Genomic DNA, 101,701 nt, shown 5'->3' with positions numbered 1-101,701 from the left:
AGAACACAGCCCAGGATCCAAAACACTAAGAGAAGCCAACTAGAAACCTTTCATGGATGCTACAAGAGGGGAAATGAAGGTGGAAGGAGATGTTCTCCTTCCTTGGAAGATGATTCTATGCAGCAGTGTTTGTCTAGAAGAGTGAACTTCAATTCCCAGAATTTCCAGAAGAAATTTAAGTCCATGCAGCTGGCAAGACAAAGAAACAGTGCTATAGGGCAGGGGCCACAGCATGCCAGCAAACGGTCCTCACAAACAAGCAAAGCCCCATCCGTGGGATGCAGGCAGCACACAAAACCACACACAAAACCACGGAAAAACCTTTCTCCACAGAACCGGTCCTTGGTGCCCAAAAGGTTGGGGACCTCTGCTATAGGGCAAATAATCCAGATCCAAATAGGAAAGCTTATTTCTAAAATGTAAAGACTGAACTCCAGATTTCTCCATCAACCCCCAAAATCTGACTGTGGGAGTTATATTCCATCAGGACCACATAAAGGGCCCCAGGCTGGGTAAGTCAAGATATCTCCCATCTTTCCCATTGACTTGACTTGTCAGAAGGTCACCAAAGGGGATCGCAAGATCCCAGGATGCTCTGTCCGTCATAAATATGAGTCAATTGCCAGGTGTCTGAATTTTGATGGCACGACCACGGGGCTACTGCAACGGTCGTTAAGTGTGAAAGATGGCGATAAGTCGCTTTTTTTCAGCGCCCTTGTAACTTTGCATGGTCACTAAATCCAACTGTTGTAAGTCGAGGACTACCTGTACTGGGAGAGGTTCCCTCCACCCATCACTTATACCAGAAATAGTGTGAGGAGAAGCCGGGAAGAAAGGCATTTTTTTGCTCTTCGACCTGTTCTGAAGAGAAAAAAAAACACAAAACAAAAAATTCTGAAAGGGAAAGAGAAAGAAAAAAAAGGGAGGAAGAAAATGCAGGACGGGAGCCGGGCAGAGCCAGAAGATAGAAATTAGATACCGGGGAGGGTGAAGCACATTAGCAGACACAAGAAAAGATCCGCGCTGCTTCGGGACAGCGCTGCTCGTTGCGAAACCCTTAAGAAAACACCAAAAAAAACAAGGGGCGACCGCGATTCTCCCGCTGGCCTATAAGGGGGAGATTCCCCCCCCCCGCGCCCGTCGCCCCTCCGGTCTCCCCGCCGCCCTCACCTGCGCAGCCGGCCGCCGCTTAGCCAGCAGCCAAGCCTCCGGGACGCCAAATTCAAGCCGCTGCGACGCAGAGGGCCGGCCCCCGCGTGCCCCCCATTGGCTGCAATCCCGCGAGGCCTGCCACGATTGGCTCGGTGACAAAGGCGGGGGCGGGCCTTAGGGTGGAGAAGGCACGTGGAGGAGAGGATTCCGAAGCGGGAGACTGGATGTTTTCCTGCCCGCTTCAGTTACTTGGACGCGGGAGGCGGGAAGGGCCAAGGGAGCTAAAGGGATCCCCGAGCCGCATTTCATAGTACTTTACTCTTTACCTCAACCCCTAAAAAGACCTTGGCAGCTCTTCACGTTCAGGGAATATCCTCCAAGCTTTACCTGCAGTAGGATCTGGGTTTTTTTTTCCCCCCTAGACCAGTCTGGACCAATCTTGATCCAGGTTGGTAAAGTCTTCTCGGAGATTCTTGTAGTTTAGGTCAGTAATTGAGAAACACCTGTCATTAGGCTATTCACCAGCTATTTGGTGCCATCAAAATATCTGCCCCATGACTAATCTGTTAGCCAGACATATCTCTCTCTCTCTCTCTCTCTCTCTCTCTCTCTCTCTCTCTCTCCCTCTCCCTCTCCCTCTCCCTCTCCCTCTCCCTCCCCCCCTCTCTCTCTCTCTCTCTCTGTGTGTGTGTGTGTACATATTCATTACCAAGTCAGATATTTCAGAGCTTGATGATAGTCCTTTTGGTTGATTATGGGGAAATGGATTTAGCTGTGACATTCTCAACCAATTCAGGAAAGACAGTGACTTAAATGGCTCATATATAAGACATTGTCTTTTGAGCATTTTCTCCAAAATTTGGCTAAGGGGTTAAATTTTAGCAATCTTGCTTTCTAAGCTTCATACTGATTTTTTTTAAAAAATATTTTCTATAAATGTTTTGCATCATATCTGATGAAATGGTAGATTACTCATTCTGTAAACCAAATAAAAAATGAAATGAGCACTTCCTTGTAAGAGACATGGAGCAGAACAGTACCGGAACTTGGAGAAAGGAAAGTCAACAGAAGGAAAAAGTTAGTGCGTATAAAACAATTCCTGACCAAAAAAATCCACCACCCTGCTCTGTAAATAAGCATTAAGGAGTGGTTTTATAGATAACAAAAAAAGCTTCTTTCAACATATAAGAAACAAGAAAAAAGTTAAGGAAATGATTGGTCCATTAGTGGGGGAAAGTGGCAAGAATGTGACAAGCAACAGGGAGAAAGCAGAACTATTTAACTCGTTTTTTGCATCTGTCTACACAAAGGGAAAAAAACAGTCCAACCTACCAAAACCAGTGCCATAAAAAACAGAATAGAAACGCAAGTTAAGATAGGCAAGAAAATGGTAAGTGAGCACCTGTCCAGCCTAAACAAGTTCAAATCACCAGGACCAGATGGATTACACCCCAAGGTTCTCAAGGAACTGGCAGACGTGATCTCAGAACCACTGAACTATATTTTTCAGAGATCCTGGAGCACTGGGGAACTACCAGAGGACTGGAAGAGAGCTGATGTAGTTCCCATCTTCAAAAAAGGGAAAAAAACAGATCCAGGAAACTACAGACCTATCAGCCTGACCTCAATACCTGGGAAGATTCTGGAAATCACGTGATCTTGATTCTATCCCTCTGTTTATACAACTGAGGATTGTATTAGCTTTTTTGGTTGCTGCTACACACTGCTGGCTCGTAATCAAGTGATTGTCCACTAGGACTCCAAGGTCCCTCTCACAGTTACTGTTTTTGAGCCAGATCTTCCCCAATCTGTACTTGTATCTTTGGTTTTTCCTGCCCTTTTCCTGCTTTTCTCCACATTGAAACTCATTTTGTTGGAGGGCCCATTGGTCAAGTTTATCAAGATCTTTTTGGATCTTGAGTTTGTCTTCTGGGGTGTTGGTTATTCCTGTCAGTTTGGTATCTTCTGCAAATTTGATGAGTTCCCCTTCAGTTCCCTCATCTAAGTAATTTATGAAGGTATTGAAGAGTACTGGGCCTAAGATGGAACGTTTGGTACTCCATTGCTTGTGCATGTGTGCCACTGAGGACTACTTGTTGAGTATGGTTTGCCAGCCAGCTACAGATCCATCTGGTGGTGATGTTGTCTATTCCGCCTTTTTCTAGCTTACCTAGGAGTAGGTTGTGATCTACTTTATTGAATGCCTTACTGAAATCAAAGTATACTACATTTACAGCATTCCGCTGGTCTACTGGGTAAGTCACTTTATTGAAGAATAAAATAAGATTAGTTTGGCATGATCTGTTTTTAACAAACCCATACTGGCTACTAGTTATAAATTTGATTGCTTCTAGTTGTTCGCAGATCTGTTTTTGAGTATCTTTTCTAGGATCTTCACAGGTATTGATATTAAACTGATTGGTCTGTAGTTTCCTGGGTCTGTTTTTTCCCCTTTCTTGAAGATGGAACCACATCAGCCCTTTTCCAATCCTCAGGTACTTCCCCGATGCTCCAGGATTTAAGAAAGATGTGGTGTAATGGTTCTGAGATAACATCTGCCAGCTCCTTCAGATCTCTGGGATGTAATATGTTGGGTCCTAGTGATTTTTACTTGTCAAAGTCGGATAGATGTTTTCTTACCATTTTCTTGCTTATTTTAATTTTTGTTTTTAGTTTGTTTTTACAGTGGATTTTTGGTATGTTGGGCTATAGTTTTTGTGTGTGTGAAGACTGATGCAAAATATGAGTTAAGCAGTTCTACTTTCTCCCTGTTGCCTGTTATTTCTTTGCCATCTTCTCTCTTTAGTGGACCTACAGTTTCCTTGACTTTTTTCTTGTTGTTAATGTGTTGGAAGAAACTTTTTTTATTATCCTTGATTTCTGTTGTCTTTGTTCGTTCTGAGCCTTTGCTTTCCTGACTTCATCTTTGCATGTTCTGGATGTCTGCTGATCATTGGCCTTAGTTATGTGCCCCTCTTTCCATTTTTTGTATTTGTCCTTTTTGTCTTTCAGTTTGTCAGAGAGATCCTTGTGCAGCCATGCTGGTTTCTTCTTGAATTTCTTGTTTTTCTTTTTCAGTGGTACTGTGCTGGTATGGGCTTTTATGTTTGCATTTTTCAGAGTTTCCCATGCTTCTTAGGTTGTTTTCCCCTTTAGGATTTTCATCCATGGGATCTTTCCTAGGTTCTCTCTTAGTTTGTTAAAGTCAACTCTTTTGAAGTTTAAGACACTGGTTGGATTGCTTTCTATTGCTATTGTTTGCATTATATTAAATTCCAGTATGACGTGGTCACTTTCGCCCAAGGTACCGGCAATTTCAATCCCCTCTGGCACTTCTTCGCTATTAGTAAAGATTAAGTCCAGTATAGCTTTACATCTAGTTCTCACCTCCACCTTTTGGGTGACAAAGTTGTTGGCTAGGTTGGTTAGGAATCTGTTTGATCTCCCGCTCACTGCAGAGTTTGTCTCCCAGTTGATATCTGGATAAAGTCTCCCATTACTACTGTGGTACAGTATGCTTCCTACATACATTTGTTAACTGGCTGGCAAAGAGTTCATCTCTTTCTTCTGATCGGTTGGGTGGCCTGTAATATACACCTATGGCAATGTCACTTTTTTCTTTTATATTGTCCCATATACATTCTGGAGAGATTTTATATTTGATCTTGTGCATTTCTGTAGATATGTAGTGTTCTCTTACATACAGTGCAACTCCCCCTCCTCTTTTTGTAGACCTGTTTCTTTTGAACAATTTGTATTCATCCATCAGTCCATTCCATTCATGGGTTTCGTCCCACCAGGTTCCTGTAATGCCAACTATGTCATACCTCCCCCACGTGTACTATTGCTTCTAGCTCGCCCTGTTTTTTCCTCAACCTTTGAGCATTTGTATATAAGCATTTGAGACCTTTATGGCTGTCCATGGGTATGTTTCCTGCATCTCCTGATTGTTGTTTGAGTTTTTCTTTTTTTCTCATCACTGCCTACCTCATTGTTTGATTTGTTTTCTTGGGATTTGTGATTGGTTTTGGGTTCTAGAGATTCTAGAAATTGGTCACCTTTCCCCTTCGATTTTAGTTTAAAGCCCTCCTGATGAATTGGGCCAGTCTTTTTCCGAGTACATTTTCCCCTGTTTTTGTGAGGTGCAGCCCATCCCTTGCCAAGAGTCCTTTGCCTTGGTCTCCTCAATCCCAGTCTAACCTTTAATGCAGCTGTCCATACTCCATCTCCTTTATTTCCAAGGAAAGAAGCATCACACTCCCCTCCCCTCTCCTCTTCCATTACCCATTACCCAGCAGTGGAACGTTCCTTCCCACCCTCACTCCATCTTCAAGTGGAAGCCATCCACAAGGAAGGCTACTGTAGCCTGGCCAATTCCTGCCCGGCAATAGGGCAGCACAAGCAAGGAATGCCTCTTGCACATCCTGCCCTGTATCTTCTTTCTCTTCACAACATGAGAAGGGCAGGAAGAAGATAAAGAAGTTTCCTCCACGAGGAAGTTTGAAAGAGCAGCAAAGCCCACTCGGGCCCTGCAGAATGGGTTGATGAATCAAAACGTTGCCTCTCTTGCACTTCCCCAAGGAAGGAGAAAGAGCCCATGCTCCTTCACTGGTCCAAAGAGGAATCTCAGATGCTCCCTTGGTCAGGCAGCCATAGCTGAATCCAAAAGAGAAGAGGGTGGAGGAAGATGATCTACCTACCTCTAAATTGGGGTTTCGACTCAAGGCTACTAAACAAAGTGACAAAGATACCCCATTTGTAACCTGCAGCCCCAGATACTAAATCCAGCACCAGCTTTCCAAGGAGCTTCTGGGTATTCCCCAACAGCACATCAGTGGCTAGAGTAAGTGACTTTTCCCGCCATGCTTTCTTCTCCGTTTTGCATAGTAAGGAGCGGACGGCCCAGATCTGCTCCACGTCGTCAGCTCTCGCTCACAAGCTGGCTTAGTTCCAAAAGAGACAACATGGCACATATTGCAGCTTTGAGAGATCCAGCTGGTAGGCTAACTGAAGGTGCTCTGAGATACCTGTACAAGGTGTGTCAGTTATAGTTCTAGTCCTTTCATTTGATAGGTGCTTATAATCAAGCGCAGTATTAGTAAATAAACACTGCTTTACGATATAAACTAGCATCAGCAAGAAAACCAAACAATAACCAATGTAAAACATTTCCTACCAGTCCAAGGGTCAAGAGCCAGTTCTTCCCTGGCCACCACATCAGTATGGTGGGTATTGGCATTAAAATGGAAGTGTTCCCTTCTTTTCCTGAGGAATAAGTTCCAGAATGGCATTCTGCTGGAGGAGAGGGGTAAGGGCCTAGAAGTAGATTCCCAAAGCCAGCCTTGCCTCTCCCCCTTCCTTAGGAGAGACACTGTTTGATGAAATGGTGTTTTAAATATCACGTTCCTGATCAGCATTACGTCAGGCCCCTCCCACTTTCTGCTTTGTGAGGTAGGTATGATGTTTCCAGTTGTAACAAATGAAGGCCCACCACATTATCTCTGGATTAGCAAGTCACATACAAGGACACAGCTATACCAAATTTTAGCTTCAGAATGGGAAAATGGCCATTCAACATATTTAGAATAACATGCCAGCTTCCCAATGACTGTTTGAACAATGTATATATTCAATCTTTGCCTTAAATGTAGCTAATGAAATGAATGAGTTGTGTTATGCCTGCCTTTGAACTATAAATTCTGTAACCCTTTTAACCCTATTATCTGTCCTGCAGATCCTGATGTATCCCTTTTCTCTTTATTGGTTAGCCTCCTTTATTCATTGGGCATGGAATCATTATTTCACAATAATGTAGGTGGTTTTTTTTTACTATATACTATATACTAAAATCATAAGAGCCAAGTTAAAACCTGTTCATCTAATTCTGTGTCCCATTTCCAAAAGTGGACAGTCAGATGCCTCTTGGGGGAGGGAGGGAGGGGGGTAGGGAGGGAGGGAGGGAAGGAAGGAAGGAAGGAAGGTCTCAAAGTGTGGAAACATTATTCCTCTTACTTTCCCTGTCCAAATAACAAGTGGATATTATGATCCCATATATGCTGGAGAAGACTCTTGCGACTCCCTTGGACTGCAAGGCGATCAAACCGGTCAGTCCTAGAGGAGATCAACCCTGACTGCTCTTTAGAAGGCCAGATCCTGAAGCTAAAACTCAAATACTTTGGCCACCTAATGAGAAGGAAGGACTCACTGGAGAGGAGCCTCATGCTGGGAAAGGTTGAGGGCAAGAGAAGAAGGGGACGACAGAGAATGAGGTGGCTGGATGGAGTCACTGAAGCAGGCCTGGAGGAACGTTGTCCATAGGGTCGCAATGGGTTGGACACGACTTCACAGCTAACAACAAAATATCTGGAGGGCAGTAAGCTGGAGAAGGATGTTACATCAGTATCTATTGCACCCTAATTCCCACTTGTAAGCAAATAAATGCATGTAAGTAGGCCAATGCATGTGTGTGTGTGTCTCCAACGTGAACACATGTGTGTTTCTCACCAACTTCTCTATTTCCTTATCTCTTTTGTCAGCAAACTCTGCTGATTTAAGCCTTTTTCATGAGGACAAAAGTATCCATTTCGGTTACTGGTGGAAAACTCACTGCCAAAGCATCAACAATTGAATAATAGTTTATAAAGCCAGCAGGTTACAGTGAATCCCTGGTCTCTTGCAGATGCACCGAGAGGAAGAGCCAGAAAATTATATAAGTCTTATATGTAGCTGATCAAAAACTATTTAAATATGAACTAGCACAAAACCTCAAATACAAAAGGAATTGCTTTATAATTGATTCAGAAATAAGAGAACCAGAAAGGAACTCAGGCACAAAACTCTTCATGATGTAAAATAATTAAAGGCACATTCCTGAAAAGGAAACAGATCAATACCTTTGATATGTGAGTTAATTTCTGACAGTTTGACCTCCCGCCTAGAAGAAAAAAGGACACATAGGAACTTACATTCTTGAGGCCTGTCTCCTTACAAGGCAGGAATTCTCTGATCCGGTAGTCCTTAGTAGGGACCGATTTACATAATAATAAAAAATAGCATTTTTAAAGCACCTTAAAAGCACATTTTTAAAGCACATGAGAGATACAGCAAAGGGCATTAAAGAAACATATACAATAGAGAGTATTATAAGCAAACAAAACTTGACCCTGTACTGATTCATCTTGAGTTCCAACCGCCGTCCTTCATACAACTTTACACTTTGGCTATAAAATATTTGTAATATGTTTGGCACATAACCTTGAAAATCCTACCCCGTTTCAAAGAGGGTAAACCAGAATTACTTGAACGAGTCTGGCTGCTCCCTGAATGTTTTTATATATTTGTAAATGTTTAAACCACTTATTTGTCAAATGTCATCCTGTTCCTTCTGCCTTGCCCAACAAGATTCTTATTGACTTATTCTAACTCATTTAAAAAAAGGAAAAAAATGAATAAAGTGAAAGTTATCTTAGAAGTAGAAGCAGAAAAGTGCTATTTAATTAATAATAGTAGTAAGTCTGCTCTGCAAATCCTTTTGAAATAGGAAAGTCTTGATTTCTAGCCATTTAATTTGATAGCAATTTGTACGAAATTTGGTCTAGCCCTATCATTGGCCAAGGACAGGATGGGATCAAGCATACTGTTGAGTATGAATACGGTACGGATTAACATCCTAAGTCCCATAATTCTAAAATAGCAGTGAAAGGTGTGGTCCCATTGCAGATGTCAAAACAAGCCTCAACTGTCAAGCCGGATAACTCCAGCCAATTTAATGAAGGGAGAATTACTAGCCTCATATCTTTGGCAACCAAAATGCTGTAAGCTATGTTGAGTTGATTTATGTGGCAAAGGTTGAAGGAAAAAGAACAACTAATAGCAAGATGGGTGGATTCAGTTACAGTAATGATGATTGCACTGAAGATCTGAAAGACCAAATGAGGAATAAATCATCAAGGAGAAAATTTATGTGGCCGCTAAGAGCTGACACCAGTTTGATGGCACATATTAATCAATGTGTCTCGTTGCTATGAATTCATAGGCTGCAGTGGAGAAATACAAAGCGCCTCATACTGCACCAAGAACCTTTGCAAAAATACTAACTGGGCTTCCAATATGTCCAAGGTTCTGCTAGTTTCAAGGCAAGAGGAAAAGAGGAGCCCATGTTATTCTTCATTCTGTTCTGGATTATAGTGTACAGTTTACTAACTACAAAAGTAAATTCTCGCCCTTCATATATAAAACAACAACTTGATGATAAGCGATGTCATTCTGGCCCTGGTCAAACAAGGTCTTGAATGATTCACATCCACTACTATTGGGTCTCAAAATTAGCTACCGTATTTCCTTCCTTTTTATGAAAGGACTCATAATTTAGACCGGCTATGGATTATACCTTTTTGAGGGGTGGGGACATTACTGAAAAATAAGTAGCATTGGCTCTAGCCTTTCCCAAACTATCCATACAACATATCACCTTGAACAACCCTGTTCTGAAGTTAGGGAGAGACTATATGGAAATTTCCATTCGGTTTAGAAGCGGGGGATCCTTTCCAGGGCAGGAAAAGGAGATTACCATAAGGCTTTGTAATCTCCTTGAATACCTCTTGCAGAACTACTTGTGAAATCACTGTGAGATTATAAATTGCTTAAAATAACTGTGTCGGATAAGCCAATTACGCTATCGGCTCATAGGACCGTCCTCTTTTCCCTCCTTTCAGTGTATTTTTTTGGTAAGATATTTGTGCTTCGAAACTGTATCGCATGAAACACCATTTCAGCCTCCCATTTTGTAACCTTCATTCTCAAATATTCTTGTCCACTAGTCACCCGGGAAGAGCTATACCTGAGATGCCTTAGTTCGTTCAAAGGATGTTTGTGAAACACCTCCTTAGGAGGGTCAGTTTCTGACATTCTGCGGCCCGGTGCCGGTCCATGGACCGGGGGTTGGGGATTTATTTTATTTATTTATTTAATAATATTTCTATACCGCCCTTCTCCCGAAGGACTCAGGGCGGTGAACAGGGCAAGAATAAAAATACAGAGTTACAAAAATTAAAAAAGGATTAAATACATGCCCACTAAAAACAGTCAATACAATATTAAAACCCCAATAAAACAACAGTAAAAAAACCCTACCAATCCCCCATCAGGCCAGGCCGGCTTGTTCGAATAAGAATGTTTTTAGATCGCGGCGAAAGGAGCGAAGATCGGGCGCCATCCGGAGCTCAACCGGTAACTGATTCCATAGCTCCAGGGCGCCCACAGAGAAGGATCTCCCCCTGGGGGCCACCAATCGACATTCTCTGATCGGTGGCACCCTGAGGAGGCCCTCTCTGTGGGGACGCACAGGGCGAATGGAGGTTGATGCCGGCAGCAGGTGTTCCCTAAGGTACTCCGGACCCCTGCCATGTAGGGCTTTAAACACCATTACTAGTACCTTGAATCTCACCCGGAAGACAACTGGTAACCAATGCAGCTCACGGAGCAGAGGTGTAACATGGGAGTATCGGGAGACTCCCAACACAACTCTCGCGGCTGCATTCTGTACCAGTTGGAGCCTCCGGGTGGTCCTCAAGGGCAGCCCCATGTAGAGAGCGTTGCAGTAGGGGATACCTAATGTAGATGTTAAAACAGTAGGGATGGAAGTATTGACTTCTGTGGCATCTTGTAAATCTGGGGCTTTGGGCTCAACTCTCCCCTTTTAGTAAAACCGACCACAGAGAAATGACTACTACAACACTCATGTTCTCTACTCCCAATCCTCCCCCACCCCCAAGCATACTATAACATAACTGATAGGGTGGAACATAAATGTGATTAATGTGTCTTAGTGCTACTTCTTAAGCGCCTTGAAGGAAACCCAAATGAAGTCTCCAGATGCCCTCCGAAGCTGTAACTTGACAAACGTCTCAACAATCTTTATTACTAGCAATAGGCTAGAGGAGAATTCTCCAGGACTATTCAGTTCACCTTGAAGATGGAACACATCACCATCTTTAAGGTAGGCAGAAGCTCCCCTCTCAGAGGGAATCATGATCACCAAGTCTGGAACAAAGTGGAGTTTGGGCAGAAATGCTGCACAGGCAATACTGCACACCAGTTAAAAAAAAAGAAGCAAGCCAACTGTTCTTTAGAACCTACGAGCTCCCTGTGGTGCAATACCTTTCAAGCTGTTAAGGCTTGCCAGATGAAAACTGCTGCCCACAGCCCACCCCAGGGTGGAGCTGGTGCCAGAGCTGAAACCCAGGCGGGCATCTTTCAGGGAGAGGAACCCATCCTCAGTTACAAATATCAAGTTGCAGGCCTCATCTACAATGGTTGGCATCTAGTGGCAATATCCAGAGCTCAAAACTATTGATGATCCAGAGATCTAATATTGAGTGTTGAGAGGAGGAAACAGTATTGAATACTGTCATTACGTTCTCCATAAGTAACCTGCCCTTAGCTTCCCATCACATCGCTCTCTCCCACCTCCATCTCAATATCTTTCCCTTGTAGGCCCACCCTCCCAATCTTACATTCCACTCTTTCCACCATCCCCTGGCCTAGAGCAAAACCACAGCATTCTCCATGCTACTTCTACTTTTGCCTATTCATTGATGCCTGGCTATCGTGAGTTATGTAATCGCATTATTTTACATCTTCAAACAATCCCACTTCCCTCCATTATCCCCGAACCATTGGAGCGAGATGCTGACGCAATTCCAGTTCTACCTTGCAATGCCCATCCCCTAGTCCAGTAGGCTTATTTCCAGATCTAGCAATTATTCAGACAGTCCAACAGGTAATCTCATCTGCTGACAAATGTACGCCCATAAATCTTCTGGAATGGTTTTATTTGGCAGAGACATAAGTGCAGGCAGATTTATGTCTGGATAGCCACAGGGTTTAAGCCAATTATAGGTCTATTTTTTGCTTGACCTCATTTCTGTTGCCCGGGCTCCTCACTGACATATCTCAGGTCATTGTTCCCTATTGGAGTGCTGCTGCCCCCATAGGAACACCAACACTCATAGCTACAGCTACTTATAATTTCTGGAGTTAGGAAAATTTAAAAACCAAACGTGGCTGCCCCCTATGTCTTTCCTCTATCTTGGTTTATCACTTTCCACTTGTTTTGATCTGTTCCCTGGGCAGACGGACACACTTGCAAAACAGAGCATGAGGCGACAGTCAAGCAGCCATTTTTATTTCTACAAATGTCTAGGGCCGGCCCGTGGGCCAGATCCGTCATGCGGAACCAGCGCCCACCCCATTGCCGGCAATGGCAAAACTGTCCTGATACGTTGCGCGATGTCACGAGTTTGACATGTCTGGTCTAAGGGGTTGGTAAGGTTTGATGACTTTCTTGAAAAATCAGTGGAAAGCTAGTTTTCCACTTATTATCTTAAAAATAACTCTGAAAAAAACCCCGTTAGGTGGCACAAAGAACTTGGGTGGCATTGAGGGAAATACCTTGGAAGCTCCTGGATGCTTTTGGAGACCGTGTAATGGAATAGACTGCCTGTTCTGCTGAACTTAGACAAGACCGTTCCTTTGCCTCAATCACCGGTGTCACAATTAATGGTTCTTTTTGCTTATTGAATAGCAAAAGAATCCGTTCCTTTCCTATCAAGAACTTCTACAAAAATAACCTTCACTGAAATTCCACAATACAGCATTTATTGTACCAGCCCACCCCAAAAAAATCAGAATGATCACCAAGCCAGTGTACAGCATACACTTGTATCCATGTGATGCTTGGTTTTATAAGAGGTAAAGAGAAGCCACCCCATTTATTTTAACAGAGAGATGAGTTGATGCTCCGCTCGGAGCACTTCTGTAGCCAAGACTATCCATTTAGAGTCACGTAAGCAAACACCAAACTCTAATTGGGTTCATCTGGATTTATTGATAGAAAAATGAACTGTGTTTTGTCCCGGTTGTGTCGAGGAAGGCAACAGTATTTCTTCAGCCTTGCTGTTTCCCTTGAGCCACAATTTCTCACCTCCAGTCACCCGTGCAACAGCCCAGGCTATTCAACAACATTGGAAATAAATCACAAATTTCAGCTGGCTTCACTTCTTGAGACTTCACAGAAGGAACAGCCAGTCCCGTAACCTCCAGGAATCTTTGTTACAAAGGAAGCATTTTTAATGCAGTTCACATACTCCTATGTGTCTAAGGCCCTTTAGTATGTGAAACAATGTGGCTAGGAAGAGCAGCCTACAATAGCTTTTCTCCCAACCCTCCACCACATTCCTTTGCTGATTGAGTGCACACCGGATGTGTCCTAACTTTCTGCTCCAGAATGAAGAGAGTCAAGGGACAGCCTGTACAACTGAAGCAGATGTGCTCACAATTCGAACATTCAGACCTAAAGAAAAATAAAACTGTTGGGAGGAGGTCAACACAGCACAAGGAAAGACTGTCCTCTCCTCTGACGTTTCAAGGCACGCAGGTGAGACATAGAAACATGAGATCCCTTTCAATTTACGAGGGCTTTAGAAACCGAAGGGCACCAGTTTTAGCTCTCCAACTTGGTTCACCCTTGAGGTGAATCAGTGGGATTTTTTTTTTGTATGGGGCTCTCCTCTCTTTCATTCTCTTTTGTGCGTGTCTTGAATCATTTTGAAGCCAAGATTTGGGCACCGATGCTGAGGCCAATAGTTTGAAAAAGGAGGAAGCCTGGAACCTGAAGAAATGCCACTGCCTCCATCTGAGGCAGCCTACATTAAAGTGCGGGAGGAAACGTCGCAGTGGTTGCCCTAGAAGCAATAGCGCTAAAGGAGACAATTCATAGCTCTGAGTGGTGCTCGCCTTGGGCTTGCCAACGTCTTATGCACATTCAACTGAGATTCTAGCAACAAAACACATTGGTCCTCCTGATGCCCACGGGGGGGAAAACGGTGCCTGCCAAATCCTGCAAAGGAACTTCCACGAATGCCAGCGTTCTGAAGATTGGCAAAAGTTCAGAAGTCTAAGTCATCTGATTCGGTCCCACCAGTGCTGGAGAGCTCCTCCTGGTTTCGCCCCCACACAAAACGGTAGTTGTCTTCCAGTTGGCGTTGCCGCCGTTGCTCTTTATGTGCTTCCTCTGTGCCCTGGATCTAAGAAACAAATACCAAAGCAATCAAACAGACAGACAGACAGACCGACCCACCATATAAGGCAAAAGGGAAGCCAACTTTTGGGCAAAGCTCTTTGCTGCTCTAAGAGGAGAAACCTAAAGGCGCGGGGCTCTTTCCCTTTCTTCCTCACAGGGGCTGAGAGATGCTGCCAGTATTTCACTGGGATTAATTTACAGCAACATACTGAAATGCACGGGAACACTCCAAATTCCATTTTAAAATCTGATCTGGTTTTTCACCGTTGCCTCCTTCAAGAGTGTTCCAGAATTCACCAACTGGTCCTCTCTGCCAACACGCAAGAAGTGGAATGCAACATTGCACAAAAAGAATCCTCCTCAAATGGTGAGATCTCTCCCTCTCTTGCTTGCTCTCCCACCCTTGCCCCTCAAACGTGGAGGACTTTCTTGAGAAAACTCCTGGCCAGAGTTGTGCTTCACTGCCCCGATGCACACAAAATGCTGCTCTCCCAAATGAAATCGCTAGAGCCAGCCTCCTAGCTTTTTATGCTCTAAGCAACTCCCCCCGCCCGCATTATATCAGCGCTGATGTAAGTCCTTACCAAAATATTGAAGAAGATGTCTTTGAGGTTCTTGGTGTCTTCTTCTGAGAGCCAATGGGTGTCATCGTCATCTCCAAAACCACCAGTTGTCACAATCTTGATTTCAATTTTACCTGCCAATCATAGGGAATCGAACATTAAAGACAGCCCCAGGAGCCTTGCAATAATTGTCTTTAGTGGATTGCCATTCAAATGTATTAAAACTACCATTCTTAGAGTTTCCCTTTTGCTATTAGGAAAAACAGGGCAGCTCCCAAATAAGAGAAGCAATATCATGGCAAAAGGCAAAACCACTGGAAGACTAACCTGGCTCCAGCCTCAGGCCCAAACCCAATGTCATCTTAAATTTGTGACTGTCATTGATCTGTAACTCTTCCCTGCTTCTCTCACTATAATCTCTCAGCGGAGGAACCACTGCCAACAAGCTGAGTGGAGGCAAGCACACTGAAATCTTATTGGCTAGAAACAAGAAATGAGTTGGCACATCCTGGATGCTTATGTTTACTCTGACCTTAGAGCACCATGCACCTATGGGGAAAAAAAAACACTTCAGGGAAAGTGAGATTGGGTTAGCCAGGTCTTCAAGACCCATATAATAAAGAGTTTGGAGTGGGGGGGGGGGAAGGATAGTTGTGATCACAGGAAGGCTAATCCAAAATCATTAAGCGTGTTATTCAAAGAACAAAATCCTGCCATTTGCTCAGTCTATATTCTTGGTTAGCTCAATAAAACAACCAAACTTTTTAAAGCTACAGTCTCGGGTGATAAACTGGTAGGAAGCGTCAATGCTTAGAATAATAATAATAATAAAAAAGCACTTAAAGTAACAAAAAAACAAAAAACAAAAAAAAGCATGCACCCTAGGCAAACGGATTCTTGGAAAACTGTGACAAACCTGTTATTTTTCCACAGAGAAATAATTTGATTTATTAATGAGCAGATTCCACAAAGCAAACAGCTGTTGTGAGACTAGATTGTGACAAGTATTTTCAGGGGACGAAAAGCAATTGCTTCCTGATCCAGAAACCTACTTTATTGGCAACCTGAGGCTCCTGAGTTCCTTCTCTGTGGTTCCTGGAAACCAGCTAAATCTGCTAAATCTCAGTGCTTAATTTCTCACTATTTTAACCCTGAATTACCCACATGCATGGCATAGGCCCTTCCCCATTTTACATCCTTGTCCTTCTGCTGCAGCCCTCCATCTCACCCTGGAAGTACATTTCCAGCACCAAAAGGTTACCCATCTCAGTCTATACCAGGGCTTCCCAAATTTGTGAGGTGTCCCCTCTCTCTTGGAGAGGTGCAGACAGAGTCCAGAGCAGATGTAAATAACCTTTTAGTTGTATATTGTTCCAATAAATCCACCCTTCCCACCTCTTATTGTTCATTTATGTTCATTTGGAAGTTTAGGGGAGGTATGTACATTAAAATTATAATAAAGGTAGGTGTGATGGCAAAATGTTTAGGAATCTTTGGTATACATCATGCAAAATGTACAGTCCATATTATATGATTTAGTTTACTAAAGTATAAATATATAAGACTGGGGATATATGTAAGCTCTCTACACTTCCTACTCCCTCCCTGTTTTCAATTATTTTTGACAAAACCTGCCTCTATCCAGCATTATGAAATCCTGCCACTGGAAGAAGGGATGATCATTATCCTTCAAAGATCTTTTTGTTTCCTTTATGAAATTAAGCTTGCGCTTGCGTGTATGTGATGTGTCATTCATATATATATAATATATATATAATAAATATATAATAAATATTGCTAAAGCACATTGATTTGTGCTTAGAGTGTAAGCCGCCCTGAGTCTTCGGAGAAGGGCGGGATATAAATGGGATTAAAATAAAATATTATATATATATATATATATATATATATATATATATATATATATATATATATATATATATATATATATATATATATATATATATATGGATCCTTGGTTTTTCGGGTTTTTCCCCGTGTAGAACTAGTTAGTTCTACGCGGGGAAAAACCCGAAAAACCAAGGATCCACATACAGACACCCGCGAAAACCTCAGAAAACATATATATATATATATATATATATATATATATATATATATATATATATATATATATATCTTGACCCAAATACGCCAAGACCCACATACCTGTACCCGTGAAAATCTACGAAAACAAATACACACATACACATATATGTATTGTGTGTATATATACATACATATACTGTATACACACATGTACACGTTTGTGTGTTTATGTATATACGTTGTTTGATAAATAGTTCACTGAAATTACTCTTTGATAACTTTATATTTTAGAAAAAAGATGAATATTATGTTTTGACTTTAGAAAATTATTTTCAGTATACATCTGTTTAAGACAAAATGCTTAAATGGGCAAATTTATTTATTTATTTTTTTAAAAAAAAAAAACAATACCCAAAAGGTCACAGATGGCAAATTCTTGGAGCTTTGGGTATGATGGTTTATTTTATCTTCTCCTTTCTATTAAGACTTAAGAGAGGTTTATCTGCACCTCAAAGAGCTAATCAAACAAAACTCTCCACCATTAATGATATAGCTTTGGAAAATACTACCTGGTCATTAACGATATTCTAAAAAGAGTAAACTAAGGTACATGTGGCTCTTTCTGCCTACGGGATTTATGTCTTTCGGATTCATTTTAAAGTTTCATTTAAAGGGTGATATTCTTACAGTATTCATTTCATTATTTCCTCCCTGGTAATTAGCAGGACTCAATATACCTCGCATGTTCTTTTTTTCTCTTTAAAGAAAAACTGAACAGAAATGATAAACTGCATATCTTGGGTGTTCATAGGTACTGAGTGTGTACAGATAATATCATCTGTGTCCTTTTAATATTTTTCGTGAGATGCTCTCACTAGCAGTTCTGTTCTACAGTCAACTTCCAAGCAGACGCCTTTTCTAGCACTGGTACCTACCATCAGGGGATCTGAAAAGCAAGGATAGAACTTGGGATTGTTTGTACATGGGAAGAAAGATAATACGAGGAGCTAAAAATGCTTGTTCTACCAGTCAATAAAAGTCTCTCCCAATTAGCCTCATTACAGGGGGAAAAAAAACCATGGGCATTTTTGGCCTGAAAAATCTTCCTAGAAAATCAGTCAATCAATCAACACAATGAAGCAACCAGCTTAGCATTCAGATGTCCATGAAATTGCGCAGCTTGCAATTCTGGACCCCTGGCAGCCTCGTGCCCTTGACCACTCTGTCCTAGAAAAGCCCCTGACAAATCAGATAACCTCCGCCCGCAGCCTAAACGGCGGACTTCTATTATTTACCCTCCACCCCATCCCAGGGAGCATTGACTGCATTACCTTCTGCCTTCAGGCCTTCCTTCTCCAAGATGTCCTTAACCACACTCTCTATGTGGCGCAGCTGTGGGTTGTCCCTGCTCATCTCTTGGACTCGCAGCTCCTTCTGCTGAGTACCACCTGGCTTTACTTTAGTGACCCTGACATTCACGCGCCCATCTGGGTCGCCATCTGAGGTAAAAAAAGGGGAACAGAGGCGTGTCAGTCTGCCAGCATTTCTGACAGGGAAGTAAAAGTGCAAAACTGCCAGGTGCCCACTAAGCAAGGCTGGGTACAGTCTGCCCTTAAAATAATTACATTCTAGCCACCCGGTAGCTTCAGTAGACTCTGGGCAGCTTACCAAATACAAATGCAATGAACAGACGGAAGCTCCCACGTGCCAATTTAGATACACCTTAATAAAGTGTTATTATTATTGCTTACATAATGCGTTTGAGCAGAAGACTGAGGCCTTCAAAGCATTTCAACACTTTTGCAAAAGCAGAAGGTTTCTAGACAGCAGAGGAAAAGGAAGGCAAGAAGTGCCAGGAGGCTGGCCAGCTGACCCAAGACAATACCACTTCTGACCACTAAAACTGAACGCAATTCCCTAGTAATATATTATTATTGAGAGCTCATAAACCTGCCCAAGAATACGAAAATCTGCTCTGGCTCTTAAACACTAGAAAAGACTGCAGACTCTACCAGATAAGACTGCACTGAGCTGATAGTTCAGAAGTCACACAGATCTTAATAACGGAGTTGAAAAGCCAGGGAATCTGGACAAAATGCCAATTCAATAGCATTGCTGAACTGCAAAACCCAGCTTAAGAACCAAAAAGTACGTTCTTGCCCTCAAGGTCTGTAGATGTCTACATTATAGAATATTAAAAAGAAAAAGAAAAAAAGAAAAGAAAATAGGAACATTGAGCTGGGTGACCCAAACTTCACTGAGCTGCCTTGTCCCTGATTAGAAGGAACAAAATGTTGGAGAAAGAAAGGCAAAATAGCAGCATTTATGCATAGCCAAGCCAAAATCAAGTTGAAGAGCAGTTTTGAAAAAAAAGACAAATGTAGAGAACATTTAGCACAAACAAAGGTCAAAATAATTTTAAAGCAAGGAATTATTCCTCTTGGAATGGAAAAGAAGCAAGCCATTAACAGTGTTTTAAAGAAAGCAATTTCTGAGGGAGTTGATACTTCATTGGGAATTGCATGCTCTCATCCAAGAGCCTTGGTGGAGCAGTGGGCTAATGCCTCCTTAAGTAACACCAGCTGCCTGCAATTAGTGCAGGTTCGCGTCCCACCAGGCTCAAGGTTGACTCAGCCTTCCATCCTTCCGAGGTAGGTAAAATGAGGACCCAGATTGTTGGGGGCAATTAAGCTGACTTTGTAATAATGCCACTTGGGGTGTGTGTGAAAGCCCTAATAAGCAGGCATATACATAGAATGAAGGCTACTGCTAAGCTTGTAAGCCGCCCTGAGTCTTCGGAGAAGGGCGGGATATAAATGGAAATAAAAAATAAATAAATATAAATCTTGGTTCCCACAACTATCATGCTCTCCCTTACTCAAATCTAGACTAGTGTTTAAGAAATAATAAACCCATCTTAATACAAACAAAATGGGCAACATCAAACATATTGATATAGAGTAGACATACATCTTCTCCTGTGCTAGATGAAACAACTAGATCTTAATTGCTCTCCTGAAATTCAGAGGAGCAGATCCTCCATGGGAAGGGTCTATGACAATCTACTACAGAGAGGACATGGAGGGAATGGACCTGTATTCAATATGACTGGACAGGCAGATGAATTTGTGGAAAAATATTCCCTCAGAGAATTGGGTCTGGAGCCACTTAAAGATAATAAGCGGATCATCTCCGGAAGCCAAGTGGTAACCAATACAACTCCTGAAACATTAGGGTATCAGGATACACTCATCACTGTGCAAGCCACTGCATTTTGTACCTGGTGTGGTTTCTGAACGCTTTCTGAAGGCAGCCCCATTTAAAAAGCATTACAATAATCCACACAGGAGATGACTACGGAATGGCTGATTTTGAGCAAATCTTCCAAATGGTCACAACTGGCACAAATATTGTGACTGTGGAAGCCCGCCTAGCTTTAGCTAAGAACCACCTCTGAATGAGGGCATACTATTTATATATAATATAAATATTTATAATGTAAATATATACACGGCATATATAATTAATACCCCAAGAAGGACAAGATTTGACTTTGACAAGAAATTGTAGATCAATATTGTTATTCAGTGTTTCAAGAAACCAAAGAAAGAGGAAGATTGGGCTTAGCTGACTTGAAATTATATTTGGCAGCCTGCTGTTTAGTCAGGATGAAAGAATGGATGTGCAAACAAACAGGAGGCCTTTAGAGTTACTAGGTCATGATTTAACATTTGGGTGGCATGGATATTTATGGTATGGCAAAGCTAAGGTTAATGTAGATTTAAAAAAAAACATTTTGTTAGACATGCCATATTGGGAATATGGAACAGATATAAACTTAAGCTGTGTCCCCAAATACCTTTGTGGCTGACACAACAGGAAACATTTTATAGAAGAGAAATGATTATTAAACATAAATTGTCCTACTTGATATATTAGAATATTGTCTAAGAAAATGCAGAATACAAATAAGAACTAGTGGTAGAAGGTTATTCATGCCAATGATTTTGGTATGTACAATTATTAGGAAGATTAAAAGTAGATAAAAGAACTGTTGGTTTTGAACAACGTAAGGCTGAATTTGAAATGGAAGGGTATAAAATGATACTCATGTTATTGCTAAAATGTATAAAGTTTAACTGAATATGAAACAGAAGAACAAGTAAAATAATTATGGTAAAATGAGCTAAACACTTTGGTTATAATAGACTCAGGAATCAGTGGGAAAATATCTAGTTGAAAGGACAGAAATTTATACTGTGTTATAGTCTTAAAATAAATTTTATAAAATGATATATCATTGATACATAACACTGGAAAAGCAGGATAGAAAATATACACTGTATATAGTCTTTTCAAACTTAGGGTGGAAATGTAATCAACAAAAAGGTACATTTTAGCAAGCCTGGTGGATGTGTAACAAGTCTGAAAATTTTGTAACATACAATAGTACAAGATTTTAAAGACTTGTTTACAGTTGAAACCAGAATTTCCTTTTGGAATTAGTAGATAAGCAGCTGGAAAAAAATATGGGGCTTTGTTTTTATATATGATGACTGCAGCAAGTCTATTATATGCACAAAGATGGAAAGATTTGACTTCATCCGGTGGAGGAATGGATAGTGAAGATGTTGGAACTTGCGGAGATGGCCAAACTGACTGCTTTAATTAGAGATCACACTGTCTAAATTTACTGATGACTGAAAACCCCTTATTGGCTTTTTGCAGGAAACAGAAAAAATGATGTTATAATAATATATGGATTAGAATAAAAGTAATAGACTGCAGAGAGAATGTACAAAATGTTGCAAGCACAATAAAAGGTTATTTTATATTTGCAACTGCTGTAAAAGAAAATCAGAAGTCATTTCTTTATAATTTTGATTTTGCACCTTTGCTTTGCGCTTTACTTCTTTAATTTTTCCTTTTTTCATCCTTAATAATTAATTCTTGCTAAGTTTTTATTCCGTGTTAAAAATTTTTTTTAATAAAAATTGTTTTAGAAGTGTGAAATGTGAATATTATTCCACTGAGAGTCAAAGATGGTATTTCCCTGGAATCTCTGACCTATAAACAAAAGCCTTCATCTTGAAGAGATGCCTCTGAATCTGTTCTTCTCCATCTCACCCTGATGGCCTCCAAACCCTGGGATAGAAACGCTATTGTATTACTTGCCTGGCCCAAGCCGAGATGTACAGCTGATATATTCAACACATTGATGATTTTAGACCTGTGCAAATGTATAGCTACCTTCAGCAATTTCGTTAGGTGCTACAAAGAAGTGAAGGGAGCCCAGAAGCACTTCACAATATAGAGGTCTCTGAGCAGATCTATCTCCCCACCGCCAGCTGGAATTATCCGCCAGGAAGGAGAACTACTGCAAAGCAGTGCCACCCAGCTCCAATCCAGCAGAGGCGGTCGAGCAGGATACCCTTGCCAATCAAATGAAACTATTAGGAGGATTTTTTGGGACACAGTGGCTCAGTGGGTTAGGACGCTGAGCTTGTCGATCAGAAGGTCGGCAGTTTGGCAGGTCGAATCCCAAGTGCCGCGTAACAGAGTGAGCGCCTGTTACTCGTCCCAGCTTCTGCCAACCTAGCAGTTCGAAAGCACGTAAAAATGCAAGTAGAAAAATAGGGACCACTACAGTGGGAAGGTAACAGCGTTTCGTGCGCCTTTGGCACCCATACCACGTTGTCGTCGTTCTTTCAGCGTGGACGGCTTTGACACCGGCCACACGACCACGGAGACGTCCTCGGACAAGCACTGGCTCTTCGGCTTTGAAACAGAGATGAGCACCGCCCCCTAGAGTTGGAAACGACTAGCACGCATACTAGCACGCATGTGGCGGGGGAACCTTTACCTGGATCTTTGATCAGCTCCAAGGAAGCCATCCCTTGGTGCAGTTTAGGGCAGATACTGCCCCCTGCTGGTGGATTCAAAAACATCCAAATTATAAACACTCAAGATAACATTGATTTTGTTGCTTCTGGATCATACCAGGAGTTGGCTTTGGTGGGTCTTCTTTAGCATTATTGCTTTCCACGACTGCCTCCTCCTGTTTTTCCTCCTCCTCCTCCTCCTCCTCTTCCTGCTGCTGCTTTTGAACCTTTTCTTCTTCTTGTGGGGCTTGGCCGGGATCCAGCTTGTCAATGAGTTTATTGAGGGTAGAAGCCAAAGACTTGGAGGCTTGTTTTCGGTCAAACTCACCTTTCAGGCTTTTTCTTCCCAGTTCGTCCTCAACCTGTTGGTAAGCAATAGAGGATTACCAGATCAGAGTTCTTCAGAAGTATCAGAACTGAATCTGATGCAGATAAGTCCTCGACTTACGACCGTAATGGAGCCCAAAATTTATGTTACTAAGCGAGACAGTTGCTAAGCGAGTTTCGCCCCATTAGCAAAGACCTTTCTTGCCACAGTTAAGTGAATCGCTGCACTTGTTAAATCAACCCAGTCGGTAAGTGGATCTGGCTTCCCCATTAACTTTGCTCGTCAGAAGGTTGCAAAAGGTGATCACCCAGCCCCAGGACACTGCAACGGTCATAAATATGAATCAATTGCCCAGCATCCACATTTTGATCATATGACCATGGGGTTGCCGTAACAGTTATTAAGTGTGAAAAATGATCAGAAATCACTTTTTTTTCCAATGACGTTGCAACTTCAAACGGTCACTAAATGAACAGTTGCAAGTCGAGGACTACCTGTGCCTGTTTGTTTTCTTCAACAGGTTTTTGGCAGTTCAACACAAAACACGGGATTCATGAAGCAATTTAAAGGACCTTTTTAGAGACTGTGATGATACACATCCCCTTTTTAAAATGCATCGCAAGAGACTTCCGGTGGCTCCGCGGCGCCGGAGACAGCCTTCCCGGGCTGCCCGCGGCTCAGCTGTGTGATTTTTTGCCCGAAACAGCGCCGATCAGCTGTTCGGGCGAATTTGAAGCCCCCTCCTCGGGAGAAGAGGAGGGGGTGAGCCCCCAGGTAGGGGTCGAGTTCTCCGGGGCCGCCTGAGCTTGGAGCTTGGGCGGCTGAAGGATTGAACTCCCCCGTAGCCTGGGCTGCTCCCAGCTGGCTAGCGTCTCTGCTCCGGACTTCATGGAGCAGAGCCAGGCATCTGCGACCATCCCTGCTTGAAGGAGAGACTATGAAAGGAAAAGAGCAGGCAGAGCAGTACAAGAGGGAAAGATGAAGAGATGAAGAGGATTATTTTATTTTACTCTCGAGCTTGATGGACTTTGCTTAAAACTTAAAGTGAAAGTGCGTCACAATTGTAAGTAAAAGATGGCGGCTAAACCTCCCCCTAGAACTTTTCGGAGTGCTGGAAATTCTCCGGTGCAACAACAATCATTACTGCAGGCGTTGCATTCTCCCGATGTATTGACATCGAAGGACCTTGAAAAACATACCCAGTTAATTTTGGAGTCAATGGGTGTTAAATTTGTACAGATGGAGGAGAAATTGGAGAAATTGGAGCAGAGAATGGAAGAAAGGATGGAACAGAAATTCAGAGAGATGAAGGTAGACATTTTGTCCTCAGTGCATAAAGTAGCTAAATGTGTGGAGGTGCTGGATGACAAAGTGGAAGATTTGACTCAAAAGAATGCTATATTAGAAGCAAAAGTATTGGAAATTGAAGATTTAAAAGACAAAATGGATAGCGAACTGAGTCTGGCTCAATTTTACCAGATGCAGTTTGCTGTTAGAATTAGAGGCCTAAAAGAGAATATTAAGGAAGATTTAAAGCAGCTGGTTTCTGAGGCTTTTGAGGTAGTATTGAACCATCCAGCATCTGAAATAAAACAAGGCATGGACAAAGTGTTTCGTGTGAACTCGTGGATTGCTAAACAGAGAAAGTTGCCTAGAGATGTGGTGGTTTATTTTGTAAAAAGGGAAATTAGAGATGAAGTTATACAAGCTGCCTATGATACTAAAGTTGTGATTGCTGGTCAAGAAGTTTTGGTTCTAAAAGAAATTCCTCCAAAGATTTTAAAGAGAAGGAAGGACTTTATATTTCTTGTGCAAGAGCTCAAGCAAAGAGATATAAGGTTCAGATGGGAGATCCCAGCTGGGTTGAGCTTCATGTATGAAGGTAAAAGGTACTGTTTGGGTACTGTGAAGCAAGCACATGATTTTTACAACAATGTCTTAAAAGCAACCCCATCAACACTTTTGGAAGCTGCAGAGGGATCTGGAGAAGGAGAACATCAAGAGGATGAAGATGGACAGATAGACGAGAATGGTACAGGAGGAGATCAAGCTGCAACTCTTTTGGATGATCCTAGAGAACAGAGGGTGACGCGTGCTGCCTTAAAACGCTCAAAAAAGATAAAAAATAAGACCAGTAGAAATCTATGGAACTTCCACAACATACTTACAGTCAAGTGGTAGTTGTGTTTTTAAGAGTTTTGGGATGATATGTATGGTAACAGAATCTTCAATTTGGAATTAATGGACAATTTACTACAGAGGAAGAGGTAGAAAGTTTTGTGGGTTAATGTGGGTTAATTTGTGTAAGAACTATCTATTATAGCCTATTTTGGCTAGAGAGGTTAATAGGGATAGGTGCTTGTGATGTGTAAATGAGAATTTGTTTAGGAAATAGTGAATTGTGGAAGAACATAGATGGGAATGACGCTAGTTTTCTTTTATTTTAGTTCTTTATACATATTTAGTATTATTAAGGATTGGTTTACTCTATATAAGCTAGAGAGTGATGGATTTTAGAGTTTATAATTGTTAGTATATGATTGTTTATGATTGCTTTTTAGATATATACCTTGTATTTTGCTCTGGGAAGTCGGGGGGGAGGGGGGGAGGAGGGGAAGTAGGGGGGGGAGGCAGGGGAGGGAGGAGGGAGAGGGGGGGGGGAGATAGGGGGGAGGTAGGGAGGGGAGGAGGGAGGGGGCAGGGGGGTTTTTTAAAGGAAAACTGTATTTTAAAACTTTTCAATAAAAAAAAATTAAAAAAAATGCATCGCAAGAGTGTGGGAGAAGGAAGAAAAAATGTGGAATGTGATTATATACCTTTACCCAGCATCTATTTAGAGGTAAGGAGGGAAAGATACAATAAGTACAATGCTTGCTACCCTTCCTGCTGTAAACTCATCAAGACCTTAATATATTGAAGAGAGAACAGATGCAGTGAGGCTTTATGTGTGCAGTTCTCATCATAATATTTTAAATCCCTCAGAGTCAGGGTTGAAAACCATGCCATAAGCCAACCTCAACTGAGAAGGCTCTGAACTCCCCCACCCCACCCCCCGAATTAGAGGAAAACAAGGAAGCAAACAGAAAGATACAGAAAGAATGGGACCTACTCTTCTCCTTCAGGCAATGTATAGGATACGTAGGGCTCTGGAAAGCTTGCTACTATGTGAAGGGTGCATTTTACTGGACAATCTTGAATTCACTCAATATTTTATAGAATCTTTTTTTGCCTTTCCTCTGCCATCTTTTCCTTGAAGCCCTGTCTCCTGCCCAATCTAGGACTTCCTTTTTATGTGGTACGGAAGGAAATGGGAATGCAAGGATTGGGAATACTTAGTAATGGTCCCATCACTCTTTTGGGAGGGATGAAATCAGAAGGCTGGAATGAAAAATGGAGCCAGTCCAAGAGATCCTGACCTCATCCATGATGTTGTCAAACTCCTTCTCCATTTCGGTTTTCACTTCTTCCTTCAGCTTGGCCATTTCAGACTTAGGTAGCAGAATGTCTTCCAATTCCTTCTCAAATTTCCCTAGTAGATCTTCTTCGTCTTCTTCATTCTCCTGAGCTTCATCTTCAGGGTGTCCCGCTTCTGGGTCTGCCTTAATTTCGGGTGAGCTTTCTTGCGTCATGTCTTCAGATTCGGCGGCCTTCTCTTTGCCCTAAAGGGACATGGAGGAGTTCAGAAACTGCAATGGGGGAAGAAGCAGCATCTGGTCAACCCACTCAGTCTAACTGTCAGCTCAAGTTAAAAGATGGAGAATGCTTTTGGAGCCACGATCAGATAAAAGGTGGAAAAAGGGCTTCCAGGCATTGTGGGTTGGTTGGCACATTCAGAAAGGATCTTGGGTATATAAATCAGCTGTTCTGGGGAAACGAGGCCAATTACAAAATATTTATTCATTCATTCGTTCATTTGTTTATTAAATTAATTGGCTGCCCATCTTACCACAGGGTAACATTTTTAAAAATATTGCAAATTCCCCCTCTCATTGATGTAAATATGAATCTATGGATGGCTAGTATCCTACTGTCTGTAACGTACAGAAATTAAAATCCAAACCATCAGCAGGGCACCAAGATGGGGAAGATTGCTCAGTGTAGTACATGGGTAAAAGTGATTCTTGTCATAGAGTAAAGTGAGTCTGTTTAGGAAATCCAACTAAAAAGCCTTACCTTCTGGGCATTTGCCTTCATCTCCTGAATAAACTGCACCAACTCCCCGGGGTTTCGAATAACTTTGAAATGTATCTTTTTCTTAAAATCTGGAAAAATACAAACAATATGAATGTAATTTATTTGGAGATCAGATACCTGTAGGAAGCATCTTCAGAATACGTGCACAGCACCTAGTAATGTTCAGTTCTGCAACCTGCATCAACTGTATGCAAATTTGATTGCATCTATTTGTATAATTTATTCTGTCTCTGCAGAGAGATGGAAGCCCCACCTTTTCATTAGGCTTCCTTCACTGCACCAGACATAGTTTATATCTGCTAAACAGGTGGCTTCACTGGCTTTCTTTGCGCAAGGAAATGTGGTGCAATTGTCACTCTAAATCAGACATGTCAAACTCACGACATCACAGAGCTTTTTCTCCACTGCCGGCAAAGGGGTGGGTGTGGTTTCCTGGTGACGCATTTGACACCCCTGCTCTACATGTTCTAGTTGACAGGTCCTGAACCCCCAGGCTGCAGACCATTACTGGACTGTGAGCCATTTGGAACTGGGCCACAGAAGAGACTGGTGAGTGCATCCCCACTTGCATGAGCAGCGGGTGCACATGTGGGCCCCCAATTCTCACAAATGGAGCTGTGTGCACACACATGCTGGCCAGACCCCCACACGGTCTGCAAAGCCGAAAAGGTTAGGGAATTCTGCTCTAGTTACCTCATGGTTTCCTATCCTATAATAAAACAAAGTTCAATACGTACTTCCGAGTTTGCACCGTAGTGCACAGCCGCGGGATAGCAAAGCTCTGCTCCCTACGGCCAGTTTCATCCTGCCAGGGGGACCCTAAATGGGTCTGAAGTTGCCCCAAAGAGGTGACCGTGAAGGAGGGGTGCTGTTGTTGATCAGGAAACTCTACTGCTGGCAAAGGGGTGGGCGCGGTTTCCTGGTGATGCGTTTGACACCCCTGCTCTACATGTTCTAGTTGACAGGTCCTGAACCCCCAGGCTGCAGACCATACTGGGCTGTGAGCCATTTGGAACTGGGCCACAGAAGAGACTGGTGAGCACATCCCCAGTTGCATGAGCAGCGGGTGCCCATGTGTTTTGTCCTGCCAGGAGGACCCTAAATGGGTCTGAAGTTGCCCCAAAGAGGTGACCGTGAAGGAGGGGCGCTGTTGTTGATCACGAAACAATGGCAGTCATTTCGTTCAATCAGGGGAAGTCCTCTGACCCGACAGGAGAAAGGCTTGTGTATCAGCGTTTAGCCCAGGGGTTCCCAACCGGGGGTGCGAGACGATATTCCAGGGGTTGCAAAAACTTGGGTTTTCAAAATTATAGTGTATATGCATAATTTGTTGCTGTTATTTCAAACTTTTGTAAGGGGTGCAAGAATATATCAGAAGCATTCTAGGGGTGTGGGGCATAAAAAAGTTTGGGAGCCACTGGTCTAGCCCAAACTACTTGCAGCTGAAGTCCAAGAGCACAAACAAGAACATCGGTGAACACCATGCTTGGAACTGGTGAGAATATCGATCTTCTCTCTTCTATCTACTAACTGAATCCTTGGGAAAGACCCCCAAAGAAAGAAAACTTCCAAAAGTGAAGGGAGGGGATTATATCCACATTCCCTAAAAGATGGAAGCAGCGAATTAATGCTAAGGGGGAAAGAAATAGACTGAAATTAAATTTAAAATACTACAGTCTGGAACATTAAACTAGTATTTTTACACCATGGTTTGCTCCATTAAACTGTAAGAAGTGGAGCTCACATATCAAGGTAGATCAAACAAAATATATAATGGACAAGTCCTTTTCAAGTCTAATCACAGCTTCCAACTGAGCATAGCAGCAAAATGCAGTCAATTAAAAAGTGAAGAACACACTACCCTTATGTTCCTCGAGTTGGGAAAATGGAACATGGGCACAACGTTATAGCTTTACAGTATACCCAAGCCAAGCCTAGCCTGTCCCAGTTTTACCACTGCAAGTTGTTTTACTTTTATCAAAGATTAAGAGAACATTTTTACAGATGGCATATTGCTCTGCCAATAATTTCTAAGAGAGACAAATTGTATAACAATATACTGGAAATTGTATGACAAAAAGACCATTTTATCATATGTAGTGGCTGTGTAAAAAAAACCCCACCCCAAAATATTGGGAAGAAATAATCAAAATATTCACCAAGTCCTAAAAATAAAATTTTAATTGAAGTCACAAATATGCTTATTGGGCATAATATCAGAAAATATAAATGAATAGTCACAGTTTACTAAGTTATATCTAACAATTGCAAGAACAAATTTGACATTACACTGGGAAAGAGAAACTTTACCGTCAATATCAGATTGGAAGACAAAAATGAGAGGATACAGTGTCATGGCAAAAGTGACAGGACACATCTATCATATCGGGCTAACCCAATTTAAGCAAGAATGGTTCTGTTCTGTACTAACACATTACCCAGCAAAGTAAATTTAGACATTTGGAACATGGCTTTTAGAAAGTAAATTATCAGCCCGGTAAAAAATAACAAACAAAAAGACTTAAATACTGTAGATATTAGAATACTCTTCTATGTTCAATTAAAAATATAAATATAAAATAAATATAAAATATAAATATAAAAAATAAAAATATAAAGCTGTGGTCAGCGGTTGCAGAAACAAATGGAAAGGAAGCAGAGAATGAAAGTTTTCCCATCATGTTTTTAATTATGCCTAATAGTTGCTTCTCTTTGATTTGCTTCATTGTCTATCTAATGTAGGTTTCTTTTTCCTTTATATTTTACTATTTTAACAATTAAAATATCTGGGGGGGGGAAAGATTAAGAGTCAGTGTTGCTGCTGAATGAGCAGTTAGCCCCCACAGAGGTAATTAAATACATAAATGTGCTATATGAGTATTGTCAATGCTGAAAGCTAAGTGGAAAGCGTTCATATTTGCCTGAAGGTCAGTCCTTGCTGAGAAACAGAGAGGGTACACTGAAACCCCAAATATGCTCTTGGCTGATCTCATTCCCATGGCATCCATTCACAGAACACTCTCTAGATCGGAGGTCTTCAAACTTGGCCCTTTTATGACTTGTGGCATGACTTGTGGCATGCCTGGCTGAGGAATTCTGGAAGCTGAAGTCCACAAGTCATAAAAGGTCCAGGTCTGAAGACCCCTGATCTAGATCAATCCACAAACCACTTTACATTTACCTGCCAGGTGACTGTCTGCTGTCTTCATCCCTGGTTCTTCCACCTATAAAAAGGAGAACAGAGAAATGGTTTTGTTTTAAGCACTGCATATTAAAAACACTGCCTCAGAAATGAACAAGTTAGGATTGCCAAGTGACACATCTTTGAGCTTTGCCATTCATTCTGCCTGATGGATTTCTGATCTGGGTAATTCTTCCATTCCAGCTGATGTACTCAACATACTGGGTTCCCCCCCCCCATACATGTTGAAGCTGTTCTGTGTGTCTACCACTCTGTCTCATGCCTAACTGTGCTATTATTAGTCTAGGGACCTCTATGTCTCTGGAGATTTTCAGTCATCCAGGTCATCGTTGTCCCAAAGGTGCTTTTTTCATGAGGCAACTGCACTTTTGTTTTTCTTTGAAGACGTTTCGCTTCTCATCCAAGAAGTTTCTTCTGCTCTGACTGGATGGTGGGGAATGGAAGGATTTAAATTCCTTGCAGGCAGCTGGTCATTTGCCTTCTTTTAGAGAGTCGTTGAGGCCACTTGGAGGTTCCTCTGTGTCCTCAGGAGTCACCTGAGTACTGCAAATGGGTGCGGAGCCTTCTTGGAACTGCTGAAAGGACTGTGTTGTAGACTGGAGATAGGTGATGTCGTATCCCTCCACCCTGTTGACAGAGGGCTGCTCAATTTTGACATAAATGGCCTCTTTGACCCCTATTTCAAACCAGTAGTCCTCTCTGTCCAAAATGTGCGCTTTGCTGTCTTCGAAAGGGTGGCCTGTGTCTTTTAAATGCAAATGGACTGCTGAGTCTTGTCCTGAAGTTTGTTTCCTTATGTTGTGCCATGTGTTTATGAAGTGGTTGTTTTGTTTCCCCAATGTATGGATCTGCGCGTTTCACTGCATTGTACCGCATATATCAATCACGTCGCTCAATTTGTGTCTGGGTGTTTTATCCTTAGGGTGGACAAGTTTCTGCCTTGATGTATTCTTGGGTTGGAAGTGTGCACGTTTGTTGCGTTGGCTGACGATCCTCCTGAGCTTTTCAGATATTCCTGCAATGTATGAAATGACGACGTTGCTTTGTTTATTGTTCTCTCTTTTTGTCTGTTATGGCGGAGTTCCTGCTGGGTCTTTTGGGGGATCTGATGAAGGCTGGCTTGGGATAGCCACACGTTCTGAGGGCTTCCTTGATGTGTTTTTAGTTCTTTTTCTTTCCCACCTTTGCTGGTGGGCAGGCCTTCAGCTCGGTGGTGTAGGGCTCTGATAACTCCCAATTTGTGCTCCAGTGGGTGGTGACAATCAAAATGTAAATATTGATCTGTGGGGGGAGGGGTTCTGTAAACTTCAAAGCTAAGGCTTCTACCTTCCTTAATGTGTGTTGCACAGTCCAGGAAGGCTATTTTCCTTAACATCTTCCTGCATGAATTTGACGTGTCTGTCCACAGAGTTGATACGTTTGGTGAACGCTTCCAATTCTGCGTTGGATCTTGGCCCAAGTATCGTCCACATACCTATACCAGCGAGTGGGGTGGAATTCCTGTGAAGGAGTTTAGGGCTTTGTTTTCCACCTCTCCATGTAGAAATTGGCCACAATGGGAGACACAGGTGAACCCCTGGCATAGCCATGTTTTGTCTGTAGAAACCTTCACCGTATTTAAAATAGGTAGTGGTCAGGCAGAGGTTCAGCATGGCACATATGTGGTCTGAAGAGGGAAGTCACATCATAGGAAAACATGGTCTCATTGGGGTCCAGTTTTGGTTTCCAAACGTTGCTGGCAAAGTCCTGTGAACTGTTGATGTGATGGGTGGTGTTGCCCAATAAGGTGGTTAGATATTTTGTAATGTCGTAGGTGACAGAGTTGATGCTGCTGACAATTAGTCTGAGTGGAGTTCCTCCTTTGTGGATTTTGGTGAGTCCATATATGCATTGTGTGGCTTTCCCAGGGTAAAGACGGTAGTTTTGTGGCTTGTCGCTGGCATTGCCCTTCAGTAGTTGCTGAAAAAGCAACTTTGGGACTAGGAAATTCTACTTTTTCTGCACCTTTCTTTAGCTGAGGTTGCTGTTCCTCAATGGGATTATCATACAGAATGATATATAACCATAGAAAACATCTAGCTTTAAAATCTTCAAAGGCTGTGTTCTTTGCCTTCTCTTTTTTAAAATAAAAATCACCAATTAACACAAAAGATGTTTTTATACTGCCTAGATTATGGAATTCCCTCCTCTGTTGAAATGTGACAAGGTAATAGGAGCCATTGTTGTGCACTTGTTAGAATGCAGCATTGCAGGCTAATTCTGCTGTCCGCCAGGGGTTAGATCCTTGCCAGTTCAAGGTTGAATCAGCCTTCCATCCAAGGTAGGTAAAATGAGAACCCAGATTGTTGGGGGCAATAGGCTGACTCTGTAAATCATTGAGAGAGGCCTGTAAAGCACTATGAAGCAGTATATAAGTTTAAGTGCTATTGCTTTTTAAATGTTTAATTATTAATTGCACTCTATAGGACTTTTAGTCAGGAGGGCTTATCATTAAATTTGTGTCCACCTGTTTCCCCAGAGACATTTGCTTGATGTACGCTCTGTTATTTTTTTAGCACAAACAATCTTTCAGTTCTCCTTTTAATTTCCTGCACTTCTATTGCTGTTGGCATTTTAAGTAATTTTAGCTCTGATATTTTTAGTCTCTGCTGCTTTCAGTAGCTTTAACAGAATAAGAGTTGGAAGGGACCTTGGAGGTCTTCTAGTCCAACCCCCTGCTCAAGTAGGAAACCCTATACCATTTCAGACAAATGGTCGCCTCTTCTTAAAAACCTCCAGCATTGGAGCACCCACAATTTCTGGAGGCAACTCCTTCCATTGATTACCGTATATACTTGAGTATAAGCCGACTCGAGTATAAGCCGAGACCCCCAATTTCACCCCCAAAAACTGGAAAAAGTTATTGACTCGAGTATAAGCCGATCCGCCGTTCTGCAAGCCTCTGCCGCCAGCAGAGGCTCGATCCGCCATTTTGCAAGCCTGAATACACAGGAATACCCTGTGTAGCCGTCGGCAGGTCTCCGTTCCTCCTGCCGACCTTTGGGGAGGTTTGGGCGCCTCCCCAAACCTCCCCAAACCTCGGCAGGTCTCCGTTCCTCCTGCCGACCTTTGGGGAGGTTTGGGCGCCTCCCCAAACCTCGGCAGGTCTCCGTTCCTCCGCGCAGACCTGCCGACCTTTGGGGAGGTTTGGGCGCCTCCCCAAACGTCCCCAAACCTCGGCAGGTCTCCGTTCCTGTTTGGGGAGGTTTGGGCGCCTCCCCAAACGTCCCCAAACCTCGGCAGGTCTCCGTTCCTGTTTGGGGAGGTTTGGGCGCCTCCCCAAACCTCCCCAAGCCTCGGCAGGTCTCCGTTCCTCCGCGCAGACCTGCCGACCTTTGGGGAGGTTTGGGCGCCTCCCCAAACGTCCCCAAACCTCGGCAGGTCTCCGTTCCTGTTTGGGGAGGTTTGGGCGCCTCCCCAAACGTCCCCAAACCTCGGCAGGTCTCCGTTCCTCCGCGCAGACCTGCCGACCTTTGGGGAGGTTTGGGCGCCTCCCCAAACGTCCCCAAACCTCGGCAGGTCTCCGTTCCTGTTTGGGGAGGTTTGGGCGCCTCCCCAAACGTCCCCAAACCTCGGCAGGTCTCCGTTCCTCCGCGCAGACCTGCCGACCTTTGGGGAGGTTTGGGCGCCTCCCCAAACGTCCCCAAACCTCGGCAGGTCTCCGTTCCTGTTTGGGGAGGTTTGGGCGCCTCCCCAAACGTCCCCAAACCTCGGCAGGTCTCCGTTCCTGTTTGGGGAGGTTTGGGCGCCTCCCCAAACCTCCCCAAGCCTCGGCAGGTCTCCGTTCCTCCGCGCAGACCTGCCGACCTTTGGGGAGGTTTGGGCGCCTCCCCAAACGTCCCCAAACCTCGGCAGGTCTCCGTTCCTGTTTGGGGAGGTTTGGGAGCCTCCCCAAACGTCCCCAAACCTCGGCAGGTCTCCGTTCCTCCGCGCAGACCTGCCGACCTTTGGGGAGGTTTGGGCGCCTCCCCAAACGTCCCCAAACCTCGGCAGGTCTCCGTTCCTGTTTGGGGAGGTTTGGGCGCCTCCCCAAACGTCCCCAAACCTCGGCAGGTCTCCGTTCCTCCGCGCAGACCTGCCGACCTTTGGGGAGGTTTGGGCGCCTCCCCAAACGTCCCCAAACCTCGGCAGGTCTCCGTTCCTGTTTGGGGAGGTTTGGGCGCCTCCCCAAACCTCGGCAGGTCTCCGTTCCTCCGTGCAGACCTGCCGACCTTTGGGGAGGTTTGGGCGCCTCCCCAAACGTCCCCAAACCTCGGCAGGTCTCCGTTCCTGTTTGGGGAGGTTTGGGCGCCTCCCCAAACGTCCCCAAACCTCGGCAGGTCTCCGTTCCTGTTTGGGGAGGTTTGGGCGCCTCCCCAAACCTCCCCAAACCTCGGCAGGTCTCCGTTCCTCCGCGCAGACCTGCCGACCTTTGGGGAGGTTTGGGCGCCTCCCCAAACGTCCCCAAACCTCGGCAGGTCTCCGTTCCTGTTTGGGGAGGTTTGGGCGCCTCCCCAAACGTCCCCAAACCTCGGCAGGTCTCCGTTCCTCCGCGCAGACCTGCCGACCTTTGGGGAGGTTTGGGCGCCTCCCCAAACGTCCCCAAACCTCGGCAGGTCTCCGTTCCTGTTTGGGGAGGTTTGGGCGCCTCCCCAAACGTCCCCAAACCTCGGCAGGTCTCCGTTCCTCCGCGCAGACCTGCCGACCTTTGGGGAGGTTTGGGCGCCTCCCCAAACGTCCCCAAACCTCGGCAGGTCTCCGTTCCTGTTTGGGGAGGTTTGGGCGCCTCCCCAAACCTCGGCAGGTCTCCGTTCCTCCGCGCAGAACTGCCGAGGTTTGGGGAGGTTTGGGGAGGCGCCCAAACCTCCCCAAAGGTCGGCAGGAAGAACGGAGACCTGCCGAGGTTTGGGGAGGTTTGGGGAGGCGCCCAAACCTCCCCAAACGTCGGCAGGTCTGCGCGGAGGAACGGAGACCTGCCGAGGTTTGGGGACGTTTGGGGAGGCGCCCAAACCTCCCCAAACAGGAACGGAGACCTGCCGAGGTTTGGGGAGGTTTGGGGAGGCGCCCAAACCTCCCCAAACGTCGGCAGGTCTGCGCGGAGGAACGGAGACCTGCCGAGGTTTGGGGAGGTTTGGGGAGGCGCCCAAACCTCCCCAAACAGGAACGGAGACCTGCCGAGGTTTGGGGACGTTTGGGGAGGCGCCCAAACCTCCCCAAAGGTCGGCAGGTCTGCACGGAGGAACGGAGACCTGCCGAGGTTTGGGGAGGTTTGGGGAGGCGCCCAAACCTCCCCAAACAGGAACGGAGACCTGCCGAGGTTTGGGGACGTTTGGGGAGGCGCCCAAACCTCCCCAAAGGTCGGCAGGTCTGCGCGGAGGAACGGAGACCTGCCGAGGTTTGGGGACGTTTGGGGAGGCGCCCAAACCTCCCCAAACAGGAACGGAGACCTGCCGAGGTTTGGGGACGTTTGGGGAGGCGCCCAAACCTCCCCAAAGGTCGGCAGGTCTGCGCGGAGGAACGGAGACCTGCCGAGGTTTGGGGACGTTTGGGGAGGCGCCCAAACCTCCCCAAACAGGAACGGAGACCTGCCGAGGTTTGGGGACGTTTGGGGAGGCGCCCAAACCTCCCCAAAGGTCGGCAGGTCTGCGCGGAGGAACGGAGACCTGCCGAGGTTTGGGGAGGCGCCCAAACCTCCCCAAACAGGAACGGAGACCTGCCGAGGTTTGGGGACGTTTGGGGAGGCGCCCAAACCTCCCCAAACAGGAACGGAGACCTGCCGAGGTTTGGGGACGTTTGGGGAGGCGCCCAAACCTCCCCAAAGGTCGGCAGGTCTGCGCGGAGGAACGGAGACCTGCCGAGGTTTGGGGACGTTTGGGGAGGCGCCCAAACCTCCCCAAACAGGAACGGAGACCTGCCGAGGTTTGGGGACGTTTGGGGAGGCGCCCAAACCTCCCCAAAGGTCGGCAGGTCTGCGCGGAGGAACGGAGACCTGCCGAGGTTTGGGGAGGTTTGGGGAGGCGCCCAAACCTCCCCAAACAGGAACGGAGACCTGCCGAGGTTTGGGGAGGTTTGGGGAGGCGCCCAAACCTCCCCAAAGGTCGGCAGGTCTGCGCGGAGGAACGGAGACCTGCCGAGGTTTGGGGAGGTTTGGGGAGGCGCCCAAAGCTCCCCAAACAGGAACGGAGACCTGCCGAGGTTTGGGGACGTTTGGGGAGGCGCCCAAACCTCCCCAAAGGTCGGCAGGTCTGTGCGGAGGAACGGAGACCTGCCGAGGTTTGGGGACGTTTGGGGAGGCGCCCAAACCTCCCCAAACAGGAACGGAGACCTGCCGAGGTTTGGGGACGTTTGGGGAGGCGCCCAAACCTCCCCAAAGGTCGGCAGGTCTGCGCGGAGGAACGGAGACCTGCCGAGGTTTGGGGACGTTTGGGGAGGCGCCCAAACCTCCCCAAACGTCGGCAGGTCTGCGCGGAGGAACGGAGACCTGCCGAGGTTTGGGGAGGTTTGGGGAGGCGCCCAAACCTCCCCAAACAGGAACGGAGACCTGCCGAGGTTTGGGGACGTTTGGGGAGGCGCCCAAACCTCCCCAAAGGTCGGCAGGTCTGCGCGGAGGAACGGAGACCTGCCGAGGTTTGGGGAGGTTTGGGGAGGCGCCCAAACCTCCCCAAACAGGAACGGAGACCTGCCGAGGTTTGGGGACGTTTGGGGAGGCGCCCAAACCTCCCCAAACAGGGACGGAGACCTGCCGAGGTTTGGGGACGTTTGGGGAGGCGCCCAAACCTCCCCAAAGGTCGGCAGGTCTGCGCGGAGGAACGGAGACCTGCCGAGGTTTGGGGAGGTTTGGGGAGGCGCCCAAACCTCCCCAAAGGTCGGCAGGTCTGCGCGGAGGAACGGAGACCTGCCGAGGTTTGGGGAGGTTTGGGGAGGCGCCCAAAGCTCCCCAAACAGGAACGGAGACCTGCCGAGGTTTGGGGACGTTTGGGGAGGCGCCCAAACCTCCCCAAAGGTCGGCAGGTCTGCGCGGAGGAACGGAGACCTGCCGAGGTTTGGGGACGTTTGGGGAGGCGCCCAAACCTCCCCAAACAGGAACGGAGACCTGCCGAGGTTTGGGGACGTTTGGGGAGGCGCCCAAACCTCCCCAAACGTCGGCAGGTCTGCGCGGAGGAACGGAGACCTGCCGAGGTTTGGGGAGGTTTGGGGAGGCGCCCAAACCTCCCCAAACAGGAACGGAGACCTGCCGAGGTTTGGGGACGTTTGGGGAGGCGCCCAAACCTCCCCAAAGGTCGGCAAGTCTGCGCGGAGGAACGGAGACCTGCCGAGGTTTGGGGAGGTTTGGGGAGGCGCCCAAACCTCCCCAAACAGGAACGGAGACCTGCCGAGGTTTGGGGAGGTTTGGGGAGGCGCCCAAACCTCCCCAAACAGGAACGGAGACCTGGGGAGGTTTGGGGAGGCGCCCAAACCTTCCCAAACGTCGGCAGGTCTGCGCGGAGGACCGGAGACCTGCCGAGGTTTGGGGAGGCGCCCAAACCTCCCCAAAGGTCGGCAGGAGGAACGGAGACCTGCCGAGGTTTGGGGAGGTTTGGGGAGGCGCCCAAACCTCCCCAAAGGTCGGCAGGAGGAACGGAGACCTGCCGAGGTTTGGGGAGGTTTGGGGAGGCGCCCAAACCTCCCCAAAGGTCGGCAGGAGGAACGGAGACCTGCCGAGGTTTGGGGAGGTTTGGGGAGGCGCCCAAACCTCCCCAAACGTCGGCAGGTCTGCGCGGAGGAACGGAGACCTGCCGAGGTTTGGGGAGACGCCCAAACCTCCCCAAACGTCGGCAAGTCTCCGTTCCTCCGCGCCCTGCCTGCCTGCTTCTTTCCGCTGCGGAAAGAAGCAGGCAGGCAAGGCGCGGAGTTTGGGGAGGTGCGCGCGCACCTCCCCAAACCTCCCCAAACTTCGGCAGGTCTCGGACGGCGGTGGCTTGGGAGAGGTGCGGGCGATCCCGGAAGCACCAAAGCCTCGGCCGCGCACAAGTCCTCGGTAAGTTTTTTTTGTTGACTGGAGTATAAGCCGAAGTGGAATTTTTCAGCCCAAAAAGTGGGCTGAAAAATTCGGCTTATACTCAAGTATATACGGTAATTGTTCTAACTGTCAGGAAATGTTGCTTAATGCTGTTTAAATGTCATGCTTTACAAAGATTTTACACTGATTTTAGCTTCCTTCCACTACATTTACAATGTTTAAGTGTAAAGTACATTCATACATCAGAAAATATATATTAAAAAGGGCAGGATGCCAAGGCATGCAAAATTAAATTAAAATAGATCATCCGACCAGATCAGAATGCCACGAGAAAAAATGTGCAAAATAAAGACAGGACCATCCTGCTGCAGCAAAAAAGAAGAAAGAAAATCTCACCATCCAAAAGGTAGCGTGAGCAGTTTTGAGATAGGAATCCATCGGCTTTAGAATAATTGAGTTGCAGTATGGTGACAGGAAGTTACCTTTGTTGGGTCTGGAGTCTGGGTTGCTTTCCCTTCTCTGTGCAGCGCCATCCTCTCCCCGAACTCAGATCCACCCCCAGGTTCACTCTCAAGAGGAGGAGAAGAGGCTGGGGTCACTGATCAAAGAAGCAAAGGCAAGGGGCATTAAGTGAGAGGGAAACATCCAAGCCAAGCAAAAGCATCTCTGTAACACCTTCGGACCAGACATTGGTGAACCAAGATGACAGCAGGTGGAGAACCTCGCCATCCTCTTTAGAGGTTTCTAGTCAAAGGAGGAAACTTTCTCAGTTGTTTCGAAATCGGAGGCATGGCGGGAGAGCTGATTAAGAAATCTGGTAAAAAGAGGTTTTTTTAAAAAAAAAAAAAAGAACCAGGACCTTGCCATCTTCATTTGCTTATAGAAAAGTTTCTCATTTGAAACCCAGAGCATGGTTGTGCGGTTACTTTAAGCTTCTTTATAATAACTCCTACTAATCAGAGCTCTGGGATTAAGCTTTTCCCACCAAAGATGCTATACAAAAAAAGTTCAACAAACTGAGGAGGATGTAGTTCTGTGCCCATCCTACGTAGCTATCAAAAAATGAAAAAAAAAAACAGGTAATCTAAGCAAGCACAGATCCATACATGTCGTTTCTACAGTCACTTTTTGACACTGAATTTTTATATCTAGTTCAGTCATTTAGTTGGGTTTTCTTCCTTTTTTTTTCAATATCACACATAAAGATTATCGACTAAAAACAGAAGGCCCGTAATACAAAAATGTTGATTTTTCTTAATGCAAGCAACTACTTAAGCTCAGCTTCCATTGCTAAAGCACTGCCCCTCCTTCCATAAATTATAATTAGGATATGCATCAAAGCAATGATGAAATCTGCATTTAAATGGGTAAACATAGATCTTGCCCTGTCCTGATCATTGTTGGGTTAGGAAATTTTAATTTATCCATTTGAATCCGAGATGTGCTGTTCTTATTCTACACCTAAAAGCTCCCTAAGTTATACCTGGAAGATTCTTACTTTAAAAAAAAAAGCATTAAAGAGTAAGAGAGATACTCTGTAAGAGATAGTCTGGTTATGGACTCACTTCTTCCAGAAATCAGGTCGGCACTTGAGCTTTATTTCAATATTAAGATAAATCCAGGCTGTTTCCCCCAAGCTTTTGAGATTCAGTGATTATAAAAATAGCTGATTTCTTTTTACAGTTTAGTACTTCATTGCCTTACACTGATTTGTTTTACTGATCGATATTGTCATGAGATCTATAATTCAAATACTCTTTATTTATTATTTAATCATTTTTGTGGGTATGTATGTTATCTTTACCCTACTGCTGCTTTTAAGAAATTCCACTGCATTATTAAAAGATAAAACTCCCAATGCTATGTTCCTTTGCTTTAGCCATGGGAAGTCACCTATACTGTACCTTTAGAGCAGAGTTCCCCAAACTTTTGTGGCCCAGAGCAGGGGGAAGGGGGAAAAAGGGATGATTTTGTAGGGGGTAAACGCATGCACACACATGTGCGCACACGCACACCCATTGCTCATGTGAGTGGGGCCGTGAGCTCTCGTGCAAGTGGGGCTGCAGGCGGTGATGTGAGCGCTCACGCATGGGGCCACAAACACCCACGACGCTCGCAACGATGCTCGTGTGAGGGGGCTGTTTGTGCGCATATGTGCACACCTGCCAGGCACTCATGCAGCCCACTGGCCAACAGGCCACGGCCTGGTAGTGGGCCCCAGACCACAGGATGGGGTCTCCTGCTTTAGAGAGTTTGGTATTGTTTACATACAATGAAGAAGGCAACTAAGTAGAGCCTATTTGTCTCTTCTACATCCAGAGAGTCTTAAGGACTATGGAAATCACTGTCCTTTAAGGCTCTCATTGGGAAACCCTTAAGAACAAAACTAAAACACTCCACGGTGCATTTATTTAGGAGGCTGATATTTTTGCCCATTCTCTTTTCTATCTCTACCTACATGTCCAAATTGTTGCCCTTCTTGATAAGAATCTGGCACTGAAAACCATCTATGTTAACTAATTTCAGTGATGCTTGTATGAGTCCGGTTTTGCATTCCCTAATCTAGTCCCCTGCAGATATTCTCAAGAATATCACACTGACTGTGCTTGGGTTGATGGGAACTGTGGGGGGGGCGGCAAGTTAGGGAAAGGTAACAGTAGCTTACCATTTCCACTGGAATCCTGAGTAGCAGTGCTGGCAGCTTGCTCGTTCCACAGTTGCGTGTCAAGAGTCTTCAGCTCTTCCGAAATTTCCTCCACTTTGCGCTTGGTATCAGCTGCAGCAATTTAAGATATTAGATGCTCTATAAAACTCCACCTCCCATGGAGATGTCTGATCCATGGACAGATCATCGTTATCATATCAAGATTTTCTCTAAAGGAATTCTCTAACGGAGTCTTTGTTGCAAATGTTGTATTGGGTATGGCTTTCTTTTTACAATCTAATCAGTACTAAAGGAAAGCTGAGAAACAGCAGCAGTGGCTGAGGAAACGTTCGAATGGACAACCCCTGACACATCACACCACACACCATGGTCCTCAGACCTATAGACTATTCACGCTGCTTGCACATTGGCCATTCAACACAGCAGCATGGATATTTCATGCCTTAAAGAGTTCTATTAACTCTTTCTCTTAAATGTCATGTGGGCGCAGGGCATGCTTCAGAAATGCATAGAATGCATTCTACCTCATGTTTCCCTCTAAAGGGAAATATAAACACATCCCCCCACCACCACTAAACACACCTCACAAACATGCACCTAACATAATACACTAGTTACACTACTAAACCAATCTCCAGGTCTGAATCACTCAAGTGACTTCATGGCTCCGGGGAAATCTGTAACCTGCTCTCACTTCTGTACAATGGCCTCGTCCCTCCATCCTGTCATCCACAGAAAATGGGATCGAAGGACAATCCTTTTTTTTTTCCCTTCAACTTCAGTGTAATGAAGTTAAATGGTCTATATCCCAATTTAGATGTAGGATATAGCGAGTAGAATCCTCCCAAGTTCTGCACCCATCGTACAGCGAGGGGGAAAAAAATTTGATCCCCTGCTGATTTTGTACGTTTGCCCACTGACATAGAAATGATCAGTCTATAATTTTAATGGTAGGTTTATTTTAACAGTGAGAGACAGAATGACAACAAAAAATCCAGAAAAACGCATTTCAAAAAAGTTATAAATTGATTTGCATCTTAATGAGTGAAATAAGTATTTGATCCGCTATCAATCCGCAAGATTTCTGGCTCCCAGGAGTCTTTTATACAGGTAACGAGCTGAGATTAGGAGCACTCTCTTAAAGGGAGTGCTCCTAATCTCAGCACTGTTACCTGTATAAAAGACACCTGTCCACAGAAGCAATCAATCAATCTCTCCACCATAGCCAAGACCAAAGAACTGTCCAAGGATGTCAGGGACAAGATTGTAGATCTATACAAGGCTGGAATGGGCTACAAGACTATTGCCAAGTAGCTTGGTGAGAAGGTGACAACAGTTGGTGTGATTATTCGCAAATGGAAGAAACACAAAATAACTGTCAATCTCCTTCAGTCTGGGGCTCCATACAAGATCTCACCTCATGTGTTTCAATGATCATGAGAATGGTGAGGATTTATCCCAGAACTACACGGGAGGATCTTGTCAATGACCTCAAGGCAGCTGGGACCAGAGTCACCAAGAAAACAATTGGTAACACACACTACGCCGCGAAGGACTGAAATCCTGCAGCGCCCGCAAGGTCCCCCTACTCAGCAAAGCACATGTACACGCCCATCTGAAGTTTGCCAATGAACATCTGAATGACTCAGAGGAGAACTGGGTGAAAGTGTTGTGGTCAGATGAGACCAAAATCGAGCTCTCTGGCATCAACTCAACTTGCCATGTTTGTAGGAGGAGGAATGCTGCCTATGACCCCAAGAATACCATCCCCACAGTCAAACATGGAGGTGGAAATATTATGCTTTGGGGGTGTTTTTCTGCTAAGGGGACAGGGCAACTTCACCACATCAAAGAGACGATGGATGAGGCCATGTACCTCAAATCTTGGGTGAGAACCTCCTTCCCTCACCCAGGGCATTGAAAATGGGTATTCCAGCATGGCAATGACCCAAAAAGACATGGCCAAGGCAACAAAGGAGCGGCTCAAGAAGCAGCACATTAAGGTTCTGGAGTGGCCTAGCTAGTCTCCAGACCTTAATCCCATAGAAAATCTGTGGAGGGAGCTGAAGGGCTGCCAAACGTCAGCCTCGAAACCTTAATGACTTGGAGAGGATCCACAAAGAGGAGTGGAACAAAATCCCTCCTGAGATGTATGCAAACCTGGTGCCCAAGTACAAGAAACGTCTGATCTCTGTGATTGCCGACAAGGGTTTTGCCACTAAGTACCAAGTCATGTTTTGCGAAGGGGTCAAATACTTCTTTCACTCATTAAAATGCAAATCATTTTTTTTTTGGAAATGCATTTTTCTGGATTTTTGTTGTTGTTACTCTGTCTCTCACTGTTAAAATAAACCTACTGTATCGTTAAAATTATAGACTGATCATTTCTTTGATCAGTGGGCAAACGTACAAAATCAGAAAGGGATCGAATTATTTTCCCCCTCGCTGTAACTATCAAAAATAAGAAAAAAAAGATGATCTAAGCCAGCATGTGACTGTGCATATAGCTTCTACAGTCAGTTTTTCACACTGAATTTGAGAACAATTCAGGAAAACAATGTATGAGTCTTTTAAGTTTTCACCCTCACTAAGAGAGGTGTGGAAGGAAGGGCCTTCTCCCTCTTTAGTAACAGGGTATACTTACACACTTGGGCCTTGACATACTCCACATATTCAGCAGGGCTGAGGGCTGGATGACAACGGATGGACTGAGGGGTGGCTGTGGATGGCGGCCGCAGGAACGGGTGGTGGCAGATGCGGGTGGTATGGATTGTCAGCACATAGGAGCAGGACTGTGGCTCATCAACACGGGCAATGTAGTCTCCCGAACCTTCCTCACACAAAAACTGGAATCAAGGTGAGGAAAAACCAATGACAACTGACTTATGAGAGTTCCAACCGTCGGAACACTGTAGTCTCCTGTCCTTTTTTTTTAATCCCATTTGTATCCTGCCTTTCTCCAAAGACTCAGGGTGGCTTACAAGCTTAGCAGTAGCCTTCATTCTATGTATATGCCTACTTATTAGGGCTTTCGCCCCCCCCCCCCAAGCGGCATTATTACAAAGTCAGCTTATTGCCCCCAACAATCTGGGTCCTCATTTTACCTACCTCAGAAGGATGGAAGGCTGAGTCAACCTTGAGCCGGGTGGGATGTGAACCTGCACTAATTGCAGGCAGCTGGTGTTACTTAAGGAGGCATTAGCCCACTGCTCCACCAAGGCTCTTCTTGTGATTCTCCCAAGCAGCATTTCTGTAGGGGTTCAGGCATCAACATTGCCCATCCTTCTCCTGGAAACCCTTCTAACTGAGAATGCCCTGGAATCCATTTTGGACCCGTTCTACCTTTGAAGTTTGCATCTCCTTGGGGCTCTGGCATGAAAACTATCCCAAGACTGCTTTCAGGAATTAGGGAAAAAGGGAAGCAAAGGGGAGTGTAGTTGGATCATCTCATTTTTGAAAACAGCAAGCAAGGAACTGAAATCTCTCCAAAACAGTACAACTGAGATTCTATGCTAGTCAGAAGTTCAGCCCAGATCAACCAGTAGTTTAATGGCCTATTAAATTCTATTTTTCTTTCTTTCTGAAATACAGAACTACAAATGAAAGAAGGACTCTAAGAAGAAAGGTAAGGCCACCACGGGACAAACATAAGTAATTTAGTCAAGTGAGCAATCAAACATCTATTTATCCAACTAGGGGTCTTCCTTCTAGTGCTCTCCTTTGCAAGACATGTGGAGGCAACGATCTTATGCTACCATCTGAGGATCTGAAGTTTCTCAAGTCTGCCCTATGTCAAACACGTCCTTCGCGGAATGAGAGCAGGAATCACCAAGCAGGAACGTGCAACAAAAAGGCTTTAATCAGCTCAAGGAAAAAGTCAGCGCTGGGAGTGAATGTTTAGATTCACAGAGCCTTGGTGGAGCAGTGGGCTAATGCGTCCTTAAGTAACACCAGCTGCCTGCAATTAGTGCAGGTTCGAGTCCCACCAGGCTCAAGGTTCACTCAGCCTTCCATCCTTCCGAGGTAGGTAAAATGAGGACCCAGATTGTTGGGGGCAATAAGCTGACTTTGTAATAATGCCGCTTGGGGGGGGGGGGCGAAAGCCCTAATAAGCAGGCATATACATAGAATGAAGGTTATTGCTAAGCACATTGATTTGTGCGTTAGATTGTAAGCTGCCCTGAGTCTTTGGAGAAGGGCGGGATATAAATGGGATTAAAAAAAACAAAACATAGCCATCCAGAGACAGGACCCCGCTCCCAGGCCACAAACCAGCATCCGTTCACAACCCCTTTATAATCCCTCCTGCCCCCTTGCAACTTTCCTTAGCAATGCGGCTCACGCTGCTCTACGCTGCCACTACCCTCCGCGTGTCCTACAGGCCTCCCACATCCACCAGTCTGCTGCCAAACAGGAAAATAACCCAGGTAAGGTCCCATCCTTAGGTCCGGAAGGCTGGCCTCGCCGCTGGCAGCTCCAAGATGGAAGAATGAGGGGAGGTGAAGCTGCAACCGCCCCCAGGCCTCGCCAGTACATTCGGAGCTTTGGAAGGCCTGCTGCGGCAGCGGCACCCCATCCAGATGTTCAGCTGTCAGATGGGAGGCGGTGGAGCCAGAGGAGAGCTCGCGGTGGCTTGCGGCAGCAGCGGCACTCGACTCGTTACCAGGAGACCAGCAGGGAGGCTGTGACGTGTGCGGAGGCCCGGCAGCAGCCTCCGATGATTGGGGGGGGGCGGTAAGGCATGCAGCAGCAGGTTTTTCAGAGGCAGGGAGAGGGTCTGTCGAGCCGACGCAAGGCTTTCCCTCCCCCTCGCTGTATGTCAGGCCCACGGGGCTCGACACCCTAGAGCAGGGGTCGGCAACCTTGACTCTTTTATGACTCGTGGACTTCAACTCCCAGAATTCCTGAGCCAGCATAGGAATTCTGGGAGTTGAAGTCCACGTGTCATAAAAGAGCCAAGGTTGCCTACCCCTGCCCTAGAGACACTGATATACACCTACGTAAGAGGGAATATTGCTCTGGCCGTATCTATATAGCCTTCTTCTGCAGTAGCTTTCCGCCAAATTCCGTGCATCAAGTTCCCTTTCTTCTTACCCTGACTTCAGCCTCCCTGGGCTTCCCATTCAGGTTACACTTGGATCCATTGACGTAGGTCTGACTGTGATACCGCTTCAACTTGTGTTGTTTTGATGCCTGCAGTTGGGGTGAGAAGCAAAACCAGAGAACTCTCAGGCCACACTTCTGGGTTCATAACTTAGAAGTTAATTGCTTCAGACTAATGGCATCCCCCTTCCCCTACGTAGCTTTAAAATATAAATCTATTTAGAACCAGACTTATTTAGGGGGGAAAAAGAGGATGCACCCCAAGGGTTCTTGCAATTTTATCTCTAGGAAAATACAGAGATTTTTCTTGTGGTCCCCTGGATGTATGCAAGGCTAATTATTAATAAATTGTATGAAGAGGGTAGAGAGGGGAAGAACAGGATTACTGGGGATTCCTCATGATACAACAAGCTAGAAGGCATACTGAAGCAATCCTTGGAGTAACACATCAAGACCTGAAGAGACCCCAGCCCGTTTTGTTGCAGATTGTTCAGTGAAGGAAACCTTTGGCCCCAAACTTTCTATCATGAGGCAGTAGCCAATGAGAAAGCCAACAACCCTCCTAGCCAGTAGTCCCACAGAAGAAAGCAAAATTAAACGAAGAACATATCTGGACTCTACAATTCGCTCCCTACAACAGGAGATTTCATTCCTTTACTTTGTATTAAATATTTCTTGGTCTCCTTCCAAGATCACTACAGTTAAGGCATTTTACAAGATAAGAAACAATACAATTTAGTGTCAAACTATAAAAGAGCCTTACATTTCGCCAATTTTAAATTTTAAATAAGCTATTTAAAATAAAAAGACTATTTTAGATACTGTAAAACAAACTGTGTACAGCTTAAGTACACAGAGCATAACCAAGTACATAAATTGACAGAACCAGTACATTTCCACTATGCTGGAAATGTCACATAGAATACTTGAATTTAACTCTCTGTTTCATTCAGAGACATACATAATAGAAATTCAGAGCATTTAATGGCTCCTAGTCATGCTGTGCTTCTCTATAATAGAGCAGTCTTTGGTACCAAGGCACTTAGTATTGGCAGACAGGGAGAGAAAGGGACAACTAAGAAAAAGTGAAGTAAAATGTTTCTAACTGTATTCTAACACAGGTTGGGAGACAGGAGGCTTAATTTGTGTCTAAACTCTAAGTATTAATCTCAGGAATATCTTATCAAGACCATGGAGGAGCTAAAGGTGTGGGAAACACCCACCTTTGCTGTTTCATTGTCCCAGTCAAATGCAGACTGGTAATACCCAAGATAAAGAATGTCACCTTTGACTTCAGATTCTGGAAAATATAAGGGGAGATACAGTCAGTAAGCAAACTGAAAGCTAGAGTCTCAAGAGACACTCTCCCACCCCATGTCCAAAGATAGGCACGTTAACCTGCAGCAACAAACCAGAACAGTTTTGTGGTACCTTAAAAACTATTTGTTTATGCATAAGTCTGAGATTCTTGATTAAGAAACATAACACGAAATGAGAAGTTTCATTGCTGCAACCTGAGGCAAAAAGGAAAGCATGCCAAACAGATTGTGCGCAATTCCTCCACCACCATCAAGACTGTAAATTGGCAAACATTCAAATTAATGCCTTATCGGTTGCACACATGTTATTAGGCTGCACCCAGCATCTTCCCAAAAGATCCCGATCAATTGTCGGTCTCCCCCATTTCCAGACGCCTAAAATCCATGATTACAGAATGCATGTTTCCAGACTTAGGCAAAACATAGAGATCTTGCAACAGATTTCATTTTCCAAAAAGCGTGAGTTTTTACTAAAAGCGGAAGTTTGGTGTGTACTATACAGTGAGATTTTTAAGATTCTAGAAAGTATGTGGAGGCACAATTGTTTGCATATATTTTCATTCAAGCAAGCTGAGGGAATCGTGGATTTGATCAAATACCTCTGCAGTTAAGATTCCAAGAAACGTCTTGTCTTGCGAAGAGTCCTTGAAACCACACACATGATTTCAATAACGAAGCCTAACAGTTATGGATTTTAGATTTCTCAACCACTCCCTTACACTTCAACCACACATGCAATAAAGGAGAAGATCAGTACCTTCTATGTGGTATTGCTGGATGTGTTTCCCATAGCAGAATTCATACGTCCACCAGTCTTTAGTCTAAGAGAAAAGGGAGAAAAAGGAAAGATCAGAGACACTGACTGAAACAAGAACCCTTCTGAAATCAGAAGTCATCTAAAAACAAAGGCCAGAAACCTGGTGCCTTCTTCGCAGTTTCAATCCGATTCCCATAACTCCCCAAAACTGTCCTAAACTAGCAGTATCCCAAAATTCTGCAGTCAGAAAATTCTGGGCCGCATTAAAAAAAAAAAAATAGGGCGAGCACATAATGCACCGAATCTAGCTGAAAGATTTTAGATACCTGTAGAATTAAAAAGCCAAGCTCCATTTGGAATAGGAGAAATGAAGCTATGGCAGTGAGCATGGCATTAAGATTCAACTGGGATATTCAATCCTCAGTAGTTTTTAAAATAGATAAAAGTTCAGAGTCAGTTTGTTTAAATATAATTTTTGGTAGCAAAAGTTCTCTAAGTGCTCTTTTTTTTCAGGCACTGCGGTTATTAATAAGGAAATATCAAAAATATCAGTTCTGTCTAATAACAAGCAAATCTCTTCCTTAGAAACAATTGTGTGTGTGTGTGGGGGGAAAGTATTATCAATATGGCATAAAAAAATAAGCAGCTAGTTTCATACTAAGCTATGGTTTACTAAATAAGATGCAAGGGTCACATTTGCACAACATGCTTACCAACGACAAATAGTCTGCATACATTTCCATGATGTCTGAAGACAGTTACTGTTGGATTTGGTCATTGGAAAACAAATGTATGATTCCCTATACAGATTCACTGGGTGGCCTTTGGCAAATAATTTTTCATTTGAGCAGTCAATTTCTCCATTAATTTTAAAAAAAAAGGACACCAAAAGATTTATTCCCAAAGATTTGGGGGAGATTAAGGAAATAAGCTATAAATGGATTTCACATTACTATAATGTGATTAAGAATAACAACAGCTTTTACTAAGATGACCTTGTTTTCTGTGTTATTAGGGATCAGAATTATCACTAATCTCCAGGAGAGATATGAGAAAGCAGATCCTTTAACAAAGCCCATTCAGTAAACGTTTTCCAAGTCTTTTGTTTGTGCCTATGTCTCCCAAGGTCCCCTTAGTTTAAAACCCATCCCAAAGTTACTTTAATAAGGCATGGAGCCGCTTCCATTGGTTTCAGCAGTTCTGAGATCCCAAGTCCAGTGTAACTCTGTGGATTCTCCTCTTTGTCTTGATGGATCTTCATTGCAGCAGCTGGTAGTCGACACTCATACTTCTGCTTGTATTTGGAAGAGATGGTTACTACATCAGTGGCCTTACTCTAAAGAGAAATAAAAAAGAGAGATGGATAGAGTTGAGAATTGGCTACAGATAATAAGAGGGTGAGGATAACAAGTGTCAAAGGCACAGAAAGAATGGGACTTGGTGGGGGGGAATTTGTAATTTGGGCTTTCTCGGGCCCTTTAAAAGTTATACTATGAACCAATGAAAAGCTAAATGTGAATCTGTTCCCTCTTGGGTATTTTTCTCCTGTGTTATTTATTTCTTTTCTAGAATCTTAAAAGCTGATCATTTTACTCATCTGCTTGCTCTCAGAAGTTCTAATAGTATTTCTTTGGCAAGGGAAAGCCCACTGAGAATTCTGGGGGGGGGGGGAAGTTGACCTCATCCTTTATAAATTCTGTGGTAAAGGCTCCAGAAAACTTCCACCTGACGGACCACTAAGCTTAAATAGCTGCACCAAGCTATTTCTTTCTGTCAGTTTTCATTTTACAAAATTAAAGAATGTACACGCTGTGAATTCAGTTTGCCTATTAGGTTGCAGGCTAAGGACTCAAGCCTGCAATCCACATCCAGACAAACAAGGTAAGGGACAGAGTTAGCACCATCCATTGTTAAAATAAAACAATTGGGATTACATTACTAAAAGCAAAGATAAAGAACAGAAGCTTCCACCCTCCCAATAACCTCTAAGGAAATCTGGAAAATATGGAACTCCAGAAGTTGACACAATCCAGGAAATCTCAAATGGGATCATTTTGCTTCAGGAAGTCCTGCAGAAATATATTTATGTATTGCTAAGCTAAAATATTGGGCTAGGTTTTCTATGTTGTGCTAAATCTAATTTTCTATTACACACACACAAACACACTCTCAGTTTTCTTAACTTTGAATATTAAACATGGAAACATTCAAAATCGAAAAAGATACATTACAGATACACACACACACACACAAATTCTTTTTATTAATATTTCAAAATGGCTGCTCAAAAAAATATTTTGCCTGGTAGGGCTTGTAATTAATAATAGTAATGTGGAACTCTCATTATGAAATAGACCAGTATCAGCTTATGAACTGGTTGGAGAACTGGATTTTCTTTTATATCAAATTGCCTGTAGTGTCATTGTGATTTGGATAGGTCCGTAATGTATCTTTTTCGAGTTCGAATGCTTCCATGTTTAATATTCAAAGTTAAGAAAACTGTGAGAGTCCAGCAACAGCTGTTAAGTATGAAAAATGGTCATAAGTCATTAGATTCAGTGCTGTTTTAACTTTGAACACTCACTGAATGAACTGTGGTAAGAAAAAAGAGATGTAGGCAAAAACTGTACTCTGTATGTACTGTGTTCTCCTTTCCGAAGTACTTTATGGCAGCAAAAATAATGTATAAACTGAAACCCAGTTAAAGAAAACCTGTTCATTATCTTAAATATTTAGGGTGATGGACAGATAGGCATTAGGCTTGGAAGATGTACTTATTTATTAGAGCCTCCTTATTCAAATGAAAGGATATTGGATAACAAGGGAACTATTGAGTAAATTTTGTAATGAGAGAATCTCTCTGGACTCTGTTTTCCCAAATCCATTTTCATAACACTTCAGGCTATATAATCAAATATGCATCAACAGAGCCGAGCTTAACACGTGGCATCTCCGTGCAGTGCTACGGCCTACTTGAAAAACAAAATAAAAAAATGATATTGAGCCTAAATGTTGTCAGGTAAGGCTTTATTAATACCTCAACAAATGTTCTTTCCACAATTTCCGCAAAACTGGATCAAGAAGGAAGCAAGGAATCGACTCTTTCGTATCCAAAATACTGGGAGAATGAAGGGAAGAAAGGAGGATTTGACTCTGAGCACTCCTCCTAATGGCTTTAACACTTTAAAAAAAAACTAATATGCTTCTCAGGACGTTTCGTGCTTATTACCATATTCTGTGTGTTGTTTGTACCTCAACAAAGATAGACTACACACAAGATCTAATAGGAGCATAGAAGAGGGTTAGATATAAACTGAGTACTCTAAACCAGACATTTCAAACACAAGGCCCGGGGTCCAGATCCAGCCCACGAAGTGGTTTCATGTGGCCCGCGAAGCCATCCTGGAAACAGTGAGGGAACGGCCCCCACTGCCTTGGCCCTGGCCCAGAGACCCTCCTTCTGCCAGAGACCCTCAGATCTGTCCCACTCCTGCCCAGCCCCCCATAGGCACCCTTGATGCGAACGATGTAGAGCTGGCCATGCCCACCCAGCAGGCCATACGCACTCTAGCCACGCCCACCCAGTAGGCCATGCCCACCCTGGCCACACCCACCTGGGCCCCTGAGGGCAACCGCAATGCTGATGCGGCCCTCAATGAAATTGAGTTTGACACCCCTGCTCTAAACTGTCAGATCCCAAAAGCTTCAAATGAAGTCATCTTTAATGATCTTCAACAAGATACAGTAATTAAAAGGTAAAGGTTATGTCTGACTTTAAGGCATGGTGTTCATCTCCGTTTCTTAGCCAAGAGAGCCAGCATTGTCCAAAGACATTTTCCGTGGTCATGTAGCCAGCACTTTAGGCTGAGGTGCACGAAACACTGTTACCTTCCCATTGAAGTGGTACCTATTTATCTACTCCCATCTGCATGCTTTCAAATTGCTAGGTGGGCAGGAGCTGGAGCTAGTAACAGGAGCTCATCCTGTTGCACAGCATCCCAGGTCTCAAACCCAGGCTTCAGCTTTCCAGCTGACAAACTCAGCATCTTTAATCACTGAGACATTGCGTCTCCTCTTAATTAAGAAACCACTGTTTTTAATTAATGAATTGCAGTTCTTAATAAATTGCTGTTAATTAACAGCACAAAAAAGACTTGCTTTAGGACCTCTTTCCAGAGCACGATACCATAGTCTCGCGAGACTGAAGGATGCCAATGAATAAAAGACTAATATTTTATTCTTAATATAACACCAGAGGAACTAAGGAGCCTCTTGTTGCGAGTGAAGGAGAGTGCAAAAGTTGGGTTGAAACTTAACATTAAGAAAACCAAGATCATGGCATCCGGCCCTCTCAATTCCTGGCAAATAGATGGGGAAGAAATGGAGGTAGTGACAGATTTTATTTTCCTGGGCTCCAAGATCACTGCAGATGGGGACTGTAGCCAAGAAATTAAAAGACGCTTGCTCCTAGGGAGGAAAGCCATGGCAAATCTAGACAGCACACTAAAAAGCAGAGACATCACCCTGCCAACAAAAGTGCATATAGTCAAGGCTATGGTCTTCCCAGTTGCAAGGTATGGCTGTGAACGTTGGACCATAAAAAAGGCTGAGCACCAAAGAATTGAGGCCTTTGAACTATGGTGCTGGAGAAGACTCCTGCGAGTCCCTTGGACTGCAAGGCGATCAAACCGGTCAGTCCTAGAGGAGATCAACCCTGACTACTTTTTAGAAGGCCAGATCCTGAAGCTGAAACTCAAATACTTTGGCCACCTAATGAGAAGGAAGGACTCACTAGAGAAGTGCCTAATGCTCGGAAAGATTGAGGGCAAGAGAAGAAAGGGAAGACAGAGAATGAGGTGGCTGGATGGAGTCATTGAAGCAGTAAGCGTGAGCTTAAATGGACTCCAGAAGATGGTAGAGGACAGGAAGGCCTGGAGGAACGTTGTCCATGGGGTTGCGATGGGTCGGACACGACTTCGCAAACAACAACAATATAACACCAGCATATTTTAGCTGGTTGATATTCCTCTTAGCCTACAATTCTATATCTACTTAGTTAGAAATAATAGCAACTGAACCTCAGTAGATTAACATAGATACCCACTGTACTGCAATCATCATCTATGACTAAATGGAGGTTCTAACAAACTCTTCAATGCTATATTAGCATGTACCGTAATTCCCAACGTAGAATATCAGCTGTTATATTTTTCTTGTGTATTAACTGTAATTATATTAATGTAATTTGTAATCTCTGCAGAAAACTTCACATAGGAAATATTAGAAGCAAAACAAAGTCAGAATGGCTTTTACATTTCTATTTTGTGGTACACAATGCAATTTAATTTCAAAGCATGCCTCATTCACTTTAGGATCCTTAATAGAGCCCAAAGAACTGAAAAATAAATTCTGTTCCCCATAGAAGGCAGCAGCAATTCTGTAAGGTTCAGTCAGGGGTAGGCAACCTCAGCTCTTTTATGACTCATGGACTTCAACTCCAGCTATGCTGGCTCAGGAATTCTGGGAATTGAAGTCCATGAGTCATAAAAGAGCCGAGGTTGCCTACCCCTGGGTTCAGTTCTTGTCACAGAAAAAAATGCAATTACAGGTAGTCCTTGATTTACTACCACCTGAACTTCCATCACTAAGCAACATGTTTGTTAGGTGAATCATGCCTGATTTTACAACCTTTTTTGTTGTGGTCATTACATAAATCATGCAGACATTAAGTGAATCCAGATTCCTCATTGGCTGCTTGCCAGAAGCACCCTGAGAAGGTCACAAATGGTGATCACAGGACCCTGGGATGCTGCAACCATCATAAATGTATGCCAGTTGCCAAGCGTCCCACATTCTGATCACATGACCTTGGGGACGTTGTGACAAGTTATAAGTGCAAGGACCGGTTTTCAGGGCCATTCTAAATTCAAATGGTTGTTAAACAAATGGTTGTAAGGACTGCCTATATATCTGTCCACTTTGCTGCATCTACAGCAGCACATGGCAAGGGAATACTGCTGAGGGCAGACAAATTGTTTTGGGGGCAGCGTTCAGGATTTTTCTAAAAAAAACCAAAAACCCTGATAACCCTTCTAACAACTCCTGCTCAATAAGCCCAAAGGCCTTACATCAGCACGAATCAAGCAGCTGTTTGAGGTCTGCTTCAAACAAACTGCCTACAAAATAAAACTCCCTGCTTCACCGAGCCACCAAAGGCGTTCACATATCACACAGCCCACGCTGACTTCTCAAAAAGATTTATAAATATTTCTGCCTGATTGCTCAGGGGAAAAAAAATCGAAAGCTGACAACCAATGCATACCTAAATGCAGAGAAAAATCTCACAAGGCAAATTGCTGTTCACACACCTGCATTAAGTTGGCACAGTCTAACATCTTGAAGGAACCTCTCCACCACTCACTAAATTAGAATGGCTGCCAGCATACCATTGCTTTTCAGAACACAACTTAACGCACTATCCCAAGGGTCATCACTTAGAATAGAAAGCACACAGCAATTCCAGTCATCCCAGAAGGACCTACCAGCAAGTCAACAGTGTCTGTGATTTAGTTAATTAACATTTTCCTTTCAGAATGTCCTCTGAAACAGTGCTGAGAATTGCTGCACATTAGAATTTAGAACTTCAGAGTCAAAGAAGAGTCAAAGAAAAACAATATGCTTCAGATTGGAGGGGGGGGGGAGATCCTTAAAGCCAAACATACAGTAAAACATAATTCTTGGGGGGGGGAGAGGAAATGCCACAACTTTAAGTTACTGCCAATAGGTGATGCCTATAAAAGTGTCCCATTTAATCCAAATTATATTTCCCCTTTAAAAGCAAAATACCACACAGCCCTAATGTTCATGGAAAATAACTATATAAAATAAATTTATTAGTTAGGCATTTTACCAAATGATTCAGGATCACAATGACAAAAAATTTAAAATCCTCCATAGGTTGTCTTCTTTATGCAACTAGTTTAATAATCAGTAACCACAGTAAACTTCACAGCCTATTAAATAATGGCACCTGTTACCACAAGCATCTCTATCTACAATACCATTAGGAATAAAATATTAGGATCACCACACTATTAGGAAATCCGATTTACATAATAATCAGATGCTTATTAAAATAAGTCCCAGGTATCAGAGAAGAGCACCAAATTCTTCCAAAGTTCTCTTTGATGGTATTAGGGGGACTACTTTAGCATAAGAATGCAATCTAAATCTCAGTAGGGTGGGATTTGGCAAATTCAGAATATCCACAACAGCAGGTAGGAAGCACTGCAGCAAATTCTGATGGGCATAATAATAGTGGAAGGGGGAATAAAGATTATAAAAGATTTAAAGTGTACAACAAGCAAATTAAATCAGGTTTGGGAGGATAGGAGTTTCCAATTCCGTGACTGTGCTTCTGGATACTGGTTCCCCAAGAAACATTAGCCTTCAAACAGCAGTAGACTGATTTACAAATGCACTTAACTGACAAAACTGGATTGTAAAGTTGCATACTTCAATAATTCTTAATTAAAGTACTTCACAGAAGATGCCAACAGCTAACTTGCAGTCAATTCAGGAAAACCTCTGGGCCAGCATAGCAGAAAGATCCACACATTTCATTCAAAGTCTACTGGGCATTTGATTTCTCATAAATATCCTTCATACCCCAAAATCCCAAAACCAGATTGGCCCTCTAATTCCAGTCATCTGAAGTTCTTTAGTTTAGCTTACCCCAATCAGGGTATTCCCAAATGGGACTGAAAATAACTTGCAACACCCCCATCGTGCATGGTCAATGATCATGGACGTTGGAACCTATAGTCTAGGTTGCGGACAGCCAAATTACCAATATGTAGCATAGCAGTAAAGTAGGATGGCCAATCTTGTTGCGTGTGTCAAAGTGATTTCATTAGGGATAATATGGTAGAAGGGTTGAAGCAAGCAGGGGACAAGGATTCCTTTGAATGCCCCCTTGTCATTTTCTTTCCTCTCTCCCGAGCACTAGGCAAAGGCAGACAGAACAGTATTGCTTAGCAGAACTCTGTATTTGCTGAGGGCATTTGAAACTAGGCTAATCTGCATGGGTAGCCCAGAGTGTCAGGTGGCCCACCCTGGATGTAAAATAAGAAATGACCATATAACCATTACGAGTTATGTGACTGTTTCCAGAGTAAGCAGCAAATCAAATGAGAAGCAAGTATAATATAGTACAGAAATCACTTGGCTTCAACAGGTTTAATACCAGTCTCTTCTAAATACAAAGGATATAAATGGCAATAGAGCTGAAGCTACCTCTAGTAATAAATCTTCAATTTCTCATGGGGTTGCGTAGATGGTGCAATCCTCAGGTATGATGATGCAACTTTTGCCAGAGTAGTAAACATAAACCCATTGTGACACATTGCTAAGTAAATCACTATTTCCCATAAGAGCAAGGTTACATACTATAAGAAGCAGAGAGAGCACCAAAATAGTTGACAAGGGCCTGAGATGGTCACTGTTAGCACCTGACAATGCTCAGCAAGTACACGAATGACTTAAAATGTGAAAAAAAAAACTAAGTATTAACAAGATTTTGGCAGCCTCTTCAGGTACTGAAACAAAAAAATGAACCTACACCAAGGGCAAAGGCACTATTGTATCAAAACAGGACTGCATTTCAAAACTTCCTCTATTAACAATTCTGAAAAGTTCTGCATTACCTTACTAATGTTCTCTATTTGGGCTAATTGTAGATAATTCAGATAACAACTCAAGCAGCTTGCTGTTCAGTATTAATATAGATGAAACTGATTTTAAATGTTACTAAAAATAATAATTGTTCTCTTAGTTACCAAATAAGATGACACTGTCTTTAGGTTAGGCACTTCTCCTCAATACTTTGCTACACTCCTTCAATTGCTTATTCACTATATAGATTAGATATTGCTTTAAGCACTAAAATGTATAATCTGCTGCATTGTTTTAACTCTCTTTAAAACACAGATCATGATCTGAGTTAGACAGTTCCACTTACATGGATATGTTTTGGACATATACTGATTTTTTTTAAAAAAAAATATATTCTGATTCTGCTTCTACTGTAAGTCCAAGGATATTGAATATCCAGACATTATGTTCTTTGTATACACACTGCACTATTAAAGGCCCAAACAGTATTTGCTAAAAGCATTTTAACCAATTCCTAAATGGTTTTAACGTAATGCTTTTTCTAATCTTAAGAATGAACCAAATACCTGAAAGTAAACACCCATTTGGGGTAATTTTGATCCAGTAATTCTTTCACCCACTGCTGCATTAGGGAAGGCTGTTAAGAATATTGTATAAATTAGGGGTCTTCAAACTTGGCCCTTTTATGACTTGTGGACTTCAACTCCTAGAATTCCTCAGCCAGGCATGCTGGCTGAGGAATTCTGGGAATTCTGGGAGTTGAAGTCCACAAGTCATAAAAGGGCCAAGTTTGAAGACCCCTGGTATAAAGGAATTACTTCTATCTCCCCTATCCTATAAATGGCCCAGTGAGAAGTTTACTTATTGTGAGAAAATATATTGCAGGAACACCAGCCATCTCATTATCATTTCTGCAACATATTATGAGACAGACCGTCTCTATAAATAACTAACCATATATTACAGATGGAACAGGTTTTATAATGTGACTTGACATAGAATTTAACAGTTTTCAGGAGCACTTATTTACCAATACATCACACTGTCTATATTTTAGGAAACTCTGTACATTGCATTACATCACGGTAGTGCTATATGATCAGAACACTAAATTATTTTTTTGCATGAAAGGTGAACTTTGCACAGCAGTATCTCAGATTATAACTTTTATTCTACTTCTGAAAACAAAAATCTTAACCAGTAACATTTATCAGGGGTGTCTAACTGCCAGCCCACAGGCCAGTTGCATCATGCGGAGGCCACGCCAGCTCCAGCAATGCAAAAAAAGTTGCAATATGTAGTGACATGTCATGTGACATGGCAAGATTGACACCCGTGAGTTATATAATGCTGCATCTAAAACTAAGTATTGCATTACTCCATACTTCCATAATGAAAATATTCTACACTAAATAAACAATTCTTACAAGGTATTGTGTGTTTCTAAAATTGGAAATAACCCACTTCAACCTCATCTCAGTCCGTTACCTTATCTGTGATTGTAGTACACTATGAATGTAAAAGGTGGACTTTAAAGAAGATAGAAAGAATATTGCCCTGTTTGGAACTTTGGTGTTGGAGAAGACTCCTGATACTGTGAACAGCTAAGAAAACAAACTAATTGATTTTACTTGAGGGACAAACGATACTCAAATTATCCTACTTTGGATACATTATGAAAAAAGCTGTAAAGGTGGGAAACGTGAAAAAGAAGAGGACAACAAGCAGATGGATTCGGTTACAGTGGCAATGATTGCACCATTGGGAGACTTGCAAGAGCTCATCTTTATCTCTAATCTCTTTGGTCGCTGAAAGTCAAAAATGACTTGATGGCACAAAATCAATCAAGCCTGAATGTGAGACTTTCTGCATGTAAAGCATATTCTGAACCACATATGCTACCGAAATCATGAATTAAAATGATAATACCATGTAGAAAGAAACAGTTTGAAGAGAGACTCATAAAAAGGTAACAGGGTGGTAGTGGCGTCAGTGGCAAGAGCATATTTGAGAGAAGAAACTATAGATCTCAAAAAAAAAACCAACCCAAAAAAGGCAACGCCAACTAAAAGTTCACAATTTTCCTCGCCAACTAAAAGTTCACAATTTTCCTCGTTGCACGGGTTGCAATGCTCTGATCACAGTTAATCATTCAACGTTTCTCCTCCTCTGCATTCTTACATACACACATTTCCTGCATTCTAGGGTGATCTTGGAAAACTACCGGTAACAAATTTGCCTTCTGAATAAAGGTGAGGGGTTGAGTCCTTTCGAGGCAGCTGCTGCATACAAACTGGATTTTCTCTTCAGCCAATGGTGGGTTTCTGCGAACGAGGGAGGATCCGGCGCACACAAGGGGCTGAAGCCACCACACGCGCGTCACAAGGCGCTCCTTCGGGTCCGCTGAACAAATCGCATTCTCTTTAGATTCCCGGACACTCCGCTTTCCACCCACCCCAATTCGGCCCTAAATCGCTTTACCTGCCCGGCCATCACAGGCTCCGCGCCGATCTCAATGCCATATTTCAGCTCGCTCAGCTCGTGCAGGTTCAAGGTGCCAAACGACTCGCCCTGCCCCAGCATCGAAAACGCTGTAAAGAGCACAAAAAGGCCGCAGGAGGCCGACAACCGAAGCACCTCTGCCGCCATCTTCCTCTCACCGCTCCGTCCTGTTATTGCCCTGAGTGAAGGCGGCCTCGGTGACTCATTCCGCCCTTTCCTTTCCATCAATTCCTACGGTCCTAGGAGATGTCAGTTATCACATTGAGGGCTTCCTATTGGCCGTTGTAAGGGAAGTGACTACGACGGGGAGAGTCGAGGCGTTCTTGAAAACCTGGAAAAACTGGATTGGGTCGGTCCACCGAACCAATCACGATGGCGAGCGCCAGCACACGCTGCAGTTGAAAGCGTCTGATGAGTAACAATTGGCCAAGGTAAAGTCATCGTAGCAACCAATCAAGATAACGAGCGCTTGCCGTCTCGGAAGATCGCAAATGCGTGGTGCTATTTTATTTGAAAATCCGAAATGTATTATTTGCGCGCTTTGCGACTTCTGGTGTAAGGATGTAGAATCACGTCCACGGATATGTTTGTGCGTTGAAATTATTCGGAAAATTCCGTCGCATAGCGTAGGGCAAGAATACCAGCTAGTAATTAACCCACATCATTTAAATCTGAACGAAAGCCAATGTGCTACTATGCTGGCTGTTAGTTGTGATTTTACTGAAAGGAGGTATTGGGCGACATTCTGGTTTTGTACATTTAACAGCTGTTCTAAATTATTGCTCACGTATTTATCCCTACTTGCCAAATAACAATCATAGCTAAATTGGGCATGCCTGCCAGCTACAGAACTATGAGTAGGGCTATGCAAATAGGTTCTATAGGTTTCCATGCGATTAAATATGCTTCAGAAGACATTTTGCAATTGCTCTGGTTTGAAAATTCTTCAGGAGAGCTTACCTATTAATGTGTTCTATATGTAACAGTTCCGCTGTCAGGACCCACCCCAAACCACGTCTTAGGAAGACAAAACTCTTGGAGTCAAATCTAGTCCAAAAAGAATCTTTACTATGACATGCTTGGTTGTAGGAATACAAGACAGGACTTAATATTGTACTACAAACTAAACCCTTATAAAGAGTTCCCGGTTCAACCCCCCCCTTAACCCCATTTGGTCAGACCCCCATCATTTACCTCATATCATCCCTCTCGTGGGAAAAAGGAACTTAGGACCTTTTATGTTTATTGCTCTCTTCCGTGACACAAGCCAGATGCTCCTACCCTAACCCCCCCTTTTGTTTCCCCAGTTCAAAAAGCTTCTCTTTTCCTTTGAAATGCCTAATTCTGGCTTAATACACATCCGTTCCCTCCTCCTCGGGAGATGGCAGGATCCATGGAATAATGTTTTAAACATACGTTTATGAATATGATATAAATGGATACTGACATCCGCTAGTTTTTCCATCTCTTTGTGAGGCATTCACGAGGGAAAGATGAAAGAGGTACAGGATGCTTTATGAATGGGAGCTGTAGTAGTCAGAAATGGAAGCACAGTTTAAAAAGTAGCATCTCTTTCTGGTAACCACATGAACCTGTTACTGAATTCTGTCACTGGTGGGCACCAAATTGAGGAAGGCTGCTTGGAATCTGTTACTTGTCAGATCTCATTGTCTCGCATAACTGCTCAGCTCAGAGTCCCACTATATTGCTTCAACATACACCCTTAAAACGGTTTTTGCAGAAGAATGCCCCAATGAGTTTAATGAAGTTTACTCACAAATAAACATTCATACACTTTTATCCTTAGTTGACATTAATTTTTGGTGTAGAACTAGACAGATACACTGTTAGTAGTATCTGTAATATTAAACCTAGTCAGGATGACTGAGGCAAGCAAAATTGAAATTAGATGCTTTAGCATTCACAATTCAGGACTTCTTAAATAGTAAGAATTGAATAAGCCAAATTCTCTCTTCAAAATTAAACAGAATTTCATAGTCTACAAGTTAAGAAACTTAACAAATTTGTATATGGGGGTTAATTCAGAATCCAAACTAGGTGTATTTGTATAAAATAACAATCTTCATTACATCAGTTTTTACTTATTTGCTGGTACCGTAATCAGAAGATACATTTCCAACAGCACTAGATTTAATTCCCATTTTTATCTTGTTAATGACAGATATTTTTAAAGTAATGCATTTTATTTACACATGATTTATTTAATTATTGTAAGGAGCAATAATAGTAAATGCAAAGAAAAACAAAAAAGACGTTAACATAGTAGGAAAGACTGGAAGTTGAATTATGGCTCCTCTCCTCTCCTCTCCTCTCCTCTCCTCTCCTCTCCTCTCCTTTCTTTTCCTTTGAAATACAGGTAGTCCTGACTTACAACAGTTCATTTAGTGACCGTTCAAAGTTACAACAGCACTGAAAAAGACCTATGACCATTTTTCACACTTATGACCATTGCAGTATCCCCATGGTCACATGATCAAAATCCAGATGTTTGGGAACTGGTTCATATTTATGACGGTTGCAGTGTCTTAGGGTCATGTGAATAGTTTTTGTGACCTTCTAACGAGCAAAGTCAATGGGGAAGCCAGATTCACTTAACATCCATGTTACTAACTAACTCAACATTGCAATGATTCACTTAACAACTGTGGCTAGAAAGGTCATAAAATGGGGCAAAACTCACTTAACAAATGTCTCATTTAACAACTGAAATTATGGGCTCAATTATGAGTTGTAAGTCGAGGTCTACCAGTATTTCGCTGTTTATCCAAGTGGCTTCTTTGAAATGTTTCAAACAAAAAAAAGAGAAAAGGAATCCACTTGCCATGACTCAGTTTCTAGAGACAACTCTACCTGGATGACTGAGAATCTTCATCGATATATAGTAGGAAAGAAAAAGGAAAGAAAAACCTAGAAATTGACTAAAGGAGTTGTAAATCATTCAGAAAGCAATAAATAAGCCTGGGTACATTCAAAGTATGGTTCCGACAAATGAAACTTCAAAGAACTTCAAGGCATGTTTACCTTAAAAAATGTTTATTCAAGTGGCATAGCTTTGGCCAAAATCTGAATTCTCCTCCCCTTAGCACATAGTATCAAACACAATTCCCTCCTCTAATTAGTAGTCATAAATCACATTCTCCAATTAGTTTGAATTGCAGGTTTTTCCTCCTGTTCTCTAGCCCGCCATCTCTTATCATCTCTTATTTCAAAAGCCCCTAAGTTCATACACTTTTACAATATTGTTATGTCTAACTAACTCCCATCACATTCCTCCTCCTCCCCCAAGTATCATGTAATTCTAAGAATAATGCATAGGAAAGAAAAAGGCTGCATCTCCATATGTTGTCAAAGCAAGAACATCCGATGTTAGCAGCGTTGGCATTCAGCCTTGAATTTTCTTATAGCAATCACAATCAAACAATATTTGACAACCTTCCTGGATATTTCTACAGACTGAACTGTAGGCAAGAATAAAGTATTCTGTCTTCAGGCCATCCCAAGTGGTTAATCAGGAAGAAAATCTATGGATAAAAAGGAGGACCAACTCACAGGAGGGTGTGCTGAACAGAGTAACTGTACAGATAATGATTGTTCAATTGCTCGGAACAATTGTACTATTGCACAGAAATAAAAGAATAGGAACTATTGCACAGATATAAAAGAATAGCAACTATTCTTATCTACCTACTTGTTTCTTGTTGTTGTTGTTAGTTGTGTAGTTGTGTCTGACCCATCGCGACCGCATGGACAATATTCCTCCAGGCCTTCCTGTCCTCTACCATCTTCTGGAGTCCATTTAAGCTCACGCCTACTGCTTCAGTGACTCCATCCAGCCACCTCATTCTCTGTCGTCCCCTTCTTCTCTTGCTCTCAACCTTTCCCAGCATTAGGCTCTTCTCCAGTGAGTCCTTCCTTCTCATTAGGTGGCCAATGTTTCTACTGCTTGCTAAATTAAAAAAAGGAAAAGAAAAAAAGAAAAGAAAAGAAAAGAAAAGAAAAGAAAAGAAAAGAAAAGTAAAGCAGTTTGGTGAAGCGGTTAAAGCACCAGACTAGAAAATGGGAGATCCTGAGTTCTAGTCCTGCTTTACACATTGTTAGAAAGAAAATTAGATCCATTCTGAGTGCTGTGCCTTCAGAAATAAACTTTTTTGCTTCAATCAACTGTCCAGTACAAGCAAAGTACAAGACCAGCTGTTTGGAAATGGCCACATATCAATTTCCCAGGACAGTTTCTTTCATAAGAAAGCCCTTTCTTTGCTCTTGGAAGCATGCAGAACCTATCCTCTAGGAATCTTTGGAAAGGGCAGTTAGCCAGCCAGTCAGCCAAAAGGGTCAGAGACCCTGCTGAGTTTGTAGGTTTGGCATTGTGAACCAGGGCGATGGCCTCAGAAACAAAGAACCCCTTTGTTTAGGAAATGGGAAAATCTCAGAGAGAGGACGTCTCTGATATCCTAAAGAGATTTTGTTCATTTGAATAGGCTTTGCAATCTTGCTAATTTCAACCTTGGTCTTAAATCTCTTTAAATGTAATTTCCAAGCTTTAAATTGGCTGAAAGATTGGATGAAGAGGACTAGGAGAAGATTGAATGGCTGAACACTGAATGGTGGGGAGGGGGGTTGATTACCTTCCTACAGCAGAAAGCCAGATCTTGGTCCAGTCCCTCTCAGGCCTTTCAACAGCTCTCAAAAGAAACCAGCATGGCTGCATAAACAACTCTCTGATAAATTGAAAGGCAAAAAGGACAAGTATAAGAAGTGGAAAGAGGGGCACATAACTAAGGCAGAATATCAGCAAATAGCCTGAGCCTGCAAAGATGAAGAGAGGAAAGCTAAGGCTCAAAATGAAATAAAGTTTGTGACAAAAGTCAAAAATAACAAAGAAAGCTTCTTTTCAACATATAAAAAACAAAAAAAGTCAAGGAAATGATTGGTGTATTAGTGGAAGAAAGTGGAAAGAAGGTGACAAGCAACAGGGAGAAAGCAGAATTTGTTGTTGTTAGTTGCAAAGTCGTGTCCGACCCATCGCAACCCCATGTACAACGTTTCTCCAGGCATTCCTGTCCTCTACCATCTTCTGGAATACATTTAACTTCACGTCTACTGCTTCAGTGACTCCATCCAGCCACCTCATTCTCTGTCGTCCCCTTTTGACCACATCCAGCTTGCCTTGATTCATGGATCTTACATTCCAGGTTCCTATGGAGAAAAAATCTTTACAGCATCGGACTTTCCTTTCACCACCACATGCATCCACAGTTGAGCATCCTTTCAGCTTTGGCCCAGTCCCTTCATTCTTTCTGGCGCTATTAGTACTAGCCCTCTGCTCTTTCCCAGTAGCATATTGGACACCTGCTGACCTGAGGGGCTCATCTTCCAGCGTCATATCGTTTTGCCTTTTGGTACTGTCCATAGGGTTTTCATGGCAAAGATACCGGAGTGGGTTGCCATTTCCTTCTCCAGTGGATCACATTTTGTCAGAACTCTCTGCTATGACCTGTCCGTCTTGGGTGGCCCTGCACAGCATAGCTCATAGCTTCATTGAATTACGGAAGCCCCTTCGCCGCAACAAGGCAGTAATCATCAGTCTTTACACAAAGGGAAAAAACCATCCAACCTATCAAAAACAGTACCGTAAAAAACAGATTAGAAACACAAGATAGGCAAGAAAATGGTAAGTGAGCACCTATCCACCCTAGACAAGTTCAAATCACCAGGACCAGATGGATTACACCCCAAAGTTCTGAAGGAACAGGCAGACGTGATCTCAGAACCACAGAACTATATCTTTCAAAGATTCTGGAGCACCAGGGAACTACCAGAGGACTGGAAAAGAGCTGATATAGTTTCCATCTTCAAAAAAGGGGAAAAAATAGATCCAGGAAACTACAAACCTATCAGCCTGACCTGGGAAGATGTTGGAAAAGATAATCAACAATGAATCAGTGAACACCTAGAGGCAAACAAAGTCATAACCAAAAACCAACATGGCTTTGTCAAAAACAGATCATGCCAGAGAAATCTTATTGCATTCTTTGACAAGGTGACAAAATTAGTAGACCAGAGGAATGATGTGGATATAATTTACTTGGACTTCAGTAGGGCATTTGATAAAGTAGACCACAACCTACATAAGGTAGAAAAGGTTCCTGTTTTTCAGCGGAGCAGTTGGAAGATTCGGAATGCCGAACCTTTGGCTGAAATTTCTTTTTGTTGGGGATACTAAGGGGCCAGAACCCACCCTGAAGGGGTGGAATGAATGAAGGAAATCCCAGGGACTTAGGAGAGACGGTGGTCTCTCCAAACAGTCCAGGAGAAGCCTCCCAGAAACCAACAGATGAAAAGGCTGGCTAATTCCATGTCCAGCCATAGCTGAAAACAACAACGGAAGCCATAAGCTTTTAAACTAAGTGGATCTTAAACAGCATGCTTGAATCTAGGTAAGAATATTGATTTTCTCTATCCTACCTATTTTTCTGAAGAAGTAAGTCCCCAAAAGAAGAGATCTCTGAAGAAGGAAAGGGGGAAGGGGGACTCTGCTCCCTCCCGTTTGGCTAATGGCAAAACTTTCCCTTTAGAGAAAGAAAAGAGACTATAAAGACTTGAAAAATGAGCAAATGCTGACATCTGCTGGTGGATGAGGATTTTTTTTCTCTGACCCTCAAAGTTTTTTAGAAAATGCAGCTGTGTAAACAAAGTGAGAATAACAAAGCTGAAGCAATAAATACTTCACAAAAGGAAACATATGATAAGCAACAACAATTTCAAAAGACAATGATTTTAAACTACATAGAAATCCAGAATAACTTTGAGAGCATGAATCAACTTATTTCCAATTTAATCTCACTCCAAGAAATTTCCCAGGAAAATACAGTAGAGATGACTGAACAAAATTCTGAGGATAGTGACTTAAAGATGGAACCGTATAGAATGATCACTTCACAAAAAGAAACAGATGATAAGCGGCAAAAATTTCAAAGGACAATGACTTTAAACTACAAGGAAATGCAGAATAACCTTGAGAGCATGAATCAACTTATTTTCAACTTAATTTCACTCCAAGAAATTTTTCAGGAAAATACAGTAGAGGTGACTAAACATAATTCTGAGGATAGAGACTTGAAGATGGAACCATATAAAATAAAAAAAATATGATTTAATCCAAATGGGAAATATTTTAACACATCTAAGCAACTTTGAAGAATTAGAAAAAATTCCTTACAGGGAAACAAATGGTGCAGCAAAATATATTAAGAAAGGCAATGGCCAGAGAAAAAAGACTAAAATGGAAATTCAGGAAAAAAAGATGGAGATTATCAGAAAGAATACTTTAAAAAGAAACATTTGTTTTAATATGGCTAAAGAAATGGAAAACTTTGAAATATACTACTCTTAGAGGGATGAATTTCCCCCCCTTAACTAATATAATATGTTTTTTTTCCTTCTGAAAAAAGTTGAAATGATTTAAACAAAAGCAAATGTTTTACTTATTTAAATGTGACGATAAGAAAAGCATAAAAATGTGTTTTGAATGAGAGTTAAAGGATTAGATGATTAGAACTACTGAATGGAATGGTTAAAGTTTAAATAGATTAAATACATTCTTAGCTATAATCAAAAAGAATAAGAAATTGAGGGAATAAATATATATTAAATTAGGAGGGATACATTTTTTAAGTTATATGTTATTTTTTGTATCTCGGTGCTCTTCTCCTTTTCTTATTTCCCTTCTCTTTCCTCTTTTTCTTTTTTTTCTTCTTTTTTGTCTCTCTATTTTCTTTTCTCTTTCTACTTTTTTACGTATTGATTAAGAAATATAAAAACATGAGAGGGTTTATATGGAAAAAATAGAATTAAATCCACCAATGTAAATATAGTTAAATGTTGGAAAGATTGTCACTTGTAAGAATATTTAGAATTTGGGGGGAGAAGTAAGCTGAAATAAACACGGTAACAGGATTTATGATAAGGCAAATAAAATGACAAATAGGATTATTGAAAGTATATATTTAACTGTTGTTAATTAAAATAATGAGAGTTGTCTTAATCTAATGTTTTGCAAAGAAAGATACTTTGGGGAAAGGGGAAATCAAATGAAATTAACATATGGAATATAGATCATAGAAATTAATTGTTAAGGACTGTCTTATAAATGTTACCCAGACAACATACTGTTTACAAATTACTGAATGATTTATGTTATGTAAAAAAAATTCTAATAAAATATTTATACAAAAAAAGGTAGAAAAATGTGGGTTAGACAACATCACCATCAGATGGATTCGTAACTGGCTGACCAACCACACTAAATGTGTAGTCCTCAATGGAACTGCATCTACATGGAGGGAAGTATACAGTGGGGTACTCTTCAACATCTTCATCAATGATTTGGATAAGGGGATAGATGGGGAACTCATCAAATTTGCAGATGACACCAAGATGGCAGGAATAGCCAACACTCCAGAAGATAGGCTTAAGATACAGAAGGATCTTGACAGACTTGAACATTGGGTAACTAACAAAATGAAATTCAATGGTGAAAAAAGTAAGGGTCTACATTTAAGCAAGAAAAACCAAATGCACAGGTACATACCTTGCTCAATAGTAGTAACTGTGAGAGACATCTTGGAGTCCTAGTGGACAATCACTTAAATATGAGCCTGCAGTATGCTGCAGCTGCCAAAAAAGCCAACACAGTGCTAGGTTGCATTAACAGAGGGATAGAATCAAGATCACATCAAGTACTAATACCACTTTACAATGCCCTGATAAGGCCACACTTGGTCACCATGATGTAAAAAAGATGCTGAGACTCTAGAAAGAGTACAGAGAAGAGCAAGAAAGATGGTTAGGGGACTGGAGGCTAAAACATATAAAGAGCAATTGTTGGAATGGGTATCTCTAGTTTAATGAAGAGAAGGACGACGGGTGACATGATAGCAGTATTCCAATATCTCAGCGGCTGCCACAAAGAAGAGTCTAGCTATTCTCCAAAGCACCTGAAGGCAGGACAAGAAGCAACTAACCAAAGAGAGAAGCAACGTAGAACTAAGGAGAAACTTCCTGACAGTTAGAACAATTAATCAGTGGAACAACCTGCCTCCAGAAGTTGTGAATGCTCCAACACTGTAGGTTTTTAAGAAGAGACTGGATAGCCGTTTGTCTGAAATGGTATAGGGTTTCCTGCCTGAGCAGGGGTTGGACTAGATGACCTCCAAGGTGCCTTCCAATTTTTATTATTGTTGTTGTTGTTGTTATTATTATTATTATTATTGAAAAGCCAAAGCAGACATGATTAGTAATTGGGTGAGAGACTGTCAGGAAATACAGTGCTATAGAATCAACTAGGAAATTAATGCCAAGGAAACTACATAGATGTGTATACTTAGAGAGACTATATCTTTACCCTGAAAGCCTGTAATATCTAGAACCCCCAGCTCTCCCCCACCTTGCAGGTTATTTTTTTCTCTCCACAAGATGGTGGCGTGTTCACACGCAGCAGCTCTGAGCTCCCGGTACTGGTGTGTGGTGATTGGATTAATGTGCGTATGGATGAATGTGCACAGTGTAGTGCAAGGGGTTAAAATAGCCTACACACGTATAGGAGCTGTTAAACATCGGGCTTGCAAGGCAATAACAGAGTTTTCAGTACATAATTCAGGTTACATTATCAAAACATCCTTCTTCTTCTGGCGCAAACTCTGTGCTCAAGCCGGAGTGGGGGGGGACGAGGAGGAGGAGGAAGAGCGGCGATTGACAAACTGCCAGCCAATCTCTCTGGGAGAGGGAATGCAGGATGGAGAGGAGGGCAGCTTGCCTTGGAGAGGGAGGGGGGAGCCCTCCCCATCTGCTCTCTCTCTCTCTCTCTCTCTCTCTCTCTCTCTCTCCTCACTTGGCCAGCCGGCCCGCTTGTTCTCCAACAAGCTGAAACACCGCAGAAGAGTCTTATGCAGCTCGCTTTCCTCCGCGGAGATGCAGCAAGGGCAGGAGAGAAGCGCCAGTGGGAAGAGAGAGAGAGACAGAGAAGGGAAGTGCAAGTGCCCCCCCCCTCTCTCTCACACACACACACACACATACACACACACACACGCTTCTCCATGCAGTCTTCCATCTTCTTCACACTACCAAGCTCAGCCTGACAATGGGGTAGAAAAGAGAAGTAAAGTCAATTTAAAGTCAAATCAGGTTCATATTTTTCTATTCCTGTCACAGGAAAGCTAATACTATTCCAGTAATCCACTTTCCCCAAGATAGTATTCTCCAGACTGTTTGCACTGCAACTTCCATCAGTCTCACACAGCATAATCTGCACTAATCAAATGTTTGCTACCAGCTAACAATTTCTCACTTTTTTTTCAAATTAATTGTTTTCTGATAAGCTACATATACTACATTGTAGAATAATAATACTGTAGTTAACTATAGTGGTAGCTATCCAATAGAAACTGGAAGCTGTTAACAATCTGATGTTTAAAGTAAATGAAACTTTCAAAATGGAACTTGTATGTCAATTTTAAATATGATTTCTAAAATACATATGAATATAGCCTTGCTACATTATACAGTTTATACTTAATATGATCTAAGGAATTGCAAAGTGCACTGAATTATTTCGTAATATAAAAATGCTTACATCTCTGAGCCCAATAGTAAAGTTTCTAGTGTATTATTGTTTATTATTGAGTATTTAAAAAGGTGGGGAGGAGGAAAAAAGAAAAAAGAGAGCTGCTTGGAAAGGATAAATAAATATTTATCTGTAACTTTTCCCTTTCTCTGCTTTGACCAATTTGCAGTATTTATACACATTTAAATTAAAAATCAAACCATAAATATTTAATTTGCTGCATGATGTATTATTTGTTCATTTATTTAATTTGTATACTACCTATCTCACTATTGAACTGACTTTGGGAGACTTTCAACGCAATAAAAGCAAAAATATGGAAGCCATTCTTGTTTACATTTAGTTAAGCTAAATTTAAACCTGGATAGGTACTCCAGGTTTAATTCTGTGGGAAGTCAGAGAAGGAAATATTAAAATACAAAGCCTCAAACAGGAACAGGAAACAACTCCAAACAAAAGGCTCCAGAGGGTATAAAAACTCACTCCCTACATGTGCTCTCTCTCTCTTTTCTTCCAAAGCCATCTTTCTGTCTGGCTCTCCTCTTCAATAAACTGCAACCTTCTTTCTAAAGCAGTCTCCATGTTGTTTATTCCCGGCTTGGACTGAACCATGATGAAGACTTTTCCTTCAACAATTCCCAATCAGAAACTGTCAGTATTGTATTTTTCTTCTATGTCGGTCAAGTTTGTATTCTGGGATTATACCTAGTTATAATTTTAAACAATTGATTTCATTTAACATTTTCTCAGTCTTAAGCAGTGAAAGAGGATGGGAATGCTCTAGAATTTGTAGATAGAACCTCAGAATGTGAATCCAGTTTTTTGATGGGCATCTGCATTCTTCCAGAACATTAATTCCATCTCTTATCCAGAATGTAAATTCTAGGGTCTTCATGCAATTGCTGAGTGACCTTTTTAAGACAGGTGACATGGCTCTTTCTCTTTGTTGCCACTAAACTGCTGACAGAGCCAGCCTAAGTTCCCTGCTGTGCTTTTTTTCTGGCATTGGCAGGATTCATTCACTCCCTTTTCCCAGAGTATCCACACAATGCCTTTGTTATAATAATCCCCCTCTGTCTTTTCATTTCTATCAAAGAACAGAAAGTACAGCTTTTTTCATTAGAACAAGAGCATGATCTCCACTGATACAAATATGCATTGTACTCCAGTACTCTTTTTTTTTCAGTTGAAGTTATGATATATTCAAAAAGTAAATCCATCACAGCTTAGAATAATAACTACCCAGCAGGGCACTTCTATGATCCAAAATAAATATTTTATTTGTTCTTTAATTCACAGGAAACATGGTTTCCCTCATTTTCTTTTTAAAAAGTGAGAACTAAAAGTCCACAATTATATAATGTAAATATCTGAGATTTCTTTTATAATTGAGCATATTCCTAAAGGACGCTATATCCTCAGGTGTCTTAAAACACAAATATTTTTAATTAGCATGTTTGCAACATTCAATGACTTGATGCTCACAGAGAATTGTTCATTTTTTGGACTTTTAAGAAGTGTCTGTTCCTCTCTCAAATAGCTAAAATCAACATCTCATGATATCGCATGTAAATATTTAGATACCTCACACAGTGTGAATAACTGCAACCCCCTTTCTTTTCAAGCTTGCATTCTATACCTCCATTCCTAGTACAGGTGAATAGATACTTATGAGACTTTCAAAAAAATTGAGTGCCTGATAAATGACCTGTGTGATAAATGATCTATGTTGTCCTGAAATCATAATTATATAAGTTGGTTGTATATGTTCCTACCCTGAACACAATATTTACAGGTTATTTCAAACTACTTTGTGGAATTTTTTTATATCCCAAAGTGCCATTATGCTTTCTTCATTAATATGTTAGCCCAGAGATGATGATATTGATACAAAGACATGCACACATATGTCTTGGAAATAAAAAGTGCTGACTTCTGGGGGAGACATGGTGCATTGAAGACATCTTTGCAGAAAGAGCACAGCAAAGACCAAAGAACTGATGTACTCTTCAGAACTTCTGAGGACAAGGAGCGGAGAGGAGATTGTCCACCTGTGCTCCAGATGGCTGCTCCTCTCTAGGAGATCACAAGACAGCATTTGGTGGGTTTGAGTGCTGGGAGATGAAGGGATTAGCCATCTTGTTTCCCACCATGGTGGAACCTTTTAAAGTTTGCAAGCCTCATTTTCAGAAATTGCTTATTAATCATCTTAAAGCTATTATTGTTCTCTGGAATGACAAGTTTGAAAAGTCACTGGGTGAGTTTAATTATAAGCTTAGGAACAAAGAATTTAAAATCAACCACAAAACGTTAAATAACATTTTCAGCTTATAAATAAAGTTAAATTTGGAGTACTGACTTTTTCTATAAGATTTTGGAATTAACTATAAAAAATAGTTTCTCATGGGAACCAGACTTATTTTTGCTATCAGGCTCATAATATAGACTGTGTTAGAGGGGACTAAAGATTTTAAATAGAAGGAAAAAAAATACAAGCCAGTACAAAAGGACACAAAATATAATAACCTTAAATAACCTTTAATGAATATTAAAGGAGATCTTTGAAAAATGGAGCCAGAAATCAGCAGCTGCTACAGCATCAACAGTCTCAGTTATAATGTGACTCTATGTGATAGTATAAAGAATTGAAAAGAAATCAAATTCTGTACTAACATTTGAGTGAATTAAAGATTAATATTGGTTTACCTAATCAAGATTAAAATAAGTCTTTAAGAAAATGTTCTGGCAATAACAGTAACTGATAGCAGTATTGTAAAACCTGATTGGGCTATCATAACACTGAACATCTTCTTCTTGTTGTTGTTCTGTTGTTGGCCTAGTCTGGCATATTAGACAACGAATCTAGTAAGTAAGTTTATATTATATCGATTACAATTTTAGCTAAGTGCTTCTGTGTTTTGTAATTTTTTTATTCTACTTTGATGAAATTTATGTCTCAGTCAAGGCAATTAGGTTCTATTTGAAACAACAAAGAGCTTCTTAAAAGTACAACAATAGAATACATTAGAAAAAAGATGTGGCAAATCTATTCAATTTTATAACATTGTTATAAAACATTGTTACAAATTAATACAGTTAAATTAAATATAGTTGTAAACTCCCATGAGAATGATACATTGCAAACCAAGATAGAATCCTGTATAAAATAATTTATCTTACTATTTATTAATTCACTAGACCAGGGCTTTTCAATCTTTTTACCCATTGTACCACTTTTAGGATATGGCAACATCCGAGTTCCACCAGTCGCCTAGCAAGGTGTCAAAAACGTGACGACCAAAAAAAGGAAAAAAGTGATGAAGTACAGGTAGTCCTCGACTTACAACAGTTCGCTTAGTGACTGTTTGAAGTTACAATGGCACTGAAAAAAGTGCCCCCCAAGCCACAGCCGAGCAAGACACCTGCCTGCCTGCCTGGCGGTGCTCTTCCTCCTATCCGAGGTTTTCATTGTTGTGAGCATTTCTGTTGAGGATTGGCAGCAGGGGTGTGTGTGGGGGGTGTGTTGGTTTTTATTCCCCCCCCATCTGCTGGGTGGTTGCCTCAGGTTTTGGTCACTTCACATGACCCTGGGACACTGCGACCGTCATAAATATGAATCAGTTGCCAAGCATCTGAATGTGAATCACCCACATTCCAGCTGATTGGTGCTTCTTCTGGGCTCAACAGAAGCACCAGGATCAGCGCTGAGCTCCAGCTGGAGCCTGGTGCTGATCCTGGTGCTTCTGTTGAGCCCTGACAGCCCTGAAGAAGCGCTGATACTGGCACTTCCGCTGAGCCCTGACAGCCCTGCAGCTCCAGCTGTCTCTCGCTCAGGCTTGTGCAGTGCTGCCACCTGTTCAGCTCATTCCCCTCCCCCACTACCACTTTTCTAGAATGGTCACGTACCACCTGCCAGGTGCCAATGTACCACAGGTGGTACCCGTGTCACTGGTTGAAAAGCCCCGCAGTAGACAACCTGTGCCCCTTTAGGTCATCCCTTTAGAGACCTAAACAGAGAAACAAAATGATCACAGATGTGCAAAAGAACAGGAGGAGCAAGAGCAACTTCTGACTTCCTGTCAATTTCTCCAGTGAGTTTCCTTAGCAGAAGCTGGCAGGAAACACCAGAAATCTTTCTCCCTCCCTGCCCTTTCTCTCCTCTTTTCAGCAGGCAGATAAGTGGCTGCTGCTGGTTGGGGGAGGGAGCAAGGGGTTGCAAGATTGGCTGACAAACTGTCACAGAATGTTGAAGATAAGGATGAAGTTACTATAGCAGCAGCTAATAGCACTGAAACAGCCACAACTTACCCAAATTGTGTAACCTCTGAACTCATGGGTCACTAATTATGGGCATAATCTGTAAATTAGCTCATTTGAGGGATCTTGGTTCAAAAATTGGTGCCCAGTGATGCACCATTTTGCCTAGTTAAAGGTCATGACAAGGCTTTTAATAGTATATGTGTCAAGCTTCGAAGAAAACGTATGCTGCTTCAGCCATTGCTGTTTCTTGCCTTGCCTACAGACCCCGGGGAGAGGAGAGAAGAATAGAATGTGGATTGTAGGTGTTGAACTGCTAAGCCTGAGAATCACAATCATTCAAGATTTGTTTACTGAGAACCGAAGACTTTCTCTCATAATAATTGTCTGAAGCTTAATTGGGCAATGTGACCTGCACTGTCAGGGGGGATGGGAGTTTCTATACTTTTAATATATTGATTTGGTGCCAATTAGCCAGAGCTGCTTTTCTATTCATCTGTGCCAAAATGGTGTGCTCAATAAAGTTTTGCATTAGAGATTTGAAAGTCTCAGCTATGCTTATTTCATTGGGATCATCAGTTGGAACCTTGACAATGTAGATATCTTAATTAATCACAAGGAAATGGGCTGGAGAATAAAAATAAAATGTCACAGCAAACGAGTAGGAGCTCAGCAACTTTATGTTTAATGGAATCTGGGTGACTTGGGGGAGAAATTTGAGATGCCAGTCCCAAAGGCATCTATTATGACTACACCAAAAGGATTAAACATGGGTCATTGTTATGATATGATACAAAGCTCCCCTCATTTGGACTTGCAGAACGTTCAAGCCCATGAACGACAAATTTCTGTCACAACGCACATTACCATCATTTGTACCCTTCTCCCTCCAACTTACTCATGGACATCCAACACCTTATTTACATGGTAATTTATCATTTTAGGAGATCCTATCCTCGGCAATGCCATATTCCTCATAAAATGCATCTTAGTCAATTAAAGTACATGCCGATTACTGCGCTGAAAAAATATTTCAAAGGCACAGCATTTGGCAATGAAAACTGTTTTCAGACATCTTGTATATGCTAATCTGGTATTTTTTGGGCAACATTCATAGAAAATTATAAAGTTCCCTTCAAATTTTTTTGTAACACAGTATCTAATATTGGTTACTTCAGCTTGGTATTTTTGATTGCCAATCCAAAAAGCATTCTTTAATTCTTCTTTTAAGTTTTCTATACAGATCTTGAATTCACACTGTTGGAAGGGCTCATTTCTCCAGCTGGGAGAATGAACAAAAATGCCACTGAGGTGAAATAGAGATTTGAAGCCATCTTCTGGAAAGGAAGTCCCTTTATTCAAGTTCAGAAGTGAAGTGACACAGCAATCAGTTTTGGGACAGCTGACAAAGTTGTCTGGAGAGTAGTTGGGTTTTTATATGGTTTGGGGGCTTTGTGATTGAGATGCCCAGGTTAGTTGCAAAATGCACTTTCATCTGTACAAGAGTATGTCTTTTAATATTCTGATTGTTGTTGCCTGACTCCCATTGTGACTGAGAGGTCATGCCATGTCCTTGGAGCTAGGTGGGGAAATGTAGATTTTAGATGTCTTTGTCTCTCTGCTTTTAATTTGATCAGTTCCAGGTCTCTGTGGAGGCTGTAGCTGAAGGTGTTTTGTTTATGAATGGAATAGTTTGTCTTGATGAATGGAAACTAAATATCCATTCACAGGGGTGGCTGCTTGAGTGTTTTACTTCAGGGAAGCCTTTTCTCTTCTTTTTTTTTGCTAATATGCGGGCTTTCTTATATTAAAAGGGGGGATTCTCCCTACAATACCCTAAGAGACTGTTGAATAACATAGCTTCCAATACTTCACTGTGGTCTGTAACAGTGATTCTCAATCGTTTTGGTTTCAGGAACACTCTACATTTATTATAGCTATCAATATTTATTATGTGAGAAATTTAAATTGAAAAATTTTGAAGTATTTATTTATTTATTTGACTTTGCGGATCACACTTTGAGAATTGCTGATCTATAACAATGTTATAGTAAGACCATTGATGTATACTAGAAGACTGGCTAGGTACAGAAACCCAGTATGAAGAAGCCAATTTCCACACAGGGATCCAGGAAAGACAAAACTCTTATTTCTGTCCAGAAGCCTTGGGGCTTCGCACTCAAGGAGTGCATTAGAAATCCAGCTCAGTTATTTGCATAGAATGTAACACAGGAAACAAAAAGGAATTGCGGATTCATACCAAATTACATGACAGTGACATATGTGCCTAAAGCAAAGCTATCCCATGTTTATTAGTCTCGCTTCATTACCATGACCTGTCATGACCACTGGAAGGAATGGAACCATCAAAATAAAAATAGACAGTGAAGAGATAGAATGAGATAATTCTGAGGATCACAGATCGCTCAAAGCAGTCAATGCAGTCCAGAAATAAAACCATGGGATTGCACTGGGTCGCACAGCAATGATAAATACAAGCCGAATATGGAAAAGCCAGGACATCAGCCTGGCAAATCTATTCTGTGCTGGACCAGTATATGTTCAGTTGCTCTATTTTATATCTAGTTTAGGAATTAAGAACTGTGTTAGTGTATTCAGCATTTATAGGGTTAATACTAGAAGCATTGTATGTAAGAACATGTAGCATTTACAGGGTTAAACGTTATTTCCTCAAGAGATGCCTTATGGGAATTGTAGTCTCACTGTTTGGTGAATACCACGCTTATCTAGTTAAGTGGGTGGAGTTTAAAGTTTTATAGCAGGACTTCCTCCCTTTGTCTTTGTTCTACATCTCTACACGAATGCATGCAAGGATGCTTCTTCGCTCCAAAACAATATGGGGTAAATTTACCTTCAATCTTTTACACTGTCAGGATGGACAGATGTGCCATGTTGGAGGATCTTATCAGCAAATGTAAGTCTGCCTAGGATGCCTGACCAATAAAGTCTGGTAACACCATTCTGCAGAGTTTATGCTATTTGGATCATTAATTACAAAGCAATTTAATTTGTGTTCCACCATAGTAAAAGATTGAAGTTAGTGGATTTATTCCAGTGCGACAGTAAAAGGAAGATTTAATTCGCCATTCTACAGCTGGCTATGGCAAGAAGCAAATTTGTACCTCTGTGAGTGTAACTCTATGAACTGCTGTTTCTCCTCATCTTCCTGTTCAGAGATGAGCTACTAATTCTCTCCTTGAGTACACTCCAGCCACACACACCCTCCATTTCTCTTTCCTTTCAAACGGAGAATGGCTTGCTTACAGAACTAGCTTTGTCTTGCATGATACTCACTGCCTTGCTTGCCACTATTTCTAGCCAGCTTTAAGTGATTTGGAGAGGCTTTGAAATGCAAATGAGTTTCTGCTTGCTCAGAGAGATCTGCTTTGAATGTTTACAAGTGTTTCTAATTGCAAAGACAGGCTGTTTGTTTGCAATCTCCAAGCCTTTGTGAAATCAAATGCAGGACCATCTCCAAAGGGAAACTGCTTTTCCCCCCAAATTTGACTGGGAAGTTCAGAGATATCATCCTCTGTTGCAAACCCAATTTGTGTTTAAAGCTGAATTTTACTCAAAAGGAGAAAGGTGTGTTACTTTGCTAAAGCCCTTTGTTTAAAAGACTGCTGAGAGTGGGCAGCCATAAAAGGCAAGAAAAGAGCAAGAAAACCATAAATTACCATGGTGACCAAGCCCCTGGTTTGCTGCTGAGCGAAAGAGGCCCCTACCCTTGGAATGCAGAGGGTGAACAGCAAGTTTGGATTTATGTTGAAGCAGACAGCAACCCCTGGTGGCCAAACTAAAACTTTTATACTGTCTGCAAAGGCCAGTGTTTAATTTAAACTGCTTGTGAAGCCTATATAGACAGAGAGAGAGACATTGATTCACACTTATGACAAGGCATGAAAGCATCCTTCTATGGAAATAAGACCTGATTTAGCTAACAATCCTAAAATACATGTTTTAAATCTCCAGAAGGGAGATTATTCAGCAAGCCTATCCCAAGCATAGGCAATGCAACAGCGGCCTCTAGTGGCAACCTACTAACAACAAGCCTACATTTAAGTTACCTGCAACTAAAGCCTAATGCAAAGCAACCTACCCAGTCCCGCTAGTTCTAAACAAGGGAACAAGGAGCAAATTAACCTTTGTTAAAGGCACAGTTAGCCTACAGTTGAGACTCTTAACATGGATAGGCAGTTCCTTAGGAGTTCCAGACTGGCTTACAACTTGTGGTCCTAAGAAGAAAAAAAAATTGGCTGACCTTGTGTCCAAGTGAAGGCTAGGGGCAATAACAGGCTTGCATTTGCTCATGCAGAACAGTGCACCCCCCAGTGCAGCCATTGTTCCTGAGCCTCCAGAGCAGAGAGCTTCGCTGCCCAAGCTGCCCAAGCAACAATCAAAGCCAAAGTGGCCAATGCAGCTCTTCGCGTGACAGAAGCAGAGCAACTGGAAAGGGATGAATTAGCCAAGCTGGAAGAAGAAGCTGTGCAGATGGAGGCCAGACGAGAGGTGGAAGCAATGCAGATGGAGGCCAGATGAAAAACTGAAGCTGCTCAGATGGAGGCCAGACAAAAGCGAGTCCAGGCCAAGCTTGACCTTTTTCAGTACCAGCGGAAAGCAAGAACAGAAACCTTTCAGAAGGTACTTCAGGGGGCCGCCTTCACACCCAGTTCTAGAAAACCAGAAGTTGTAAACCCACATGAACGTGCGCAGGTCTACATTGATGACCACAGCGCAATCTGATATGAGCAAGCAGGAGCGCCGCAGTTGTCCACAAGTCCTATGAGACCAAGTGGACAGGAAGGAAAATCTCCATGACCAGATGTACCAATCAGCCAGAGAGCCGACATTGCACCATCTGGTTCACGAGACCTTCCCACTGGAGCTACACAACCGGCTCCAATGAACCAAACCACAGATGGTAACTGGACAGGTCCATCTGCAATGGTGATGACTCCACAGCAGGAAAAGCAGCTGCTGCTGGACGAGATTGCCAGGGCTCAGGCCAGGCTAGAGTTTCTACTGCATCAACGGGAAACAGCATCCCAAGGCGCCGCCTACATGCCCAACCATGGAGGAGAATCTCAGCCACCAGATGTGCCTACTGGCCAAGGAGACGGCAACACACCACCTGTACAACGAGATTCCCCCCAACAAGTGAAAACACAAGAGGTCAGACCTCCTCAACTTAATGTAAAGGCAGAGGAATTCAGGCCAAACCCTCAAGGCCCTTCATGTGAGCCATGGGAAGTTACGCTCAACAAGAAGAATTTTGAAGAAAACTGCCAGCCATCTGTGCCACATTCTCTTGCTCTTGAGAGCAATGCTTGTGGGGATCAACGAGAAGGCACTGATCGTGCCCCTGATGACCTCAACACCATACCAGCCCAGCCTGATGGCAAATCCCACGCAGCAACAATGGGTCCTCCAACATGCTGGATAAGAAGGTTGGATTTAGAAGAGTACAAGGTCTGCTTTGAATGCTGTGAGTCTACGGATCACACGGCCAAAGCTTGCACAGCTAAGGGGAAGTGTCACCCAATCAAGGATGACAAATCCTCAGGAGCCCTACATCCAGATTCTGAGCAGCTACAACAAGCAACTTCTACTCCTCCTTAAACCATGGAGCCCCAGCATGGCTCCAAAGAGCGCCCAGAGATGTTCACCAAGGTCAACTGCATGCCAGTAGGTAGTGACTCGCCATTACCAAGTGCACCCCCAAGCACAGAAATGCCTTTCACAATGTGCACTGTGCGACAGAGCACAGCGGGGAGGAAAGATGCTGAATTCCGCATCCAATCATTAGATGGGAGCTCACAGAACCTACCATCACCATTGCCAGTCACTGAATTCCTCATCCAGTTATTAGATGGGAGTCCACAGTTCGTACCGTCGCCATTATCAAAATGGGAGACCTCACAAGATGATTGCAGTCAAATTTCAACACCAGAGGTAAAGAGTACCACACCTCACCTGAAGCACATGGATGATCACCTTCCTGATCACCTAAATCCTGAGGCTGAAATCTTACCTCTGTTGAGAGTAGATGCCCCTGACACCTTTGCCTTCCACAGGATGGTCAGAGGCCCAACAAGTTCCCCAATTGCCTTTGGGATAGAACCTGGATGGTTCATCCCAGGAACAGTAAGTGTTGACCAGCTGCAAACTCCAACCCAGGTGAAGTTCTCAATGACCTCCATTCTCAGTAATGGGAGAGCATCCCACGTCTTCACCTTTAGAACCCCGGCAAAAGACAACGCTTTCACAAGAAGAGGAGTCCTGTCTACAGTAAACAGCTTGTACGTTTTGCTGCAACAGCCCAAGGAAAGCTTCTTCTGCGCTCACTCTTCCAACATGTCTCGGACTGGGACAAGCCGCTCCCACCAGAACAGAAGCTAGACTGGGATGTGGCATGGATCTCTAAGTTGTCTCAAAAGTGCCCATGTATAGAGCATGCATGTTCCCTTCTCACATGCCATCACAACAAACAAAGAGCTGCACGTGTTCTCAGGCGCTGCAAAGAAGGCAATAGCAGCTGTAGGATACAACAAAGTCTACAGCGGGGAGAGCTGCAACGTCAGTTTTGTCATTGGAAAGGTGAAACTAGCACCACCACAAGGTCACACCATGCCCAGATAGAACTCCATGGCACTGTTTTAGACATAGAAACAGCAGACCTGATAACTAGAGCAATGAACCTTGAGTTTCAATCCATTACCTTCTACACAAACAGCAAGGTGGTGCTGTACTGCATCTACAACCAAAGCAGACACTTCTACGTCTATGTAAACAATAGAGTAGAAAAGGTTAAAAAATCTCCAAGCTCTGAGCAGTGGCAACATGTGCCAACAGATCAGAATGTGACCCAGCCAAGTGGTTCATATTATAGTTGGCAGACTCAGTATGGCTGAAGAGTCCTGAGTTTTCGGCTCATTCAGACAGCCTGATGTCACCGAGACCAGAACACTACGCGCTTCTGGATCCAGGTCAAGACGCCAATGTTCAGCTTCAGGCACTGGTCAAGGAAACAGAGAAACCGCCCATTAGCCATTTCCTAGAACCAGCCCACCTTAAACGCTCCTACAAATGGAGACCCTGTTACATTTGGCATAGCAGTAATTGTTTTGTTCACTTGTCTTAGTATTCCAGGAACTAACTTTGCAGGAACCTGCAAGGTCTTGCAGATTGATGAAGGCATTTGTCATGACTCAGTAATTGACAAATACCTAAAGGCCCAAAATTGTCTTTGGACATTCAATCATCCCCATGCATTTCATACGGGGGGAACATGGGAGCGCATGATTGGCATAGCCATCAAAACCCTGGACTCTATATTGACTAAGATACCCACACTGATGCATGAGGTCCTTGCTACCCTCATGGCAGAAATAGCAGCTATCATCAACGCTCATCCTTTGGTTCCAGTTCCTTCTGTTCCTGAAGATCCTTCGGTTCCAGTTTCTTCTGTTCCTGAAGATCCTTCGGTTCCAGTTCCTTCTGTTCCTGAAGATCCTTCGGTTCCAGTTCCTTCTGTTCCTGAAGATCCTTCGGTTCCAGTTTCTTCTGTTCCTGAAGATCCTTCGGTTCCAGTTCCTTCTGTTCCTGAAGATCCTTCGGTTCCAGTTCCTTCTGTTCCTGAAGATCCTTCGGTTCCAGTTCCTTCTGTTCCTGAAGATCCTTCGGTTCCAGTTCCTTCTGTTCCTGAAGATCCTTCGGTTCCAGTTCCTTCTGTTCCTGAAGATCCTTCGGTTCCAGTTCCTTCTGTTCCTGAAGATCCTTCGGTTCCAGTTCCTTCTGTTCCTGAAGATCCTTCGGTTCCAGTTCCTTCTGTTCCTGAAGATCCTTCGGTTCCAGTTCCTTCTGTTCCTGAAGATCCTTCGGTTCCAGTTCCTTCTGTTCCTGAAGATCCTTCGGTTCCAGTTCCTTCTGTTCCTGAAGATCCTTCGGTTCCAGTTCCTTCTGTTCCTGAAGATCCTTCGGTTCCAGTTCCTTCTGTTCCTGAAGATCCTTCGGTTCCAGTTCCTTCTGTTCCTGAAGATCCTTCGGTTCCAGTTCCTTCTGTTCCTGAAGATCCTTCGGTTCCAGTTCCTTCTGTTCCTGAAGATCCTTCGGTTCCAGTTCCTTCTGTTCCTGAAGATCCTTCGGTTCCAGTTCCTTCTGTTCCTGAAGATCCTTCGGTTCCAGTTCCTTCTGTTCCTGAAGATCCTTCGGTTCCAGTTCCTTCTGTTCCTGAAGATCCTTCGGTTCCAGTTCCTTCTGTTCCTGAAGATCCTTCGGTTCCAGTTCCTTCTGTTCCTGAAGATCCTTCGGTTCCAGTTCCTTCTGTTCCTGAATATCCTTCGGTTCCAGTTCCTTCTGTTCCTGAAGATCCTTTGGTTCCAGTTCCTTCTGTTCCTGAAGATCCTTTGGTTCCAGTTTCTTCTGTTCCTGAAGATCCTTCTGTTCCAGTTCCTTCTGTTCCTGAGAATCTTTTGTTTCCAGTTTCTTCTGTTCCTGAGAACCCTTCAGTTCCAGAAGGAGACCTTGTCTTGCTGAAAGACAAGGATGCCCATCAGAGCTCTTGGCCAATGGGACTTGTGTACCAGGTCATACCCAGCTCTGATGGACTAGTTCACTAAGTCGAAGTCCAGACCATGAAGCCACAAGAGTCGGGTCGTGACTTGCATTAAACGGCTTTACATCAGACCGATCACCGTACTGGTCCTGTTGCTGAAGAAGACCGAACTTGAAGATTGAACCTTGAACTATGCATATTGTGTCTACCTCACGATTGCATTGTTTGATGTAACTCTTTCCTTATCTCAGTTATACTTATGCATGTTTGTGTTTACCTTAAAGTTATGCATGTTTTGATACCATGTTTTTTATTCTAGTTAATATCAGTTAACAGTCAATATTGCATGCTTGATGTTATGTTTTTTGCTTATTCTAGTTAGTTATAGTGGAAATTTATATTTCCAAGCGGGGAGTGTGCTGGACCAGTATATGTTCAGTTGCTCTATTTTATATCTAGTTTAGGAATTAAGAACTGTGAGTAGTATAAGTACATACAAACTTTTAATGGATCTTATCAGTAGTTTTGATCAGTGACGTCATCAAAGTAAACAAAGCCACGTGCTGATTACGTCACCAGGCCATGCCCATAAATGGAAGTGACGTTCGCACCCCTCCTCCCCGGAAGTGACGTGCATAATCCACACCCCACCCCTCATGGTACAGGACTCACAAGGCCATAACCCTAGCCGGATATGACGTGTCTGCCCAACCCCATCAAAATAAGCATGGGTAACCCTAGCAGATAAGGTGTGATATAAGGTGATAGCCCTATTTCCAGATGGTGCTTGCCAAACCTAATCCCATCAACAAACATGTGGCGGTCAAGCTTCTGTGTACTTGATTACATTAGCCCTAGACTAATTCCATGGACGTGCAAATCCAAAAGAAACACAGAGACCTGTGTTTTTGGGAAACAAAACCCTGCTTTTGGGGGGGTGATAATTAAAAAAAGCTTTTTATTTCTAATCATTCTAGCCTAATGATGCTTTTAATTTTTGTGGAGTTTTAAAAATCAATACCTCAAAAGCTGGGGGTGGGGGGGAAAAAGGATCACCTAAAAGGCTTCCAGGGTTTGCATTTAAACCAGGCAATTTTAAAAACATTTTCCCTGAATGTAGGGGGAAAAAACCACAGCCCTTTTAAAGCCCACAGCTGGTTTTTTACCTTTGTAAAAATCTAAAGACTTATATTTTGGCATTTGCAACTCCCTCGAATTCACATGTACGCGTAACCGTTCATAGCAGAGATTTAATAAAATTTATTCTAACCTTACAGCAAAAGCGAAGCGTTTCTGAATGGCCAGAACAGATTGATGTATTAGGTATGTGTATTGTGGGCATGTCTGGACATGACCTGTAAGCTCGTGCTATAGAGCATGCGCGTGGCCACAGACAACTCGGAAACTTTAAAGCGTAGATCTATTTTAACAGCGTCATGGGAACTTGTGAAGGAAATAATAAAAAGGGTGTAGAACCTGCTGCATCTTGGTTGGCGACACAATCTCTTTGGAAAGATTTCCATAAGATGAGCTGTGATGTTCGTGATGAAACCCCGGACTACTCCTGGTCTACCTTGTCTGAATGTCGCTTGCCCTGTTGTAACGTGCGGGAGATGGCGTGTCGTGAAGATGAGGCCATACCGCGTAAGTAAAAACCTGTTATGTGTTCAAATGTGTAAAGCGCAATAACCCCACCGTTAACAATGTGATTGCTAATGGCTAAATACATTTTCCAGGTTCTGTTCCGGGGTATAGCTATAATGCCGGCGCCTCCTTAATAACAAACATCTCAAGTGATGAAGAGGATGCAGAGGTCGATCTAGGTAAATGAATTGTCTTTTTACTATGCATGCTGCCGTTAATATTATATAATAAAAGGAGAGTTAAAGAGGGTTTTACTAATGGATTATTTTTGCGTTTTTAAACAGGTGGGTACCCCGGATATTACCTAGCCCCGTCTCTGTCTGATTGTCCATGCTGTCTACAGATTGATCTCAAAAGAGATACTCCAAATGACTGCTATATAGAATGTGATTGTGGCGCATCGAATTGTATATTTACAATGCCTACAGAGAATGAAGATACTGATGATACAGATGACCCCGGTAATGATAGTAATGATGAAGGATATTATTCTGTAAATGAACGTGATGATAATTGCGTCTAAATTACAAATAAAAGGTTTGTGCTAAAGCGCAGTGTGTTTATTGTAAGGTTTGAACGGTGCAGAATGAAGTGTGAAAATGTACTAAAGGAACTGTATTATACGCCGGAAGGTCCAGGTAGCTATGGTGGAGTAAAATCCCTATTTGAGGCTGGGAGGAAACGCTTTAAAAACTTAACCTTGAGGCAAGTCAAGACATGGCTTTCCGGTCAAGAAGCTTATACCCTGCATAAGCCTGCAAGAATAAAATTCTCCAGGAACGCTACAATAGTTTCCTGCATAGATTGCCAATGGCAGGCTGACCTTGTGGATTTATCAGGATTTGCCTCTGAAAACAGCGGCACAAAATTTATTTTAACGGTAATCGATGTACTTTCCAAATATGCTTGGGCAGTCTGTTTAACCGATAAGTCTGGACGAGGGGTTGCCGGTGCTTTCCAAAGTATATTCCAGTCAGGAAGGGCGCCCAGAAAGCTGCAGTCAGATGCCGGGAAAGAGTTTTTAAACAAGCCTGTAAAGAAGCTTTTTGAACGCTATGGCATACATCACTTTGTCACACATAGTGAAACTAAAGCAGCGGTTATAGAGAGGTTTAATAGAACTCTGAAAAACAAGCTGTGGAGATTTTTCACAGCTAAAAATACGCACAGGTATGTGGATGTATTACCAGCCCTCATGCGGAGTTACAATAGCGCTTACCATCGCAGTATCCGGACAGCCCCCAACATGGTGAAACACTCTAATGAAAAAGATGTGTGGATGCGTCTATATGGGAATATTTTAAAATCGGACAGAAAGGCAGAAAACTTTAATGTGGGGGATCACGTTAGGATATCCAGGCTAAAGGGGAAGTTTGAAAAGGGGTATCAGCAAACCTTTACAGATGAAATATTTATCGTCAAAGAAAGGGTTAGGCGGAGAGAAAGGGATGTATATAGATTAATGGATTATGCAGAAGAGCCGGTACAAGGGTCTTTTTACCCAGAAGAGCTGCAAAAAATTCCTAGTGATCAAGAACGCGTCTACAGAATTGAAAAAATATTATGGAAAAGAGGGAGGGGTAAACAAAGAGAATTCCTGGTTAAATGGCAGGGGTGGCCAGAAAAGTTCAACAGTTGGATTAAGGAGTCTGAAGTACAACATCTTTGATATGGAGGAGTTTTACATCACCCTACCCAGCAATGCATCAGCAGCAATTTTCCCCCAAAACAAAAATTCTAATTTTACCATACAATTAGCAAGAGCGCTGGATCTTCCAGGAGCGTGGGAAGTAGCGCTAGCAGAGATACAGTATCCGCATAGTTGGTACACATTAACTTCACCTGGATATTTTGAAATTGCTAACGAGAGAAAGAGATGGCATTTTTCTTTGAGAAGCGGGTACTATAACAGCATCCGTCACCTGTTAGAAAATATGAACAAGCTTATATCAAACGCCAAGGATGGACCTAAGACAACCCTACATTATGATTCGGTGGGACGAAAAATTAATCTTAAAGGAGACGAACCGCACACCATTCTAGTTAGCGGAGATCTCGGACATTTGTTAGGGATGTTCCCTGGATTCAGTACATTATATGTTTACACAGACATTGTAGAGCTCCAGATAGTGGGTGACTTCTATGTGCCGTTACTGCGCTGTGTGCCTGTGCGAGGGCAAGACAATGATGTCATCACAATTACCTATGACCGCCCGCATTATGTACCGGTCAGCAAACATCACATCGATACCATTACCATAGAAATTAAAACCGATCAGGACAAAAATGTGCATTTTTATCACGGGAAGGTGATTGTCAAGCTTCATTTTAGGCCTCGGAAAAGTGAAGGATGGTTGTAATCAAGGAGCACGGGAACCCTCAAGACTACGTGGCTTACTACAGGGCACAAGCTGGCAGGGGACTTCCAGGCTTTCGAGGAGCCCCCATTATGTACGGGACAGGTTTAGGGGGCCTGTTCCGTGGGCTTTTTCGAAAAGCAATGCCGTTTTTGAGGCGAGGATTAGAAATCATTAAGCCGCATGTGAAATCTGCTGCCAAAAACATTGCCAGAGATGTTGCGGGTCATCTTGTCTCCCGTGTTGTTGAGAGGGGGCAGGATGGATCAGGGATGATCATAACCAAGAAGAATTACGCATTGGGCCCGCCTATTCCGTTTAAAAAGAGAAGACTTGTGAAAAAGACCCGCCATACCAAGAGGAGACGTGCACAGAAGAGGAAGCCCTGTGACAAGGAAGACATATTCTAATACGATATGGCATTTATTCATTCTGCTTCAGAGGAATGTGTTAAATCAGAACTGGATCTTTTTCAACTGGCACCTACACAGACCAGTATTGAAAGCAGTACTTATGTCGAGATCCCACCTTTATCAGCGCTGACACCCAATGCTCCCCTGGAATTTTTTATCACGGGGCATGGTGAACATTACACGGATTTAAACAACACCCTGCTGTATGTGAGTTGCAAGATTGTAAAGGCTGACGGTACGGATATTGATGACGGGGCTAGGGTGGCCCTGACCAACTACCCCATAGCATCACTGTTTAATCAGCTGGATGTTACCTTGGGAGATCGGCTCATTACACAGAGCCATCATTGCTATTCTTACCGGGCCATGATTGAACTGATTCTAAACTTTGGTGGTGATGCGCTGGGTACTCAATTTACAGCTGGCGGTTTTTACAAAGATGACTCGGACCTCATGGAGAGTACTCTACTGACAGCCGCTGGGAACTCCGGTTTCAAAGCGAGAGCAAGACAGACGGCCAGTAGCCGTAAATGGGACCTGCTAGGGCCTCTGCATAGCGATCTGTTTTTTCAAGACAGACTGCTAATTAACGGTGTCGATGTGAAAGTCAAACTCACAAGAAGCAGAAATGAATTTTGCGTGATGAAGGATGGCAACGAGAATTACAAAGTACAACTCTTGGAGGCATCTCTCTTTGTAAAGCGTGTAAAAGTAGCCCCGGGAGTGCGCCTTGGTCATGCAGAAGCTTTGCTCTCCTCCAATGCTAAATACCCCATTGATCGAGTGGGAATGAAGGTTTACAGCATTCCTGCAGGTAGCCTTGTGTGTAATCAGGAAAATCTATTTCTGGGCCAGCTACCTAAACAATTAGTGATTGGGTTTGTGGACAATGCATCTTTTAGTGGGGATTATGAAAGAAATCCGTTCAATTTTCTACACTGCAATGTCAATTTTTGCGCCTTGCATTGTGATGGCGAGCAGATCCCTGCAAAGCCTCTTCAGCCTGATTATGAGCACGGTCTTTTTGTGAGAGAGTACATGCAGATGGTGCAGGCCACAGGCAAAGGCATGAAAGACAGACCGCTGTTAATCAGTAGGGAAGAGTTTAACCGAGGGTATACTTTGTATTGTTTTGACTTGAGTCCTGATCAGGGGTGCTCTGAGCACTATTCTTTGATCAGGAACGGTAACCTCAGAGCCGAAATTAGATTTGCGCAACCCCTCCCCAACACCGTCAACATGATTCTCTATGCAATCTTCGAAAACCTTATTGAAATAAGTCACACAAGGAATGTGCTCTTTGATAATATGTGAGTATGGACACACTGCAACTCCGCCACTTGTTCTCTGGAAATAAAGCCTTTCTAGGGGTCTACCCTTGCGACCTGTTACCCCAGAGACAGATCTCCAAAAGACCTTTTGGATTAATTGTAAATACCCACCCTCACACTCTGCCTGGTGAACACTGGCTGGCCCTCTACTTCCCATCTCCCGGATATGGCGAATTTTTTGATTCTTATGGAAGACCGCCGGATAGCCCTGACTTTCCTGGCTCCATAGCGACGTTTTTAGAGCAGCAAGCTGAGAAGTACACATTTCACCAATGCCAACTGCAGCACCCCAGCGCTGTGACCTGCAGGCAACACTGTGCATTTTTTCTACTGAACCGGACTAAAGGAGTAGACTATGAAAACATTTTAAAGATGTACTCCAATGTTGATATTAAAAATGATCAAATTGTAAAGCTGTTTGTAAAAACTATAAAGGTGGGAAGGGGGCTTGGAACCTGTAACCGTCACCAGTGCATGCAGACATGCCTGCCTTACTGTAAAATAAAGAAAAATACTTAAACGTTTTTACTTGTTTCACTGTGTTTTTATTCATTTTACAAATTGAGCCAGTCACCAAACCTGAACCTACTTCTAGGGTTTAATGTCCAAGGGCTAGAAGGGGCACTGGAAAACAGAGGCTTCTGAGCCCCAAAAGGGGCTGTCATAACAGAGTCGGGGCTAGTAGCAGTTTCATCCTTAACAACCAGAGAATCTTTCAACTTTTCTACTTGCTCTTTAACAGCTGTAGACCCCAACACAGAGGTCGGGACATTCACCTCAGCCATAGCATTCATAAAGTCATCCCAGCCTTTAGGTTTCCGCTTCTCAGTAGGGGCTCGGTGCTGCGAAGCTCCTTTCACCAAGTCTAAAATATTAGTCCCAGGAATAGGGACCCCTTTGTATAAAAAGGTACCGCGATCATCCCAGGTTGAGACGTCCTGATGCTGTTTCATTTTGTTCAGCAAAAGTTCCGCATTTTTCCTGTAACGGGTGCTCACACCGCTTAGGATTTCGTCCATCGCTGTGTCCTGCGGAGATGGCTGTGGTGGCTGCTCTGGTAATGTTGGAAGTGGCCGAGGTTCTTCCGGTGGGTAAATGAGATTCAGTCTGTCCTTTTCAGACTCATTTTGCCTGGTTAGTCTTAGATACCTCTGCAATGCAGAACTGTAGAGCTTAATCTTGTCATCCTCAGACAAATCAGCTATCTGAAGAATGGAACGCATCTCAGCATCCAACCGGTTAGTGGCTGTAGCCCCCATAGTAGGGGGCCTGCCCTGTAGTTGCTCCATCTGATGACGCGATACCAGATACATTTTCTCAGCATGATCCATGGTTTATCCAGCTAACAGGCTAGTCAACAGCGGAATAGCTGCCCCTAGTAAGGGACCAATAAAACCACCCGACTGAAGTATGGCCTGCTTCTTCTTTTTGAGTGAGACCTTTCTATCGCTCAACTTTTTAATGACACCTTTCTTTCTCTTCAGAGACCGGAATTGTGAAGGTTTCAGAGGAAGGTTTCCTTTTAGGGTGTTCAAAGCTATTTCTGCTATAGCCCCCACCAGGTCATTATTAGCATTGCATAAGATGGCTTTTCTCTGTCTTGGTCCGGCCTTTACTAAGATTTTTAAAAGCCCCCAATTTCTACGTACCCTCTCTGACATCTTAAATGAACTAGTGCTAAGTCAGCCGGGCTACTGCTTTTTACACTTCTTTTTCATTGTGTAAACAGCAGGCCAATCAGGTGGAAAGAGACCTGTTCTCAACCTGTAGGATTCTGGAGTGGTGGCTGCCAAATCTACCAAAAGGTACCCGTGTGGTTTGTGAGTGGCATCTTGGAATACTTCTAAAAAATACTTTGTGTTAGTGGGGTACATCTGCCTGGCCAGTGTGACAATTTGCATCTGATCACGGGGGTTGCTGAATAAAACCAAATATTTGGAATTCAGAGCTATTGTTCTCATTTTCTTGCCTTGAAAGAACAGGTTTTGTAGTATGAGAATAATGCTCAGGTTTCTGTGATGAACGTACTGTGTAAATGCCTTCTCTATTTGATCGCTCTCACTGGCCGATGTCATGAGATCATCTATCACAGCTAGAGTAATTTGATTTGGCGGAAACAAATCATCATCTTCAAAAGAAGACGGAAGCCCCTCAATAAACTTAATATAAGGGAATTTATTAAGCAGTTCTTTGTACAGAGGTTGCCAACAGCTATAAAACCATACAATATTTTGAGGCAATTGAGACAACACAACATCACCATGTTCTAACATTTGTTTGATAAAAAAAGATTTGCCAGAATTGGACGGACCGCTTATAATACACGAGAAAGGGTGTACAAATTGTGCAATATTTTCTGCCATCCTTAATAGCCGTAAGGTAGCGTACAGTAATCTTCGCTCTTTAATAACCTTTTATTATACACTACTTTTAGAGTTTTTCGGAGGACCCGCGTTTCAAGGGACCACTGTTTCTTAACCCTAACAATCCCCAACTGTTCTACCATACAATATTTTGAGGCAATTGAGACAACACAACATCACCATGTTCTAACATTTGTTTGATAAAAAAAGATTTGCCAGAATTGGACGGACCGCTTATAATACACGAGAAAGGGTGTACAAATTGTGCAATATTTTCTGCCATCCTTAATAGCCGTAAGGTAGCGTACAGTAATCTTCGCTCTTTAATAACCTTTTATTATACACTACTTTTAGAGTTTTTCGGAGGACCCGCGTTTCAAGGGACCACTGTTTCTTAACCCTAACAATCCCCAACTGTTCTACCCTGATCTCTTTTTTTCTCTCTGCACCAGACAGACAATAATCATCTACCAAATCTTTCAAGCTGTCAAAATTAACCTTTTTGCTGTTACCGCAGTTCAGTGTGATTCCCTTCACCTTTAGCACCGCTTCACCGTTGGACAAAGCATAGGCATACGTTTTGGGGCCAGCCGCAACAAACTCTGTTATCGTAGTGTTTGGAGGAATCTCACTTGTCAGCTGTCCTAAATAATCACCCAAAGGTGGAGTCCACGCCCCCTCTCTACTTACAAAAATGACTGAATCGGTGTCATGATCTATCGCCCAGCCCATCCAGCAGCCTGTATAATTCCAGTCGTGCATACGCTGTTGTAAAGCTGGCAATGAATACGTTAGTACATGAGGCTTTGGTGGGATGGTTCTTGGCAGTTTTCCACGTCACAACGGCTGTCTCGCTATCCACAAACTCACAGGAGGAAACATCATAATAGGGCACAAAAAGGTATTTGAATAATTCTTCAGGGTTTGTCACCACAGATGTTGTCAGGTGATTGGTGCTCTGACCAAACTTGCCCCACAGCGAGTTTAAAAAAAGTTTGGCAATTTGCCTTTTTGCAGGATTTACCTCAATGTGTTCACGGCGTAAGCGGACGCCTTCCATCTTTTCATAATCACGAATATATTGCTCTTTATCCTGTTCTGTTTTGCACCAGTCAGGGTAACCGCTGGCCTCCTGTTTCTGTCTGAGATGTGCGTTAATATAATCTGAAAATAGCCCCTTTGATGTACTTTCAAAATGCCAGATCTCGTTTTGACCAGTACACCCTCATATCAAGAAAAAAATATAATACAACTTTCATGTGATTTGTAAAGCACATTTTATTATAAATTTCATAGCGTTAACAGTTTCTTGTAATCTATTTCTGTTACATTCTGACATATGATCCTCTTCAGAGACAATGGCAATTTGGCTTCAATCTTTGACATTAATGACAGTGGTTCACGCATAAGAGCTATACGATATATAAATTTCTTGACCTCCCCAAGGGAATCCCTGGTAAAATATAAGTTATTCACTTTGTCAGAAATACTGATGATGACCCAGAGAACATGAGGCATAGAAAGTCTAAAGCATAAGCTGCTAATAAGCTCTGTTTCACTGGTTCCATCCGTATGGTCTTCATCTGATTGTAGGCACCCCATTAAACAATGGTGTAATATTTTAATGATACACGCTTTCAGAATCTGAGGCATGCTGGCATTTTGAGATTCCGGCGTTTCTAAAACAGGAAATAAGGTAGAATTAGTCTAGCTGTTTCAACTAATCAAAATACTGTTTTCTTAATTTTTATATTTACTTACCATTTGATGTTTTGCAGAATCTGCAACAACAAGGTTTTATAAATTTGTTGTCTTCCACGACGCCGCGTAGGTCAGGTCCTTTTCTTATTCTACATCTACGCTTGGGAGGTTTGGGGGTCAAATTTACATCAAACAAATCACCATCAATATTTGCCATCTTCAAAAGACTGCTGGAATTAATTTGCTAGCTGTTCAGACCTGCCTGTACAACATCCTCACGCATGCTATGACACGTCCTTGAGCCTTGTGCCTGTCCAGAATCACGGGGAATGACATGTCCAGACATGCCCACAATACACATACCTAATACATCAATCTGTTCTGGCCATTCAGAAACGCTTCGCTTTTGCTGTAAGGTTAGAATAAATTTTATTAAATCTCTGCTATGAACGGTTACGCGTACATATGAATTCGAGGGAGTTGCAAATGCCAAAATATAAGTCTTTAGATTTTTACAAAGGTAAAAAACCAGCTGTGGGCTTTAAAAGGGCTGTGGTTTTTTCCCCCTACATTCAGGGAAAATGTTTTTAAAATTGCCTGGTTTAAATGCAAACCCTGGAAGCCTTTTAGGTGATCCTTTTTCCCCCCCACCCCCAGCTTTTGAGGTATTGATTTTTAAAACTCCACAAAAATTAAAAGCATCATTAAGCTAGAATGATTAGAAATAAAAAGCTTTTTTTAATTATCACCCCCCCAAAAGCAGGGTTTTGTTTCCCAAAAACACAGGTCTCTGTGTTTCTTTTGGATTTGCACGTCCATGGAATTAGTCTAGGGCTAATGTAATCAAGTACACAGAAGCTTGACCGCCACATGTTTGTTGATGGGATTAGGTTTGGCAAGCGCCATCTGGAAATAGGGCTATCACCTTATATCACACCTTATCTGCTAGGGTTACCCATGCTTATTTTGATGGGGTTGGGCAGACACGTCATATCCGGCTAGGGTTATGGCCTTGTGAGTCCTGTACCATGAGGGGTGGGGTGTGGATTATGCACGTCACTTCCGGGGAGGAGGGGTGCGAACGTCACTTCCATTTATGGGCATGGCCTGGTGACGTAATCAGCACGTGGCTTTGTTTACTTTGATGACGTCACTGATCAAAACTACTGATAAGATCCATTAAAAGTTTGTATGTACTTATACTACTACTGTGTTAGTGTTGTTCTGTACCAGCCTGCTACCGGCCCTGCAGAAAAGGCAGGGACAACCCCTTTTACAAGAAGGCAAGAGGCTGGAATTAAGCCTGCCAAATTTATTGATACAAAAACAAACAAGACACGAACCAAGAAACAGGAGCTTTTCAAGCGGTTGCCTTCAGCAAACCAGCCCTCCCACGCATTCCCCTTTTATACTGTTTAGGGCGTGGCTTCTCTCTGCCTCCTTCCAAGGTGCCCCATTGCCTTCCTCTGTTTACTCCTGATTGACTGCCTCCTGCGTCGGGCATCCTTGAACAGGGCCAGCTGTGGGTCATCTTCATCCACGCTGTCAGGCTCACACAGCTGGGTCTCCGTTGTGACCAGGTGGGAGGGGCCTAGCTGAGGGCTCTCATCAGCAAGCTCTTCAACACCCCCTCCTCCTCCTCTGAGTCGTCCGACCCAACTGCCGAACCCACAGGCTGACCCTGAATCACAACAAGTGTATTCAGCATTTATAGGGTTAATACTAGAAGCATTGTATATAAGAACATGTAGCATTTACAGGGTTAAACGTTATTTCCTCAAGAGATGCCTTATGGGAATTGTAGTCTGTTTGGTGAATACCATGCTTACCTAGTTAAGTGGGTGGAGTTTAAAGTTTTATAGCAGGACTTCCTGCCTTTGTGTTTGTTCTACATCTCTACACAAATGCATGCAAGGACACTTCTTCGCTCCAAAACAATATGGGGTAAATTTACCTTCAATCTTTTACACTGTCAGGATGGACAGATGTGCCATGTTGGAGGATCTTATCAGCAAACGTAAGTCTGCCTAGGATGCCTGACCAATAAAGTCTGCTTAACACCATTCTGCAGAGTTTATGCTATTTGGATCATTAATTATAAAGCAATTTAATCCATGTTCCACCATACATTCTATTGTATTCCCTGTAGCTACCTATGGTTGTGAAAGTTGGACTTTAAAGAACCAAGACAGGAAGAAAATTACTCTTTTTAGCTGTGATGCTGGAGAAGGCTCCCATACTAATAAGCAAGTATTTGGCGTGTATAACACCAGACATGTCATTGGAAGGCAAAACCACAAAACTGCATCTCACTTATGCTGCTCATGTCATATGAGGGAATTCACTGGAGAAAGCAACTGTGTTTGGAATAAGGAACTCCTAAGCATTGCTTGGGTGCTAGCCCAAGATGGCGGCCGTGCGGGCGGCCGTGTGAGGTTGAGCTTTGCAGGTCCGAGAAGATAGGCGTCTTAGGAGCCCCTCAGGGCTTTTTCCTTTATGCCCTGGGTTGGGGGAAGGGTGGCAGCGATGAACTTTGCAATTGTCTAGGTTTTTTTTTACCAGCGTTTCGCAGGGCTGCCGGTTTTGTTATCTGCTCAGCTGCTCAGCTGCTCAGCTGGTCGTCGGGAGTTTCCGGCTATGTCGGGCGGTCTTGGCTTCTTCGGCGGCGTTTGGAGTTCCCGGCGGCTGGTGGCGGCGGTGCTGCGGCGGCGGCGGCGGCGACGGAGCTGTTTGCGAGCTGCTTGGCCCGCCTTTTCTATCATTTTCCTTTTAACCGGTCTGCCTCTGCCTTCTGCCTGCTTTTTGCTTGCATCAACGACGCTTTGGGATATCCTAATGGCGGCGGCGGCGGCGACGGCGTTGTTCCCGGGCCATTTGCGGGCCACTTTACCATCGACTATTGTGGTCTGGCCTGCTTTCACCGAACCGTTTGTCCCGCTGCCCCCTGGGCCTTTTTGGCCCGTTTTTCATCGGCGGAGGCGGTGGCTTTCCCCGATTGTTTCCGGCCTTGGTGGCGTTCCGGTGGCTACGGTGGCTACGGTGGCTACGGTGATGGCGGCGGCGGTGTCCATAGCGGCCCAGCGGCAGCGGCTTCGATGATTCAGCGATGGCGTTATGGTCGGTTTGCCGGCCCCCCGGTTGGTTCTGCATATCCCAGATGGGTTGGCACCCCCACTGCTTCTGATGGCCCTGAAGGTTCCTGGGCTAGCCGGTGGATTCCGGTGGAGCCCAGTGGAGCCTTGTGGACTTGGGCCATTTTGAAGGACTTTGGAAGACCGGCGGGGAATTTAATGGACCTGGGGGAGCCAATCTTTGTTGACCACAGTCTGGAAGGCCCCAATAATTATGGAACTGAGGGCCTATGGACTGGTGGTCAGTTACAACCTCTAGGAATGACGGGACAACGGGGGACTTGGCTTTTACCAGAATTGACTATGATGGCTTGTTTTTGTTTTCACAATCGATTGCGCATTGCCCCTTATACCCCAAAGGACAGAGAACTCTGGGTATTAGCCATTGTGAGAGGATGGCCGAATTTACATCTGCTGCCCCTAGAGGTGAGAGCTCTATGGGGCAGGCTATACCCAGTGCGGTTGCTCCAGACTTCCATCCCCCCCGAGAACTGGCTCTGTGGCCGTAGTGAGAGGACGGTGGCAGGCCTGCCCGGGGGGTTTATCCAGCTGAGTGGCATTGGCTGGACGGAGGCCTGGGACTCCCTCTCTGAATAGTCCCTCTCTCCCTCCTTATGGACTATTATCTATGGACTGCCTGCGATCCGGACTGCTATTTATGCCTTCCTTTAAATATTCTTCCACGGACTTGTGCGCCCTCAGGGGTGCTCCCCCCTCCTGGGTGCGACCCGCCTTACCAGCCGATTATAACCTCGAGGAAGGGCCCATTTATTGGGACCCTGAGAGTTGGCTGGGCACGGGTAGGGGCCTTCGACGTAGACCTAATAAGAGGCCCCTGATTATTTTTCTTTCAAAATTTTTTAGGGGGTTAGGGAGGCGGGAGGGTTCTTTTGGTTGTTTGGATAAGGGGGGCTATCCAACTACCGCTGTTCTGGCAAGGGCCGATGGAGATCGCAGGGGGGAGGAGCGGGGGTCGGTCACCTCCGGGGCTCCAGGGCTGGTCGTGGGGCTACCTATTCCCACGACATCAGGGAATGGCAGCAGATGTAGGAGCAGAGGGCCGTATCGATCTCAGGGAAGGCCTCTCCGCTGCTTACAAGCGGTGAGGCACTCCGACCCTCTGGCTCTACCCCAAGGTCCCGGGAGTGAGGGTGTGCAGCCCCCTGAGCTCCGGCTGGTGTATTTGAATGCCAGGTCCGTCTCTAATAAGGCTCCTTTCGTTCGTGATCTGGTCGAGGGTGAGCAGGCGGACCTGGCTTGCATCACGGAGACTTGGTTGGGCCCAGAGGGCGGGATTCCTCTGGTTGACCTTTGCCCACCAGGTTTCCGGGTGCTGCACCGGCCTCGGGCTCAGGGTAGGGGTGGGGGTGTGGCTGTTGTTATGAGGGAGACCTTGTGTCCGCGGGAGGCCACTGTTCCTCAGATAGTCGGGTGTGAGTCTCTCTTTTTGAGATGCGGCCCTGGTGCGCAGTTGGGCTTGCTGCTGGTGTACCTTTCGCCTAGTCACGCAGCAGCAGCCCTGCCTGAGCTGCTCGATGTCCTCTCTGGGCTGGTGGTTGAGTTCCCGAAACTTATAGTTTTGGGGGACTTCAATCTACCATCGCTGGGAGGATCATCTGAGTTGGCTCGGGAGTTCATGGCTTCCATGACGGCCATGGACCTGACGCAAGTAATTTCGGGACCGACTCATGAGGGAGGCCACACCCTTGACCTAGTTTTTTTATCTGGACGGTGGTTAGATGATCTTGGTGGGGGCTCTCCAATTATTATGCCCCTGTCATGGACCGATCATCATCTCCTGCGGCTGGTCTTCCGTTTTGCCACCCCCCGCCGTGGGTGTTTGGAACCAATTAAATGGTACCGCCCCAGACGCTTAATGGATCCCCAGAGGTTCCAGGCAGCGCTGGGGTCCCCACCTGCCTCCCTTGCTCACAGCTCGGCAGATGCCTTAGTGGAAGCCTGGGAAAGGACGGCCACTGAGGCTCTTGACCGAGTTGTACCCCTGCGGCCCCTGACCCGGTGCAGATCCCGTCGAGCTCCATGGTTCTCTGCGGAGCTTCGGGAGATGAAGCGTCGGAGACGGGGCCTAGAGAGCGGTTGGAGGTCCAGCCGATCCGAATCCGACCGATTGCGACTAAGAGCCTACATTAGGTCTTATCTCGCTGCGATAAGGGAGGCGAGGTCTAACCACTTCGCCACCCTTATCGCGTCCGCAGATAATCGCCCGGCCGCCCTGTTTAGGGTGACTCGCTCCCTCCTAAATCAGGAGGTGAGGGAGGATCCCTTGCAGGGTCGTGCCGAGGAGTTTAACCAACATCTGTCGGACAAAATCGCTCGGATTCGGACCGGTCTGGACTCTGACTGGGCAGAGTCTGACGATCAGGACACTGGCGGTCTTGTCGATATCATCTGGGAGGAGTTTGATTCTGTGACTCCGGAGGAAGTGGACAGGATCATGGGGAGGCTGAGCACCACCACGTGTTTATTGGACCCGTGCCCTTCCTGGCTGGTCTATGCAGCCCGGGAGAGGACACGCAGCTGGTTCCAGGCAGTTATATCGGCTTCTCTGAGTGAGGGTTGCTTCCCCGCCGTCTTGAAAGAGGCGGTGGTGAGGCCTCTCCTCAAGAAGCCTGCCTTGGACCCAGCTGTATTAAACAACTTTCGTCCTGTCTCCAACCTTCGCTTTCTTGCGAAGGTTGTTGAGAGTGTGGTGGCGCATCAGCTCCCTCTGGTCCTGGATGAAGCGGATTATCTAGACCCGTACCAATCGGGTTTCAGGCCCGGGCACAGCACGGAGACGGCATTGGTCGCGCTGGTGAATGATCTCTGGAGGGCTCGGGACAGGGGATATTCCTCTGTTCTAGTCCTATTAGACCTCTCGGCGGCTTTCGATACCATCGACCATGGTATCTTGCTGCGGCGTCTCAGGGGATTGGGAGTGGGAGGCACAGTTTTACAGTGGTTCTCCTCCTATCTCCGGGGACGTTCGCAGTCGGTGTTGGCAGGAGGACAGAGGTCGACCGCGAGGTCTCTCATTTGTGGAGTTCCTCAGGGGTCGGTCCTCTCGCCTCTCCTGTTCAACATCTACATGAAACCGCTGGGTGAGATCATTCGTGGCTTTGGAGTTGGGTATCATCAGTACGCTGATGATACCCAACTTTTCCTTTCGACCCCAAACCACCCCAGTGATGCCCTCAACGTGATGTCCCGGTGCCTGGAGGCGGTTCGGGTCTGGATGGGGAGGAACAGACTCCAACTCAACCCCGACAAGACTGAGTGGCTTTGCATACCTTCATCCCGGGTTTATTCGGATGTTCCACCTTTGGCTATGGGGGGTGAACTATTACCCCCCGTAGATAGGGCTCGCAACTTGGGAGTCCTCCTAGATTCACGGCTCACCCTGGAAGACCATATAGGAGCTGTGACTAGGGGGGCCTTCGCCCAGGTTCGCCTGGTGCGCCAGTTGCGGCCCTATCTTAGCCGGGATGATTTGTGCACGGTCACTCATGCGCTCGTGTCCTCTCGTCTAGACTACTGCAACGCTCTCTACATGGGGCTGCCCTTGAGGACCACCCGGAAGCTCCAACTGGTACAGAATGCAGCCGCGAGAGTTGTGTTGGGAGTCTCCCGATACTCCCACGTTACAGCGCTGCTCCGTGAGCTGCATTGGTTGCCAGTTGTCTTCCGGGTGAGATTCAAGGTACTGGTAACAGTGTTTAAAGCCCTTCATGGCATGGGGCCGGAGTACCTTAGGGAACATCTGCTGCCGGCATCAAGCTCCCTGCGCCCTGTGCGTTCCCACAGAGAGGGCCTCCTCAGGGTGCCACCGATCAGAGAATGTCGATTGGTGGTCCCCAGGGGGAGATCCTTCTCTGTGGGCGCTCCGGAGCTGTGGAATCAGCTACCGGTAGAGCTCCGGATGGCGCCCGATCTTCGCTCCTTTCGTCGCGATCTCAAGACGTTTCTGTTTGCTCAAGCTGGCCTAGCCTGATGGGGATTGGTGGGGTTTTTATTCTTGTGTTTTAATTTTAATTTGGTGTATTAGAACTTGATTCCAACTGTTTTAATATGGGCAATTATTTAATCTTGTTTTAACGTTTGTATTTAGTATTTTATTCTGCCCTGTGAACCGCCCTGAGTCCTCAGGGAGAAGGGCGGTATATAAATATTATTAAATTAAATTAAATTAAATTAAACTAAATATCACAACACCTTCCTTAATTACAGTAACAGGTTCATTTGCAAGGTGTCTTAGCTGAGTTTCAAAACGACATCTTGACAGCTGGTCTATATAGGAGACATTTGTGGTCAGCCTATGGAGTGTTTGTGCTTGTCCCCTCTAGCCCTTGCTGGTGGGTATTTTAAAAATGTTACTTCCGGCAGACAGAGGCACACTTAATAATTATGGCTGAAGTGAATCCATAGCTTACAAAATCCTCTAATTATTAATAAGCTAATAAAAATTAAGCAAATTTCCACTTATCCTACAGTGGGGGAAGGGTAGAAAATTCTGATCATTTGCATTCTTTTCATATGCATAATATTACTGGGCACCTGTCCTCACCTAAACTCCAGAGATAACTTAGGGACTACTACAGGTAATCCCCGAGTTACGAGCATTCACTTAACGCTCGTTCAAAGTTACGCGATAAGCACCCTCTACTGTTTATGAGAAGATCCCCAAATTATGAATGTTGCAGCACCACGGCAGTTGTTTGCCCATTCAGAATTACTGAAAAGTTTTACAATACATTTTTTTTAAAAAGACAAAACCCCTCCCAACCCCCTCCCCTCTCCTTCCCTGTTTGGGCAGGGAAAAGGCCACGAGTTAAATTTAAGATTATGCAGGATACGCGTGAGAGAGGTGGTCTTAAAATGCCTAATTTTAAATTATATTATGAAGCTGCTGCTTTGTCTGCGATAAGTGATTGGTTTAATTTAACACAAGGGAGATTACTAAATCTTGAAGGCCATGATTTGTTATTTGGTTGGCATGCATATTTATTGTATGATAAGAAGGTGGATAATGTGTTCAAGGTACATATTTTAAGGCATGCTCTGCTGCGAGTTTGGAAAAAGTATAGACACAAGTTAAATTATAAGATACCTATATGGGCAATACCGAAACACGCAATAGAAAATATAAGTGTTGGGTTTAAACATGATGTGACTACATATAAGGAAATTTTAAGTTTGGAAAGGAATGTATGGCAATTAAAGCCATATAATATTTTAAGAGAAGAAAAGATTGTACATGTACAAACTTGGTTTCAGTATGGGCAATTACAGGCCAGGTGGAAGGAAGACCAGAAAACTGGTTTTTCAACGATTGCCCATTCAGAATTACAACGGCGCTGAAAGAAGTGACTTAAAAGTCCTTACGCTTATGACGGTCACAACATTCCCCACAGTCACATGATCAAAATTTGGGCACTCGGCAACTGGCATATGTTTACAACGGTCATGTGATTACCATCTGCAACCTTTGCAGCCAGCTTCCGACAAGCAAAGTCAAAAGGGAAAGCTGGATTTGCTTAAGAGTGTGTGATTCACTTAACAACTGCAGTGGCTCAGTTAACAACCATGGCAAAAAAGGTTGTCAAATATGGTGTGAGCAATGGAAATTCTGGTCCCAATTGTGGTTGTAAGTCAAGGACCACCTGTAATATTTTCTCCACCAAAGCCAGGCTTTCTTGCAGCATGCTTGGTTGTATTGTGTAAAAAAACAAAAAACAAAAACAAAAACAAGTTAGATAGTTTGCAGCACCTGGGAGAGAGCATTCTTTAAAAATTTCATAGA

General features: G+C 43.5%; 1 protein-coding gene and 1 long non-coding RNA gene across 5 annotated transcripts; one reads left to right on the top strand and one right to left on the bottom strand.

Moving 5' to 3' along the window:
* Positions 1-12,492: 12,492 nt before the first annotated feature.
* OS9 (OS9 endoplasmic reticulum lectin) lies at positions 12,493-59,698 on the bottom strand. Of its 4 annotated transcripts, none has more exons than XM_083356682.1 (15): positions 59,467-59,698; positions 49,472-49,648; positions 48,313-48,376; positions 47,460-47,536; positions 46,228-46,326; positions 43,778-43,979; positions 41,134-41,244; positions 38,951-39,066; positions 30,431-30,473; positions 27,229-27,317; positions 26,472-26,714; positions 23,056-23,089; positions 18,177-18,344; positions 14,818-14,930; positions 12,495-14,237 (listed from the first exon to the last, which is right to left on the bottom strand). In XM_083356682.1, the coding sequence occupies exons 1-15, from the start codon at positions 59,632-59,634 to the stop codon at positions 14,100-14,102; spliced, it is 1,842 nt and encodes a 613-aa protein (XP_083212808.1). In that variant the 5' UTR covers positions 59,635-59,698; the 3' UTR covers positions 12,495-14,099. The 4 variants fall into 4 exon arrangements, with proteins under 4 accessions (XP_083212806.1, XP_083212808.1, XP_083212805.1 ...); XM_083356679.1 differs by having other exon boundaries at positions 12,498-14,237; positions 22,846-23,089; XM_083356680.1 differs by lacking the exon at positions 18,177-18,344 and having other exon boundaries at positions 12,493-14,237; positions 22,846-23,089.
* Positions 59,699-83,585: 23,887 nt separating this feature from the next.
* Positions 83,586-85,115, top strand: LOC310633774. The gene is made up of 3 exons (XR_014491085.1): positions 83,586-84,605; positions 84,698-84,784; positions 84,890-85,115. It is a non-coding gene; the product is annotated as an uncharacterized lncRNA (long non-coding RNA).
* The last annotated feature ends 16,586 nt before the right edge of the window (positions 85,116-101,701 follow it).

The sequence above is a fragment of the Vipera ursinii genome (assembly GCF_947247035.1).
Source record: "Vipera ursinii genome assembly, chromosome: 2".
Lineage (NCBI taxonomy): Eukaryota > Metazoa > Chordata > Lepidosauria > Squamata > Viperidae > Vipera > Vipera ursinii.
Note: the sequence above shows the minus strand (reverse complement) of the source record. Positions and strands in the feature narration are given on the sequence as shown.

Excerpts from the sequence above, each read along its gene's own strand:
- OS9 (XM_083356679.1), bottom strand. The coding sequence starts at position 59,634 with ATGGCGGCAGAGGTGCTTCGGTTGTCGGCCTCCTGCGGCCTTTTTGTG. Across the intron at positions 47,537-48,312 it reads CCAGCAATACCACATAGAAG|AATCTGAAGTCAAAGGTGAC; the intron begins GTACTGATCTTC and ends TATATTTTCCAG. Across the intron at positions 30,474-38,950 it reads AGACTCCAGACCCAACAAAG|GTGGAAGAACCAGGGATGAA; the intron begins GTAACTTCCTGT and ends TCCTTTTTATAG.